The 142210-nt window shown below is 45.6% G+C and overlaps 4 protein-coding genes across 9 annotated transcripts in view; 1 reads left to right on the plus strand and 3 right to left on the minus strand.

The window, feature by feature from the left end:
• Positions 1–9653: 9653 nt before the first annotated feature.
• On the minus strand, positions 9654–21860 carry ATP6V1E1 (ATPase H+ transporting V1 subunit E1). Of its 4 annotated transcripts, none has more exons than XM_086610641.1 (9): positions 21762–21860; positions 17576–17641; positions 15679–15788; positions 15126–15192; positions 13200–13289; positions 12284–12352; positions 11802–11896; positions 10864–10951; positions 9654–10270 (listed from the first exon to the last, which is right to left on the minus strand). In XM_086610641.1, exons 1-9 carry the CDS (start codon positions 21792–21794, stop codon positions 10208–10210), a joined length of 681 nt encoding a protein of 226 aa, XP_086466767.1. In that variant the 5' UTR covers positions 21795–21860; the 3' UTR covers positions 9654–10207. The 4 variants fall into 4 exon arrangements, with proteins under 4 accessions (XP_086466767.1, XP_086466768.1, XP_086466769.1 ...); XM_086610642.1 differs by lacking the exon at positions 21762–21860 and adding an exon at positions 18083–18250; XM_086610643.1 differs by lacking the exon at positions 17576–17641.
• Positions 21861–23040: 1180 nt separating this feature from the next.
• Positions 23041–64263, plus strand: BCL2L13 (BCL2 like 13). Of its 3 annotated transcripts, none has more exons than XR_015222099.1 (8): positions 23041–23058; positions 30384–30564; positions 39109–39219; positions 40154–40310; positions 43810–43879; positions 48544–48687; positions 60059–62568; positions 64243–64263. XR_015222099.1 is itself a non-coding variant. In XM_086609660.1 (7 exons), the coding sequence occupies exons 2-7, from the start codon at positions 30441–30443 to the stop codon at positions 60872–60874; spliced, it is 1422 nt and encodes a 473-aa protein (XP_086465786.1). In that variant the 5' UTR covers positions 26346–26364; positions 30384–30440; the 3' UTR covers positions 60875–62575. The 3 variants fall into 3 exon arrangements, 1 of the variants encoding a protein (XP_086465786.1); XR_015222100.1 differs by lacking the exon at positions 23041–23058 and adding an exon at positions 26346–26364; XM_086609660.1 differs by lacking the exons at positions 23041–23058; positions 64243–64263 and adding an exon at positions 26346–26364 and having other exon boundaries at positions 60059–62575.
• A 3485-nt stretch (positions 64264–67748) lies between these two features.
• Positions 67749–90298, minus strand: BID (BH3 interacting domain death agonist). The gene is made up of 7 exons (XM_086610645.1): positions 90250–90298; positions 76399–76512; positions 75278–75346; positions 72153–72351; positions 70733–70878; positions 68969–69172; positions 67749–68128 (listed from the first exon to the last, which is right to left on the minus strand). The coding sequence occupies exons 3-7, from the start codon at positions 75284–75286 to the stop codon at positions 68117–68119; spliced, it is 570 nt and encodes a 189-aa protein (XP_086466771.1). The 5' UTR covers positions 75287–75346; positions 76399–76512; positions 90250–90298; the 3' UTR covers positions 67749–68116.
• Positions 90299–93983: 3685 nt separating this feature from the next.
• MICAL3 (microtubule associated monooxygenase, calponin and LIM domain containing 3) overlaps positions 93984–142210 on the minus strand; it is a 165082-nt gene continuing 116855 nt past the window's right edge. The window contains exons 27-44 of the mRNA XM_086609661.1: positions 141826–142070; positions 140631–140720; positions 137506–137643; positions 134865–134927; positions 131622–131726; positions 130853–130981; positions 130357–130448; positions 126930–128796; positions 125893–125987; positions 124092–124139; positions 121937–121987; positions 118884–118991; positions 118045–118138; positions 113450–113500; positions 102520–102585; positions 100063–100162; positions 98977–99050; positions 93984–98894 (exon numbers count right to left, since the gene is read on the minus strand). Coding sequence (XP_086465787.1) covers positions 98710–98894; positions 98977–99050; positions 100063–100162; positions 102520–102585; positions 113450–113500; positions 118045–118138; positions 118884–118991; positions 121937–121987; positions 124092–124139; positions 125893–125987; positions 126930–128796; positions 130357–130448; positions 130853–130981; positions 131622–131726; positions 134865–134927; positions 137506–137643; positions 140631–140720; positions 141826–142070 — 3601 coding nt within the window. The 3' untranslated portion in view covers positions 93984–98709. The remainder of the gene's footprint in view (positions 98895–98976; positions 99051–100062; positions 100163–102519; positions 102586–113449; positions 113501–118044; positions 118139–118883; positions 118992–121936; positions 121988–124091; positions 124140–125892; positions 125988–126929; positions 128797–130356; positions 130449–130852; positions 130982–131621; positions 131727–134864; positions 134928–137505; positions 137644–140630; positions 140721–141825; positions 142071–142210) is intronic.

A 142210-nucleotide genomic window follows, 5' to 3' on the forward strand; every position in this document is an offset into this window, starting at 1 on the left:
TTAATTCCTTACTAACATCTTGCTAGCTATTTAGTATTATCACTGATCAGTAATTGTTTTATATTATCACTGCAGTATTTCAATTAAAGTTGTTTTTTTAGTCAGTCACTATCACCGGCTATCCTCGAACCTGTATTCTGTCACAAAATATATATGCATGTTTCTGGAAACTTTTGAATTATTATAAGGAGTTGGCCCACAGTACTACTAGTGACGATCCCTAATAAGTGGGCCAATCACCCTCCGATTCACTCAGCTGCCAAGGGAAGGCAGGGGGAGTCGGACCCAAGGGTCTCGCCTGACTTGGGAGCTGATAGACTGGTCTTTTGACCTCAAAACATGACAACAGGGATCATCAGCTTTCCTCAAAAACTTTCTCAGTACAGCACAGCACTTATAGCCCAGCTACACAGTCAAACACAACAGCAAAGTATGAGGCTGAAATACTGAAAAAAATCCCCACAGGTGGCTCAGACCCAAAAGCCCCACAGATCACCAATTGCTGCTCACAGGATCCATCTTATCTGACAAAAAAAAAAGCAGAAACAACTCTTATCCTTTTTGGTTTATTTTTCAGCTACCCTGCTTAGCAAGTTGACACCAACCCATCTGAAGAGCACCACACAAGCATCCTACAGACCAGTTTGGGAAGTGTTCAAGTCTTTCCCTGGCAGACAGACCTGAAGCTCTACCCTGAAATCCCTTCCACAGCTTCAACTGGAGCTTCTTCCATCTGCCCACCTGCATTTCTCTGCCCAGCAGCACTAACTCCACACAGTTGAACACACTGAATATTTAGACCCAGGGTCAGAGCTAGGCCTGCCTTTTTTTTCAGCATAATTTATTGTCTCAGGTAGTTCCAGCTTTAAGGTATAACTGCATTCAAGTTTAACCTAATGAGAAAAACCTGGCAAGACTCAATGTTAACCCAAAAGTTCCATTGCATCATCTGTGTATCTCAGTAAGTCCAGTCAGTCTTTGTGTGAGAAAAATTGCAGTGCATCCCATAACTGACTCTAAACAGTGTTCCTTGAATTATCCAGGTAGTAGATAAGCCTTCGAAAGAAAACGTGACCTTCAGGGAGTCCATCTCACAGCCCACCTGCTCCCAGTAGGCAGGTGCAGATCAAACTTTACCTACTAACTTAAGTAACAAAGACATCGTAAGTTTTTATGTAAACCATTATAGAAAGGCACCTAAGTACATGGTCACTAAGTATAACGGTATTTTTACATGCTAAGCATATTTTCTCCTTGGAAATTCAATTTCAAATTTAATCTACAGGTCCTAAACACCATGTCTCTACCTGGGAAAACATCTTCTGGTACAACAGAAGTCTCAGCATCTGAAAACAGGACTAAGAAGCAACTATTCTGCTCACTGGAGTACAAGAGAACCACAGCACCCAAACCCCCTGCACTGCAGCTTGGGGAAGCCACTACCTCTGGAGAAGGACATGGAGCTCACAGGTCACTGCACCACTCACAGCACATCTGCAAAACACAACACAGCACTTGGCAGTTCAGTCCTGCCAAGCACCCAGGCAGCTACGCTGGTCAGACAGGCAGTACCACCACATGGCTACCTGCAACCAGGGCCAGAGAGCCCCAGTGACTAGTTCAGTAGAGAATCTTACTAAGATAAGGATTTACTCCCTAAAAGGTCCCCACCTCACTGAAGATCAGCATCACACCTCGTAGGTGCTGCACAGTCTGCACCCAGCAATTGAACATGCCCTGCCCAATTTGGAGAAAATCTTAGTTTAACAGAGTGTTTTGGAAACATGCTGCCATCAGAGTGAGTCAAAAGTATCTTCATCAGTGTAGTGACAGGTGCTTTAATCTAGTAAAGTTTTATATATATGATTATATCATATTTTTTATGTATTACATTTTCAAACAGTGAGATTCTGATGTATTATTATAACAGCTAGTATCTAAGCCAGCTTTAACAAAACACACAAATCCTGTTACCTGTTGTGCTCCCAAACCTGAAGAACAGCTTAGGTATTACCATCCTCATCAAGAGTTACTTGAAATTACGTAGTTATTACTATTCAGCCACCTGAAATTACGTAGTTATTGCTACAAAGGAACAGAAAAAAACAGTTAATGGAAGCACAACACCCCCTCTGCCTCCCACCACCTGCCAAACCAATCCCGGCTCCCATCATCAATACAGATCTCGGTCTCAGCAATGGAAAACTCAAGACTCCACATGCTCACAGCTTACACAAAGACTCACCACAGAAGTTACTCTCCCACCAAAACAGCCGTGCTCAGTACGGACCCTTCCCAGGAGAAGGGCTACACCCACCCGTACCCGCAGAGCTGTGACCCCCCCCCCCCCCCCCCCGATTTCCATGTGCAGCTCCAGCCGAGTGGGGAAACGGGAGAGGAGAAAAGCCTTAGATGTGCCCCAAAACCCAGAAACTTCAGAAACTAAACCTTAACAAAACTTTTGCTTCAGCAGCTGCGTAACAAAAACCTTCAGGATTAGGAACTAAATAATTCCCCGTGGGAAAACCCGGGAAACCAACAGCCCCCGCCCCGACCCCGCCACAGCCGGACCGGGATCCCCCGTTTCCGGTCCTTTGACACGTTTTTAACTTCAGCACGAGCGCAGCCACCCTAAAAGTAATAAATAAAAAAAAAAATACTAACGCTACACAAAATATCGACAAACTCCTCTGGAGCCCCGCCCTGCTCCGCCCCACCACCGAACCCCGCGCGAAGCGCCACCGGCCCGAAACGGCCCGTATGTACTCCCGCCCGGCTCGTGATTGGTGCTGACTGCGTGACGATACCAGCGCTGATTGGACAGCGGCGGCCAGGCCCCGCCCCCCCGCCCCGCCCCGCCCGCAGGTGCGCGGCGGCCCCCGAGGCGCCAAGCGCTGCAGTACCGGCTGTCGCCGCCAGGGGGCGACAAAGTGGGCACCGCGCGGGTTCCCGCGCAGACGGCGCGGCGGGAGCGGGTGCGGGCGGGGCCGCGGGGGGTCCCGCGGGCGGTCGGGGGGGCTCGGGCTGCGGGGGGACCCCGCCGGCGGCGCTGGGGCAGCCACGGCGCGGGGAATCGGCTGGCGCCGCGGCTGCTCCCGCAGCTGGTGAGCGGGGACTTTGCTCGGGGAGTGGCAGAGGAGCGGAGCTCCCGGGGTCGGGGCTACCGGAGTGCCGGGGGCTGACGCCCCCCTGCAGGACTCGCTGCGAGGGGCTCGGGGAGCCGCGGGGGCGGCTCCAGGCAGCGGCGGGTGCTGCCCGAGCCCCCGCCCAGGTGTGCTAAGAAAAGCCCGGCCCTGGCGGTGCCATCCGTCGGTCTGTACCGTGTGACGGCGCATTGACTGTGCCCCTCTGTGCCAGTGCCCGCTCCGCACCGCAGCGCGACGAGGCGGTGGAGTTTCGCTGGAGACGTGGCCGATGTTCACGCTGCGGTGACACAAAGAGGAGGCCGGCCCGGCCCTGGGTGTGAGGACTCTGCTCTGTGGGAGCTGCGCGCTGTCCCTGAGGGATAAAGGGCACCCCGACAGCCGAGGTACCGCCGGCATCCCAGCCCAGGGCTGGTGAGTCCCAGCGGGTTTCAGCACTGACCCTCTGGGTCCCCTCTCGGGGGGCAGCAGCTGCAGCTCGGCCTGTGGGGCCGGGGGTCCCCAGCAGCTCCCGATTCCAGCCATAGGATCAGCCCCTGCTCAAACCATCAACCAGCAACGGCCGTACAGGCTCCGCACGCCACGTCTCCCACCCAGTCCTGTCCCCCAGCAAGAGGGGCTCCTGTCCCACCTCCCAACCGGCTGCAGAGGGGCTGTGGGAGGAGCCCGGGCTACTGGCCCTGGCTGCCGGCCACAGCTGTGGCTGTGGAGAAGATACGGAGGGCCCTTGGCACCTGCCAGCAGCCCTGGCACACTGGTCCACAGCCCGGGGTGAGTACGAGCATTCCCCTGTACCAGTGGGGTTTGCCCGCAGTGACGAGTTTTGGTGCCTCTGGGGAGCCGGCACGGGAAGAGGCACCGTGGCCTTTCAGACGAGGTCGGGGACGGCTGGGCTCCTCCGATGGCACGGCCACACAGGGAGACACGTTTGCACCGGGGTCCCTGGACGTGGGGAGCTCCCCTGGCATCCCACAGCAGGCGTTTGGGGGTGGCTCTGAGCCCCACAGGGGGCCATTGTTTAACTTAAAACCTTATTTTTCAGCTCAAAACGTGCTGCGGTGGGAGCAGGGGCTGCTCAGGGACCCGCACCAGCTCCTGCAGCCCCATCGGTGACACGGTGAAGCCGGCCTGGCCAGGCCCAGGACCAACGATGCCGCCTGGCAGTGCCGACACGTGGGGAAGGCTCATCCCGGCACCCAGTGAGGAGCACGGCCCCGAGGCAGCGAGCGTGGGGGAACACCGGTGGGGAGGACGTGGCTGGTGAGGTGAGTGCCCGGACACGTTGGCTGAGCGGAGCTGTGCGGGGGGAGCGGGGCTCATGGCTCCGGGGCCGGCTGTGCTGGCGGGGATCTCCAGGTGCCACAGGAGGCACTGGGGCCCCCAGGGTCAGAGGGGTGGGTGGGGGCCAAGCTCCCCCAGGCCGTGGGAGTAGGGTGCTGGCTCGCGGGTAGGTGCTGGGGGCTGCCGTGCTCTAGAGAGTCGGGCAGTTGGGAGCTCTGGGAGCACTTTTGTGCTTGGGGCACTTTGGCTTTGCCTGTTGTCCTGCTGGTGGGGTGGCGAGGGGTGGGCACTGTACCCCATCAGGGCTCCCTGCAGGGCCCTTTGGGGGGAAGGAGGGGTCCCAGTGGGGCAGTGTGGGTGGGGGTGCTGGTGTGTGTCCCTCGGGGCTCAGCACTGCAGGGCCAGGGCCTGCACCTGCCTGGGCAGGGTCCCCCCATGGCCAGAGGCTGTTTGTGGGTGCAGGTGGGGCCCTGGGGGGTCCCGTGGTTCCCATCCCCACAGCCCACCCTGAGCCAGGGCTGGGCGGGTCTGGGCTGTGTGTTTTGGGGGGCTGTGGCTGCGAGGGGCATTTGGGGAGGTGGAAGTGGGCACTGTCAGAGTCTGGCCCAGACCCTGCTGGCACTGGTATGGTGCCAGCTCCATCCCCACTCTGGGGCTGCTGGCTGGCTGGCTGCGCAGCTGGTGCCGCGCAGGGCAGGATTTCACCCAGAATTTGGCTCTCACCCACCCTTCTGGGGGGAAGTGGGATGTTTCTGGTGTCCTCATTTCTCCCTTCACTCATCACAGGGGTACAGTGCTGAGCTGCTGCCACCGAGGGGGCCGAGCAGAGCTGCCCGTGCCTGGAAGCTCCGGGGGCTCTTTGGGCTGTGCCGCAGTGCCAGGAGGTGATTGTCCCACGTCTCTCCATGTGCAGGGATGGACGGACAGAGAAGACCCAGCCACATCAGGAGCCGCCTGAGCCAGAAGGACTGACGTGGGATGTGGAGCCTCAGGAAGAAGCTGGGCTGCCCTCACCAAGGTGGGTGCTGCTGCCTGCCCTGCCCGTGGCCCCACTCCTGGCTGGGGACATGCCCGCCTGCACCCGACCAGAGACACCGCAGGGACTGTGTGGCTCCAGGTCAGTTGTTTGGGCCCCTGTTTATTTCAGATCCAGCTCGGATTTGGCTCCTATTTGTTTCAGGTCCAGCTCTTGGATGGTTCCCGTTCGGTTTTGGTTCCAGCGCATTTGCAGCTCCCATTTGTTTCTGCTCTGGTTTCAGGTCCAGCTTATGGACAGCTCTGGCCAGTTTCAGCTGCTGTTGGTTGTGGCTCCTGCTGATCTGCACCTCCAGGTTTTCTGGTTCTGCCCCCATTTGGTTTCTGCTCCGGCTCGTTTGCAGCTTCAGGTCATTGTTTCTGCCTCAGTTTTTTTCAGGTCCTGCTCCTGGACGGCTCCAGTGCAGTTTTGGCTGCAGCTCGTTTTCATCTCCAGTGCAGATTGGTCTCCCGCTCCATTTGCTGCTTCAGCTCCTCTTCAGCTCCAGTTGGTCTGTGGCTCCAGCTCGTTTTCGAAAAGGGGCCGCGGCCCCGGGGGGGGTGTCGGGGCCGGGGCGGAGGCGGGCGGGTCGGTCCGTGCCGGTGCCCGGGCGGCCGCGCTGCCGACGCTCCGCGGAGCAGCGGGCAGAGCCGCGGGGCTCGGGGCGCCGGGGCACAATAAAGCCCGGAGGGCCGGAGCTCGGCGCCCCCCGTCCTCGCCCGCGGCCACACGGGGCCGGGCCCGCCCCGCGGGTGCCCCCGGTCCGTTCCCGAGCAGCGCCCGACACCGCCGGGGCTCCCGGGCCCGGCCCGACATCACACGCGGGGCTGGGGGGTCCGGGGCTCCGCAGCAGCGGGGGAGCCGGGTGTTTCCCGGGTCCGAGAGCGGAGCCTGGAGCTGCGTTCCCGGGGCCGGGAAAGGGGCTGGAGCAGAGACTCAGTGCGGGGAGTTTGGGCTCGGAAACAGAGAGCCGGTCGCACTTGTGTGCACCTCCAGGGATCATTCCTACAGCATCTGTGTCTCTGATTAACGTTAACAGCTCTCAGTGTGAAAAGCAAGCACCGAAAAAGGGTTTGCGACTCAGATGTGCAGTAACATTTTAAGTTCTCTGCTGATCACTTAGTGCCAAACCTGCTGTTAAATTTCCCACTGCCAACTGTGCCGAACAAGTGGAACATTATCTATTTCCCTAACTCCTTTTCCAGCACTAGACAGAACCAGCTCTGCACTCTCCATTCATCTGCAGTGCTTGCCTCTCCCATCACAACTTAATTCTTTTACCTGAAGCCTGATTTAACACCTCCTTTGTTTCCTGTTTGTTTACTATACCCAACTGGAATATTTTGCATGCTTATACAAAGATGAATAGAGATCAATATCCTCATGGATTTGCCCTAGGTCATCAGGTAAATCAGTATGAAAAAGAAATTGTGCGCCCTACTTCATTTGCTTAAATCAGCAGTACAGTTCAAACAACAGAACAGTGCTGCAAAGCTGTTCCAGTAGGAACTCTGAAATCCACCTGAAACGCTGCTTTTGTTTCACACGTTACTTGTAAAAACCTGAGTGCAAACCTTGGATGAAGACACAACAGGATTACCAACTATACTAGGCAAACGTGGATGGGGTAGCCCTGTTTTTCTCTCCAATTCTAAGGCAATAAAATTTGGTAACAGCCTCTGTTACCTGGAATGAAGGACAGGGATGTTCCAGGTAACGCAGACACTGATTTTTGTAACTAAATTCTCCCATGTGGTTGTCCCAAAATTAAAATTAATCAGCGCTTTCTTAAAACACAGTTTCAGGAAACTGCTGGTGCCCGAGGAAGCTCCTGTCGCAGCTGCCCTGGCTCAAGCTCCGAGTGCCTGCAATTCTGCTCATCAACTGAGCAAACATACGTGTTTCCTTTAGCGTGGGGTGAGGCAGGGGGGGCTAAACCACCAGCCTCAGGCTTCAGATGTGATACACATAAACCTGAGACCATTTCTTAAGGACCTGCTTGGAATCACTGCTGCCCAAGTGATAGACCAACACTAAAATCATTCTTGCAGCCCCTAATTTTCGTAGGTAAGGATGACAGAGGCTATTTCTTCCTCCTTCCTGCACAGGAAGATACAAAACTAACAAGAGGAAAGTGAATAGCAACTCCAATATCTTCCACCATGAGTTCCACAGTCAGACACTTAACGAGTTATTCTTTTGCTTTTCAAAAATATACAAGATCTGGATCTGTGAAGGTCTTGTTAACTTCATGAAAGCAACAGCCCATGAGACCCTGTAGAATGAATCCCTTTTTGTCTCAGCCGAGCATGTTTATGTCACTGGTGTCAGAGAAAAGTCTTGACAGCTTCTAACATATTTTTTTCTCCTGAATAAAACCTACCTGAAGATAATATTGTAATATGGCCCATTATTGCAGCATGACCTGCAGCAGAGCCATCTGTCTCTTCTGTGCCCCGACCTTTACTTTATTCTGCCTGTGACTTTATCTCCACGCGTTGCTCCATTGCCTGTGTCAGTTTTCCAAGCGAAGCAGTAGCACTAGGACAACACAAAAGCTGCACTTGGAATGAGGATGCCCAGATCTCGGCCACTCACTTCTACAGAGATGATTTACGATCTGTTTGAAGCTTTTCCATCAGGCACTGGAGCAAATATTCACAGTGCACATCACCTACCAAAGATTAGTAACCTCCTCTTGTCTCACCCTGCAATATTTGACTTCCATACGCAGCACACTGGTTCAACATTTAGAGTTTCTGTTCCTACCCTTAGCTGTAGAGAAAATAAGGACTCAAATTCAACTGCATTGTCAAAGCACTGGCAGATAGCCTGTGGATGAGTTGGATGAAACCACCAAAACGACCAAAATAAATCTGTTCCAAAAAGTACTGTTTCAACGAAGAAAGAGCCCAGTTAGGTGCCCATGTGCAAAGGCTTTTCCTTCACTACAAGTGTTTCACAAAACCAGATCCCAACACTTAGTCAGGAAGCTCTGTCACTGACGGTTGCAAAAATGAAAGCTTTAGTAGTTATCCAAAATTCTTGGAAAAAGTAGGATTTTAGTCGAGATACACTTATTGCCCAGTCATAGAACCATGTATCAAAAAGCAAAGCACTAAAAGAATAAACACCATAACCACTTACGCAGAAGACAAGAACCAAATGCAACAGCAAGGAGCAGCAAAACTAAAAAAAAAGCACAACCAAAAAAATCCCCCAACCCAACAAAACCTCACAAACCTTGCTGAAGAGTCTTATCTTGCAAGAGAAAATAGAAAGATTAACTAAGTTTTGATTCAGGATTTTCTCAGCAATCTCCATTTTAGAGAAATGAGGCAGTGAAAGGCTTATGTAGCATTTAGAGTCTTTACTTTACGCGGGGGCATGCACCTCAAGTTGAGAAGAAAGGGCCTCAGCTTAAAAACCACTGCACAAAGCAGTGTTGCTGCAGCTTGGCAACTATTCCTCAAAATTCCTACCATTCCTGAATCACTGCAATGCTTAGAGAAGATGATTTCAAAACACATTCAAGCAGTAGTTTGTTTCAGCAGTTTCTTATTTCTGTGAAACGAGTTTCAGAATTGAGAACTAGCTGAAGAGGCAGGTATTCTGGCAGAAGCTTGTAGCGTGGAAAGTCACCTCCAGAATTTTTCTATCCTGCACCATAGAAGCTGGAGACAACACTCCATCACAGCAGAAGCAAAGGAGAAGCACGTGTTCGTAAAACCTAAGTTTAGGTAGTGAATGTAGTTACATTACTGTTATTTAACTTGATAGTAACTCGAACAATAGACAGAATAGTTGCAACAGAGTCGGCTGTTGTTCCTCAAATCCTGAAACACAACTACTACAGGAGTATGGCTTGGGTCTCCTGCACAGAAGCAACGACCCTGTCACTGGCAGCGAACTGCATTTGTTATACGTAAGGAGCGCAGCTGTGGCACTCTGGCTCTCTCTCGTGAAAGATGATGGAGGGAGCAAAGCTACTGACCCATTTTTTAGAAATAAAGAGGCTCATCTTAAGAGTCCTATCCAAAAGGCTTGCCAACAATCCAACTTTACTCAGGCAAACAGCTTGTCAGTACTCCGTACACTTGAATTCCAGCTTCACAGACCAGTTATTGCACGCAGCCCTAAGTCCTTATGCACACAAGCCTACTTTTCAAAGGCTGCTGTCCATCCCCCAGAGAGAAGCTACAAAGAACTCCACAGACACACGCATTTTTATTTTAATAAATAAAGTTTTACAGGCTCAGGCTTTTTTTTTTTTTTTAAATCACATATACAGAACAGAAAAATGCCTGACCAATTAACATGAATTAAACTACTAACCCTGGGAAGGAATGCATGCCCTCTCTAACACTGAAGAGCTGAACTGGAAAGGGATTTCCCATCGACAGCATAGTAATTTACTTCACAGATTAGACAACTTGAAAGAGACGTGGCCAAAGCAAGGAGAGTGACCCTAAATGGACCACTTGTCTTTACAGAGCCACAAGAGTGCAAGGAAAGCCAAGAGCTCAAATGCCTCCATTTTCTAGTGTCACTGCTGGGTGAACACGTGTTTCTTCACATCCTTTAAGCAATAATACATTCTAACCACGAGTGGAGAGGCTAAGCACAGCAGGTAGGCAAAATCATTCCATTGAAGAGCAGATATTGGATGACAAGGTAATGTTATATTTCAAGATTTTAAATGAGCAGATGCTTTTGCATCCCTGTTCAGTATGGCAGTGGAACAGATCCCACCTTCTCTCATAGAGGTTTAGTCCAAAAACTTCCTGTTGGCATTAGCACCAAAGAGAGCCACTCTGATTTCTGGCATCATCTGTTGAGAAAAAGTACATCAGTCACATGCAATGGGCAATACAACTGCAGGACGTTCCTCCTCGCAGGCACGGTGTGATGGCTAGGCCAGGCTTCAAAATCCAGATGTCAATTCATTGGAGGTTTCTGAAGCCTTTATCTGATGACACGCTGCCTGCTACTCTACACACTTAACAGATTGCTGATACTGCACCATAAAAAAGATGTCAAAGAGGGTTTTTTTCCACTAGGGCATAACAGGCCTCAGCAAAAGTTTCCAGTATACTCAAGCTAGCTTCAGTAATTCAAGTTAGCCTCGCTATTTCCACATCTTGACTGCAGTGTAGTCATAACAAATCTTTCACTGTCATAATTTCTAGAGTTCTATGCTCATGCTTAATTCAAAAGGCATCATTCTGGGAAAAGCCATGTTTGTTGCAGAGAAGCAAACGGTAGTTTGCTTCTTTCCATTCAAAAATAACTTCTTACTTGTCATCCACAAGTCTGATTCCACACACTACTGTGACTGTTAACACACTGGAAACACAAGGATTTAATTACAAGACAAAACTAGTTAACTATATCTTATTCACTTCAGCACGTAGAAAAACTTACCTGCTGGGCTACAAGGTCCAGTCGACTTTCCAGGGTATTGGAAACCTTAATTTTACCATCACTGTTGTAGATTTCAACACCTCCAGCACTAGAAAAGGGAAAAAAAAAATCCATAAAACCCAAGACTCATGTCAAAGTCAGAACGTGGCAGAGATATTATCCCAAATCAGTGGTTACAGGCAAGTCAGATACATAGATTTCTTTTTTAAAAAAAAAAAACAAACTTTTTTTGAAGGTGTCTTAATAGGAGTCAGCACAAAGCCATCCAGTGAAGCACCACTGCAGAGTATCTTCAGAGTTATTAGAAACCATAGCTACATACAAGGGTCTTTAATAGTATGATCTATGAAATTTGTCACTTCAAAACAGCTTCAGGCTCTGTATTTTATTATTAATAGACAGCTTGCAGATTTGGGGACGTGAGGAAGAATGCTGGAAGGGTTTTTTGCTGGCCCATACATGGAGATGGCTGATTATCAGAATATACAGCTTTGCACCGCGTTCTTTATGGCACCATATGGAAATAGAGCCTTGCAGACGTAACAGACATAGATGCCCACCAGGTGATGGTCCTGCAGCACCTCACAACTCAATCTCCTTCATCTGGAGGTAGGAAGCATTGCCACATCTGCATTCTCTCTCTTTAAAAGACCAATAGTTAAGTTTCTGCATAGTTATCCTCTACTTCAGCACTGTTGAATCAGGATGGAGGTTACACAAAGCTTTTATTGATGTTTTTGATCAGGACAGCACTTGTCTGGAGGAAACTGCAGGGTCTGTACTTGATTAATACAAAGAAGCACCAAACTCCACTAGAACAGCAGCAGATGCACTGCAGGGATATTCCATGCATAATTTTCTGAGACTGCTCTAGTAGGAGCTGTGGCTTGAAAAGCTGCATTAAGTTAGTCTGTATAAAAGACTCTCATTTTCCTTACATTTCCTCTGGCAGGAAGTTGTCTTGGTCAATGTGAACATCCACATCCCTTTTTGTGGCATTTTTGTAGATGGGAATGCTCTTCTGTACAGCAGTCTAGGATACAAGATAAACCTCTAATTAGCATTGACAAATGCTAGTGCATGACTTGGGTTTGGTCACTCATTCATTTGCAGTAGTAAAACGAAGGGATTGAGGCCCCTCTTTTTTTTATTAAGCAACTATATTTCAGTATGGCTTTTGAGCCAAAACTAATTATTATTCTTAATATTGTAGCAATGTCTGAAGTTTCCTAGGTAATATTCAAGCAAGCAAATCATCCCCAACTTGAAAAGCATGCTTGTTCTCTTGCATTGCATCTGCAGCAGAGTGCAGCAAGCACATGTTTTCTTGTCACACAGATGGGATCTGAGCAGCAAAGATTTGCACTTAGGTCCCAGCTTTCATGAGGAAGATACTGTCATACTATTCTAGGTGCCTTACCTTAACCATAGGGAGATCCTGTTTCCTGCACCGAACAACTATTCTGGGTTCAAGCAGCTGGTAGAATCCCTGCACGAGATAACCATTACAGTATCAGAAAAGTAACATTTTAATTGTCTTAAAAAAAATCTCCTATTTTGCAAGGGCATGTAGTGATAAGACAAGGGAAAATTGATTTACGCTGAAAGAGGGTAGACTGAGATTAGATTTAAGGAAGAACCTTTTCACTCTGAGGCACTGGAACAGGTTGCCCAGAGAAGCTGTAGCTGCCCCATCCCTGGAAGTGTTCAAGGCCAGGTTGGATGAGGCTTTGAGCAACCTGATCTAGGGGAAGGTGTCCCTGCCCATGGCAGGGGGGTTGGAACTAGATGATCTTTGAGGTCCCTTCCAACCCAAACCATTCTGTGATTCTATGCAGCTGTTGGAGAAGACATGTAGTAGTTTCAGGTGCCTGTTCTACTAAATCCTGTCTCGCAGTTCCTGTAGAAATAGAGTAGAGTAGAATAGAATAGGTTTAGTTCCATCTAGTCCAACTGTGAGATAACTACTGACTTCCAGGTTTGAATAAACAGCTTTTGCCAAAGTGCATTTGATCCAACTAATTAGGGCAGAAGCTTAAAGCGTGCATCCTATATGTGCATGTTACGATGTACGTGCGTGCACCTGCAGTTATTCTTATAACGGAACTGCTGCTTGCTATACCAGGTTTTACACCTCAAAATAAGCTGCAGCCTCATCTGTTCAGAATCTAAGACCGAAAGAAATAGCAGAAATGATGTTTAAAACTCAAAGATCACCCAGCAATGTTTGATCTAGACTCCAATACAACTGTAACCTCCAGTGGGTTATGTCTGAAGACAGACACCTAGGAGGACAGGGGTTGCGGTCACCTCTTTGTTACAATTTCAATATTTACCTGTAGAACTAGTCCGTCCAGCAGTGTCTGGTACCTGGCAGGATCCTTCACCACCTTGGCAAGTCTCTGCTTGGCCTCATTCAGCAATTCCTACATTCAGAAGAAAGTAGATCAGCAGAGCCCATCTGTGTGGCGTTTGGTTCCATGCCTACCAGCTTTCTGTACTCCTGTTATAGCTATCACGTCCTGCCAACACGTCAACGGAGACTCCAGCTCCGTTGCTCATGCTCATCCAAGTTAGACCTTCGTTTCTGTGCACGGCACAATACCCTTTCCAAACAGTTCCCTTCTCCCTGCCCTGATCTGAACTCATTATAACCTGACAATAATTCCTTTTTCATGAAAAAGGGAGACCTCAGTGGTAAAAGGATAGTATTCATAATATTAACTCAGACAGACAAACTAAGTATTTTGTACATCATTGCCTAAAGTAAACTAATAAAGTTGTCCGAATAACTAATTTCTTCAGCTTTGTGGTTGAGCAAAGAAATCTCATCTTTCTTTTTATCAAACAATATTCAGGTCGAGTTATTTTTTAATTGTAAGTAAACGCAAGACAAAATTTAAAAGCAAGAGCCTATTTTTAATTTGAAGTAGCTGGTTTTGCTTATCTTTATTCAACAAATCAGTATCAGATGAGACTGAATTTTTAACAAACTTGAGTCAACTCAAACATGGCTCCTAGAACTGAACCATCATAATTACTTCAGATAAAGAAATTGTCTGATTTTGTAGAAACCTTTCTTTACTGTCCTGCCTCTCAGTGTTTCAAAGAAGAGTGCATGTTAACACAATCAGTACTAGGATACAAGACTAACACAATCCAACGTCACAGTCCAACCTAGTTATCCTGTCCATCCTAAAGTAACAGCATTTCTGGAACTGCTCATCTCTCTCGTTCATGAAAGAGGCCAAGATCTGATAAGGGAAGCAAGAGCTAGCAGCATGTGACTTGAAATGTTTTAAAATGAGGAAGAGTGTTATGCATTACTCAGAAGCATCAGGTTGAATCAGCTGATAAATGAGGAAGAGACTACCCAGCAGAGACTACCACAATAGGGTTAGCTCTTTAGCCACCCACCTTCCTTCTCTCTGTGAATACAATCTAAAGTTGAAATCAGGTTTAAAGAATCAATAAACTGGTGATTTTTCTTCTGCTGGGTCCTCTTTTTCACGGTAGCCTCAACTCGAGCAACATGACTCAATTTTTCATTTTTTACTTTTACAGGTCTTGCAGCTTTTCCAATAGCTCAACAGCACCATCTAGCAGCATATGGAACACTCAAACTGCTTCTGAGATGGGGTAAGAGAGAAGGGGAAACCTGCAAGCTGTAGAATGAGCAGAATGAGGACACACTACGCCTGGTGTAAGATAAGCACAGTAGGCCTGAACTAAGACTAAACATAGCCTGCTCTGACAAACCTTCGCTCGCTCTATATGTCAATATACAGACTGGTCACTGACTAGAAGAACAAGAAGAGGCCACTAAAGGAGATAGAAAAACCCAGTTAGTGGTGTTTCAAGCCTACTTGCTTGAGCCATGCCAGCTGTAATGCATAAATGTTGCTGCAGGCAAACAGAACTGCAAAGTTCTTCTGACTGTGCAAGACAGAGTTCCTGCTTTTTAAAGAAATAAGTTATTGTCCAGATGATAGATACCACACTGCCTGCAATGTTCCTGGCAGAGAACTGCACTTCCCCAAAAAGAGCAGGTGATAGAAACTGTGAAAACAAGCTAAAAGCAGATTAGTGAAGCTGGACCAAATCCTTAATGACTTTTCAGAGCAGCTGAGAAAGCCATTTTTGTATGTTGAAGCAAACGTCACTCCATTGCAAATCATGTTTTTCTTTAGAGAATGGTTAAGATCGTTTCCTAACGGATGGTAGAAATAGAACCTCTGTGTCTTTACTACAGAGATACTCACTGCAATAAGGTCATCCCTCGCCTTGAGGACCTTCAGTCTTGCTTGATTCATCAGGTTGGACATCTGACTGCAAGTTGCATGATAAAGCTGAGTCAATCCATCAGACTTGGACAGAAGAACTGCAATATTTAGCTGTGTACTTTACATTTAAAGATAACAATTCTACAACATTTAGTAACAAAGCCTGTTGGCCTGTTTGAATCTGCTTCTGAACTTGCACAAACGATACAATGCAGAACCCCGTCCTTCACTAAAGAACCACCAAAACTAAACCTGGCATGACCATTTGTCCAGAGTAACAGACCAGGGTAGAGTTCTAGACAGGAACTACATAAAGAAATAGGAAGGATTCTTTCACCCCAGTTACTAACGGCTACATTATTGCAGCTCACCTTTGATATTTCTCCCCAGAAAAAAAAAAAAACAAAACAGAAACTCAGAACTAAATATATTGGCTACAATTTGCCTATTTGCCATGGAAAAACAGGTTTAAAATTAGCAATAAAACAAGAGCTTAGGCTCTGAAGTCAGCCATCTAATCCAAGCAACTTACATTTTCTTTTGCTGCTCGATTTGTTTCTCCTTCTTTTCGTAATACTCCATGATTTTCAGCCTCTGTGTCTGAACAAGGCGACCCTTCTCGATGTTGAATTCTTCTTCTGCCTATAGGAAAAATTAAATAACTGAACTGGAAATTGATTCCGTGGGCTGAAAAAAACAGAATCAAAAGGAAACAGCCATGCTTTCAGAGAAGTTTCATAGATCAGCTAGGATGACACAATTTATAGTTCCATAGAAACAAAAACCATTTCAACCAGCACTCAAGTCAAAGGGAGTTCAGGAAGTGTTCTGCTGAACTAGAACCGTGCAAACTAAGACACAGCTTACTTTATCAATTGACTGACGTGTTTCCTTGCAGTACCTATTCCTTAGTCACAAAATTACCAAATTTATATATTATATAAAGGACAAGGGGCAATGGATTTAAACTGAAAGAGGGGAGATTTAGGTTAGATATAAGAAAGAAATTCTTTACATTGAGGGTGGTGAGGTACTGGAACAGGTTGCCCAGAGAAGTTGTGGCTGCCCCATCCCTGGAGGTGTTCAAGGCCAGGTTGGATGAGGCTTTGGGCAACCTGGTATAGCGGAGGATTTCCCTGCCCATGGCAGGGGGGTTGGAACTAGATGATCTTTGAGGTCCCTTCCAACCCAAACCATTCTGTGATTCTATGATATACTGTTAAGCAAACCTCATTTTGTCTGAGCTTCGGGTCTAACTTGTTTTTGTAGAATCAGTCTCCTCTCTGCCTACAAGAGGTTCAACCCAAAACAAGCTACCCAGCCCTCAGCGTTCACAAACTTTGTTACTTTAAGCAATTCTTACACAAGGGGAGTGCCAGTATTGCTTTTTCATAAAGCCTAGCCAGACAGCATGTGAAAACACATGGCAAATTTTCATATTTATACCTGAGAATACAATCTCGACTTCTGTTAGCAGACCATCAGGAATACCTACTTTAGTATTGATTAAATATTTCTGCAGATCTCTATGTTTAAGGGAGATGAAATATTATTAGTAATACGTATGCTGAGTCCAATACCAACAAGATATTTCAGTGTTGGCATAATGCAAATCGTTAGGGTTGTAAGGCACCCCTTACCCATGACATAGAAACATCTATATTCTACCACCAGGTTAATACTAAACTCTCGTGGCTTAACCTAAGGGAAGAATTCTGCAAGTGATTCAACTCATGCCTTAAATATAAATCCATGCTTTCATTCCCCAGGATACCTGCTAAATGTCACCAGGAATTAAGTCTGCAGGTGGCTACACAGGTTTAGGAACCTGCTTGCAAACAAACTCCCACCAACATAATTCCACCAGTTTAAATTTCACCTTTTATCATTTTGGCACACGTACGAACACCTGTGCAAGATTACTAGCATCAGTGCTATTAATTAATTAATATTAGTACTATTAATGTCTCTGCCTGCCATGCTACGGAAGTCAAGCAAAAATTAAAATTAATTCTTCTGGTAACAGCTTGTTATGACAAACCTTAGCAGAATTCCTAATTATGCAGAGAACTCCCTTAATCCTCAAGCTTAAGGTGGGGGAAAGTGTTCCACTTATTCCAGTCTATTCACATCACCACTCAGCTCTCCTGATTGCTTAAAAAAAAAAAAAGCATGAACTCGCATACGAATAAATTTCTATTTTACGAACCACTACGAAAACTTTGAGCAAAATTAGCTCCAGCTTGTTTGACTTGTTAAAAGACAAACTGTATTTGGTAGCACCATTTTTTTTGCTATGCAATAATTAAACATGAAGTAAGCTGTAGCTTACAGAAGTGTTCTAGCACCTCTCTGACTGCAGCTATCGAAACAGGACGTCAGAGGCAGTTTTCCTTTTGCACTTACTGACACTGAATTTCCATTTTTACCTTTGCATCTATTTCTTCAGCCTTTTCATTGGCTTCCTGCTCAATGAAAGCCATCATATGCTTGATCTGTAACGAGAGAGAGAAAAGAAAATGTTTTCTCTTGGAAAGAGAATATATATCATTTGGTGAGAGGAAATATATATAAATCTATTCCTTATTTGTACAGTAGGCCACTCCATTTAGTGATCCATGTAATAAAGTTGTTTTTCAAGGAAATGAAATTGAGCATACAGGTTAAAGAGTCAGATCATTTTAACACAGATTACAAGAATATTTTTTTTCCCAAATAATTTTATATAATGCTGTTTCACTGGCTGTCATTAGAAGAATGTACTTTAAATATGCAACTATACAAAAAAACCCCCACAAAACCAAACCCAAAACTCAACCTGTGAGGTATTTTCATTCTTCACTAGTGAGAACAACTTTTTTTTTTCCAGATTAGTAAAGTAAAAATAAAAATTCTTACACAATAAAATTAACGGTTTGTTCATTTATTTCATTTACATGAAACATGGAAGATTAGCATAGAGTCCCTGCTCCACGTCAGGCACAGATGGCATTTGAAGGAACCTGGGCCTTCCATGCTAGATGACTGGTGAAGCAAGGCAAAGGGCTACTGGCCGCTCTGGTCAGATTTGTGCAACCAGAAGTTCCTTGACACACCTGAGAAATCCTTCTTGAAAAAAAAAAAAAAAATTGTGATAAATTCTGTAAAGACTTACAAGGTCATCAAAAAAATGCTGCTACATGGTTCAGCTCAAAAGGGCTTTATAGTTGCATATTAGCTTGGATGAGCTGGGGAAGGAGACAGACACAGCAGGGCTACTTACAACCACGGAATGGTTTGGGTTGGAAGGGACCTCAAAGATCATCCAGTTCCAACCCCCCTGCCATGGGCAGGGACACCCTCCACTACACCAGATTGCCCAAAGCCTCATCCAGCCTGGCCTTGAACACTTCCAGGGATGGGGCAGCCACAGCTTGAACACGACCACACCAGGCATATCACATGCTGCTGTAGAGCTTGGTATGCACTAACATATTCTACTCGAAGAACCCTTTTCAAACCACCTCAAAGCACTATAAAGCACAGGACCAACAAGGAAAGCAATTATACTGAGCTCTGCTTATTTATCACATGCCTTTCTGTGGCCAGGCCTAAGATTAGCTTCACATTTGGGGCAGACCATAAGGACTCGTGCCCAACCAAACTGCAACTTTCAACGGGTATGGCCATTTAGAATCACAGAATCACAGATGGTTTGGGTTGGAAGGGACCTCAAAGATCATCCAGTTCCAACCCCCCTGCCGTGGGCAGGGACACCCTCCACTACACCAGGTTGCCCAAAGCCTCATCCAACCTGGCCTTGAACACTTCCAGGGATGGGGCAGCCACAGCTGCTCTGGGCAACCTGTTCACCACCCTCTGAGTGAAAAATTTCTTCCTTATATCCAATCAAAATCTCCCCTCTTTCAGTTTAAAGCCCGGAGCCTTCTCTTCTCCAGGATGAACAGCCCCAACTCTCTCAGCCTGTCAAGGCTCATTTCCAACGGCAGATGGAGTGCACCGTATACTTGAGCAGATCATAAAGCCTTACTGCTTGCACTTAGTGACGAGGCACATTTTGCAGACAACCTGATCTTTATTCAGATCATGAAAGATTCTCTATCTATAACCTCATGTTAAAATGTTTAAAGAGACAAGGAAGATGCCAACGTGAAAACGGAGCCAATATGCAGAACAGCACTGTGCTCACATAGGTGAAAAAACAGAAGTGAACAGACAAATGGAAGATTTTAAGCATGTGCAGTGGAAGAAGTGAGCAGTAACATCTACATCCTCAAAATCAAATCAGCAATTTTTATTTTAATTCCAGTTTGCAACGCTTGCAAGTGCGTTTCCACCCATGGTGTCAGTTTCCTGTCCTGCTCACCTGAGTAGATGACTTGTTGAACCCAACTTGAGATCTACCTGCATTTCAGAAAGGGCAAGAGAGGCAGATAAAATACAGAAATAATTTCGCTGAATAGCCTGTTGTTGAAGGAGAGTACAGCAGCAGTAACCCTTACATTACTGAGTCACTTCCTCCAGTTTGGTTTGGTTTCCAAATTTTGAAAAAGTGCTTTAAACAGTTCCAGGTGCTCAAGAAACGTCCTCTGTGTAACAAAGAAGATTAAGATGGAAGCAAGCTGACAGGGCATCCATCTCTCCTAGTCTGACAAAACTGAATAGTGTTATTTCCTTCAAAATCTGTTGTGCTGAAATCCCTTTTTGCTTTTCATAGAGATGGAGATCCTAAGTGAAACTTTTGCCTCTATAAATACAACTAGTTTTAGTAAGAGAAACAAAAGTAATTGTTTTGAAATAAGAGATTAAATTAATAATTTCTGCATAGTAGTATTTCCTACAGAAAGGAATAGAAGGTTTTTCCCCATCAGTAGCAGCGTGGTTATCTTTTCCAAGGGAAGTTTTAGATGTTAAGACTGGCTTTAGCTAGAAGAGACTAGCCAGATCAGACAGAACAATCTATTAGACATTATTGACAGAATAAAGCAAGCAAGTCTATCAGTGGGAAAAAAAATCTTAATTAGAGATGGTTTTCAAAGCGAAAATTATTGAAAGCACCATGGCAAGCAGTTAAAAGTGCAGAGGATCAGTTGGCAAGTTCATACCAGGATTTATACACATGCAGAACTGCCATGCCATCAGCAGCATTCTCCTTTCCAGTTAACAGGACCATCCGAGGCTCAGGAATGTAAAACAACGACAGGAAAGTCGCAGCTGTGAAATGCTATGAGCATTACATGTCTAATATTTCAACAGATCCTGAACTAACCTTCGAAGTTCAGGTCCATAGTGGCTAAGCAAGACCACCCCGATGTCAGCGTTATTTTTATTATCTTCTTGGAAAAGGCAGGGAAAAAGAAACAAGCTTTGCAGATAAAAAGACAAGAGAACATGATGTTACAATCCCCCTTTTGCAGAGAGACAACCTACTGATTTTACTTTCAATGTGACACTTCCTTGCCAAGAGACTATGTTTACTGAATGAGCAAGTGAGACACACAGCACTTATGATGCAGGGGACGAAGGGAACTCGGCTGATCTGCTCATCACCTGTAGGAAACTCCATGGGCTGGTGCTGGCTGGATCTGTGCAGTTTTTAACACCGCACACCACGTTCGAGCCAGCTCAAAGCAGCTGTTTTAGGCAAGGGCAGTGTTTACTGTCAATAGGGACAAAGTGTCCTGCCTCAGAAGGAAGTGTCCTCAGTCAGACCTCAGGGTTGTGAGTTTCCACTGCAGGAGGAGCCCAGGCTGCACCACTCTGCTTCGGATATAAAAGTGAAAAAGGCATTCGAGAGCGCTGAACAGCCTGCCCAAACGCTAAGTTACGGATGGAGTATAGCTATAAGGAAAAAGAGATGGAAAGACCTTGGAAAGCAACATCTAAAAAGACACATATCTGCCTTAAAGTACAGTTAAACACTGCAGGAAGCACAAAGGCTTGATTCAGGTGAGGTACTGGCACAGGTTGCCCAGAGAAGCTGTGGCTGCCCCATCCCTGGAAGTGTTCAAGGCCAGGTGGGATGAGGCTTTGGGCAACCTGGTGTAGTTGAGGGTGTCCCTGCCCATGGCAGGGGGGTTGGAACTGGATGATCTTTGAGGCCCCTTCTAACCCAAACCATTCTGTGATTCTATGATCGTTCATTTCATTACAATCTGGCATAAGATGCCATGGCGCTTTGGCAACGTCGCCAGCGGGCGGCAAATCAATCCTGCGGGGGGAAAACCCGCTTCCTTCGGAGACTTCTCCTTCTCACCCGGATTCCCAGAGTGTCCTTCCCGGCCACCACCCGGCCCCCGCGCTCCCAGGAGAGCGCCGCCGTGGCGGAAAAGCGGGAGAAACCGATCCACAACGCAAACGCGCCGCAGCCGCCTTTGCGCTGCAGGGCTCGGAGCCGCCGCCGTCCCTCCCGGCCTTCCACCGGCTCAGGCGCACCTCAGCCCGGCTTCAGGGCACGGCGGCCGCCCCCGCCGCCCCGGCACAGCCCTCACGTTGGGCCCGGCCGGTCCGTCCCCGCTCCGGAGCCGGGCCGCAGCGCGGGGGACACAGACCCGGCAGCGCCCGCCGCGCCGCGGGGCCTCGGGGTCGCGCCGGGGCTGAGCCCCGCGGCCATACCTGCTTCTGGACGTCGGCATCGCTGAGCGCCATGTTGGCAGCGGGCGCGGGACGGCGACGGGGACCCGGAGCGACCGCGAGCAGAAGCGAATCCGGTCCGGGCCGCAGCCGGTGCTGCTGCCGCTGCGTCACGTCGCCCCGCCCCCCTCCTCCTCCGGGCCAATAGGAACCTGCGCTCTGGCCAGCGTCACGGGGGCGGGGCGGGGCGTTTCGCTCGCCTCATGACTGGGCGCGGCGGCGGCGGCGCCGCCTGCCCTGACTGGGAGGAGCCGTGGTGCGGCCGGGCGCGCCCCCTTCGCGCCCGCCGCCGCTGCTGGTCGTGTTACGGAGCACGAAGAGCAAAGCCCGAGGGTGGAGGAAGCAGCAGGGAGGCTGCAGGCCCCGGGCTGTGGGGCGGAGGTGGCTTCGGGAGAGCCTTGGGATGGGTTATCCTTTGGTGACGAACAGTTATGGCACCAGCCTTTCCTTGTGGGAATACGCGGTGGGGATTCAAAGCGTTGTTGTTGTTACCTTCTGTCATTTTGTGACCCAGAAACGTTCAGGACCATTGTTAAACGACGCGTTCATTCTCCGGGGGCTCTGTTCCTGCTTCCATTGTTTTCTTTACGGCAAAGTTTAAAGCAGTCTTCCCAAACTATGGATTTAGCCAGGAATGTTTGATTGCTGTACCGCAAGTACATTTACTGGAAAAAAAAAAACAACCCAGAACTGTTCCTTACAAATCAGTGTAGAGTGTGGTGCTTGTCATGTCCCTGCTTCCTCCTGGCTTGCTTCTATTTCCTTCATTTTTACTGTGCCTTTTCTGAGAGCCCCGAACCAGCTCACCCACTCCTGCAGTCACGTGAACGGGATGACGGCCGGGGAAGCCCCCTGCCGGCTGTTCTCCTGAAAATCTGTGAGGAAAAGGACTAACACACCCCAACGCTCCGGCTGCGCTTCCCTTCCCTTGCGGGATCCCCGCTCAGGCCCCGGGCAGAGCGACCGCCCGCACGCGCCGCCGCTTCCCGCCCCGCCTCGGGAAGTCACGTGACGGGGGAGCCGTCCCGCCCGGGCCCCGCCCCTCGGCGCGGGTCGTGACGCGCGGCACGAGCCGCCCTGACGTCATGCCCCCGGCCGCCGTCCTCTCCTCTCCTCGCCGCCCCTCCAGCATGGCGGCGGCGGCGGCAAATTAGGGCAGAGCTCGCACCACCCCCGGCGGACCGACCCGGAGCAGCGCCGCTCCTCGCCCGCCCGCCCGCCCCTTCCTCCTCCTCCTCCTCCTCCTCCCCGCCCCCTCCGCGCCTCGCGGCGCCCGCAGGTGAGGACGGGGGTGGGAGCGGGCGCGCGATCTATTTGTCTATTTGTTTATTTCCACCGGCAGTCCGGTGCGGGGAACGGGCGCGCTTTCCGGCCCGCTCCCCACCCGCCCCCCCGCCACTTCCCGGCCCCGCGATGAGGGAGGGGGCACCCGGCGGCTCCCCGCGCGGTCGGTGCCCGCAGAACTGCCCCCCGGGGGGGCGGGGCACGGCGGGGCCACACCCCCCCCCGGCCCCATCGGCGGCCGGTGCCCCCTCTGCTGCCGCCGTGACTGCGGCGGAAGGACGCGTCCCTCCGCCCCGGGGGGCTGCGGGGCGGGAGAACGGGCTGCGCCCCCTCCGCCCCCCCCCCCGGTAGCTCCGAACGGGCGGCGGCGAGGAGAGCCGGTGGCTCCGCTGCCGGGGCCGCGGCCCGCCCGCACCGGCGGCTGCGGCGCGGAGGCTGCGGACCCCGCCGGCTGACTCATCCCGGCTTTTCGCTCCGTGCCGTTTGTGCCGGGATATAAATATCTCATTCATCGCCGTAGTAACCGAGTCGCTCCCGCCGCCCGCCCGGTCTCTGCCTTCGGCCAGCGCTGCTGAAACTTCCAGCTTCTGCGTTACCTGCCTGTCTTCCTGTCGGCTTCCACATCCCAATAATCCCTGGCGAATTAAAAATGAAAGTGAATGAAAGCTGGGTTTGTAATGATTTAATATTGTGGTAAGGCGGTTTGAAGCTGGAAAGGATTGAAAACTTTTATAGTAGCTAACTCACGTAGTTGTCGTTTTTCTTCCTGAAATTAAAATTAAACCGTTTGCCCAGAATGCTCACTAAGTGACATTTCCCTCTAAGGTCAACTAAAACCACTGCCCACATAAATGACTATCACATTTTCCAGTATTTCTGTCCATTAAGTACCACTGGAGGATCAGTAATGGATGCAATATTGATTCATTTCCAGTGGAACTGACATAGAATCATACAATGGTTAGGGTTGGAAGGGACCTCAAAGATCATCTAGTTCCAACATGTTTGAACTTAGTTTATTAAAAACAATCTCCTAGTCATACCGTCATCTGTTGTTGGAAAAGTACTCTGGAAGGATTTATCTTCCAACTCGATCGCCATCGGGTGCTTTGGAAAGTCCTGCCTGTTACGTGCAGTGTTTTCAGAGACAAACTGCTGCAAGGTTCAACTAGTCCACACACGCAAGTCTCATCCGAAATCCCCACACAAGCCTTCTGGTAAGGCTGCGGAGCACTTGGACGTTTTCCATCTTGTTGATACAGGGTGTGGTATCGGGGACCTGCAACTCCTTGAAATTCAGTCCGTTGGCATAAAGAGCACTGTATAGATGTAAGGCTGTAGATTGGAGTGAGCCCAGAGTGGTTACCTGTCGCAGACATCGCTGTCAGGAGGGTGATCCAAACCTGAGAATGGATCAGTGACACGCTGTCCTAAAAATGATTCAAATTCCTGTGCTATGGTTTCGTTGCCTCGCTAAATCTTCCCGTCTGTGCTTGGGTGAACGTTTGCTGGCTGAGACTGTGCGTGCTTTGACATAATTCCTCACCAGCAGGAAGTATTCTGCTAAAGCGGCGGGCCAGGGTGATGAAGTTTGTAGCTGGTAAGTGAGGCTTGACAAGCTGGGCTGTAGATGGGAACTACATCCAGCCCGAGATTAATTCTGTTTTCGAGTGGGGCTTAACTGCGGTCGTGGTGGCGGTGTTGCTTGTGGAAAAGAAGCAATCTGTGACTGTGCTGTTGTTTCTGGACCTGTGCTTTTAGTGCATTACAAATCCACAGTGATACCGATCATCCCAGTGCAGAAGGCAGGTCCCAGACCTGCAACAGGCGAGCAGATGCACGGTCGATCTTGGTGGCAGCTGGTGAGTTGTGCTTACGGGTGGCATCGTAATGCTGTTGCGTTTCGGGTTTCAGATGATTAACACAGCTCGCTGCATGCTCGCGTTTTGCAGGTAAGGACTAAAACACAGCGAGCCTCATTGCTGGGGATTATATTCACTATATGCGTTAGTAGGCTTGTATGGTATCCTGTTATTACCCAGCTGGCATGAATTGAAACTAGTGAACTAATTAACTAAGGTACAGACCCTGCCTACAAAAGGCGGGCCATTTCCTCCTGGCTGTAGAAGATGCAACAGTATCCTTGGAGCTGCTGCCCAGACTGGTGAGTGACATCTGGTGACCCCCATGTGATACATGTGAGAGACCCTGAGGATCCTGCCTCCCTCTCTGGAGCCAGAGCCAAAAGAGCTGGAGCGAGAGTCCTTTGGTGAAGAAGGTAAAGCTGCAAGCCCCGATGTGATATTCGTGGGAGGGAAGTGTGCTGGAGTTGGAAAGAATGGACTGGGTCTCTGCTCACTGTAAAGCCTTCACTTTCCTCTAAAAACAAAAAATTGTAAAACAAAAAGGGGGAATTATGGTATCCTGTTATTACCCAGCTGGCATGAATTGAAACTAATTAACTGATTAACTAAGGTATAGACCCTGCCCACAAAAGGTGGGCCGTTTCCTCCTGGCTGTAGAAGATGCAATGGCATTCTTGGAGCTGCAGCCCAGGCTGGTGAGCAACCACCAGTGACCCTGAGGACTGTGACTCCTGAGCCAGGGCCAGAGCAAGAGTCCTTTAGTATAGAAGGTAAAGCTGCAAGCCCCGATGTGATATTCACGGGAGGGAAGTGAGCTGGAGTCAGAACGAATGGACTGGGTCTCTGCTCACTGTAAAACCTTCACTTTCCTCTAAAACCAAAAAACTAAAACAAAAAGGGGGAATTATGGCATCCTATTATTATTACCCAGCTGGCTTGAATTGAATATGTAATGAACTAATTAACTAAGGTATAGACCCTGCCTACAACAGGCGGGCCATTTCCTCCTGGCTGTGGAAGATGCAATGGCATCCTTGGAGCCACAGCCCAGCCTGGTGAGCGACAACTGGTGACCCTGATGCGATATATCTGAGAGACCCTGAGGACCCTGACTCCCTCATCAGAGCCAAAGCCAAAAGAGCCGGAGCCAGAGCGAGAGTCCTTTGGTAAAGAAGGTAAAGCTGTAAGCCCCTATGTGATATTCGTGGGAGGGAAGCATGCTGGAGTTGGAATGAATGGATTGTGTCTCTGCTCACTGCAAAGCCTTCTTGAAAAAACCTTTGAAAACAAAAAACTGGAAAACAAAAAGGGGGAGAGACAACTGGTGACCCTGACGTGATATATCTGAGAGACTCTGAGGACTGTGACTCCCTCGCTGGAGCCAGAGTAGCCTGAACTGGAGCCAGGGCTGGAGCGAGAGTCCTTCAGTGAAGAAGGTAAAGCCGCAAGCCCTGGCATGGTATTCGCGGGAGGGAAGCGTGCTGGAGTCGGAACGAATGGACTGGGTCTCTGCTCACTGTAAAACCTTCACTTTCCTCTTAAAAACAAAAAATTGTAAAACAAAAAGGGGGAATTGTGGTATCCTGTTATTACCCAGCTGGCATGAATAGAAACTAATGAATTAATTAACTAAGGTATAGACCCTCTCTACAACAGGCAGGCCATTTCCTCCTGGCTGTGGAAGATGCAATGGCATCCTTGGAGCTGCAGCCCAGGCTGGTGAGCAACAGGCTTGCATTGCCCGTTATCTAACGTGCAACTCTTCACTGGATTAGGACGTGACAGATTGCGTGAGGAAATGTCAGTCTGACTGGAACTCCCATTCTCGGGGCTGTTTAACAGCTCAGCCCATGTGGAACAAGTGCCAGCAGGGTCGGAGGAGTAACAAGCTAAGCAGGCTTCAACAGGTGTAGCTTTTTGTTCTCCCAAGGATGCAGGAGCTGAGAAGGGGGAGATTTTTTGCATGGAGTAAAAAACTTTGATCTCTTTAGAGGCAGTGTGTTTGCAGTGAATATGTGACACCAGAAGTAACCCTCTTGCCTTGGCTTTGAGGCCTTCGTAGTCTGTATAATGCCTTTTTCCTCTGCTCCATTGCATCTCCCGTGCGAGCCTTTGTCGTACTCTCTTGAACAGTTTCTGGACTAGTGAAAGCTCTCCTTCTCATCTGGTCTCTCAAGCTGTGTGTCCTTTGTTAATCCCACTCATTCCTGAAAAATGGCATTTTCAGAGATATTTACAGTATCTGAGTCAATATTTTTCTTTTTGTAAACAGAACCTGTCATTTGCAGTTCAAAATGAGTAATTCGGTTGCAGTGCCGTGGGCTTCTCTCGAAGGCAGGCTGGTGATTCTGAAGTGCATTTCCAGTGTGACATGGTTTTCTGTGAAGCTGAAGGCATTTCTTCCATTCAAGTTCTTAAGTCTCGCTTCTCTTTTCAATATAAAACTGTCTCTCAGAGTATATCGACCAAAGTGATTACTTGCTCTTCATCCAAAGCTTTTTTCTTCATTCTTTTTCCAGGGACACATTAACCGCTATTTAAATAAGCTGTGGTCTGATTCTGTCTTTTTTTTTTTTTCAAGAGGTGCTGAGCTAAGCATGCTCAAATTTTCATGAATTAGGCCTCACTGTCGCACATTGATCGCCGTGCTGGTATGGAGTCTCATGCTTGTTTTGATCGACTGTTTTCTTTCATTTTCTGTGCTGATTTGGAATTACATTTTGAAGAATAATCTTTGTTACGTTTTCAGTCTTGTTCTTCAGTCCACAGCGTAGTGTCTGGATGTCTCTGGACCATTTGTCAGGCTGATTATTTCAGGACAGACCAGTCAGGTTGTCTGGAAGGGCTCCCATTCACTGTGTAGGCATTGCGAGAAGCGTGTTGGTTTCGGGACTGTGGATCTCTGCTGAACAAACCAGAACTGGAACATGCTGGGAAACTTTAACTTTTTGGGGAATGGCATCTTTCACACCTGGTGATATGGACATGTGATGTGATGATGGTGTCTGGGGATCTGGTCTGAAGAACAGGTCTATTGTTAAAAGATCCTAAAGTCTTCCGATCAGTTATTTTTTTCCAAATCTCCCTGCTTTATGAAAGAGTTAGTTTATGGAAGCAACTGAAGGGTAACTGTGTCTTGTGCGAAAGCTGTGCTTATCCTCTGCTGTAATCTCTTATCTTTCTCAAGTATGATGTGTTGCTTGTAGAGCACTCTGGGATGGAAGAGGCAATGTAAATGTAGGATTACTACTCCAAGGGAAAAGGAATGAGCGTTGACTCAGTTTCGACATTGGTTCCTTCCTATAGAAATCACTACTTCAGTTCAAGGCATAGCAAAGACCCAACCGCGTCTTTCTGGTGAAGGATTCCAGGTGTTTTGAGATAGGTGGCAAGAGGACTTTGAGACGATAGTCTTCACGAAATAGTCTTCTGTTTTCAATACTGAATGAGTTTCAGAAACGAGAGTTGCTAAAGATGAAGGAAAGAACACTTAAGCAGTTTTACACCAGCTCTTTTCCTTTTGCAGCGTTCGATTTGACAGATATATTTTTCCTTGCCAGTCTGTTTACTCACACAGTAACCATGCTGCAGCACTGTTACAGTTCTGTTTATCCTCATAACCAGTTGTGCTGCTAGTAATCCGAATTCCTTTCCAGGGAGGAGAGGGGTTAGAAGTTAGCCCAGACATCTTGCATAGCTAGACAGGTTAGTGCTTTTCTTTTGCTTGCTCTGTTTATTATTGTTCTTTTTTTTTAATCTCGAGGCTTCATTTGCAGATTGTGCTTTGGGAACCTGGTTCTCCCTGTAAGTCTCAAGGCATTTCCAGTGTAATTGGAAACCTTCCTGAGATGTTCCAGCTTCTGTTCCGTGTATATACCATGTTTCTCATTCTACCTGCTTTAAACTTGGTTTGAGTTTTTTTAAGTATAACTGCAGTCTCACACTAGTAAATTGTCCAGCTCCTCTGGTATCTGTTAAGTAGCATTCTGTAGGATGAACTTTTTTGTGTCCCTTTCTTTTAGATGTCTATTCTGATGGGCTTGATAACAAGAATGGGCTACTACTTGTTTGGGAATGACTCTTTGAAGTGATGGAGAACTGAATTTTGAGAGTTTATCTTGAAGCCCTAAATGTTGTTGTTTGATTCATCAAGTTGATGGCACTTTGGAAAAGCTATCCAGACTGTTCCTGATATAAAGAGCTAAAACACGTTGATTCATCTGAAACTTCCTTTCAATCTGTAATGTGGATTTTTCCCCGCTTCCGTGTTGTTTTCTGAGATGATTTTTTTTTTTTGCCTTGTCCTTTATGGCTGTTTTTAATTTCTCTCTAACCTTAGTTTCTCTTGCGCTTCTTATTTGGATGTTTGAAAAAAGCAACGAAACAATTAGAGTGAAAAAGGGAAGTTCTTTGGCCACATGTTGATGTTAGGTATGGGTTTTGTTTTATAACAATGTCTGGGTGAGAAATCCAGGACACGCAACCATCTGTTCTTCCAATCCCTACAATGAATGTGGAATTGCCTCTGTTGACCATATGTTTTCCATTGCTGTTGGAACAGTAGAATGAATTTGAGGCAATTGTGGTCACTTCTACTGCATTAAAATTTTGAAGGATCATAGTAGAGAATCTGAGAAAATACTCATTGGAGGCTTAGAGGAAGAGGCTCCTCAGAACATGACTTTTTACCTCAAATTGTAGTTAACGAAGTCCTCCAAATCCCTCAAAACCTCTTTGCATGAATACCTTTGTATTTTTGTGTGTGGTCAGGTTGGGAAGCGTTCAGAGGCGGACACGGGGTGGGGAGCTGTTCGTTTTGCTTTAATGTGAGAGTACGCACGCCAAACGGAGTGAGAAGTGCCACTGCTGGCAGCAGGCAGGCAGGGCGCCAGGCTGGGGCCGTTGGTTCTGCTCTGCATGGTTCTTGTTACAATCACAGAATGGTTTGGGTTGGAAGGGACCTCAAAGATCATCTAGTTCCAACTGCCCTGCCATGGGCAGGGACACCCTCCACTACACCAGGTTGTCCAAAGCCTCATCCAACCTGGCCTTGAACACTTCCAGGGATGGGGCAGCCACAACTTCTCTGGGCAGCCTGTTCCAGTGCCTCACCGCCCTCAGAAGGAAAAATTTCTTCCTTATATCCAATCTAAATCTCCCCTCTTTCAGTTTAAAGCCATTGCTCCTTGTCCTATCACTACAGGCCCTTGTCCAAAACCCCTCTCCAGCTTTCCTGTAGCCCTTTTAAGTACTGGAATGCTGCTATAAGATCACCCCAAAGCCTTCTCTTCTCCAAGCTGAAGAGCCCAACTCTCTCAGTAAGAATGCATAGGATATCAGGGCAAAAACCCGGCTAGGACTTTGTGGTTGTTCCATCATTCCTTGTTACGCAGGAGTTCATAACCTGCTGCAGCCTTATAAAAACCAAACGAATCGTTCTGTTCTTTCCTCACAGTCTTCCTCAGTTACCCGGAGAAAACCCTACGCGCCCCAAAAGAGCGCTGCCAACCTGATGGCGTCCTCTACTGCTGTGCCTGCAGGATTTCACTACGAAACGAAATACGTCGTTCTCAGCTACCTGGGGCTTTTATCACAAGAGAAGCCACAGGAGCATCCTCCTCCTCCTTCCACTCAAGGTAATATTTGCCTATTCATCTGTACCTATTTACACCACCATGTTTGCAATTAGTTCTTTGACTGTTTGTGCATGGGTGCAGAGTGCCAGCCTGATGTTTAGTGTAATGCCTCTCTGATTTTATTAATTGAAAATAATGGGAATAGTCGGTGAGGGAAACAAAGCCGTTTATGTTTAGATTAGTGTGTGAATTTGAGCTACGCCAGGGCTGATGGGTGTTTATGAAGCAAGAAAGTGGTTTTAGTGGCTGTCTTCAGGTTAGGAGGGATATATTATTTTCGTTGAGCCATCTTGAGAATTTGAGGCTGTGCTTGCTTTTCCTGGGAGGCAAGTGGAAGTAAGCAGGCGTGTGGTGGTGTTTACCGGCGTCAACTCTGAGCGACGACTTGAGCAATCTCATGTGCTAAATAGTTTTGCCCTTTTCTGCTGACGCTTCTGCTGTTGTCAGTCAGTGGTAGCGCAGAAGCGTGAGGCTTAACCTGGTCTGTGCTGCATCTATTTATTTATCTGTTTGTTTTGTAAGTCAAGGACTGCACGGAGTCAGATACTGAGCCAGATGTTACTTCCTGAATGGGTTTATGCATACAGGAGGTTAAATAAATAAATAGGAGGCAGAAAAAAAGAAGTTTGTAGATGGTCTTTGACATAAACCTAGGTATTAATGTCCTTTATTTTGTGGTGGTGAGCACTTAAGCAGTGTTGTTTGTCAAGATTGTTTTGGTGGCTTGTCAGTTCCTAGTGATGTTTGAGTCACTACTAGTTCCTGTGACTCAGAACTTACTCTGATGGAAGGTGTATATAAAGAGACAGCCGGTGGAATATTTTTTCCTTGAACAAGCATTCCAGGGAATGTGTGGTAACAGCCTCGTGTTTATTTTGAAGTCCTGTATGCATCTTCTTTGAATATTAACTGTTTTATATATACAGTCTGTGTGTCTCTGCTGTCTGGCACGTGCCCGATGCCTGCACGCGGAGAGCTGTACCCAAGCGCTGTGCTCCATTCCCATCATGAAAAGGAAACTTCTGGTTTTTAGTAGGGAAGACATCTGAGGGATAATAACAGTATGACATTACATTGTGCTTGTCAGGGTGTTTTTCAAGCAGTGTTGTGAGCCATTGGTACAGTATCTTGACCAATGCCAAGTGCCTTTCATTGATGATTTTTTGAAAAATTTTTTTAAATTTTGTAAAGTTTTTCGATTTCTCTTTAAAACACCTGTCAGTAGTCTTTCTACCCTCTGTGGCTGAAGGCTGTTGATTTATGAGTTGAGAGGGTTCTCATACAAAGTACCTGTGACTTAATCTTATTTTGCTCTAATTTGGTTATTGTGCTGACAGTCCTTTCATGGGAATCGACTGAAGCAGTGGTGTTTAGCTATTGCTGGTTTCTGTTTTAGTTGCAGACTGCTTCTGTTTTATGTATTTCATTCATATGAGGTCCTGACCCTGGTAGATGGTACTTTTATATGTTTTTCTTGGCTCCAAATAAGTCCTTACTCTTTGTCCGATTTCTGTATCGTATTACAATATAAGGGGAGTATCCAGAAAGGCTGGCTTTGTCCTCAGTGTGTTAATGTTTTTGTCTCCTCCAGTATTGCAGAGTGAGGGACTCCTCCAGAGGGCGATTCAGAGCAGGATCCTAATTTCAGCCACCTTGTGTCACCCGCTGGAGGATCTTCCCTCTTTCCATTGTGTGTATACAAGGCTTGGGGAAACAAGGCACGCTTGGTGGAGTTAGTATTTCTGTACCCCCCTTGAGTCTCCTTCTACAGCAGCCTCACAGATTTCAGTGAAGTTTCAACACCCCAGTTAATCCAGAGAGTGTATCTGATGGGTCCAAAAACCAACCAAAAAAGTGATCTTTCCCAAGAGGAGCGGTACTATTTTATCTCTGCTAGAACTAATAAGAGAAAGCAAATACTTTTGTCCATTCCTTTCCTCCTACAGTCGTCTCCCATAAACCTCTGCTTTCCTGCATTTCGTACTAGAGTTCTTTTTCTGATGTATGTCTTTTTGTTCCAAAAACTCAGATAACTTGAAATCTAACACGTATCAAGATTTGCTCTTAAAACTTCTCATTTTTTGCAGACATAATGTCCTTTACCAGAGCGATAGTTTTCCGAGGGATTTTATTTAGTGAAGAGAAAACTCAGGCAAGTTACATAGAGAATTACCTCGCTGTATTTCCTTTTGGATCTCTTGGTTGGTCTTGATTTTGTTGCAAGAAAGATGGCTTCAATTACAAGAGTGAAAAACACTTCTGGCTTCAAGCCAAGAAGGCTGATCTAAGTCAACATCTGATTACTACTTGGCAATTTTTATTTAGGTAGCTTTTCTTCAGTGCAGGGCCTGAAGAGAGGACCATCTGCAGTATCCCAGGCTCCTGAAGAAAAGACAGTTTTATTGGACAAAACAATCTTTTAACATTACAGCTCTATAGTATTCTGTAGTGGATTTTAGTGTCTTCAGACAAAAATCCAGCAAACTTAACTGGGCAATAGTGTGAGAGAGAATTCCTCTTACAGTTTTGGCAGAATAGTCATTCTGCATAGCACTCACTTCAGTTTAGTTAAAACAAAGTCCATTAGCACTAAATTATGTTACTTTTTGGTAGGTTTCCAGGTAGGTGAATAATCAGAATTGCTCGGATAAATCTGATAAACCAGACACAGTAGGATATCATCTGTGTAAGTTCATGTGGTTTGAGGCAACAGACGAGTACAATTAGTGAAAACACGTGGAAGCTCCCAGTTACCTGTCCGTTAGATTGTGGAGAGATGCTTTAGTATTTTTCCAGAGCTCCTGTAGTATCTATAACTACTGGTTCATACACAGAAAACAAATACTGACTATTGGAAAACACTTCTGCGTTTTTCCCCCTGAAGTTCACGCCCATTTTAGAAGCTTCTGGTCTGCTGCAGTTGTTAGTACTGCTTACTTTTGAAGTGAGTCACAGTATTTTGTCTTTATGATTGAACATATTTGTATTATAGATGCTTCTTTGCGTTTCATCAAGGAGTAACTTTTAATGTATTTTTGTTTTTTTAATGTACTTCCTTATGGTTTGACCCCATCCCATGAGCCTGTGGCTATAACGAAGGTTCTGAAGGAAAGTTTTTTTCTGTGTTGACAGAATGAGAAATCTTAAATAATCCCTTAGCTCTCAGAGCATCTGGAAGATTTATAATCAATGCCAATACTGCCTGGTGGAATAGATTACTCAAGGGGTGAACAAGGTTTTAACGGTTTCCCTGAAGTGTGTGCTATCTACAGTACTTTAATCCAGTTATTGTGCACAATGTTCTATTAACCATTTATTACCTGTTGTGGAATTACTGTGTGAAGCGCTGTATTCAGTCAGTGATCAAGGCGTTTTCGTGGTTTCCCACACACTGGCCTTACAGCTGAGCAGTGTTGAACTGGGTTACTGGGAGAACAGGGTTTTACGTTTATTTGTTCATTCCCTTCAGTTAAAAGTGAACTGTGTTACGTCTTCAGGAAATACATGTACAGGTGGGCAGAGATGGTCAGGTTTCATGCACTGAGGACAGGCTGAGAGAGTTGGGGCTGTTCAGCCTGGAGAAGAGAAGGCTCTGGGGTGATCTTATAGCAGCCTTCCAGTATTTAAAGGGGCTACAGGAAAGCTGGAGAGGGGCTTTTTCCAAGGGTGTGTAGTGACAGGACAAGGGGCAATGGATATAAGAAAGAGGGGAGATTGAGATCAGATCTAAGGATGAAATTTTTCACTCAGAGGGTGGTGAGGCACTGGCACAGGTTGCCCAGAGAAGTTGTGGCTGCCCCATCCCTGGAAGTGTTCCAGGCCAGGTTGGATGAGGCTTTGAGCAACCTGGTGTAGTGGAGGGTGTCCCTGCCCATGGCAGGGGGGTTGGAACTAGATGATCTTTGAGGTGCCTTCCAACCCAAACCATTTTGTGATTCTATGATTATGGGTGAGCCCAAGACTCCTTAGTGGCCTTCCCAAATCTAACAGTAGTACCTCTTTTATATTGTTTTGATGGTTGTATGAGTTGGATACCTGTTGTTGCTAGATTTTCTGTCCTCAGGTGACACATGGACTGGCTGTTGCAGAACATCTCGTATTTCTTTGTATTCCATTTCCCTGGTAATTCCATTCCCCTTCATAGTGCCTACTGTTGGATGGTAGGAGATGAAGGAGTTTTTTGAGGTGGTTTTAGCTTAGATGAATAACTCATTCTTGAGAAACTTTCCTCTTAGGGCGAAACATACCTACTTTGGCTGAAAAGTCACGGGCCGAAAAAGTACATGTTGTAGGTCAGACCAATCCAGTTTGTAGTAATGAAGGAGCTATTTCCTGAACTGAGGCAAGAAAAGGGAGTTTTTGGGGTGTGAGTGGAAGAAGTAAGAGGTAGTCCCTCCAGGAATGTGAATTTCCACTTAATTAAGCCTCCTCTCTGCCCACAAAAAAAATTGACTGCTAGTTGGCAGTGTCTTGTCTCTTTTTGGTTCTTAATATTTTGGTTTTTTAGTTTCTTTTAAGCTGAGCCTTCTTATAGTTTATGAACAGCTGCTTTTAAACATTTCTCAAATCAAGGGCCACATCTATGTATGGCAGACTGCTCTGGAGTTTGCTGGGGTAATGGATATGCTTTTCATTAAAGGAAACATGATGACGTTTGTAAAGAGGTTTTTGTATCTTTTTGTCGCTTTCAGTGCTTCCAGAAATTTTAGATGCTTACTTATTTTTTAAAAAAGTCTGAGATGTTAAATACTAAAATCATGCTGAAAGTAAACTTTTAGGTCAATGTTGACTATACAGAATTTGAAGAGACCTAGGAGAACTTGAAAACACGAGACAAAATTACAAGCATGAAAGAAAAAAAAGCAAGCTGTGGCATCAATAGCTTTTTTTCATTCACCCTGCATTCACTTGAACTAAAAATGCCTAACACCATTTCAGTGTCTCTTTGTAGTTGCTGTTGTCTCTGTTAGCCATGGTTTGACACAAACACTGTACAATCAGATGTGCAGGCTCTCTAGCTCTGATGAATGACTTTTCATCCCTCCTCCTGGGATCAAACCTGGGCAACGGGTTAGTCTTGTTACTGAACTTCTGGAATGGCCTTATTGGTGGCGTTTTACTGAAGAAAGACATTTATTTAGTAGTCGTAACAGTGTCTGATTGTCGGTGACATAGTGCTTGATGGACTTCTAGAATATGTTTTCCCCTACTTTGCAGCTTATCCTCCAAATAACTGAAAAACAGAATCTTAACCAGAACACGCTTGTGTAAAAGGGAATATTTATTCCATAAAGCAAAGTAGAATGCACTGACCTCTGTGTAAGACTGTGTAACAGAGGTTTGTTGTGTCTTTGTGTTGGGAAGAGGCCTTTCAGAGTCAGCTTGCCAAAAGCCCACAGTAGGCTAACCCATTTTTTCAGCCTAGGAAAGCGTTCAGTGTTTATGAATCTTCTTACAAAGACCCTTTCTGATGCCACCATTTACATTATTAAAGAATAAAAATTATGTTCTTGTCTACTAGAAGCTATTCTTACTGTTTTATTCTACCTAATTGCAAACTGACCTGGAGGTTGTGTCCAGGAGAACAAGGCTCGCTTTGGACCTGCGCTGTTGGAATACGCTGTTCTCCAACATTGAGTGCAATTTCTGTTGACAGAGGTCAACATACAGGAGATGCAGAAAGTCCATCGATAATTAGGGGAATAAACAGTGCAAAGCCTCTGGTCTGGGAGGGGCAGTTTTTTGAGATGTTTTGGCACGACCGAATAGTCAGGTGCTGTTGGAATCAGCAGCTGCTGCAAAGTGGTGGGTGTTACGAGATGGAAACCATTGACTGCAGCACTGATTATCTAAACAGCTCTTTTGTACGCTGGCAGCAATGGAATTTCTCTTCCTTCCATTTTCTGGGTGACTTATTATCGAGTATGACAGCTTGTCATGTGTGATCATCATCACATTAGTCCCATGAGAACGGGTGCTCTTCTCAACAGCCTCAACCCTTCCATATAGAGGGTGAAGCACAGGTTCAAAGAAGAGTTGGTACTTGCATATACTTGTTGCACTTGAGTGTGAAGCAGTGGTTTGGTCGTTCACGAGAGGAGACCTTAACGGGACTGACAAGGCATTAGTCAGTGTCTGCTCATTAACCAGAAGGAGGGACCGTTTGCTCCTCTCTGGAATTTATTTTTCAGAGTGCTGAAGAGAGACCGTTTGAGAAGGGATTTTAGAAGCTAAGTAAAGTTATTCTGAACACAGCCATGATGATCTAAGTGTGTGGTTAAGTAAAATGGAATTAAACTGGCTGTTGTTCCTTTAAACTGTTCACATAAATAAAGGTGAACATTTTACACTGACTTGTACATAAGTTTAGTAAGATTTTTGTCTTACAGGTATGTGTTGAGCCACATTCAGTGGATTTTTAACTTATTTTTCAAATGTAGGAGACCTTGCAAGCTTATTGTCTAGTGGTTTTTTTAAATACAGAAAATGCACAGTGTACTTTACTAAACATCTGTGTGTGTTAACCAGTATCATTGCTTTTATGGTTTTCACACACTCTGACAGGAAGACCAGTGAAGCTATGTGTGCATTGTGGAGGAAAGGGGAAGGCAATGCAACACTTAAAGTGAGTTCAAGCAGATTTCAGGAGAGGTGAACCGAAGAAAACAGGCTGTTGTTCATCAGACCACCAAATTATGATTTAGTGTCTTCAAAACAGGAATGAAGAAAGACATGCCAGAAAGCTGCACTGGGTGTGGCAGGACTTACCTGGAGATTTGGACGTGAAGTATAAGCGATGAGGAAGAAATGCAGTCAGATGACACCAACATCACAGATACAAATCCATTCCCTTTTTATTTTCAACTGAGTGGAGCATGTTGGTAGAGCGGAACGATGTCTAGATGCCCAGGGAGACCTGTAGGCAGTTGGTGTAGGTCCTGCAAGGGTGAGACAAGTTGGAGAGTCATCAGTATTTGGGTGCACAAGTAAGAAACAGTGGACATGGGCAATGTTATCAGGTCGGCCAGGAGGTCATGGTTAAATCACGGGCACGAGAGAACAGGAGGTCCCAAAAAGAATTTGTAAGGAATATTCAGAAGTAAGAGAGCTAAGAAAATGTTTTGAGTAACCCAGTCACTGATACCGTCGACAGTAGCAGAGTGCAGGGCTAATGAAGACTGATGATTGACCCAAAACTTAGGGAAGGAAATGGCTACAAGTGGGATTATTTAGCAGAGGGAAGTTTTGTGGCCACTTGCATTTGTTTATTTATTCACTTCAGGAGTAAGTTGATACGAAATTTCCCTTTAACATTCCTGTGGCTATAAGAGATCCATTTTATCTCTAAGTAGGACATTTTAAGGAATTGAAAGAAAGGAAGAAGAAAATTTCAGTGGTAGGCTGTCGGTTCAGTGATGTTTGGTGAAAATAAGACAGCAGCTAACGGAACAGTGTTTGAGTGTGCTTTAAGAATGAGATTTGAAGACATGCTTGAAAGCTGATGGAAGAAATAAAGTTGAGCAAACTCAAGGAAAAAGCAGCTAAACAGCAAGAGTTTTGAGCTGAAACTCTGTCCCAGGCATCTAGTTTTTCCATTAGTACCTATCCCATAAAACAGGTACTTGAGTAGCGACCTTGCCATATGGCCTTATACTGGAAAGGTTGACATTCAGCAGGCAGTTTCTTAAAGATTTCAATGTTCTAAATACCTTGGCTTATTTGGAAACAGTTTCATGTCTCTATTTTGCTACAATGTAATAATTAAGATGATTGAAAGTCTGTGAAAGCCTGAATGATACAGCTGAAACAACTTCCGCTTACCAAATATCTGGAGTCAGCATGTGGAATATGTATTGGTGATCCCAAACCACGGCATTTGTACTTCTGGGGGTATGCAGAGTTCCTAAATGACTTGATTAGGAGATGAAAATTGACAGTTGACTGACAATTGTGTGGTCCTTTGCCTCTGTTGTTACTGGTGAACCCAGTCTTAAACTATTTCTTTGTGGCCTCTGGGCTCCTCATGAAGAGCAAAATGATATACAGTTAATAGATTTCTGGACTTTTTGATGTCATTATATAGTTGCTCTAAGTATTTTTGTAGGTTTTGCAGGCATCAGTATCAATTTTATATTTTGCTACTAAAAATCAAGCTTCTGCCTATGTCTGCTTTGTTTTGGTGTAGATTGATCACTGGTGTGTTAGTTTTAATGACTGCTTGCTTATGTGCCTTGGCTTGATTTGGTCTTAAAAGCTTTAAAAACAAACATCTTAAATTTATTCTGTTTGTGGCTTTACAGTTCTTTTTTTTTTTAATGTATTCATATTTTAAGTATCTTTTCTGTCTTGAATAGGCCTGGAAGTTTGAGTTTCTGGTAATAAAACTTTTATAGTCAGTGCCCTTAAGAGATCATACTTTTTATTTTACTGTCTGAAATAGAACTCTCACCTTGAATTCCTTAATAGTTAATATTTCAATAACATCTTCCATTGTCAACCTTGTTTGGAATACTACCTTTGAATAATTTCTCTGATTTCTCTTAGGGACTCAACAACAGCTTATAGCACAACATGCATTGGAGAAAGAGGCTTTGGAGAAGATTAAATTAGAAATCGAGGAGGAGCTAAAACATCTTGATGAAGAAATCTTGGAAGGTGCTCTTCAGATTTTCCCATTTCAATCCATAATCTCTATGCACTATAATGGTGGTTACTCTAGTCAAGGTGATTTTTGGGCACATTGAATCTCTTTACCTTCCTCCCCCCACAAGCTTTCTACACATGGTCACAGGAAGTAAAATGGTTAAACGTTGCCATTTGGAGTGGTGGAGTCCAGCCAAAGCAAACAATTGAGTGACATTTAATGGGCTACTATAAATACTGACATGTAAGCAGCCCTCCAGTTGACGACAGAGGTGAAATCATCCCTCAGCAGCTACCGTTTGAGGAGCATGGACTTAAACCATCAGATTTCTCACTTCTACCAGGTTTATTTTTTGTGACATGCTTTGATCTGTAGATGGGGCTTTCATAGGACTCCCACCAAGGAATGATTTGGAAACTTTGCTTTGCATGTGTGGTGCAAACAGGACATCTGAAGTAGAAAAGCTCGAGATCTGTTTACGTTCATCCATATAGAACTTTCTTAGAAGTTTTAAACTAAGAAGGAAAAGGTTATATGAACGAAATGTTGTTTTAAAAAGTGATACTCTAGAACTGCTGCAGATATGTCCCAGTGTGGGCAAATTTTACAATGGAGAAGTCTCTTGCTGCTCCATCAAGGTTGGCATCAGCTTAAAATTGAGGATAGTTGCACGTTCAGCTGATTGGCTGGTTAGGATGCAGTTGTGAAATAAGAGCTGGAGGGGAATGCAACTCAGTCATCTATGGCTTGTAAGTACCACCTCCAGAACATGTTTGGACCATAGCATGTTTCGACTATGGAGTTATTTCTTCATCCCTCATGTAAACCATGTTAACTGATGGCATATGAAATGTGAGACTGTTGATGTTGTTACATGAATCTATTTTATTTTATTTTAAACTTAAACTTAGAATCATAGAATCATTGTGTGCTTTTTTCTCTCAGCATTTACCACTACAGGATTTGACTGCCACACTTCCCCAGTGTTCAGTCCTGCCAATCCGGAGAGCTCGATAGAAGACTGCCTGGCTCATCTGGGGGAGAAAGTGTCCCAGGAATTGAAAGAACATCTGCACAAAGCTCTGCAGAGCTTGCTCAGCAAGTGAGTTTCTGTTGGCTTTTTCAAAGGCAAGATGTTTCCTTTTGCATTGTGTTTGCGGCCGAAACACTGAAGATGGGACTGAATTTTGGATTGCATTTCTTCTTTTCCAATGTTTCTTTGTTTGGCTGTTTCTGTGTTTTGTGTTGTAATGTGTGAGCACTTCTTTGTGGTATTTGCTCTTAGCAGTAATGCAAGTTCTCGAATTTTTCTAAGCTTTTGTTGTTGAACCTCTGAGATTGTCAGGTAGCGTGAGCTGCTGGTGAAACTAGCAGCTGCCCATTGCCATGGCTAATTTCATGAATGCTGGGGCTCTAGCCAGATAAATTTATTTTACCTTGTAGTTAAGAGTGGAGGTGAAGGTTTGTTTGTAGTCTGGCTCGAGATGAGAGGGAGAGATTCTCTGGAAGGATGATAGTTACATGCTTTATGACCACCATTCAGGTACACATCTGCAGCAAACGTGGGCCCCTGGGCCAACCTTGGTGCCTTAACAGGTGTCTTGCCAGTTTAAGCTTATTGTTTAAATAGCCTGTTTTTCTTGGCGTGCTAGTATCTTGATGAAAGTCTTTTGCAAATTGGTAAAATTGTTGTGATTGCTTGATTTTTTTTCTATTACTAATTACCAGCCTAATTTTAAGGGATCCACACGAACGACTTCTGGCTGTTCCGAGTGACTTCCAAAATGTATTTGTAGAGAGCTGGAGTTGGAACGTGCTGCTTCAGGGACAGTTAGATGAATGCGGTTGTGAAGGCAGCATTAGCACATAGCTATCCGAGTCTGCGTTTTGTGGATTGGTGTAAATAACACGGCTCAAAAGAAGCTGAGGATCTCTACACTACTGCTCTTCCAGAGTTTGCGTAGCTGCTCATGAACTGTTCGAACAACAAGGTCTGGGAAGCCTAGACACCAGCACCTCATGTGAACTTCTGATGCATGGGGCTTAGGCCTTCCATACAGGCATTGGAGAGGCATCTCATGCCCTCACGAAGGTAATGGCCTTTATGGCAGACTTCTGGACGATTACAAATTTTACTTCTTTACATCAGGAAATTCGTTTTTATTGTTAAGGGACTGAGTAGTGGCACAGGTTGCCCAGAGAGGTTGTGGAGTCTCTATCCGTGGAGATAATCAAAAGTCATCTGGGCATGGTCCTGGGCAGCCTGCTGTAGGAGACCTTGTTTGAGCAGGGAGGTTAGATAGGATGTTCTCCAGCAGTGTCTTTCAACCTTAGCCATTCTGTGATTCCTTAACTAGCTCATCTGTTCTTTAACTAGCTCCCTAGTCATCAACTAATGGTCAACTTTATATGACCGATGTAATCTAAAACTGACTGTTCAAAGTCAGGTAGGATGGGGCTTTTGGCAACCTGATGTAGTGAAAGATTGCCGAGATTTGCCCAGAGAAGTTGTGGATGCCCCATCCCTAGAGGTGTTCAAGGCTAGGTTGGATGGGGCTTTGGGCAACTTGGTGTAGTGGAGGATTTCCCTGCCCATGGCAGGAGGGTTGGAACTAGATGATCTTTGAGGTCTCTTCCAACCCAAACCATTCTATGATTCTAAGATGTCCCTGCCCATCATGTTTAAAGGTCCCTTCTAACCCAAACCATCCTATGATTCTGTGACTCTGACCTGGATTTCTAACATCTGACCAGAGAAAGGAAGATTTCTGTCTCTTTTTCCATGAGTCATCCAAGAGAGAAGTACACTCTGTCAACTCAACATTTAACTTTCAGAAACTGATATATATACTGTCTGTGTCTGTCTGCCATTTCTATGGGGTCAAAAAATAAGTTCAGTATTGTGTAAACTAACAATTATTTATCCACAGAAAAGAGTATGTGGGGTACAGATTTCTCCTTACACAGCAAAAGATATGCTAGCGTGTTCCCTGGGAATGGCAGAAGCTTATCTGCCTTTACAAGCCAGGCATTTGTCCCACGTGGCCTTAAAAACTTGTACTTGGTATCTTCTGGAGAGCTGAGGCTTTGATAAATACCTCACTACACACTAAAAATCCAGGTTGGCAACAAGTTGGAAAATTAGCAGTAAGCCTTGCAACCCGTCCTTTTTGCGTGTCTAAAATGGTAAATTGAAATAACAGCATTTCCAGTTTAAATGTGTTAAAGGTTTTGGGTAGTTGGCTGACTCGGACATTGAGGGGTCATAACTGGGGCGCTCTAGGTTGATTGTTTTTGAAAAGTTCCTGAGATGAGGTCTTTGAAAATTAAGTGGTTCTCACTTGTTAGTAGCCTGATGTTCTAAGCTTCTTGTGTTTTCTCTGGGAAAATATTTGCATTCTAAGTATTTTTTTATTTATACATATACATACAGAGTCTGAAATGCCTGTGAAAATGTGTCGACACACATGCGTTTTTATAAGGCAAATGAGAGCTACTGTTTAATCTCTTGATAATATCCTTCCTGCAGCTGTTGTTGCTCTTCTCATCCCACTGATTCATTTGGATTTGTGTTTTAAAGAAACTAATGTACCGAGGAAGTCAAGAGAATGCACTTAAAGTGGCAAATTCAAATTCCATTTTCCCCAATATGCTTTAACTCTGTTCTTTTACCCATGTTTGCTACACTAGTGCTACTTGATGCAATACTTTCTTATTTTGCTTATATTATATATGCATATAAACAAGTATGTTGTGGTATTGCAGGCTGTAGATCGTGACAGGTTCTTGGAGTTAGATAAGCAGTCTTCTGTCCAGTACCAGTTACCAGTATTTCCCTTAAACCAAAGTCTGAACTTGGCTTTTTGTCATGATCTGCCTCAGACAACTGCTTTGGAAGCAGTACATCTTCTGGTGCCACTTGGCAGAAGGTCTTTATTGCTACTGGCTCTAAGATACTGTATGATCTTGAAGGAAAGAGTATGGAAGACAGCAATACCATCATCCCCATTCGGAGAAGCAGAGATGTGATAAATCTATAAGAGAGGTATCTACTGAAATGCAAAGAGGTTTTTGTGATCAAAAGTGCTGTTTCTTGCCAATGAAGGCGTCAGCTCTGACATGATGTTAATGTGGTCAAGCAGTCTGTGTTGGTTCGTAGTCCGTATTGTTTGTAAGAATTTGACTCTGCCTTGACCTCTATCTCACATGTGAGTTTCTTAGTGGAATTTTTTATCTTCAGAGTCTTAGATTATAAAAAATTATATGCGAGAGCTTAGAAACTTCGGTAGTGTATCAGAGAACCTGCTTATCTAATGTCCTTGAAGTTGTAGGGTATCAAATTATTGTGAAATTCACTTAACCAATTAATTATATGAAATTGTGTAACTAGGAGAAGGCGACGCCTTCCTGACCCTGTCTGGTGCTGGTGTTTTATGTCCTGAAAGGCGAGACTTATTAGCTCTTGAAAATTATTTGCTCTTCGAAAATTATTTGCTCTAATACATATGAAAAGATTTTGTTCTTTTGAAACTGAGAATTTTATTTTATTCTTGTTCTTTTGTTTCCTTTTATAACTTTCAGTGTTGATTTAACTTCTGCAGGCCAGTGACATATCAAGAATATCGGGAGCGCACACAAGAGACAGCTGTTCATGCCAGTGGATGGAACAAGGTACCAAATAAAAGCCTTTCCTTTGATATCTCTCACATCTATTTGATGTCCATAGTATTTTTACTAAGTACAGTTATGCTTCACAGAGGACCAAGAATGGAAAGAACCTGCTTGTATTTAGTATGAAATAACTTTCACTCTCAGAATGGTAGATGTGGACGTAATATGTAGTTTTTAGATGATGTAGCCAGAAGTTATCTAATGGAAGCATTAGGTCAATCTTCCTTTATTACAGTAAAATGAAAAGTTAGAGTTGTTGCTTGACATAATTTTTTTTTTAAATAATCATGAAACATTTTTAAATTCCCAAGAGAGATTTATTTCCTTAAGCAGTTTTGTAGTGAAATCAGAGACAGATGTTTTCCTAATATTTCTATGCTGTTTCTTTGCTCCCATCTCAGGTTCAAAAGATATGTAAAAAAAAATGCTAAACATGCTGAAAATAAAAATTGATAGTATCTTCATAATACTTAAATTGCTCAGAAAACGTGCCTACCTGGTTCCAGGAGTCGTTATCTCAAATGATAGGAAGCTTCTTTTTAAAACAATATGCAAATCTGTAAGTGAACCAAAGATTCTTTTTAAAGCAAAATGCAAATCTGTCAATGAACTATCTGATAATAGTTTTAATGTAGAATGAGTAGAAGTACTGTTCCCAGATTCATCTTTCATTAATCATTCAAATTCATCATCTTAATCATTCCCTAATGGGTTCAGCAGGCATCAGAAAAAGGATTAAAGAATGATATAACTATTTGCAAATTTAATCACAAATTGAGTGTTGAAATTTAGTCTTAAATTTAAAATAGAACAAGAAATACTTTTTCCCCTCTTTACGTTATTTTTTTTGTCCCCGAAATACTTTTCCTTAACTAGATTTTCCTGCTTATTTCAGAAACTGATCATCTAACCAAGGGTGTGCGGGCACTTTGCAAGCAGGTTATTAAACATTGCTTGACAAGTTACTGCCCATGGCTCCAGCAATTAGAATTGGTGCGTGTGTGCTTTCAGGTTATCATCTCGTGATTCATAGCATTTTGGTTTAAACCACCATGAAATCTGATTATTAAGAAGGTGGCTTAAGGTAGCATGTTTTCCTTCTCAGTTGGTGAAAACTAAAAACAAGCGTAAAAGCAGTTGTCGTGGCTCAGCTGGCAAGAGAGGAGGTGGATGGAGCTTGTCGGTGCCCTGCTGTGTCTCCGTGTGCCATCGGCACACACCGCTTGAAGATACAGTCCTGGGTAGATGGATCAGCCACATTTGGGGGTTTAGGGTTCAGCCTTCCTTGCTCCTACATTTGTGGCTGGGGGATTTTGGTCCCCATCAGCTTGTGACGGAGAATATCATCCAGAAGATGTCTTTGTTATGATCTCTGCTTACTCGTAACGTTTGTTGCTACAAAACCTACAGTCCACAAGCAAACCAGAGTGGAAATTTTGTAGAATAATACAGCATCTGCTTGTGTTGTTTTCGGGGTAGCTTGATGCTTCAGGAATGCCTAGCAGTTCCTTTAATAATACTTCTTTTGAGGAGGTGGAATACATTTGTGTTGGTTTCATTTCCTTTTAAATTCCTCTATCATCTTGATCAGAATCATATTTTGTAACAGAAGAGATCTAGATCTCTTTCCTCCAACCTCAACCTTGCTTAATTTTCACTCTAAAGAAGAAGCTGTTAGAAAAATACTTTTAAAAAGTAGCTATAAATAGATACAGTGTTAGTTTTAATTAGCAGGCACACGGCAGTGAAATGAGGCTGTGCTGGCCTCCAGTTTGTGAAAATCTGAAGGATGGATGTTTAAATATACATCAATTTAAATTTGACTCTGAGAGAACTGAAGTTAGTCCCTTTTATGACTAAATAATAAGAAAACATACGACTAGCTGAGCTAGCAGAACAGAATAATGAATCGCTCCCTGTTAGGTGCTCATGGTTGTTGCATATCCTACGGTTTCTTGGATGGAGGAGAAATTGAAGACAGACAGTAGCTGTGGCAGATGTCAGAGGGTTCCAAAAGTGGAAATACCTTCCCACAGGCAGAATTCTGTGTAGTCAAGGCTCGTGGATGTGATGCACTCAGGGAGCCACACTGATCACTGAAAGGCCCAGTATCTCTGTGGCACAAGGCAGACCCAAAGTAGTCTTTGCCAGTCTTCCTTGATGTTATGTGTGTGAGAAACATGGCATACAGGTAAGCATGTACTTCTGGGAGATACTGGATGACCTAACTGGTTGGCTGGTTGGGGGCTGAATGTAGACAAAGGCTTGATCTGCCTGGTTTACAGTTGGGAAGGTGTCATTTTAGTCGTACCAGTTTTCAAAGAACCTATTCATTACACAAGCATGAGCAGAAAGAAAACACTTCTAAATATAGCTGTTATTTTTTTCCATTTAAAAACGTGGATCTTTTCCAGAGTGCAGTGGTGTGTTTGAACTGCTGAAGGGATTTGGTTAACTGACTAGCACGTGGGAGGTAAAGGAATGTTTTCAGGCACTAAAACGTGAATATCGATCTGAATGAAGAAATACTGGAGGGTAAACTAACACATAGGAACATCAGTCCTTCTGTTAACATCCCACAGAAGCAGAGTTTACCCACAGACATTGGAAGTGCTGGTTCTCAGTAAGGAAAAAAATCAGTAGAAGATATTATTCCATGTATTCCTAAGAAATTGTGATGTGAAAATAATAGGCATGATGTTGGATCCTGTAAAGAAAAGGAGGAGTCTTCACCTTTTATTTGAAATAAGGCTCTAAAATAAACCAAAACTACCTCAAAGTTAGGGCAAATTCTATTTCTGTAATAGAAAATTGAAATACTCCTGCTGAGTTTTGATGCTTTTTGCTTAAAATTGAGTGTTCTCTACATACTCAAAAATATATAATCCCACTGTTGTGCATCAGATAAAAGGATAACAGGGATCATCAGGATGCTGGCGTTTGAGCTCCCTTCATTTCCTAAGCAGCTTTTTTTTTTGCCTTTGTTTCTCTTGCCTTCAGCTTCAAGTAAATGTCAAATATTTTGAGATCTCAATGTTCTTGCTGTTGTGGAGTTATGTGGGTGTGCCCAAAGCCTCTGAAAGATGCCCAGTCTTGACAGCATGCTTTTTTGCCTTTGATTCAAAAAGATTGAAGTTTCTTCTGACACTTGCCTCACCTTGACCTGCTCCTTATGTTTGTGCACTGTGAGCTTGCACCTCTTCTGCCTCTGAGTTGAGATTAATTACAAGAAACTCAAAAAACCTCCAAGCTTTTAAAACTCAAGCACTATCTTGTTCCTAGTTAAGTGACTGCAGTGTTAACTCTTCATCCCAGAAGAAGAGTACTATAACCCGTCTGCCGTAGTATTGGACTTTCTCAGTTGTTAATCAACTGGAACATCTTAAATTTATCAGATTACAGGCATTTTTAAGGCCCCATCAGTTTTTAGTAGTCCATCTCAGTGTGACTACACCATGGATTTAGTACAAATCTCGAACCCAGCCTACTTTTCCTATTCATCTTCCTCTGACTTTGCAGCCTAAAGTGTGATTTCAGGGAATGGTAATGGAGAGTATTTACAGAAAAGAATATCAAGCTGAAGGAGGAAGAGGAGGCTGGGAAAGGAAGGAGGCATCTGGAGTTCAGTCTGAGCAGTAGTGTTAGCCTGTATCTACCTTGTACAGCTGGGAAACATCAATCTTATTTGCACAATGAACAGATGTGCAATGCAGTGGTCACAAACAAGGTAAAACTTACAAATATTTTTCTCTTGTATCATAATAGCATTTTTTCAGATGCTAAGGACTGCAGTTCATACCAGTTTCCTGAACTTGGTGAAGTGCTGTGTATAAACTTCGCCTAGAGGGGCACTTGCGTGCTCTAGGAGAATAAATTTATAGAGTTTAAAAGTTCAACTGCATGTTGTTGAGGCGAACAAAAACACAGTTTCAGAAGGAAGTGTCTAGAACTGTGTAATGTGGAGGAGGAGGTGGGTTCACAGAGCCTTTCATCTTCCAGAGCAATTCACGTTTGGGTTAAGGCTGAGCATTCAGTCGAAGACAAAAGGTTTGGAAGGAGGAATGGGAGTAGGAAATGAGGCAGGGAATTCTGTACATGTTAAATTTGGCAGAGGAGGGAAGTTTCACATGGAGAGGGGTTTGTGTTTGTCATTTTAGGTATGTCTGTAATGTTATGCTGCTGGGAGGAGTTGTTTCTGTCCTGTGTGAAAGCCAAGCATGGACGCCTAAAGAGGCTGTCTAGTGCAGTGTGTCCATTCAAGAATGTCTGAGTTTGCTGTTTAAACACAATTTGGATGCATATCCCTCCAAACTGTTCATAACGTTGCATCTTCCACTTCTGGGGTAGCAAGTTCTGGACCTGTTCTGCTTCTTTACTTGAACTTTGTGTTGGAAAAAAACGGGGCTTAGGAAACTACTGCAGTTCTGTTCCATGAAGCTCCCATGTTAGGCTGTGGTGTTTTCCTTCTCAAATTGTTTCTTTCTTACTGAATTGTTTTGTGTTTCTGCATTATGTCTTCACAAAAATCAAGTGTATACTCCCTGATATCCTTGGACTTGTAGATTCAGACCTGTTCTGTGGACCACATGAAATCTTCTGTTTTCCCTACACAGTAGCATTGACAATGCTTTCTGTATTTATTCACAATTCTTGGTTTTTTGAAGGTCTTGGTACCCCTGGTTCTGCTGCAGCAGTTTTTGATGGAGTTAACCAGACGAGGCCAGGAACCACTGAGCGCGCTCGTGAACTTCGGTGTGACATATCTAGAAGACTATTCTGCAGACTATATCATTCAACAAGGAGGCTGGGTAAGAAGACAATGTTTAATTTTCATACTTTGCTTAAAGCTTATCTCTTAAGTGTGATACTAGTTTTAACAGGAGCAGAGGCTAAGAAGGGTTGCTAGAAGTAAGCAGATGAGAGAAGGAATGCCCCAGAAAAAGTGGGGAAAAAAAAAAGGCAGGAGGTCAGGACGATATAGTTGGAAAGGGATCTTGGGCCATCTATTTCACCTCTCTGCCCCAAGGCAGAGCTGACTTTTACCCATTTCTGATGTTGGCATTCGAGACCTTTGTGCTTGGATGCCAGTTTCCCTGGGCAGTCTGCTCCAGTTCTTTACAAGTCTGGTTTGTTGGATTCCACTGAAATTGAAGAAGTCCTCAAGATGTCACCTGAGTTTTCACACACTGGGTGTTAAGATGCTCATCTGTTGCTGTAGGGTGAGCTTTTGTTTGTATGTTCTTTCCTGTTAATATACATACAGAATTGCATTTAGAAGCAAACACCCCTAATGAGAGATACCCTGCCTGAAAGGCTCATCTTTTTGACGTTATCTTCATACTCTGGTGACTGCTGCAAATGGTAAATGGGTTTTTTCCCTCTTAAATTTCAGAGGGTTTTTTAGGAGATAAGTAATTGGGGAGCATTTCATACAGAAACATCAGTAGGTACTAATTGATTTTTATAATAAGCGATAAAATAGCTAATGCATATTGGATTTTATAGCTGTACAGGAACATGGACAGACTAAGCAATCAAGATGTCTTTGTGCTGCGTTTCCTTGTGGAAATCTTCCATTCATGGTAACCAATGTTCCTGAGTCATGACATGCTGAGGAAGTTTCATTTAAAAATACATCACAGAGGCAGCTGACAGCCAATGAGCTGGGTCTCGAAGGCAGAACTGTGCTAAAGGAGGCTGAGCTTTAGATTACGGGGTTTGGGAAGGATGCCAGATTTGAATGGAATTAATCTGGGATTAGTGAAGTGGCTCCAGCAAGATGATTTATTCTAAAAAGAAAAAGCTGTTCAGGAAACCCCAGTGATTAAAAAGGTGCTAGTAGCAAAAATCTCATTCAGACAGCTTCTCGTATTTCAGGACTTTACCTGAAGTTTTTTTTCTAAGAATAGTTTGTTCCAGAATTTCTGCATGTCTGCACTGTCCTATATCCTTCCCCTTCCCTGCAATGGTGGATAATGGTTTTCAAAGCCTTTGGGAGGGATTGTTTGTCTTTAATGGACAGAAACACTAACAGCATGCAGCCAAATGACCTTGGGCCGTTTGATAAATGCACTCGTGTTTCAAAGGCTTTTCATCACAGGGAGGGTCCTTACTTGCAGCTCTAGGACAGATGGATGTTAGGGTTATTTTCCTTTTTGTTTTGAACCTCAGGAAAGGCTGTGATCTGTTCTCTAGCCCCTGTTGGGAGCTTGCTAGAAACATACTTAATACAGCGCGAAGCCTCTGGAAACCAGCAGCTCCAAGGGAAAACCTCCCTCCAAGGGAGGAGGCTGTGCTCTGTGTTTGTGTGACTGTGCATGTACGCACGGATCTGGGCTCCGAGCTTGTCTGTGCACATCCAGCGAGGCATAAAATCGGAGCGACATAAGTGGTGCAGCAAACAAGCCAGAGCTATTTTTGCAACAGCGGAAGAGGCGAGGAAAGAGGCAAGGTGATGAAAATCCTTTCCAGCCCACTTCGTGCAGCTGCACTAACGCTTTGTGAGTGGCTCTGGGGATGGGGCCGGGGACCCACCGGACTTCTGGCTTTAGACGGAGGAAGAGAATATATGGAATATACGGTTTTATTGCGCTTTTTTTTCTGTAAGGCAAATGTTCATTTTTACTGAGTGGCGTGCTTCCCTGTTTGTTCCCAGTCTGTGGGATGGGGTTCTGGGGATGGCAGTGCCAGGTGTGGGGTGCGGGTGGAAGAGTATCTGTCCAGGGAAGAGCCGCCTGGCAGGCTGTTAGCCATCACCAAGCGTTCTGCATGTTTTAAGATAAGCATCTGCCCCAGGGGCTCTGTGTGCTAGATCCAGTTGTCAGTGATACTTTGCTGGAGCCATAAGCTCCAGTGAATTATGTTACTGCCACAGTAAGAGGTTCAAGTTTTGTGTTATTCTGGAGCAGCGTGAAGATGGGTTTTTCCTACAGCTGCTAAGAGTTTACTTAAAACTGAGAAGACACAGAACAGCCTGACTGGTTTTTCATGGATCAGGAGCAAAGGAGAGCTTCACAGGAGTCAGCTTTTCAGGGGCAGACCTGAAAAATACTGTATTGTCGCTGGTGCTGTCTCTTCCCTTGGCACCACGTGATTTGGCATCTTCCTCAATTTTCGGATTGAAGTGAACCTTTGCCAGGAGGGAAGTAACCAGTCAAAGGTAAGGGATTGGCTGAGCCCTTCCTACACCTCACTGCGGGTCTGTGAAGTCAGAATTTTACAGAGCTGTGTCGTCCAGTGGGGCTGCTTCCTGCGTCACGCTGTGCAGACGGCACGACGGGAAGAGCTGCCAAGGTTCTGCATGTGCGAGACTTCGGGTTGTTTCGTGGGCTCAGGAGGCTTTTAGGTCCAGATTGAGGATGGTGGACAACAGTTAATTGGAAGCAGAATTGCTAGCTCAAGGGAATAAATGTTGATAAATTGGATGGCAATGCAGTAGATTTCCAGAAATCTGCGTGGCTTGTGAGGAATAGGAAATTTGGAATATGAAAGGTAGAGCCTCTGAGATGAGACATTGCTTTTTGATTTTTTTTCATTCCAGTCCTGCAGAGACAGGGGGACGAGATGATGTGTTGAATCAATGAGTGTTCCCCTTCCATTCTCCCTCCAGGCACTGGAATTGTAATTCAGCTAACTGTTCATGGTAGGGTGGGACTGGGATGTAGTTGCTGGCTGGTTGGTGAGAGAATGGCTGGCGTGTGTTTATATTCAAGTGCGTACAGTATTTTGCTAGTGTCATTCTGGCTGTTGTGTGTGCTGTTCCCCTTCCTCTTGGTCTGTTCTACTTCGTTAGGCTGAAAGTCTTCCAAGTAGGAATGTCCGCAGTGCACTGCGTATTGTGTTTGGATGCAGCTGGCAGTGAATGTATAGGTGAAACGACTCCTCCATCTAGTTTACAGTCTCTTAGATTTGCAGGTAAATTTAAGTTTGGAGGGCTGCAGGAAAGCAAGGAAATCTTGCTTTCTTGGGATGAGATGGTGTGTTGAATCAATGAGCGTTCCCCTTCCATTCTCCCTCCAGGCACTGAAATTGTGCCTGGAAATCTTGAAATCTTGCTTTCTTGTGGACAGCCTCCCTCTCACTAATTGCAGACAGGTTTGGCTGCAACTCTTATATTTACCCTGCTTGACTTTAAGTTTTAGTATGATCTCTCTTTTGGAGCAAAAAGCATGTTTGGCATTCTAGGGTCTCCTCTCCAAATAGACACATGTGGGGATACACATTTCCTCCTTCTGACTTTTTTTTTTCAACACAAATGGTCATACCAAGATCTCATTCCCGTGTCATCTTGAACCATTGCAAACAGATTCCCAGCCTGATTTAGCAGTAGCTTTGTTCTTCTCTTTCCCAAAAGCAATGTCAGGGCTCAGCTAACTGACATGCTCACTCCTCCCCTTTCCTCCTCTCCCCTCCCTTCCCTCCTCATACCTCTCCTCCCTTTTTGCTCCGTCTGACTTGGCCAGGGCTGAATGCTGCTGCATCAGAAGCAATTCTTCGTCTCCTGGAAAAGTGCACAGTAAGGCCAGTCAGTTGGTAAGGACTTTTTTCCTCTTCCTTTCCCACCCTTCCTCCCAAATAATTTATTTCTTCTCAAGCTCTGCAGATCCTGTTTTCCGTGGTTAGATTTCATTTATGTTGAAATAGTCTGGGAATGTCTATAAGGAGAAAAAAGTATAAGATTACTTGGAAGCTAGCTGCTTTTTTTTTCCCCTCAGATTCACATTCATGTTACAAGCCCATCTGCTTTTCAGTTGTTTGCAAGAGGTGAAATAAGTGCCTGCAGATTGTGTTTGTCACTGGCATTCAGTTAACAATCTTTCTTCTCTCAGTATGAGGCTGATATTTGGATTTGTGACCCGTGGCTGAAATCGTCTCTGCCTTCCCAGGGCTCTTGTCTCATGATGTTCAGATCTGGATTTCAATTAACTAGTTATCTGCCCATGTTGAAGAAAGCAAAACTAAATTTGCTCGAAATACGCGTAGTGTTGAGAGTTTCATGTCTCAGCCTTAGAAGAGCTGTTCTCTGCTTCCAATGTTTTGTCTTGGGCTTTTCTGCCGGTTTTGACATTTTCTTTGCTGCTGCTGATTGAATAATCGAGGTACTAGAGTCTGTTAACAATCCAGAGGAGAAAAAGAGCAATCCTTGGGGAGCAAGGCAGCCAGTTTGTGCTGCTGGAGATGAGAATCTCCTTCTGCAGCAGCCCAGGTGTCTGCCTTGAGAATGACAATGCAGAAATAGAGGGACGTGCTCCACTGAAGGAGAGGTCAGTTCAGTTTAGGATGATAGAGATGCAAGAAAGGGCAATTTAATTAGAGAAGTCCTAGAAAGAAGTTCTCCTTTCAAAATAATTCTCCTATACGCTTTTATCACAGACCACAGCAGCGAAACAGCCACTCTTGTTCATTTGTGACTTCTTTGGTACAGTAATGGAATTTTTTATGTTTTAGGCTCTGTGGCTGAAGGAGAAGGAACTTAAATGGTGGAGGAGCAACTAGATCTCCTTTCTTTTTCCCCTTCCCACAACTTCAGATCAGTCTGTCCGAAGAAGTGGTCTCTAAATAGCTGAATTTACAACAATTTAAACTGCTAAGACTGAAACCTTAAAGGGTTTTGTGCTTTGGTGCTGGCTCTCTGCAGGTAGTAGAGGTTATGCTGGAGGGCAGGGGAAGGAATAGGATAATTTCTGCAGGCTGTTCTAGCCAAAGCATTCCTTGAAGGGGATGAGAGCAGTGGCTGCAGTATCTGTGTGATTTGATTTGATTCACATGACTTTTTTCCCCCCCTCTTCTTTTTTATTTATTTTGTCCTTAATAAAAAGTACAGTCCTATTTGTGGACTCGGCTCTGTTTTTCTTGGCTCCACCTATCTCGACAGTTTCACGAAGATGACTCTACAATAAATGCCCGAGGGCTTTCTGTTACTTTTCTTTTTTTAATGCACTGTTCTAGATCTGGGCATCGTCAGCTGCCCCTGGTTTAATCTGTTTCTCTGAAGGATCAGCAGGGTAACACTGTCAGGTCTGACTTCAGTGAGGGTCTGACGAGGCATAGCGGGGCTGAGAATGGAGGCATGGAGCGGATGGAACTGCAGCTGGATTGGCACAGGTGGGAGTGAAGCTGTCCTGACCCCGGCAGCTGTCTGTGGGCACAGCCTGTGCCTGCTTGGCCCTTGGCACACAGCTGCTCCTCTACTATAGACAGAAATCATCCAACGAGCGCCTTACCAGCTCTGGGGAAATCTATTGTGGTGGGAAACTTGCTTATTTTCCCAGAGGGAGATCTCTCGGGATCCCCGGACACAGGCCACTTCATCACTCCTTGCCTTTTGTTTTTCAGACACTAGTTTTTCAGCACAAAGGCGTTTGATGGGTTCCTGGTACTCATATTGTCGCTGCCATGCTGGTGGTGCAAGGAGAGTAACAACTGAACCTCGTTTCTCTCTGTGATAGGTGATGTTACAAGATTAAGTCAGTGCTCTCACCTGAGAAACTTCCTAGCTGAGTTGTGTTTGGAATTTTTTATCATGGTAAAGTTGGCTCTCCTGGAATGTTCATGTTCTGCCAGCATTTCCTGCTGTACCTCAAGCCACTCATTTTCTTGGGGATTTTATGTGGTTTTATTTAGTTTCCAGCGGAAAAAAAAAAGTTCAGGGAACATGGATACTTTTTCCCCGCAAGGTGGCACTCCTCTCTGACCCGTATACAGAATTTTTGCTTCTACTGGACAAAATCAAGATCTGGGGTGGCTTGCTGGGCTGTGTAGCTTCTCTGGGGGCTTTCTAGTGTCTTTGGAGATAAGTTTCGTATGAGTTGCCTATCCACGTCATTCTTTTTGTGAGCAGACCTAACTGTAACCTACCTGTTTATACTTCTCTAAGAACTGAACCAGAGAGACCAGTTGAGCTTTTCAGGACACTTAAAATTAAACCAAACCCCAGAGGAATACACACCACATCCACAGCAGTTGGACATAGTCCTTTTGCATGTCTCTGGTTTCTGAGCTTCCAGGGCAGGGCTTCCAAAATCTTATCTAAGATGCAGTAAATGCTCTGGTGGACACCTTAATGTCATCCCTTTCCATTCGTTATCTAATAACATCTCCCTTACAGGTTCAGTGTGTACTACTATTCCTACTGGTTTTGTAGGGAAAAAAAATTACTTTTATAGTTGAGACATTTGGAGTTTTGATTTGAATATCTATTTCCACCAGAAGCAGCTTTACTTAAATAAGGCTGAAATTATTATTCTGGTAAATAAGGATTTTTTTTCATATGTGTATTTGCTGTTTAGCAAAAATAGCTACTATAGTTATTAATGATGTCAGCTTGTTTGTATACAATTTATAACACACCTATTAGAAAACTATGAAAAATAGTATAATCATAGTGAGAGTCAGTTTCCAACTCCTTTTTTTTGTTTGTTTGCTGACTTTGAATCATAATTGAACTGGATAGGGGTTTTTAAGTAGCACTTTCCTACTATATGTTAAAGGTTGGTAGTGTTCTGAGTCCACTGCTGAGAGAGATTTCCAGCAAAGTTCAGATTACTAACACTGACAGGACTACAGCTGAATCCAAACTGGTTAATTCTGCTTACTGGAGATTTCAGATCTTTTTTTCGTGATTTTGTTACCAGTTTGTTTAGTGTAGCTCACCCTGGAGCATGATGGCTGTAACCTCGCCTGAGGGCTGGTCTAGCACATTTGTTGAAAGTGCTTTCTGTCGCTTGTAGAAGTCTTGTGGAAAATTTCTACAGGTCAAACCCCAGGCTGAAGACAGTGATTGACTTCTGGAGACCTTTGTGAGGTCTGCAAATACTTGAGAAGGGATAGTGGGGAGATGGGGGAAGGGCTCTTTACATTAGTGATGGGTGATAGGACAAGAGGAAATGGGTATAAGCTTAGTCAGGGGAGGTTCAGGTTGGACGTTAGAAAGAATTTCTTCTCTGAAAGGTTTGTCAGCCACTGGAATAGGCTGCCCAGGGAGGTGGTTGAGTCCCCATCCCTGGATGTGTTTAAGAAAAGGGTGGATAAACTACTTAAGGATATGGTTTAATGGGAGATTAGGGACGGTTGGGCTGGATGATCTCTAAGGTCTTTTCCAACCTAGAAATCTATGAAATCTATGAAATGCCACCTTGACAGAATTAAGTTGATCTTCTCCTCAAGACTGCCTCATGTGCTGCGTTGTGTTCTAGCCAAGAAGGGAACTATCTGGTTCTCCTCACCTTAACTGGTGCCAACTCTTCCCTCAAGTGGCAGTGGTTGGGATGGGGAGTGGCAGGGTGCTGCGGTGAGGGACTTAATCTTGCTTCTCTAGACACGCATGACGTGGTTCTGTAAGTATGCTGAATGAGGAAAACCGCTCCACATTTGCAAATCCCAAATTTGGAAAGAGGAACTCTGATTGTTCTAGTCCAGAGCAGTATGCTATCAGTTTACAATAAACAAAGCAGATAAGGAAATGCTTACAAACATTCCTTATTTACCGTTGTAGTAAGAGAGTAGGGCTTATATAAGGCCTCAGGTTATCCAAAATCCTTCCAAATGTTCCATCCTGTTCTGAATTAATCTGTCTGTGGGAGCTTTGCTTCTCGGTCACATCTGTAGATGAATCAAGAGAATTGTCCTAAATGTCATTAAGTTTTTATAGCAGCTGCTTTAAAAGGAAAAAAAAAACCCACTACACCAAACAACAAAAAAGTGCAAACCTCAACCGAATCGGCACCAAATCCTAGTTTCATCCTCTTTACTTTCCAAATTAACTCTTAATTCAGCTCAAGAAATATTAATCATGCATCCTAAGCATGCAGTCTAGCTTTTCAATTAAAGCTTTATAAGCTTTTAATGACAAAGCAGTGAAATTACCCATTGACAATGAGTGTGTTCAGCTTTCTCCCAGGTTTCCCGACCTCAAGTGATCTGCCTCTGCAAGCTTGGAGAGTTGTGTCCTGGAGGCAGCACCGAAGTTAAATTGTCTGTAAAGACAGAAAGGAATCAGCCAGGCTTTGTAGGGCTCCGGTTACCAGGGAGCCAGCGACTGTTAACTCTTTGGAAGTAGTGCAGTCTGTGTGGGAAAAGGAGCAATAACATGCTTGAGCCACCCAGGCCCTCCCTCCTGCTGAAGGCAGGGCGGGTGTGTAGCGTTGGTGCACCAACTACTGCAGTATTAGAAGTCTTGATGGTTGCTCATGTTCCCCGTGAGACCATCCCTTCATTCCCTTAACCTCTCCAAAGCAGCTTATCCTGCATGTTACCCTCAACATATGCCCAGATCTTAACTGTATTTCGTGAGAAGTGTATCTCCAGGGCCAGTGCTCCAGCAAAGCACATGGCCTGTGGAAAATGCCCTGATGTGTGGGAATAACCAGAATAACTAATGCCTGGTCCTCATATGTCAATTTTGCCTACCTGTCTGCTCGTTAACCCGCTGGGAATTGCATCATACTGAGCTGAGGGATTTTGCTGGGTCCACAGAGTAGCTGTGGTGGTACTTTGTCTACATTATTGGTTCATTTTTTATCAGGGTCAGATCATCTGTGGGTTCCCTCTAAAGAACAATTTTGATTTTCCTTATGAGAAGAAAGGGAAGAGTTGGGAGTAGAGCTAAGCGGAGAGGAGGACAGTGCAGAGGTTCACGAGACTGCAAGTTTCACCCCTGGTTATTTTGTTGTTTGGTTGCCATTGTCCTGAGCCTGTGGCAATAAAAAATCTGCTATGACCATAGGTGTCTGTTTGTAGCCTACATCACAGTGAGAATATTTCCTGCTTCATCAACATCCCGAGAAAATCCTGATGATCAAAGCAGCAAACGTATGATCTCGGGCTGTCTGGGCAGTGGGCTGCCTCTGTCCCCGACACAGGACTGACTCCCTACTGCGCTGCTCCGGAGTGCCTGCTGGAACAGGAGAGGTTGGCACTGCCTGCGGAGTCCTGTCCTCACCCGCTGTGCCGCAGCCCTGGCCCATGCCACTCAGCGTTTGCTCTCTTTGGATCCGGTAACCTCAGCCTTGACTTAAACCTCTTGGCTTTTCTTTTCCATCGCTCCCACTCTGCCATGCTGGTTGCATCCTCCTGTGTTGTACACCTCCATTTTGTTTTCATGGCCTGAGCTGCATTTGAAAAAAATCCAGTTCTTCTAGTGACAGTTGACAAGAGGGTACCCGAGTCTTGAGTTCTCAGTCACAGCTCGCAGAGCAGCACTTGCCTTGGGTTTACCGGTGTGCGTGTGGCGTCTGAACATATTCACAAATGGAATGTTTTATTAATTGTTATTTCCTTCGGAATCAAGATTTTTATGGAGATCCTTAAGTGCTCAGTGAATGACTCGATCGCTTTTAACCTTCCCTTGAGGAATTCTGTGTACAGTCTCTTTAGAGTTTCTGAACATGTTACTGAGCTGGATGATGCTTCCCGTATCCAGCGTTTGTGCTGTCTCTCCTGTGCCTGCCAGCTCACTTTTTGATTCGGTTTTTGTGCGTGTGGAGGTCCTTCTCACTGCTAGGGGAGTGAGGAATTGCAGCCTGCCTGGTGACACTGTGGAGAGTCCACCCGTGTCCACGGAGAGTCCAGGCGTCTTGTGCTTCTGGGGGAGAAGAGCGCATTGCTGCTGGCCCAGAGCCCTGAGCTCTGTGGGTGTTCCTGCCGAAAGTCAGGAACTGTTGACTTGTAGGCCCTGAGCTCCTTGTGGATTAGGAACTAGGTGGTAATGTGGAGTTACCAAAGCTGAAATGGGTTTTCCTTCTGCTCTCTGAGCAGGGCACTGGTTCGGCTCCTCGGGCACGAGCGTGAGCAGGTGCAGCTGCTGGCCCTGCTCCAGTGTCTCGGTGGGCCAAGCTGGACACTGATCAGGATTAAAAACAACTCAGCAAAATAAGGAATGTGTTTGTTTTTAACTTGGATCAGTTCCTGACACAGACCACCACGTGCAACCATAAAAAGCTGTGGAACAACTGAAGAGATGTCTTGGAATGGGAAGCCATCGGTAGCAGACTGGAGCAGACCCAAACCCCAAATTCACAGGTGTTGGGAAGGGTTTAAAAGATGGGGACAACTGCTTGGAGTGCTTTAGGAGAACTGTTGCGTGCAGAAGGGAGCAGGGAGAAAGAAAATGAATGGATTTTAATTTTTTCTTTGTGTTATGACGACATTGAACAGGAAAGCTTGATAATTGAATGAGAAATTTGCAGGGAAAGGGCTCCCAGAACTGCAGTACTTGACAAAATGTTCAAATCAGTTTTGTTAGGAGCAAGGAAGTAATTGAATCTGTGTTAATGGCTTCACAGGCTTCCATTATATGGCATAGCAAACTTCGGGGTTCCTCTCTGCCCCTCTCTCTTGTTTTTTTCCTCTTGTAATTTTCCCCTTGAAGCAAATTTCCTCTGTGTTACGTTCTCAGCAGTCTGTGCGTGACTAGGACTAACAGTGCTGGTTTTTTTGTAAGTAAGCAATCAGCCAGTTATTTCACACTTGCAGTTTCTCTGACTGGAGCCCACTGTCAAATTCTACACTTTTTTCCTAGCTAAATAAAACCAAACCAACCCTGTTGTCATCTTCTGATGCCTGTGCTCAGTTGTTTGTTTTAACTTGTGTGGCCACAGTTATGATGCCAGTCCCAGAAAGTGAACTCCTTTGAGAATAGCTCTGTTTGTTGTTAGTAAATTACCAGAATTACTGTAGACTACAGGTTGTTGGTACAAAGTAGAAATATAGGCTTGAGAGAGCACTGAAAATGTAATGAAATTAATGTAAGAGAACCATGGTTAGATGAAAACAGACGAGCAATACAGAGCACTTGCACAAAATGGAAAGGGGAGTAGGCTTGTGTTTGGTTTCTTTTTCCTTGTGTGGTTTCAGTTTGGTTTCAGGCTTTGGTATCTCGTTCTCTGGTTAATAACGCCCACGTGGTGCGTTTCGGTGATGTACTCAGCGGTGCAGTGACCTCAGAGGAAGGAGGAGCTCCCAGAAAAGCTCTTGTAGGTGGTTCCATTCTCTGGAAACGCCAGCTGGGCAGCTGGGGTTTTTAATCTCCTCTAAAATGTAGGTCAGACAACTGCTGCTCGTGCAGAGGCCCTCTCGTTTTTCCAGTGGCCTTGCTAGGTTTCCAGGTGTCCTGTTCCTTCCCGTACTGGAGCGGTAATGCTGGAGCCATCACTCATGTGTTGTGTCCTTTTTCGTTTGTAGGGAACAGTCTTCACTTTGGAATCTGAAGAGGAGGAGTACCCTGGGCTCATCGCGGAGGACAGTAATGACATCTACATCCTGACCAGTGACAACTCGGGACAGGTGAGCCCGCCGGAGTCTCCAACAGTGACCACATCGTGGCAGTCAGAGAGCCTGCCCGTCTCCCTGTCGGCCAGTCAGAGCTGGCACACAGAGAGCCTGCCTGTCTCCCTGGGACCTGAGTCCTGGCAGCAAGTGGCCATGGATCCTGAAGAAGTCAAAAGCCTGGACAGCAACGGAGGGGGTGAAGAGAGGAGCGAGAACAACTCTTCCAACTCGGATATTGTTCACGTGGAGAAGGAAGAGATACCGGAAGGGATTGAGGAAGCAGCGGTGTCAGCCGTCGCTGCAGAGACCGCGCAGGCGGCGTTTCCAGAAAGCCCTGCTCCTTCACAGAAGGCAACACCTCAAGCTGAAACTGCTGCTGTTGGAAAAGCAGAGGAGCCCTCCCTGCTTCTGCGTACAAAACAGGAGGAAAAGGGAAAAGCGGCTGAAGAGCTTGTTGAACCTGAAATCCCCATATTAAGTAAACCTGTCCCAAAGCTAGCCCCATCAGAAGAAAAGGCTGCACCAGAACCTGAGAAAATACTGCTGCCAGGGGAAAAAAAAGTGGGGAAAGAGGGCCGCTTGGAAGAAATGGAAGAGAAATCCTCGGCTGCAGAGGAGAAGCCTATTTTATTGCCGGAAGGGAAATCCATACTGCTGTACGGTGGGGCTGCTGCGGTGGCTATACTAGCGGTAGCAGTCGGAGTAGCGCTGGCGCTTAGAAAAAAGTAACGGAGCTCTCTTGAGGAGGAGGAGGGGGAGGAGGAGAGGGGAGAGAGCACGATCCAGTTTTTGTAGTTGTGTTACCTAAAGGTTGAGCTGCCTGCTGTTCAGTTGGACATTTGAGTAACTTAATGGTGATGGGGTGAGGTCCTTCAATAAGCCTCCAGCTGTGGACAATCATGTTTTTAGTAGAATTGGGGTGGGGACTGGTTTTTCGTGATTAAAGTACAGGGGTATTTTTAAAAAAAAAAAATTACAAGAAAAAAATAATTCTGCGAATTTAAGAACTTAAGTGCAGGTGCTGAAGAAAGGGGTGCTCGTACTCTAGGAACTGGAACAGAGAATCCCCAGGGAAAGGGGAGAGCCAGCTGCTGCCAACCCCTGGAGATTTTGGCTTCTCAGACTGAGCACTGTTGCATCAGTGCCATCTGGTCATGTCCCGTCACACCCCCCGAGCCCTCCCTACGCCAACCTGAGTCCTGTAGCGAGAGGCTGGTGTCCCGTTTGTCCCAGCTTCCTCTCAGGTACAGCACTGCTCCTCCTAACCTCGCAGGTTCCTCCGAAGCCCCAGTGGGAGAGTGCTTATTCTTACCTCTCGGCTCACACCGGTTTTGGCCCCCAACGATTACTGGAGCCCCATCCTGTAAAGATGCTGCCTCTCTATAGCTGTATTATCTCCGAGCATCCTGGTGTTCCTGGGGGAGAGGTGCAGGAGGGCGTTTTGGCTGCCCAGGAGGGTGGGAGGGACACTGCTATCTGCTGGTTTGAGAATCCATTTGCAACACTCCTGCCTGGCCCACTTCACTGTCACCCTTGAGTTACCAGAGGTGCAGAATTCCTGCTGGACCTGGTGCCGTTCCAATCGGTACTTTGGTGCCAGGGTATATCCAGCAAAGATACGGCAAAACTACGTTGAAGTGAGGCCGATGCCTCCTGTGCAATTCAGAGGTTAAACGCTGCACTGTACTGGGTCACGCTGTGGTCCGTGTCCTCTTTCCCAGGTTAAGCACAGAGTATATTTAGTCCTAACTTGGTCTTGGCTGTGACAGAATCCCGGATACGTAAAGCAATGGATTCTAGAAACTGAGGAAAACAGCATTAAACATCTCCTCCAGCTGCCTGTTCCTGACCCGACCCAAGCGTCAGTGCGCTTTCTTTTGCGACTCTAATGAGGAAGTTCCTTTGGCAAAACTGAATCCCTTTTCCCGTGGCCACAGCACCGCGAACGCGCGCGCAGAGAAACCGAAACAGCTGAAGTGTTGCCGTTGCGTTCCGTGTGTTGGATCCAAGTGTAAGCGTGGCGCCATCCATGGGTTTCCGTGCAAGTCCTTGTCTGCGCAGCAATGCCAGGGGCAGGGCCTGAGGCTTTCCAGGCACAACTGCTGCGTCCCAGTGGGTTGGCATCATGCTGGCACTGGGGCTTAGACCAGCTGGAGGGAGGTGAAAGGGAACTCGGGATAATGTAAAAATGGAACCGTGAGCTTTTGGGAAGCTTACTCTTTGGGAAGCACAAAGACAAGGTCCTTTTTATCCTGAATCACCAGATCTGGAGTATGTCTCCTGATGAGCCTGTTTCTTAAGTGATCTGAGGATGAAGAGATTTTAGCACACTCTCTATTTTAGGAACATTCTTGCTACATTTTTCTATCCCACCTGTATCCCAGGGTGCTGGGAAGTCAGTAAAGAACCTGGCAGATTCTGAGGTGGGGTTTTTTTGTTTGTTTAAGCTTTTTTGAGAGTGATTTTCTAGAAAACTTGGCAGATTTTGAACTCTGCGTGTGTGAAGTTGAATATTGAGAGGCAGGATTGTCACTGGACTGAACTCAGGAGCTCAGAGTGCTGGACTTTACTGTTCATCACTGACTGCTCTTTTTCCACGTCCAAAAGGTGGTAGGTTGGCCTTAACAGAAAAAGAAACCCTTTACCATGTTGCAAAATGGAATTTTTTATTTTTTTCCATTCCTTGGTGCCCTGTTGGTATTGTCATTGCTGTGCAGAACTGGTCACTGGGACCTCCTGACGCTGTGTCTGTCTTCCCACCACCACTGTTCCCTCTCCTGGCCCCTCACAGGACCTCCCCTTGGCGGAGAGGAGAGGCATCTTTAGCTCCTTTTGTCATGGATGTGCACAAATGTTCAGAGTTTTGCTTCACTTCATATGTTTTTTGACTGTGTTTTTGTCAGGTGACACAGGCTGTGAGGGCACCTGGTGTTCCGGTGTGCCAAGGGCTGCTCTGCTGCCCAGAACATCTGGCTGGCCTGCCCCTCTCCTGCTGCTTTGCCGACGGCTTGTTTCCTCTTTGGGCACCTTCTCTGTGGGAGAAGGGCTGTTCTTAACCCAACCTACATCTTCTCCTTGAAGATGACGCACCTAGGTTTGGGACATCTCCACCAGTCCACACGCAGTGGGTTACACACAAATACCCATGTGCACTCTGAAGCAGAGATGGATTTTTTTGGACACTCTGGATAAGTTGTGTACACACTGGAGTGGGGGAGGAAGGTCAGGTGGTGTTTTAGCTCTCCTCTGTACATGGTTGTTCCTGCAGCAGTGTGGGAGATGGGTACAGGACAGAGAAGAAATTCCACGCTGGCTAGGGAAGAAGTCCTTAGCTTGTTGGCACAAGGAGCCCAGTGGGGCATTAAATAAAAAGTGTCTTTTTCCACATGCAGCAGTAGTAAGGAAAACATTGGCTTTGTTGTTAAGCGTTTTGGTGGTGGGGTGAAAGACCTGAGATTCAGGTGTGTTGCTACATTTATGGGAGCACAGCTGCACCATGTGTTTTGATTGCTTGGTCCCTTTATACACTTCTCATTTTTGAGTTTTACAGAGTTGACAGGTTGGCAAGAACGTGTACCCTCTTCTCCCCCACCCCACTGACCAGGCATTTAGAAAATTAATGGTATCCATCTCTTTCCTCTGGGAACACTCCATTAGCTAAAAAGTCAGTTTATGGGCTTGGATTCTCCTGAATTGGGAGTCCTGTGGTCAGAGCTGGGACAGGCTCTGTGGAAGCCACCAAAGGGTGGGTGAGCTCAGCCAGGAGTGCCAGCTGCTGGCTCTATTACAGGTGTGAATCAGAAAATAAAGGTTGGGGTTTTTCCCTCCCTATCTTCCAGTATATTGAAGTAATCTGAAACTGCTGGGTCTAATTATGCCCAACTGCATGATGTGACCTCGTTTTTAGTGGATCTCTTGCAGCTGGCAGAGGAAAGGCAGTAGCTCTATACTTAAAAAAAAGGGCATATAGAATTACTCTCACATGTGTTGCTTATCCCCTTCCCAAAAGTGCCTCAATATCTGTCCTCGAGTGGCCTGTACCTTAACAAAATACCTACGTTAGACCCGATCTTTCTTCACTTTGTCCTTGTTTGCAGCACACCCTGAAGCTGAGATGCTGAAACAGCAGAGGGCTGGCTCTACAGAAGGTGGGAAACACTGAAGGGACTGCGGTGGGCAGCATGGTAATAAATAAAGAGCTGTCACAGAAAAGGCTGTCAAGATAAGGTGCAACTTAAATTTCAGTTGTGCCTAACTCCAGGCTGAGCTCCCTTGGCTGCTGAGCCTGGGAGCTGGGCAAGGGCTTTCTTCAGCAAACATTCCTGGAACAACAGGCTGGGAGCAAAGGCTGAAGCCCAGCCTCCCTCTGCTGCATATAAGCCCAAACCACAGCCAAGCGAGCTGTGTCCCTGCCTGCTGCAGCTGTGGGCTGCGCCAGAGCCTGGTGGACTCCCGAGTCTATCTCCAATGGCTGGAGATCCAGGCCGTGGTGCTGTGGTTGGCACAGCAGTGCTGAGCTGCTCGCACGAAGAGAGGCAGGGTGAAAACTTACAGTTTTGGCTCTTGGCAGGCTAGGTGGATGCTGAGAAGGGGGTTCTCAGGGTGACAATTTGGCTGCTGAGAAATACTGAAGATAGTTTAGATCTAAAATACCATATCTGGCCCAATGAAACAAGCTAGAGACCAGAAAGCAACACTTCTGCAGCCTTCTGTCTGTTCAGATGCGAATCGTCAGGCAGCTGCCTGCTCCAGGTACTTCCCAGTCTGAACAGCAGCTCCTAGCACAGAGCCAGATGCTGCAGTGGAAGCACGTTCTCTGTTTACTATTGCATCCGGTTTTGGACACCAGTTTAACTTCTGGTTGGAGTAGAAGTGCTTGTTGTGGCGTGTGCGGTTGGCTGTTTCTTTCCTAACCTGCCTTCTGGAGAGCAAGTTACTACTACAAGAATCCATCCTGGCTCTTTGGGAGGGCTTGCTGTTTGTTTTTTCATCCTGGCTGGGGGCTGTGCTTGGGCACCTGCAGCTCATGGGTGGGTTGAAAGCTGTAGTGCTGAGTGGTCTTGCACAGGGCAAGGTCTGGTAAGGCTTTCTGATGGTCACAAATGAAAAAATTCATTAGTACTAAATGAGCAAGGGGCTGAAGTTTGTCTTTTTTCATTTTAATGATTGTAGGAGGTAAAATAATCTGAGGTCATAAAACCTTCCCCTATGTTTAATTTCAGCTACAGTGGTACGGCAGCACTAGCAACACCCTAGTAAGGTAGAAGTTGCAATTCTGGCAAAAAAATAATAAAAAAATAGAAGTGCTTCTGGCAGCATCATCTCTCCTTCACTGAATCAACTGCTGTAGCATTGGCTTGCTCCAAGAGTATAATTATTAGATTCTTTTGCTGTGAAATGGGGGGGCTGGGGTGCAGGGGTGAACACAGCCCCACTGCCATGCCTAAGTTGAGTTCAGCTCTTCAGTAGAATGTCTCATTCCAGGCATGAAATGTACTGAAGATCAACTCATCCGTATGCGTCTACTCCACCCAGAGCAGACATGAACAAGAGGAGTAGTGTCTACTCCAGTAGGTTACACAATAGGAGGAAGTGTTTCCCCCTGGAACGTGGAGAGGTGAGGCACATTACCTCCTGTAACTATGTAAGGCAGAAGCTGTGCATGACTTTAATTTGGGTTGAGCTGCTTAATCTCAGCACTAGGAAGGTTATGAGAAGAGTTCTGCTTTGACTCCATGTATGGATCTGTGCTCCAAAGCACAGGCTCTGTATTGCCATGGGAAAAAAGGGGTGGGGGGAAGGGGTGTGTAAGGCTTAAGCCATCGCGACTCGACTCTGGTGGAGCTGGTCCTTGGGCCCAGACAGAGCAGGGGAATGGGACCCGCTCCAGCTTGGAGCGGGGGGCATCTGTGGTGTTACCAGTACATCCCAGGGAACCACGCCGCATCGCTCAGCTCCACCTCCTGCAGTCAAAACAACTTTTATCACTTGTTTTTTCCTACTTAGAGCTTACCCTCTCTTGGTCTTTTAGGTAGGCTGACTTGCTTCCTCCTAGCTAGAGGTCTATGGTTCTGCTGTAGAAGTGAGGGAGCTCCAGTTAGCTTCCAGTGGAAGCTGCCCTTGATCTCCTTGCGGTATCTGCAGGGGAGGGAAGGAACACTACTGGTCTGGACAGAACAAGCTGCAGAGGATGCATCTTACTGCTGTACCTTTAGGGGGTCTCTCCCCATTTTTAACTTGCATTATAAGCTTTTATTCAAGTGGAAAGCTGAAACCCACTCAGACCAAAAGGATGGCACTGGCTTCATTAAGTAGCAAAGACGAATGGGACTGACACTGAAGCATGCATGTTAGGGGATGTCTTCTGCTGTGAGTAAGCAGGTAGTGACAGACTTGCAGGATATCAGATGCTGTTCTCAGGAGGCCTGCCTGGGGGAAGATACCCTGACTGGTCTTATGTCACCCATTTGCCAAGGAACTGGTCATACTGTTCCTTTTAATATGCAAGTGCAGCCCTCTTGGGGGGGAAAACTGTCTCAAGCTTCTTGTGCCATTTGGTTAATAAAAGTGTTTCCACCTTTAAAAGAAAGCTCTTTCCAGCTTCATTGTTCTATATCCGGTTGAAGTGAAGGGGTATGTACGTTTTTCCCTCTGCTAATGGGACACTGCTGTAAGACCATGCCCCCAGGTTGCACTTTAATAAATGGTACAGTTTTCAAAAACCATGTGTAGACTACTTGTGCTTCCCCCCTCCCTGTTCTAGTGCAGGCACAAAAAAAAAAAAGAGAAAAAAGTAGGTGGTTTGACATGTACACAATTTGCTTATACAAGACACAAGGTCAGACCCAGAGTGTCTCTGCTGCTGCCAGCTGCAACATAAGCAGCAGTTAATTAGAGGAACACCATGAGAACTTGCACAAAACAACTGGAAACACAAAAAAAAAAAATACAAACAGAAATGGAAATTCTGAAGAGCTGTATTGCCATGAGAAATGACAATTTTATTTAATTTAAAAAAACCCACAAAATATTTACATCATTTCAGAACTTCTGAGGCAGCTGGATCACAGGTGAAATTGTTGCACCTTGTGTGTGATTAGGGGTGTGTCTCAAACAACCTGAGTCAAGTTTGTTGAACCTGAGATGACTGCAGGACGCTCCTAAGAGATGCCAGGATCTTCCTGATCCAAGGCTGATACCTTTGGTCTCTTTTTAGTGAGATATTCTGGAGCAAAAGTTTTCCTCAAGCATATCCAGGTTGTGTTCCCTGAAAGAATTAGCCCTGTACCTACCACTGCCCTTTTCTTTACAGTTTCAGTTTTACTTTTCAAGCAAGCATGGGTTTATGGTGAGTGAGACTGAAGCATCTTTACTTTAGCCTTCCTTGGCCAAACATCTCTGCCCCTTTTTGGGTTGTTTCCTCTTGCTGCCAGCAGCCCTCTAAGATAAATGTGATGTAATTTTTTTTTTTTCAACCCTCTTGGTGATCCGTGCTGACGGACCACTCATTCTACAGCCTGAGGCCTTCCTGGGAACAATCGACCCTCAGCGTGGCTCAGCTGCAGCACCAGGAGCAGGGCTGGGGAGTAACTAAAGTTAGTTACTAGAGAGTAACTAAAGCAAAATGCTACAGCTGATTGGAAAAAAATACTGAGAGGACAGGCTCTGCCCACAGCATTTTCACTGGAGGCACAAGCCAGGGTCTGCACAAAGTCTACTACTGCTAAGACAAAAAGAACCCAAACTATTGTAAAATGAGAGAGGGGAGCACTACTCCTTACAGGTGCTGGCAGAGCTGGCATGCAGCTGGCACTACGTAATTGCTGTGCTAAGTCTACAAAGCCTACCTATGATGCTCTGCCTTCCCCTTCACAGCTGCATCTCAGAAGTTACGAGCAGAAGAAGTGATTCCCATACATCAAGTACAAAATCTTCAGGAATCTGCGTTCCCTGCGCCGAGGGCTGGAGCGCTCACTCCCGCAGCTGGAGGGAGAGAAATGGACCCGCCGTTAGCAGCAGCAGAGCCGTGTGCCCCTCGCGCCACCCGACCGTGCCACAGCTCCACCACCTGCTGCCCACCAGCAGCAGAGCCGTGTGCCCCCATCACCCAACCGTGCCACAGCTCCACCACCTGCTGCCCACAGCCCTGGCCGCTCTCAAGTCTCATTCCTAAGTGGTACTTAGTCTTGACGCACGTGTGTGTGTGCACGTGCATACACACACACAGAGGGTTTCTCCCTCTGCCCTGAGACACGTCAGCTCCCAGAGCTGGGGCTGAGTGCCCTGGCCTCTACCCTGGCTGGACTGTATGTATGCTGCAGCTCCAACAGGAGAGCTGCCATCTCCCCTTTGACCATTTCTCATGGTTCCTCTGCTGGTGCTCCTTCTCAGGGGCAATTCCTTTCCCCTTCCAGTTCTGTCAAGCTCTAGGGAGCCCAGGAAGACAACAGCAGAGGCCTCAGGCCGAAGACGTTTGGGAGATACGGCCATCTGAGTTCGGGTCAGGCTTTCCTTCCCCAAGGGCACCAAGTCGTGTTGGCACAGGTCGCTGAGGAAACTGCAGGGAGGAGAGGAGCAGCCACATCTCCTTCTCTGCCCTACGGAACGAATGCACTTTGTCCACTGGCTGCCACGAGAGTGGGGCAAGCAACAGCTGTGACATGTTCCCCCCAGCACATCGACCTTCAGAGCTCTGCAGGGACTGGCATTCCCTTCTGGCCAAACCTCCAGAGTACCACAGGGAGCCCAGCAGGCAACTAGCCACCCCCACCCTTCCAGGAACAACCCTGGCTGGCCAAGAGGCTGGCTGTGACTGGCACTCACCATTCTGACAATGCAGTTGTGGAGCTGCTGGCTGATGTAGTTCACAGTGGTGCTGAAGACACGCCGTAGAAGGGAAGGCATTGTATTCACAATTTTTTTAGTTAGGACCATTGCTAGCACCAACATGGCCTTCTCCCGTTCCATGTCTGAGGGGATGGCTCGTGCAAGCCCTTCCACTGCCTCCGCCATGCGCCGGGTTATCTCCTGTGTGGAAAGAAGAGAGGGATCTCAGTGCAACAGCTGTGAGAGAAAGGTGTCTCAGCACGGCCTGTCAGCACCGTGCTGGTAACTGGTGTGCTTGTTCAAACACCTCGCAGGGTGCCGCTACCCGTCCTCCCGGGCACGGCAGCCTGCCTGTTAGTCACCCTTACTGCCATCCAGCATGTGTATCTCGGAGCTCGGCTGCTCATCCAAGACAAAAACAAAGGGAAACAGCACATACCCACAGGAAAATTGAGATAGCACCTTACGGACTCAGAGTGCAACAGCCCCCCTCCTCCCCAGGGTTTGCACGTAGCCTGCCAAGTCCTGATATGGCAGAGGAATCCTGGGGCTCTCAGGAGAGGGCAACCCGCCTTAAACACAGCGAAGATCAGGGGTACAAGCTGCAATGGGGACTGGCAAGAAGGCAAAGTGAGCTTCACAGAAAAGCCTTCCTACAGGCAGGAGCTAGAGAATGTGTCCAAGCATGGAACAAACACTGCCGTGCTCTCAAGATCAGTAGAAGATCAGTTTCCTGAAGAGGGACAATGTGCACACACACACACACACACACACACACACACACAAAGCTACACTACTAATCTGAAAAGACAAGGTCCACCTGATCAGCAGTTACGTCTGTCTCAGTCTTATCAAGAACTGAAAGGCAATAAATTTAAGGCTCGAAACTGAACTGGATGGAGAACAAGGCAGCAGGAGTGGGGAACGGTCAGACTTGGCTGCCATCAGTCTGTGCCGGTGATAAAACCCTAGTGGGAAACACCCAGACCACAAAAAAAAAAAACACCCTAAAAAGATTGTTTGAAGTCATTCAATCCTGCCTTTTCAGCAAGGAGGTGGACCCTCCCCTCAAAGACATCATTAGCTTGTAGAGCACAGGAAACTTCATAGGTAGAGAAAGACAAACATGCCACCGAGCCACAGTTATCTTACAGGTGCCAAAAAGGCTCTGTGGAAGCAAACTGTGGCTCTTGATCCAGATGTGGATCCAACCCTAACAAAAAAAAATAAAAAAGGATGTCTAACACAAGGGACCTCAAACTCTACTGCCCCTGCTGAGCAGTGAGGCACGTTAGATGCTGGGCCAGGGACTACATCCCATCTACTGGTGGGAGAGTGACTGCACTGAAGAGGTGGAGATGCCAACTAGAGAGGCCTTCTCGGCAGGTCACCCACGCAGGCCAAAAGCCACCGCTGCTCCCAACACTGCCTGCCTGTGAGCTAAACAGCCATGGCACTAGGAAAGGGCTCTCACTACTCGCTGTCTCTTCAGTGTTCAGTAACAAGCACAAGTCAAGCTGCTGGCACTAACACTGCCCAACTTCTACCCACGTGACAAGCAGCAGACATACAGGACACAGCAAAGTCCAAAGATTTTTTAAGGACAAATAAGATTTGTTGGGCTGAATTTTAAGATGGCAATAATTAAATTAGCAAACTAGCGAAGGCAAAGAAGTTGCAAGCCTGCTGCTTCCAAGTCACAGCAGGAAGGACACACAGCATTTAAAAGGGGAACTGGTAGCCAGGTTGCTCTTCACTCACCTCTCCAGATAAATTCTCGTTCAGAAAGTGCTGCACCAGATCATTCACTACTCGTGCTTTGATTTCTTTATCAAACTGGTCTCCAATCTCAGCGAGCTGAGCAGCAATGATCCGGACAACTTCTTCATTGACCTCAGGGTCAAACACTGCCAACACAGACAGCAGGATTTAGTTCCCAGGCTGCAGTCAGACTAGGTTCAGTGCAGGTAAGGTGACCCACAGCATTTTGCCTCCATCACAACCTCCTTCCTACCCCAGCCCCAACCACGGTGCATTCACAACAGCAATCTGCACCACAACTCTCTTGTGTGCACTTGACTCAGGTACCAGAGACAGGGTGCAAATATGTTTTTTTTTATCTGTAGTTTAGGTAAAGTGCAGCCTCGCTCTGCCCAAAAAACAATACAGGGGACATTAGAACATCTCCAGCCAAGATTTGTACAGGACAGCTACAGCCAACACCCTGCTTAGAGGAAGTGAGAGAGCGTGCATGGTTTTTTTTGGAGTGACTACTGTCAGGACCTGCCTCAAGCACCATCTGAAATACAGCATCTCATAGAATAGTTTGGCCATTAAGGTCATCTAGTCCAAGCCCCTTGCAATGAGCAGAGACATCTACAGCTATATCAGGTTGCTTGGAGCCCTGCCCGACCTGACCTTGAATGTTACCACCTCTCTGGGCAACCTGTTTCAGTGTTTAACCACTCTCATTGTAAAAAAATTCTTCCTTAAATCTGGTCTGAATCTACCCTCTTTTAGTTTAAAACCATTACCCCTCGTCCCATCTCCTTTTGGCAAAGCTTCCCGTTGCCACCCGGGGCATGAAGCTACGCAGATTTGTATGGGGGAGGGCTATTTGCTGCAGCAGTTCCTCATCACCCTGCTTAGGTTGAGGTCAATGTGCCAGCTGACACATCCCGGGCAAAGGGCAACAGCCATTCTGCAGATGGCTAGCAAAGCAGGAACGGTAACAGAGACTATGTGAGGAACAGTTTCCACCACACTGGTAGAGCAGAAAGGGATTTGCCCAGTACCAGAACAAGAGTTGTTCCAAAATCCTAGCCCAAATACTGATACTGCCCGAGGAGCAGTGCGAGGCCCAACTGAACTGCTTAACGTCACACTCCTGGAGGACAGCAATCATTAGAACCAGCTTTGTGGTCCTTGTCTGACGTGCTGCAGGCAAAACCCCAGGGTGACGGGTGCTCTAGGAATCCGTGGGGAGATAAAGTGCTAAGCACTAGCTGTCTTAACCCAAATATTAAAATCCCAACCACCACCACCACTGACTGCCACACTGTGACGTTTCTCATTGGAGAAAACACTACTCCTCTGAAACAGACCAGCAGCACAGATGGAAAAAGGGGAAAGAAACCCCCACCTTCAGAGAGGCACGTCAGATGGAGAAAAGAGCACTTACCTACATCACCATTCTGCAAGTGGCCGCTCCGATTGCCATCAGTCTGAAGTTCTACCTCGTCATCATAGCAGCTGCCTTTCAGGAATGACACAGGCCCCTCGTTTTGCAGGGAATGCAGCTGCTCCTTGAATCTACAGTCAGACGATACGTCCAGGAAGTTGTACAGCAGCGTGCATTCCATCTGGACAGACCCATTGATCTTAAACATAAGAAAAAAAGACTGTTAAGCCTAGGAAAAGCCCCACTCAAAAGGTCTGCTGTTTTCAAATCCTGAACAAGCTTTCTGGCCTCCTCTGGGCATCCTGAATATCATCAGCTGGGGAGTCCGTAAGGCTTCAGCAAACACACACCAACTCCTGGATGCGTGCCCACACAGAACTGTCGGATCCTAGAATCCCAGAATCCCAGGCATTGGAAGGGACCTCAAAGGATCATCTAGTCCAATCCCCGTGCTGCAGCAGGACCACCTACATCAGATCACACAAGAACACGTCCAGGCGGGTTTTGAACATCTCCAGAGACTCCACAACATCTCTGGGCAGCCTGTTCCAGTGTTCTGCTCCCCTTACTGGGAAGAAGTTCTTCCTCATGTTTAAGCGGAACCTCCTATGTTCCAGCTAATATCCATTTCCCCTTGTCCTATCGTTGGATGCCACTGAGAAGAGCCTGGCTCCATCCTCATGACAGTCCATATTTATAAACATTAATGAGGTTCCCCCTCAGTCTCCTCCAAGCTAAAGAGCCCCAGCTCCCTCAGGCTTTCCTCAGAAGGGAGATGCTCCACTCCCTTCATCATCTTTGTGGTCCTAATGGGCTGGCTCTGTTCTTACCAACCAGTGGTGGCAGAATCGGCTCACCTACTCATGTTTCCAGCTGTGGCAATGACAGAAACCCTGATCAGAGCTCTATTTTTGGAAGGTTTTTACCCTTGTGTTTGGGTACTGAGCACTCTGCTTCCTGCGCACAACGAAGCCAGCAGCACCCCACTTCAATGTAATCAGAGCATGGCAGTAACAAGATTGGCAACAGAGATAAGAGAGGAAGCCTGCAATTTCTTCTCCCTCTTTAAAGAGACTAGCTCCACAATACACCTGGTTAGCTCCCTGTAGAGAGCCAAGCAGCTACTCACAAGAATAGTGACAGTGAGATGGCGGATCACTGGTGCCTGGCATCACCTGCACTGGCATAGCCACCCCCACTGAACAGGCACAAACCCTGCCACCTTCAGGCAAGGCAGCACAGAGTGCCCAGATTAGGCTGAGGAGGTCCATGAGGCAGTCAGATTGACACGAGCAAGAGGTCCCCACTGGAGCATGAGGCCTCATAACCAACTAAGGCCTCTGTAGAAAACCAGGAGACTGCCCAGTAATTTTAGTTAAGCAGCTAAGAGAGCAGGATGTTGTGTAAGCACAGAAATTTGTTGGAGTGTGTTCAGAGGAGGGCCACAAAGATGATCCAGGGGCTGCAGCACCTCTGCTAAAAGGACAGGTTGTGGGAGCTGGGATTGTTCAGCCTTGAAAAGAGAAGACTTCGGAGGGACCTAATAGCTGCCTTCCAATACCTGAAGGGAACTTACAGGAAGGCTGGGGAGGGACTTTTTACAAGAGTGTCCACTGATAGGACAAGGGGAAATGGGTTTAAGTTGAAGGAGAACAGATTTAGATTAGATCTTAGGAAGAAATTCTTCAGTACGAGGGTGGTAAGACTTTGGAATAGATTGCCCAGAGAAGTTGTGGATGCCCCCTCCCTGGAGGTGTTCAAGGCCAGGTTGGACGGAGCCTTGAGTAGCCTGATCCAGTTGAGAGGCGTCCCTGCCCATGACAGGGAGGTTGGATTAGATGATCTCTAAGGTCCTTTCCAGCCTATGCCATTCTGTGATTCTACGATTCTATGAAATAAAGTGAGAAGGAAAATCCTGACTCTGGTATGAAGACAGTCTGCCTATAAGACGAGGAAATGCTTAGGCTTGATTGGAACTAGGGAGAAAATCAAGGCTAAAGTGGAACGGTTTGTCTTGCCAACTGCACAGGGTAGTCAATATGCAGCCAGGATGAACTTGGCAATTTAAAGGGAGTTTCAGATACCTTTTGGGGAGTGGAACCTTGCAAGGCCACCTCTATCTACATAACCACATCAGTAATATCATAAAGGACCCACACTCCCTAGGCAACAGTAGAAAAACTGGAGCAAACGCATAGAAAGCAATTAATTGTTCACTTGAGAGGAGACTGGGCAGAGAAAAGGAGGAACAAAGACAACAAAAAGGAGAGTCCAGAAATGGAAACAAATGGAAAATAAGGTGTATGATCAGTCAAATATCAACAGAAGGTGCATGTTCCGTGTGATCTGAGCATGGCTGTTTACAGGCAGTAGTGAAGCCCACCTGGCGACCCAAGCTCCTTGGGGTACCAGGGACAATGCCCTCCAACAACCCACTGGAGTGGCCATCAGGGTTATGTTCCAAAGGCTCGTGGGAGGGCAGAGCGAAGAGGGTTGTAACTGTGCCCTACACTACATGGGGTCAGGAGGATGACAGACATTTCCATAGCAGCTCAAAGTAGTCAATAAGATTTAAATGTGACACAGTAGCTCCGTAATTGTGTCTAGTATCGTGCAAAACAATGCGATAAATTGATGACAGTGCTGCCTATTGATTTAATTTATTAGTTTTCATAGAATCATAGAATCATAGAATGGTTTGGGTTGGAAGGGACCTCAAAGATCATGTAGTTCCAACCCCCCTGCTATGGGCAGGGAAATCCTCCACCAGGTTGCCCAAAGCCTCATCCAACCTGGCCTTGAACACTTCCAGGGATGGGGCAGCCACAACTAGTTTTAGTAGTTTGTAGCTTTATCAATAAACATTATAGTCTCTTAAATAGCTACACCTCCAGTCTGCAGTTTAAAGGAGGAGAATCACACAGAAGCAGCTTGCAAACTAAGTGGTTCCATCCACTTGTCTGCACTCAGGGCAGTGTTGGGGCGCTGCAGGAACTCGGGGAAGGTGGGAAAGACACAAGCCAGCACTTTTTGAGACTCATCTCCTTTGAGGTATCTCACAACAAGCGCACAAGAGAACCACTGGTCACTGTGAACTGCTGACTTCAGACACGTTTTCATCTAACCTGTTCCATGATGGATTCAGAGACAGAGCAGCTCTTGTCACCCTCTGCTTCAGACCACAAGTCCTTGCCCTGCAAAACAAGAAGAAAAGGGTGAAAGGAAAAAAATTCTGCATAAACTCACGTCTTGCAGTGGTGCTCATGGGTCTGGCCATGTCTCTATGACCTTTCTAGTGATGCATATCTATATTTCTGGAGAGGGCTGCCCATCACACACTGGCAGTCATAAAAAAAAGCTGGGAAAATCACAACCAACCCAGCAAGAAGGGTCCTATTCACGTGAACGAGGGGCATGAAACTCCTTCCTGCCACAGCCACGTGGAGCACAGTGGAACCTACGAATGAGGCTTTAAAGCCAAGAGGTGGTGCTGGGAAAGGGAGGGACAACCCTTCATAGTGCCAGAGGCTGGAATGGAAAGCAGTGTGACCATAGAGGAGTTCCTGAGTAGCTACTGACAGCAAGTGAGCGGCTTGGGTCTGTGTGCAAAGCAGCATCTTCTGAAGTGAAACACCCAGCTGACATTGCTACACATCTGCAGGACTTCAAGTGCACCTTCCCCCACCCCCCATGCACACAGAAGTCTCTCCTGCAAGCTGGCTTCAACTCTTGATGAGCAGAGCCTGGCTGAAAGTGGGCACTACCTTCCCACCAGGCCTTCTTCACCCAGGGCAATAACCTGGCTGCTACACAGGTACCTTTTGAGCAAAAAGGAGGTGAAAGCACCAAGGAGCCCAAACAGATGGCCTGCTAACCATCAAAGACCTGGGCTAGTGACAAAGGATCCTATTTCACAGTAACAACTCCTCACAGCTGTGTTTTAAATAACTAAGTGTGCTGGTGGAAAAGAGAGAGGAAGTGAAAGCAAAAATGAATTCCAATTCTGAAGGAAACCACAGTTTTCAAGAGATGGTGGATTTCCCAACTTTTCAAAGGTTCTTCGAAGTCCCCAACACAGTCTCAAATATGTCTAAAACATATAACAGCCTGCAGGCAACCTCTTAACCATAGCCCTTTTTCTCATTTTGTTGTTACATCGGACTAATAGCTCCATAAAACACAAGCTTAGTCTTTGCTGCTTCGTGTTTTCCTCCGTTCCGACCAAATCCCTATTACCACTACTCACCTTTATCCTAATCAGTGTGCTGGCTGCGGGGAGTGCAGTCCTCTATCCTCTTCTCTGGCGTCTGACAGGGCTCTGAAACACGTCTGGGTGATCTTTCTCCTAGGCTTGACTTTGCTGGAGGAGAGACAGACGTTAATTCAGGCTGGAGAACTTGAGATAGAATCCCCGAGATTAAGAGGAACGGGAGGATTTAGCATTAAGTCTGTGGCAGGACCTTGGCTTTGTGCAAAATCCTCAGGAGTTGTCCACATGAGCAACGTTCTGTAGGCTAGGCAAAGCCTCAACTTGTGCATATTTTGTTTTTACATATAATATTTATTTTCCATTCAAAGTCAACACAAAACCAAGGTGCTCGCCTTACAACTAGTAAACAGTAGATATCCTCTGATACCAACTCCTGCTGAGTTAACCACCACTTCCTCAACCTTCATGGCTCAGGCCACAGGAAGCTTGAAGTGATATTGAGCTCTGCTGCCCACATCCCATTTGCCTTGAAACCCACACGCATCACAGCAACCTTCCTGGACTCTAGCAGTATTGCCATCCTCATCCAGCTCTAGCCCAGGCCAAAAGCTTCCCGTGGGACCACAGCAGTACTCTACAGCTGGTCAGATTAACCTATGCTGGCTAATTTGGGCTAGTGATAGCCAGCTGACTTCATAACACGAGCATGGGCCAAACAAATCTCCCCATCTTTCAAGGTACAAAAAGTTGCACCATCCTCCGTTCACACCACACGATGTTCTCCCACAGTTCCAGAAGAAGTGTGATGCAACACAAGCCACCACAGCTGCGAGTTGCACACGAGTGGCCGGATGTGCTGGTGAAACTAGCTGAGTAGCACCAAAGAGATTTCCTACTCGCAAAAAACTTCACGGTGAAACGGCTTCCACCCAAACCCAGTCCAACTGTGCTAGGATGACCTGCTTATTCTCACTGATGAGAATTCCAGTAAATTGCTGGAGGGTGAGTTGAGCACAGTCAGGTGGCAATAAACAGACTAAATAAAACATCAAGCTGCAGAGGGATCAGCATAATTTTCTTACAGTAAGAGGATGGGATAGAAATAGAAGACACTTCCTTGGGCATTTGCTACCTGCCACATCTTTCCAAGGAAAACTCAGAACGTGGCTTTAAAGCTCGGATTCCCTACATTTTTTTTGTCACACTATTTCACACTGCCAGGGAATTCATTTGGTTCAGTCCAAACAGTTTTGAAAGAGGCAACCAAAAAAAAATGCACTATTGTCTTTTCCCACTCCCTGCTTCAAAAGAAGAGGCACAGACCACTCCAGTCCGGGAAGGAAAAAGAGGCACACTGCTCCATTCTCAAAGCAGAAGACACAAGTCAACCCACAAAATAAAATCCAGATATATTCTGGGCATGCCCATACAGCTAGGCTGGGAAAGGCAAGGCATAGTAGCTTGGCACTGTGCAAGTGCATTGTCCACACCGGTTTACTACACTGATGAGAAGCTGTAAGAGGAGCTGGAGCCTGTCTGCCTGCCCATGTTCCTCACATCATTCCGGGGATCATCTCAGCTCTACGTAATAAAGTCAGATACTCCTCAGGGAGAAACAGAGACATTACAAAATAAAAATCACCCGTCGCATTTGCAAATGGCGAGTTTGTCCACTCCCGTGCGCGAGTGGAGTGAAGAACTGCCAGAAAGATAAAAAAGGAGAAAAAACCCACCACACTCTAAAGTACTGACATGGTAAAAAAAATAAGATGAGAAGGCTTGAAGATGCTCCTTTCATGAACTCTTCCCTGAATCAAAGAATCACCACCCAGGCAGTGGAAGGCCCTGAGGGGTTCCAGCCCTCAGCTAATAAAGTTCTGCTTGGGTGGTCGGAAAACACATCTGAGAAGAGGAAAAGGATTTCTCTCACACCACAAAATGGTTCCCTACTACTACAATACAAAGCCTTTTTTTTTTTTTTCAGAAACCTCAAGTTTTAGATAATTGCTTTGAATCGATGCAAGGGGTTCAGATAGTCAAAGTTCCTCCTGAGAAGTCAAATTCATCAATGGAATCTCAAAAAAAAGCGGACCCCTAAAGAGCAAACCCCAAACAGTCAGATGTAATCATGCTGATAACACCTGCAGATTTTAACCATTAAGACTTTGCAACCTTAGTAGGTTTAGACTCGGATTAAGACATTTTCTAGTGGATGGAAAAAGTTATCTCAGATTGGGTGAGAAGAATCTTTAGTAGGAGAATGAGAGAAGATGGAGATAAAGGCTACAAACACCATCTGCGTTTGGATTCAGAGTGAAACTAGATATTTGCTAAGGCTGCTTTAGGGCTGCTGAAAGTCTTGGAATAAATTTCATGGAATATGTTTTTTTTTTTTAATTGAAATACCAATTAATTCTAATAAACTATTCCTTTTCACACTTTCAATTCCGTTATCAGACATGCAAGCTTCATGTGTTAACAACTGCCTCCGAGAAACTGCTAGATGCCTTGAAGTCTTCAACAGGTAAGACTACAACCAGGTTTTTCTATCAGTTCTTTCCATCTTAGGAAAAAAAAAGTGGAGGGGGTATTTTAAACACAAGTTTAGGAGCCTTAAATCAGCTCTGAAGAGTCTGTGCGTGGCACGTCCATTCCAACTCAACATTGTGTTGGGATGCAGGACTGTGGAGAGGCACGTTAAATAAACATAATGACAGTCAGAGCAGCACATCCACCAGCCGCTTGTCAGCACAGGACAGACCTCATTCCACCCACACACACGCCAGTTTCCACAAGAGAGAATTCTGTGGATGCTTCCCCTAAAGCAAGTCTCCAAGGCTTCCCCCAAGGCCATCACAACTCTTTAGATAGGGCTGAGTGCCTCCTGAGGGATGGTACACACTGCTCTCCAGCGACACAGGTCCTTCAGCTCTGGTGTCCCACCTTCTGTTTCTCCCTCTCATCCCCAAGTTGTATCAGCCTTTAAATCTTACAAGGATCTCACCAGAGCAGCTTTTTCCAGCTGTGGCCCACTGATGAGGGGTGGCAACACTACAGTCCACCCCGGGCAGGGCTGGAATGCCCTCTCTGACTCCGGGCTTTGAGGAGAGGCGGCACTGCAAGTCTGCAGGGCAGGTCATTTCCAACCACCTCTTGCAGTTCTGGGAAGGGTAAAGCCTCATCCGCTGTACAGCACTCTTCTCCCACAGCCCCTGCTAGTGGTGCCATACCATCTTGGGAAAAAGAGGCAGCACTGGCCACAATTCTGCCAGCGAGAGACCAAACGAGGTCCTCCCAGCCATGCCAGTGCCACATACTACATATTGCAACAGCAAACGCTGCAAGTGCACATTTCGCCTTCCAGGTGGGGAGCTACAGATGGAAACAGTACAGCTGCGAAGTGTGCAAGGTTTCACCTGCTCTGAAACCAGCATGGCGTTCTGCTGTACCCCCGGGCACTGCAAGCACCCCACACAGCAGCAGGAAGCAGCCAGTTGCACACGGTCACCCGTGTAGGGGGAACTCTTAATAGCTTCTCCAGGCTGCCATAAACAGGGCTGCATCCCAGAATCCCTACAGCAACAGGGCTAAATCAGCTTCCGTCCCTTCTTCACACTTGTGTTGTATCTTCAGGACAGCTCAGAGGAACAACGTCTCTGCTTCCTGTGGCTTTCCCTCAGATCCCTCGCCGCTCCTTACGCGCAGCCCGTGAGCTGCTGTTATCAGCTGCATCAGACACCATCCAGTTATGAAAACATGCTCCTTCCAGCAGGACTCGCTCCTTTAACAGCTCCTCTGGACTCTGAGACACATCCCACACCTGGACAGACACACTGTCAGTCAGTGGACCTGTTGTGCAAGTTGTCCAGATACTTATCCTTCCTAACTCGGACGTGAGACACCGTGAATTCAAGTCTTCAAAGCAGAAGCTGTGATAAAGCAGCAGTCATTAACAGGGAAAAAGCTTCCAACCTGTGCCCTGCTGGCTCTGCCGGGCAGCTGAAAGAGAAGAACTTTATTTTTGGCAGTCAGGATGATATTACTGGAAGAAATGAAACTGCGTCTATTTGTCCCTTGGACCTGGTGGCTCGTAACCTGTCTCGTTGGCAAACGTTTCCGTGTTGAGCTGCAGAACTCTTTAGAGCAACGCATCGTTTTACAGGTAGGGAAACTGAGGCACTTGATGATGTGACCTAACATTTTAAATCCACATATCACATCATAACCACTCAGTTCCACTGTCTTCCTGAAAACGTTGCCACACAACGTAACTGGCCATTACTGCAAAGTCAGGAAGAGAACCAGCACCTCAGAGTTACAAAGCTCCTTATCAGAGAACACTCTAGGCTGTGCCAGGCTGCTGTCTGTAGCACCTCCAGTCATGACAGGGTAAGCAAATCCCACATCTTACAGCCTGAAGTCCCCAAAGGAATCCCCATCACCCTGCCACACTCAATTTCTAGCCCCTAAACCCATCAGGAACTAAACAGGCCAGCTAGCAGCAGATCCCAGAGGTTTGCATCCTATTTCTCCAGCCATGGAAGAAGCCTGACGACTCCCACAGCAGCTGCACGTGCACCTCAGACTGTGCAAGGGGAGAGCAAGAAGAAACTGACAGCCAAAGGGAAGAGAACTTGTTGATCTGCAAAACAATGAATAAATGAAGGAATGATGAATAAACAGGAAGTTACCATATCCACAGAAAACTTGTCCCCACCACTATCAGCCTGCGAAGGACATGCCAGCCTTTGCAGCTTAGGAGGCTCCAAGATTTTGCCTCGTGTGAGACCCACTGTCCTCCTGAAGTAGAATCTGATTCCAGGCTTCAGAAACAAAAGCAGGGGTGGGGGGGGGAACAGAGACATTGCAGTACAGTAGCCAGGTGAAGGATGGGTTAAACAAGCCCCTTTGTGCAGCTATGGATGCACATCCACGTGCTGTTGTGAAACCAAAGGGATGGTCCGGTACCATCCGCTTAGTACCAAAGCTATTGGCTTGGAGTTCCTCAGGACTTTCCCCGCCACAGGGAACACAGTTTCCAAACAACAGGCATTTTCCACGCATTTGCTAAACTCAGCACATTTGCAGATGACACCAATCGTGTGGCGTGGTGAACACGCTGGAGGGAAGGGATGCCATCCAGAGGGACCTGGACAGGCTTCAGAAGTGGGCCCGTGTGAACCTCATTGAGTTCAACAAGGCCACGTGCAAGGTCCTGCATGTGGGCCGGGGCAATCCCAAGCACAAGGGCAGGCTGGGCGGAGAATGAATTGAGAGCAGCCCTGAGGGGAAGGACTTGGGAGTGCTGGTGGATGACAAGCTCACCATGAGCCGGCAATGTGTGCTGGCAGCCCAGAAAGCCAACCGTGTCCTGGGCTGCATCCAGAGCAGTGTGGGCAGCAGGGCGAGGGAGGGGATTCTGCCCCTCTACTCTGCTCTGCTCTCCTGAGAGCCCCCCTGCAGTGCTGCGTCCAGCTCTGGGGTGCCCAACATCAGAAGGACATGGAGCTGCTGGAGCAAGTTCAGAGGAGGCCATGGAGATGATGCGAGGGCTGGAGCACCTCTGCTATGAAGACAGGCTCAGAGAGCTGGGGCTGTTCAGCTTGGAGAAGAGAAGGCTCCAGGGTGATCTTATTGCAGCTTTCCAGTACCTGAAAGGGCTACAAGAAACCTGGAGAGAGGCTTTGGACGAGGGCGTGTAGTGACAGGACACGGGCAATGGCTTTAAACTGAAAGAGGGGAGACTTAGAACAGATATAAGGAAGAAATTCTTCACTCAGAGGGTGGTGAGGCACCGGCACAGGTTGCCCAGTGAAGTTGTGGCTGCCCCATCCCTGGAAGTGTTCAAGGCCAGGTTGGATGGGGCTTTGAGCAACCTGGTGTAGTGGAGGGTGTCCCTGCCCATGGCAGGGGGGTTGGAACTGGATGATCTTTGAGGTCCCTTCCAACCCTAACCATTCTGTGATTTGCCTCTGAGAGAGAACACGACATCAATATCTTTATTTGCAGGTGACAAAAACTGACAAGCTATTGTGCACAACACTGCGAGGTGCCAGCAGGACTGTGGCCTGGAGCAGGACAGACCCCACCCCCTATTCACTTGGGATTTATTTGTTAGGCTCTTAGGAAAGATACCCTGCTTGTCAGGAACCACTAGGCTGCTTAAAAGCTCCTCCCCACTCTCAAGCATGACTGCTGATTCCTTGAGGCTGTCAGCTTTTGTTTCTCTTCCTTTCAGCTTCAGATTCCACCCTCCTTCAAGATGTGAATGATGCCACTACCAGTCACTCCAGCAAGGAGAGGGGGGCGGAAAAAAAGCAACAAGCAGTTTGCTCATAACACCTTTGATGGAAAAATACATCGCAACATGCTGAACACTTTCTGCTCCTAACAGTTTCAGTGTATATTTATCTTCCAGTATTCCATGGCACTGAAACTCTAAATGGAACACAGAGACCCAACACCAATGGATGCTCGTCCCACTGCCTCCTCAGCTGGGGCTAAAATTTTTACCTTTGCTTCTTTATGCTGCCTTAGTACAGAGTGAGCATCTCAGCCTGGACACTACATACCTTCAGCTGTGTGTTCTGACTTAGAAACACACTGCACAGCTTGTTTGCTAAGGTTTATTTCCCTTTCTGAAAGAAAAGCTTTATTAGAGACAGCTCTAAAGAGGTGGTTCCAATCGGCCTTTTTATTAAAGTTTTATTTCAGCTCCCCAGGGTCTGCTGCTGTTTCACATTATTTTTCACAGTGACATGAATTGCAGCAATCTTGTAGTTATCGGGGCAGTACTTTGACTTGTTAGGAGGAAAAATGTCCAGCTTCATCATCAACTTTTATTTTCAAAATGCTCTGTTGCCCAGCCCCTGTGCAGCACATCAAGGAATAAGAAGGAACACTGCCGTATTACTAAATCTTTAAAAAAAAAAAAAAATGTAGGCAGGAACTTTTGATTGCTGTGGTTTCTATATCAGATCAGTGATGGAGGCAGAAGGATGACACTGTTCCGTACTCTTCAGAAGATTCAGCTGGGCTGAAATGGAGTCAGCAGAAAGCCTGTGGCTCAAATTGCCCCAAAACTCGGGAGCTGGGATTTGGATTCAGCCAACTAGAGCTGGACCCAAATGGAATTTGCACATCTCCATATTCTGGGCATGGCCACACCTAAGAGGAAGGGGCAAGATTTGGACCTTGGCTGCCACAGTGCAGGTGATTTTTTTTTAGATCTGGGCCTGAGCTTTGTTTTTCCCCTCTGGTGTTGAGCAAAGTAACTCCAGTCAGATAAGCCCACCCTGCATTTCACCTCCTCCTAAACGTTAAGAAAATACTTCTACCTTTCCTAAGGTAGGAAGGAAGGAGAGGAGGAAGCAAAGCAAACCCCAGTGAAAATGCACAGTCACCCACAGAAGGCTCCTCGTCTTTGCAGGTGAGCTTTGTGTTCAGAAGTTCAACTCTATCAGCCCAGCAGCTGCAACACAACCCTGCAGTAACAGGGCATGCTCAAGCTGTTCTTAAACTGTTCGCCTCTTGGAAACGACTGGAAAACCGGAGAGACTGAGCAATCGCAGTTCCAGCCCTCTGACATTCCAAAGGAAGCACAAACAGACTAAGAGCTGGGAGCTCCTCAGCAGTGGTGAGGAGTGGTGAGCACTGGAACAAACTCCAGCTATCACGGGTGATGGGCGAGGGACGGTGTCAAGCCAGAGAAGTGCAGGACTTGCCTCCAGATTTAGAAGATGCCCCTCCTGGGGCATCAGCACTGGACACCTGCACTCTGGCATGCTTTTACGGTTGAGCAGTGACCAAGAGCACAGAGGACAGTCTCTCTTCTCACTTGGTAACAGTGTCTCTGACAGATGCAGGTGATGCTGGGACAGGCTCTGACAAGAACTGCAAACCAGCAGACCTCAGGAAGTGGGACTGGATACAGTAACTGTCGTTGTCACCTAGAGGACAAAAATATCCTCCTGATTTTAGTTTTAACACGTGTACCACTTATCAGGTGCCAGCATGAGCACAGATCATCCATCAGTACGAAAATCGGGAACGACACTTCATATTGCAACTTGGATGCATTTCACAGCTAATACCAACAGTAAGGAGGAATATAAATCTATCTTTCCTTCACCTGACTGGCAAGTTAGGTAAGCAAAGTAGGAAACTGATCAAAAATAATAATAATTTAGAAAAAAAAATCAAAGAGATGGCTGTATGGACACAGCTGGCCACTCAGTAGCACTCTCTTTGCCTTTGATTACCTTCAGGCCATTAAGACTAGACAAGAATTCCTCTTCCAGACTGGTAAGTACCAGGAATATCTCCACTGCTTTCTGAAAAAAAACCAGAAGCTATAAAGATGCCTACAATGTGAAAGTTTAAATACTGGACCAGCGTGGGTCATTTGAGACTACGCATCCAAGAGAACCTGGTCAAGGCTCCCTGCTCGGTTCAAACAGGCGTGCTGATGCACCAGCCAGGGTGGCATTTACAGAGCTACCGAGCAACAGCTCAGCACACGGGACAATTCTGCACAGGACTGTTTACTTTCAAGAGCATTTTACAGCTGGTACTCCCCAGTGGAGCCTGTTCACCTTATCAGACTCGAAACATTCGCTACAAAGAAAAGACTTGAAGAATTTACAGAAGAAGGGGTACAAAGGCAAATCTTCACAGCTGCATGCTCATCTGCTCTGAAAGCATACACAGCCCTGTCTCAGTGTTTGACATCATCTCCTAAACATGACAATGCATTTTAAATGGGCTTCCTTCCTCCTAAACATCAAGTGTATCATAGCTATAAACATCTCTTCTGTTCCTTACCTTTATGAAACAACCATGTGCTGGTACAGCCAGCCAAAGAGACGATCCACAGGAAAGCCTGACAATGGTCCTTTGATTACACTGAACACGCTGGGTATCTTAGGAGAATTCTCTCCCACTGTGTTGTGTTTCAACCTCCTGTTGCCACCAGGATAACGAAACTGACAGAGCCTCTGAAAAATCAAAATGATCTTGAAGGAATCTCTTAAGACAGGAGCCCAGACATCCTCAAGAACCTCAAAGAGGAGCTGTGCCTCAAAACAGGCAGTTGAAAATGATGGTAACTCAAACCAGCATTTCACAGCCCTGATCAAAGCCTTTTGACAGCAGCGCCTCGTTAACGTTGTGAGAATAAAAGCAACTATCATCTCTAAGGAATTATCCTCTTTCAAAGAAACACAACAGGAACCGTTTGGAAACCGTGAGGGCAGAACTGCAGAGCTGTTGCCTCCAGAAGCACACGTGTCCCACCGCCGAGGCAGACCTATGCCATCACCAGATGCCTCAGCACCCTGCATCCACCTTCCACTCAATGCCCCTCCAGGCTCTCCAGCTGTGGGTCTAAAAGCACAGTGGAAAAGCATGGATTTCCACACATGGAGAAAACACAAGACCATGCATGAATTAACACAAACCATTTCACTTTCAGTTTCAGCTTAGGAGGAAACACAGGTTAGTGCTGAATGCCAGGAAATTAATATTAAAACCAAAATACATCAACTAGCTGACCTAAGGGGATTTGCTTTGTATGGCTGTTAATCCGAGGGTGTAGCAACAATTACACCAAACTACAAGGTGTTACACTGACCAAGGAACGTTTATTTTCTCCTTTAAAGGAGAAGAAAGAAGTAGCCCAATAAGCTAGAGAGACCTGGGCACTGCCCATTCACCATAAACCACAGCAAGAGCACACTAGAGCCAACCAAAGGTCACAGCTTTTTATCAGAAAATACGGCAGGATCGCAGACACAAACAAAAATTCAACACCCGATTGCGCAGTGATTGCACACGCAGCCCGATTCCCTTGCTCGCACCTTCAGCGAAGCTGAATAAAAGCTCCGAGGTTTTAAAGGAAGGAAAGTGGTGAGCAAAATACTGCGGTAGGAGTTTAAAGCCCCATTGAGACTGTCCTCTCTTGTGAGAAAAGGCAGCATTCCAAGGATGTTCACCAGCAAGAACAGTCCAACCGAAGCCCACTGTGGCCAGGGAGCACTCTGTCCTCTCCAGGCAGGTCCATATTGGTGCAAAGCAACACGAAAGCCAACAGACTGGATCAAGGCCAGAAGTTTCACTAAGTTGTCGTGGTTTAGCCCAGCCGGCAGCTAAGCTACCACCACACTGCTCCCTCCTCCCCCTCGGTGGGGTAGGGAGGAGAAAATCGGAAGGAAAGAGCAGAACTGGTGGGTTGGGGTAAGGGCAATTTAACAGGCCAACACAAGAAAAACGAGAAGGGATAACGACTACAATAATACCAGTACGAGACCAATACAAAACAAGAGCTACAACTGCTCACCACACAGAACTCAGGGTGCGAAAGAGTCACCAACACACCACTGTGCTCTACACTTGAGCAATTGCTTCTGAAGTCATGCCAGAAGCAACACCAGGTGGAAGGAGGTGTCTAATGCACACCACTGGCAGCTAGAATCCCAATATCGGGGAGATAACAGCAGGATGTCAGAACGTGGTTCACTACAGACATCTGGTACACATCGAGGCCATCAGAGAAACTTAGCAGATTGCTTTCAAACACAAAGAATGAGATTGGACGCTTTTCGTGACTCATAACATTTCTTTCTACATTTGATCCCTCCTTTCCCTTTCCTTCTTCTCTGGTCTGGGTCAAAAAAAAAAAAAAGCAAATCAGACTTGTAAAAGTTCTGGGGAACGGACTGACTAAAAACATTCTGTAATCATTGCTGATGAGTTTCAATTAAAGCTGAATCCAGCCCCCTGCAATCCCTTCCAACCCCAAGATAAGCCATCCAAAACTAAGCGGAGATCAGACTTCAAGCAGGAGTTTTGCACCTTTGGCCAAGCCCAGCCATGAGTTCAACTCGTTAATTAGAAATATTTGCATGTACTCGGCTTGGCATAGCACACGGATACGAAGACAATTCCAGCCTCAAATACTTCGTAACCTAACACAGACAAAAAGCCACAGCGTAAGAGAAAAACAGAGGAAGGTACTTTGCAAATAAATATTTGCTGGCAAATTCTGCTCTTTCACTAGTCGAGGAACTGGTGGAAATGAACCAGCAGCCACAGGAGCTGCTTTATCAAGGAGCCAAGACCTCGTAGCTGCTCCTCCACAGTTACACCAGCAGTCTTTGCGCCGAGCATGTAAACCTGTTTGTGCTTGTGAGGTAGCAGTTGTTCTTGTGTAGTTGTTACTCCCCCATTCGACAGGACATCAGGGAAGCAGTAACTTCCGAGTGCCAGACCACTCCAGGAAGGTCTCCAAAGGTGGCAGTCGCTAGATTTATGTGCCTGCCTGCTTCCAGATTTAATATTTGTGGTTTTTTTTTCTTTCTGTAATAGAATGAAAAGTTTGATCTGCCAGCTCCTAAGACTCCTGCAGAGTGTAGATGACTCCTGTCATCCTGTTACACAGGAAAAAGACAATACACGGAAACAACACGGCACAGCTGACCCCAGGTGAGAGTGCTCAGTCAATGTACGCATGCACGCACACCAGCCTCCCCTAATTACCTGTCACAGCTCTGACTGGTTTGGGAGCTAACAGAAATCAAAAGCCACACTGAGCACCTTTAGAAGGCCCTCGCGTTATTTCAAGGGGAGAGCTGCCCGGGTACAGGTACATCTAATTCCCAGCAGCACAGACTCCAGGTTTGTGCAGGCGGCGCTGGTGGGGTGTAGCATGTGGTTCTCAGCGCGAAACCAAGCTGAGCTCGGGGTCTCGGCTGTTATCAGCCTCGTCTGCTGGTAAGAAATCTGAAGGCTAGGAACCCATCGAAACCACCTAACCAAAACCCAGCCTTGTTTCTTCTTCCTCAATTCAGCAGATGTCACCAAACGCAAACAAGGAGGAGCGGCCAAATAACGGGAAATTTTCACACCAACCTTTCTCCGCACGCACAGGGCAGCCTATCCAGAAGATTTACAACCAGGCATTACGCTCCGCACGAACACAAAGCAAGTTTTTTGCCTGGGCTGGTCCCCAAACCCTTCCAATCAGTTACTTGTAATGACAGACAAGAAATCTAGAGGAGAAGACGGGAGAATGGGAAGGGATAGGTTGCAGAAACTCCAGCAAATGACAAAGTTCTAGAATGCTTCTTTTTATACAATGCATTTCTCTCGTGTTTTTGTGTACCACCACCGGCACAGAGAGATCACAACGAGTAGGTCCTGCAAAGCTACCTTATGCTGAAGGAGACTCTGAACAGCATTAAACTTGTTATGTAGATCAGCTACCAAGGAAAGTAAAAAATGCACAAAAAAAACACCCTCTTTTTAATTAGTACCTTTCAAGACATTATACTTCCACAGACAGGTGAAAACAAGAGTTTCAGTTTGATTAGCGACAGAAAGTTACAACGGAACACCAGCCTTCCCCGCAAGTGGACTTTTGCAAAAAGTCCTTAACCAAAAAAAACCCCCCCAAATCAAAAGAAAAACGTTAAAAATAATTTCCTGTTGGGGAAACCACCTTGTTCCTTCCTCCGCCAGACGTTTTAATCATTTCGAGAAGATAACAAAACAAGCACCCTACAACAAGATTTTGGCCCAGACACTCCAAGAAAAATCAAGAAGAGTCGCCAGCTTCTCTGGAAATCAGCATGGACTTTCTGGATTAAAGACTCCAGTGATTTAAATAACTCCGCGGCCCTGTAACTTACTTTTTGTTTGAATTAAAGCTGTAAAATGTTGTGCTTTAAAAGAAGACGACCCCCTCAAACCCACTCCGAGGTACAGAGACCATCGCCTGACCACATGCAGGAGAGAAACACCTTCCTACGGGACGGGACCTGCTCGCTCGGTTCCTTTACACTTCGCACCCGATCCACTTCCCCGCTCCAGCCTCCGGGGAGCCACCCGGCACCGAGCACCCTCCTCGGGCCGCAGGGACCACCGCCGGACACCCACAGCTCGGCGGCAGGCACCGGGCTGACTCGTCGGCACCGACCGCCCGGTTTTCCAACGAATTACGGCGCGGCCATCAGAAACCCTTTCTCGCCTCGCTTGCTCGCCTCGCCGCCACTCCCACATCCCTCTGGCTGGAAAGCCAAGGCAAGCGCGGGTCCCTCTGGAGTTGATTGCCACGACATTAACTCCTTCCTCTCCCCGTCCCAGCGAGCATCCCTCCAGCCCGAAAACTCTCGCCAAGACCGAGGTGTTGGGACTTTACCAACCAGGACAAAGCCAGAGCGGGCTTTTTATGGCACGAGGGAGGCCGCTCTGCAACAGAAACGGAGAAAAAGGGGGCAGGGAATGTCTTGATGACGGAGGGGAGCGCGCACCGAGACGGGGCTACCGAAAGGCTGAGAGAGCAGGAAACAAAGTGAGAGGGGAAAAAAAAAAAAAAAAAAATGGAGCCGCTGAAGAGCGAGGCGGGATTCGGCTGGCAAAAAGGAAAGGAGGGAGCTGCGGGGAGGCAGAAGAGTTTCCAGCATCGGTAAGAGACAGCAGAAGCCCCACAGAGCCCGCCCCGGGTCACCGACCGGGCGCTTCGGCGGGAAGGCGGCGGGAAGCCAGCGGGAAGCCGGGCCCGACCGCGGCGGACCCGACCCCCCCTCCCCCCGCCTCCCGTCCCGGGACCGGGGCCGCACGGCACCACCTCAGCATCCGCGCCTCGGGGGCGATCGGGGTGGCCCGGGAGCGCCGCCACGCTCGCCCCGCCGGCTTCCCGCCCTGCCCTCCCCCCCCGCCCGGGCGGGCTGGCAGCGGCGCTCGCAGCGCCGGGGCCCCTCGCGGAGCCCTTCCCCGAGCGCCATGTTGCCTCCGAGCGGCGGCGCGATCCGATCCGCTCCCGCCACCGGTATGGCGCGGGCGACACTCACTCGGATCGGGAGCGGCCCTCAGCGGCGCGGCGCGCCTCACCTCAGCAAGCCCGACGGCGCGGCACCGCCCCGCTTCCTCCGCCATTTTAAGCGCAAACCGAGCCGAGCCCCGCCCCGCGCCCTGAGGGGGCGAAAGCGCGGCACGCGCCGCCCTGTCACGGCCCGCGCGCGCTCAGCGCGGGGAGGGGCGGGGCCGGGGGGGGGGTTGTGAGGCGGCCGGGCGGGCCCCACCGCCCCGGGGCGGGGGGGGGGGGGGGCTTTCCCCGGCGGGGCGGGAAGAGGCTGCGCGGAGTCAGCGGCGGAGCGCCGGGAGGACGGGAAAGGGGCCGGTCCGGCGCTTCCCGCGGGCGAAGCGGGGCGCGAAACCGGCCCCCCGGAGCACGGCCGGGGTTGGCCCCGCAGCTCGGGGTGAAGCAGCGCCGCGATCGTTCCGGAACGCGCCGGGGTTCCAGCCCTGCGCCCCTCGGCTTTCATCTCCTCGTGTCCCGTTTGCAACCGCCTACATCGCTGCCGAATAAATTAAACTTTGCATTTACGTGGGGTTAATAGAGTTACGCTAATTTTTATTTAACACAGCCTTTAATGTAGTTTTGCTCAAAGCAATGCTTACTTTGTGTTTAAGACAGGTTCTTCCCAGCATCCTGAGTCACGATACCGCTTCCAGCCTTTGTCGTGCCACGCGGAGCGGGTGAAGGGGTTTAATGGGGAAGGGGCTGAGCAGAGGGGTCGTTTTTACAGTTTCCGGGATTCTGCGGAATGAAGCCCAAACCCATTTTCATTCCGGTGTGAGTCACGCGTTGGCCAACCAACCCCTCGGGTGGCTTCACGCTGGGAATTATGCACGGGAAAAAAGGGACAGGTTACGTGACTGTGGACTTTCGTAAATTCCAAGGAACTGAAAATAAATTTGTTTTTAAAAACCCTTCAACTCGGTCTTGGAAAATCAGCACTGCAAGCCCCGAGTAGGCAGAACACGTACGCGCTCCTCCTTCTGCCAAAGTGTAGATACGGCTTTTGAGAAATCTACTTATTCTTTGTTTCTGGTATCCGAGTAAGATAGATTATTTTATATGTGTGTAGAGAATTTTAGTAAAAAAGAAGAGATATAATCTTACCTTTGGTTTACAGGAAACCACGTGATTCCTGTCTGAGACATTCACACTCAAAGTTTGGAAATACTCGTTTACTCACTCCCGTGCTGTCGGCAGGCATTTACACTGTTGCAAAGATGCCAAGGGAGAAAGGTACTTTTTCCAGAGCTTTGTTCGGACAGGTGTTTTGTCTTTCCTTAGAGTGCTGTGTAAGAGGATAAAGGCAACTCTTCATCGCTTCCCTTGAGTAATATCTATAAAAAGAAGGCCCCTTCCCTCTGTCTCCCTGGGAGGATGACAGCAGCTGTCATGCGGATGAGCAGCCACATGCCATCCTGTTGCTTTCATCCATTACCACCTGTAAGATCCTCTTCTCTGGTAAAAGCCCCATTGCTGCTGCTTGGGATTTAAAGAAGGAAGATGCGCTCAGATCCTGCTTGAATTCCTAAAGGGAATCTCCTCCAAGAACACTTTTCCTGGAGAGATGTGTGGCCAGGTAGCATGCTTACAGGATTAGGTTTGCATTCTCCTGTATGCAGGACTTAAAAATGCAATTGCTACCGTCACAGCACTCATGGTGAGGACTTCTTAAAAATTGTTAAACACAAGGGAAACCAGAATGCCAGGAATTTCACCTGCTCTTAGTCTTAGGCATGGCTTCATCCCAGTTATTTTCCTGACAAGTTACACAGTATAGGGAAAATTCATTGTCTTCATTCAGGGGGAGCAGCTGTATAACATCATATAGGTATTCTGCTGCCAAAAAGAGACTCTGCCAAGTCTTGGCTTTGCCTGTTACTCAATGAACCAACTCACATCCTCCTTCCTGTGCTCCTTAGAGATGAGGACACCATCCACACTCCCTCCGTGGTAACTGCTGTGCCAGAAAATTTCCTGAACCAGAAAATTTGGAGAGGGGTCACGGTTCTGTGCCAAGGGGAACAACGTAGAGTGGGTGAGGCAGCTTTGAGAGCTTGAACCACCACGTGCAGAAAGGGTCGCAGGCTCCTGGAGGCTACTTCCACGATTAGTGGAAACTGAAAGCAGCAGCTGCCACCATGCTGGGCTCCTGAGGCGAGATTTCATTGTTAGAGGGCCTTTTTCTGGTGGTGCTTCTTACGCACGTGTGGCTAAGCTGTGCAGGAGAGGTGACCCTGCACATCTCAGAGGGCCCTCCATCCAGCGCCAGCGTAGCTCTTTGCCAAAGCAAGCAATACAGGAAGGTCTCTCCAGGACACTGGTGGTTCTGTCCGTAGTTGATAAAAAATTGCAGAACCTCTGGGTCCCTAATAGAGATCGGGGGCTAACAAGTTTGCGGTGTAATTAAAAAGCCATGACAAGGTGTTGCCAGGCTGGTCTCCAATGGGAGCCGATCTCCTCCGTCCTGGAGTCCAGTGGTCACTTTCCATATATTCATTTCTTTTCTGGCATCAAGGGAGAAATCCTTGCAGACTGGCCTTTAGATCTCTCCCAGGTAACAGCAGCTTTCTCCTACTACTATTTGAAAGCAAGAGACCAAAAGGACAGGAAGAATGGTAGGTTTTGAAAAGTGCCAAAGAACTGCCAGCCTGCTGAGCTGCACCAAGGAAGGACAAAATAAAGAGCGAGCTGTGCCACTCCTGCCACCTGCAGCACAGCCTGCTGTTCCCAACCCTCCACACCGTGCACTGCACGAGAGGAAATCCGAGGCCCATCACCTCACTGTTGCCATAATAGGTCTGCTTTAATCCAACCACCTTACGGACACCAGGGTTTATCCTCAGTTTTCAAAATGGTTGGGTGGGTGGGAAAATAAGACTCATTGTCTGGGATTTCCCTGGCTGGGACTTCCCACAAAGTCCTGTGTTTTCTGTCTGTTGAAAAAAAAGGCACAAAGTTTTACAATTTCTCTCAGTCTACTTAATGACAGCAGTGCTGCTGACGCGATGTCATTCCTCCAGGCTTCAAGCTCCTGACATTTACTGGACCCAGCGCCCACCACTTAGGCTGAACGTCCAGCCTTTTCAAACAGGAGATACCCAGACAAGATGTCTTGTCTTGACACACGAGCTGGTGAGGTTGAACATCCAAATCCTTGCAGTCTGTTCGAGGGGCACAGCTCTGGAGGTGCACATCGCCTAGCTGACCTTCCTGAGCTGGCAGAGCGCAGAAGAGACACGGGCACGGAGCACGGGAGGCTTAACACGGGATTCCAGCACAGAGGCGTCGATGTCTTTCACTCCTTATTTTCCTGAGTGCTGCTCCAGCAGCGTCAGATGTTCACACTGGTACTGCGGGCTAAGGAAGTGAGCTACAGTGATGAAATACTAGTTCCTACAATTCCATTTACATCAGCTTCACCCCTTCTTGGCTATTTATTGTAATTTCTCTTCACAGGGAATCTGAAGAAACAATGTAAAATACGGAGAAAGGAGGACGACCATGTATTGAGGCTGTATCAAGATGGATTTGTTTGTATCGCAGATAATTCAGATGGGCTCCGAGTGTTCCAGCAAGAGGAGCAGAAGTCAGGCCCTTTCATACCCAGGTTTTTCTTTCATCTCAAGATCACCTTCCCTCAGCTCCCGGCTTCCTCTTTAATCATCATCCGTGGGAGTGAACGCAGAAGGGAGACAAACGGAAACTCCACCAACAAAAAGAAAAAATAATTAATGACTTTATTTTTTTTTTTTTTTTTTTTTTTTTAGTTCAGTTGGCCATCTGAGGTGCTAAAATCTCAACACCAACGAAGCAAGTGTGCATAAAAACAAACAATAAAACACAACCAAACAGAAGAAAACAGGCTGGAACAGAGTTGGTTTTTTTTTTTTTTTTTTACAGGTAGGGTATACGCTTTTCTGTTAACACTCCATACATGCCAACGATAAAAGCCTTGAACGATCTGAATATCAGAGTTCACTTTCGTACAACAGGGAAGATGCCGCAGCAGATCCCTTCACCTGGATCCGACTTCACACACACACACACGCATGCACGCACAGGTACAGAGTATTTAAATTACTGCAATGCCATCAGAACATGGCATCCTCCCCTTCGCATCTGCTTTCAGTCCCATCCTCATCTGCCCGGCTACCCTGCCTATAGTGGTACTCCGAGCGATCCAAAAGCAGGAACTTTTGGAAAGCTTCTCATCTCTGTTATTTTGCAACGGTCGAGAGCCAGCGATCTCTGTGAACTATATATACGGGCTGGTTTTTAGTACGCTTTAGAGTTCTCTTTACTGCAGACAGTGACGCCTGAAATCCCCAGAAAGCCCTATTGTGGCTTTTCACTTTGTACACGGGAGATTCCATAATGCGACACCTTTCTCATCCACTGGTGTCTGGTGTAAACACTTAGTTGAAAACTCATTTTAAAAGAATGTTAACCAAACAAGGTGTAGCTGTGAACGTTTTAGCAACGGCTGCTAAGAAAACGGAACTGCCGGCTGCTCTAGATCATGCAGTCTAGACCACTTACAATACCTCATAATGTTCAGGATTAGGATGTATAAAAATATTAAAAACCACCAGAGTGCACACAAATGTGGTGACTAGCTCTATGCAAGCACCGTGTTCTAAGAGAGGCCTAGGCATTGCACAAAACTCAGATTCTTGACCGTGGGGGTAACCCAAGGGTCCACTGGTGTCTTTACGTACAACAAATATTTACATAAAATGCAGAGACGGAGAGAGAGAAGGACAGACTTGTAAAACTTGCCGTTTGCTCTAAAATATGTTCAGCAACGCAGTTTGTGACATGCCCCAGCGAGACCATGGGGTACTGGTTAACTGAAAGAAGGAATATGTCTGGAAGTTGGAGCTGAAACATCTTGTCACCTCCCCACACGTTAGTTCTTTGAAGCTCAGGATTTTACAGCCACTTGTGAGTTTTAATGAAAACATGGCTAAAAGGAACAGAACAGTTTAAGAAAAAAAAAAAAAGGTACTGTGAAAGCAGCAGATTAGTTGTTTTGGCAGTCCTCACTCCCCCCATCCCCGTTTGCCTCCCGGGTGTTTCCAGGAGGTGGTATTCTCCTGCCTTCCCCATCGGAGACCGAAGTGCTTGCCCCATCCTCAGCGTGCCCATGTCAAAAAGAACACAGGCTTGGTTCCAGGCTCGGCTCTCCTCCTACTTGCCACAGGGAGGAAGCGGCCAGCCCCTGGTACGGACGTGTCGGATGGGGACGGGTGCCCTTGCGTGCCCACTTCTCAGAAGCCGAGGGCCTTTTCGCTCCCCTCATCCGTGAAATGGGCACAGGTCATTGAACGCACACAGCTGAGTCGTGTGCTGCTGCCCACCTGGGCAGCGCAAAGAGCTAGAACATCCTACTTGGATTCTGATACAAATAAGGAATCTTGTGGTCACAAGAGCCTTCTTCACCTTTAAAAATATAAAATTTGAATTAAAAATATTCAGATAGTAAAAAAACCCAGTATCTGATATGCAAGTCATATTCTTAAAGTGCAACTGAACAGCAAATACAAGTTGTGCCTTTTACAACCATCTTGATATAAAAAGGCCTTTTAACATTCCCTTTCGTGTATTTTTAATAAATTTGTGTGTGCGATGTTAGCTCTGAATTTGCATTTCACCTGAACCTCATGAGTTCAGGTTTAGGATACGCGCTTTTCCCCTGCAGTAGGGCAGTACACTCTCAAGTGATACCGTTCTTCAGCATTGCAAAGATCTGGCCAGTGTCCCCTGGCACGAAAGGGAAAAGTAGTAATCCGGTGTCTCTTCTTCAGGATTTCTTTATGTTCTACAGCTCACATTCAATGATCTTTTTTTAAAAGTTACATATGGTCCATATACCCAGTGCACTATAAAACGGACTGAGGCCATTTCTCCGCGCAAGATGGTTTACATTAAACTCCGTATCCAGCTTCCCTCTTTCTTCTCTCCTCCTCTCCAGCTCCTGCTGGCCCCTCAAACGCAGAGGATGTAAACTACCGTCGCCAGTTTGACTTGTGCAACTGGCCCCTGCTCTGGCAAATGGGGGGAATTCTGTTGGTTGGACGCTCTGTCGGTAAGCTAGCACTCCGTGATGCTGGTATGGCAGGTACCACTTGCTGACGGGCACAAAGTGGCACTGCAGCTGCCTGTCTGCTTGGTTTCATGAGCATCTGGATTTAATTTGTAATGCCTTAGCAGAAAACACTAGGGGGGATAAAAGGGGGAACGTTTGAGGTGGAAAAAAACATGTTTCCACAGTTAACGACCAGCACCGCTCAGAGTTTCTGGGGACAGTCCTACCCATTCTTCCTCAGCCTGAGGTATGCTCCTGAGTCAGAGGTGGATTCGAATCGTAGACCTTGGCTGACAGAAGACCTCTTTGAAGGAGGTAGAGAGCAAACAGCAAGAAACCACGCTGACTTCTGTCCTGGGGCAAAAGATAAAAGGATGTTCAGCCCTGCTTGGGTACCTTGCACCCACTGCTAAGCTGAAGGAGTCAAGTACGCTGTATGAACGTGCTTGGGAATGGGACGCTTTCTCAAGGACATTGGGGAGCAGGCTTAGGACTTCTTTAACAAGAAAAGAACATGGTCAGCATCCCAAGGGGGGAAAAAACCCACCTCTTAACATCACGTTAAGGATGGAACGCACACCCAACGCACAGTGCTCTTTCAGCTCTGTGGGACAAGGTCAGGACAGTGTGCTCAGGGGATCCGTCAAACGGTGACTGGTGCTGGATTGCTCATTGCATGTCCTGCTCGTTGCTTAGCGTACGATCACAATGAGTACCCTCCTGGCTGGAAAGGAGCAGCTTCGCTAGCAGAGCCAAAAGGAGCTTCTTCCAACAGATGCAGCAGGAAACGTGCTATTTTTGTTTTCATGGAAGTCCCTCTGGCTGTATTCTCAGGAGTGTGAGGGTCGCCTCTTTCAGGGAAAGAGACGCATATGGGATATTTCTACCTCATAGTTTTGGCTTTCTTGTTATAAAAATGTAAAATTTAAATAAATTATAGGTTCGTTAGTCCAACAGAGGGAATCCAGGATGCAGAAGAAAAGAATGCTAGGAACACAAATAGATTCTAACAACTCCATGAGTGCGCAGGATTTTGTCATAAAGGAAAACTTCTAGGGCAGGATGCATCCGTGGGTCCATAAAGGCTGCCCTTGCTGTGAAGCAGGGACCAATCCGCAGAGTGTCTTTCTCTAATAGAGTTAAAACACTCCCTCCACAATCAAATATGTGTAACAATCAAATTATTAAGAACACTACTAATAAATAGCCACAGGTAACAACGTCCAGTAATTTCGAAGTGGAAGTTGTAGGATGCAGCAGGCACACATACCCATCACTCGTCCATTTTTTTTCCTAAAAGGTACAAAAATGAATCTTCTTTCAAGTATTAAAAAAATAAGTTAATTGACATAAAAGGATCAAAGTGACTGAGGGCCCAGGCAGGTCTTAAGCTTCGTTTCCAATGTGCAAAAATAAAATACAGAGGAAAAAAAATAATAAAAACACTGAAAATTCTTAATGGTGGTTCAGTCACTTAAGGGCTTCTCTCTTTTAGGGGCCTAAGAGCCAGGGAACGCTGCCTGGTAATCCCCCTGCCCCAGCACACACTTACCACTGTCCCACAGTCCGTATTTTCCAGTGTCAAAACAGTCACAACAAAACCAGAACAAAGCGGCCCACCAGCCTCTGAGCTGTGGCCATGAAGACGAAGGCCAGCAGTAGCTGTCTCTCCAGTGTGTAGCAAAGCAGAAGGGCATCTTCCCTCTCTCTTCTGCTCCTCTTTTTTCCCCACAAGATTTAGGAGGCTATGAAAGGGAGAGAGTCCTCCGATGCCCACGTCTCTCAAAACCAGAAGGCAGAGAATTCCATCACACATACTAGTAGTATCTTCTCTGTCTCACATGTCTTCATATCCATATGTAACGATCACCTGCAGGTTTCTTTGGTGGGGAGGAAGACTAAAGCAAAGAAGGTGTTGCCCCGGGCTTCTGGAGCTCTCTCGGACAGCTGACTCCACCATACAGGCTGCTGTGGTTTTCCAGAGAGGGTTGCCCCTTCCCTCCCTTTTATTAGAACTCGTGTAGCAAAAACAGGAAAGGAACGGACTGCCATAAATCCAGTTTAGTTAAGGGTACTTCTTCCCTTAACCTCCTTCCCCACACATGGATTATTCCTCTCCCTGCTACCACACGCACAAAAATACGGTCCATCGTATAGGACCTCAAGGAGACTCCACAGTCTCGACCTCATTATCTTCAACTTGGCTTGCAGATATGTAAAACTTAAGCTTCTGGAACCAACACACTTATCAAAAGGCTTCTGAGTGCTTCAGACCAAATCCCTGCGTGCTGTCGGACCCTTCGGAGGTTTCCCCTTCAACATCTTCCTATCCATGTAATTCTGGCGAACTCAGGGTAGGCCAGCTGGACAACACAGACCAGCAGAGGTAAGTGTGTTAAGCTCAGGACCAGTTCAAGCTAAAACCTTTGGAAAGCATGACTGCCTCCAGGTCCTTGTCTTCTTCTTTTTCTCGAAGACGTTGCTCCTCAAGGAGAGCCACAAGAGAATCTCTCTGCTCCACTACTTCTAGCATCTCGTTCAGGATCCTCTTCTCCTCTGAGAGCTCCTCATCTGTCTTCAGATGATCTACAGATACCAAAAACTATCAGCATACACAAGGCCAGAAATAAGCACACACAATCCAGGTAACATTCCCTTTTGCTCTCACCTTCTACCGCCATCCTCTCCCGGAGTTCCTGCTGTAATCGACTCTGCCTGTCTTCCAGTTCTAGCTCCCGAGCGCTGGAAGGGAAACATCAGGAATCCAAGTTCTGGGTATATTAACATGCTCCATACATTGCTTCATATCCATTCTCCGCTTCTGCTGCCCCTCTAGATATCTGCTACACGTTTTACCAATCTGTTTTGGAACAACTCTTAAAACACCTAAGATAGGTGATATAGATATATAGATATGTTATAGACAGCTCTAGGTTTTAAAAGATTTAAATGTACTTTCAGCATCTCAGGTTCTTTACCTTCAGCTAGGAAGTGCAATACAGAAAGTTGAGCGGATTATGGGTGGGACTAAATCCAAAACAGTGTGAAGGAACAAAGAGATCTGCAATCACTGCAAAATTATACTTTACGTATCTCCTGCTACCTCCTGCTCGAAAGACAGAGTTACTCATCAACTAAGGACGTGTCAAACCTTTTTGAATTCCAATGCAGACAACACCTCGGGCTTTTCTGACACAGGCACTAAGACAATCAGCTTCCACACTGCCTGGGTCAGCTGACGTACTCGGAAAGAAATTTCAGTGAATTTACAGCATGAGGACTGGGAAGGCTCCAATTTCATCAAGAGGAAAAAAGCCTCATCATCTGAGCCCAAATGAGAGGCACTGGGGTCCCACTACAGCAGAGGGCCACATGGCACAGGTGACAATTAAGGGCTTTTGGCTACACCAAGAAGTGGACTCCAGCAGAACCAGGAGGAATCACACATTATTTCTGCATAGCTCAAAACCACTTGCGTGAACGAGACGTGTTTTATCCCAGAACAGCTTGGGAAGGGCTCAGAGGTTTAAACACACATCCGTCCTTCTGCATGTGCACAAACAGTTGCAACTTTCATTTCTTATTGCTATTATTCCTTCTTCTACCACTTTCCTAAAATGTATTCATATCTCAGCCAAGAATCAGCCTAAGACAACTGCTGATCTCCTGACATTATGGAGAAGACGGTGCTGACGGATCTTCTAGTGCTATTTCTAACATAATCCCCCATTTGAAGCTTTGCACTTTTACTCACAATATCATCAGTTCGGACTCGTAGCGAACCAAGGCATTCTTCTCCTGCACCAGCTTGAACCACTCCTGCATCAGCTTGGGATCATCCTTCTTACCCATGCCTGTCAAAAAAGAAACCTGGTAACTTTTCAGGTAACGCCCGTCAATCCTTACAAGTCCAAACTGCAAAAACAACAACGGGGCAAAATGTGCAAAGAAAGCCGAGCAAGATGCTGCCAGAGCACTCCCAAGCCGGGTCCGTTCAGTTTGCCTAGAGCACACGGAAGAGTAGAAGTCACCTCCAAAAGGATTCTCTTCTCTTTGGAGCCTGATTTTTTCAATTTTTTTTTTTAATTTTATTTTTGCTTTCTGATTTTCTTGTGATTGCTTGTTTCTTCCTCACCCTTAATGCAGAAAACCTGGATTTCTGTAATATTTCACTTTTCCTTTCATTAGAAGAGCTTTATATATCTTCATGCCAGCTACTTAAACATATGCTCATCAGAAACGAACTCAATTACCACTCCATGTGTTTTACCTTTATTTTCTTCAATTGCACGTCCTCAATCTTTTCTTTTACCAGCCAAAAGTAACATCTCTTTTCTTTTTTTCAATAGCTAAATAAAACTTTTCTGACTGCTCCTCCTAGCCACATGTATCTATCCATCGAGAAGATCCCCTCTGCACAGCGAACACAGAAACTACTTCTACTGTATTGCACATCACTGCTGGAATGAAAAAGAATCCCCAGATACATTAGCTAATATCAAAGCAGAATAAAAACACCTTGGGCCTTGGCCACTTAGTACAGAACTAGAACAGTTGGTATTTTGTTTAGCTTAAAACCAACTCCTGAACTTACTCAGTAGTCCACTGATGAACTCGTATCTGCCAGGAGTTACGTGGAATAAACTGCAGAATGCTGTTCCCAAGGCTTTCTGTTGATATTTATCAAATGCAAGAGCTTATCAGGGAAGCTCCTCCTAGCAATCTCCTGGTCTGGGCGACTGATTCCACACTGAACTACCTGCAGATGAACGCTGTCACTTGTACCAGACACCATCAAGGACACCAGCAGTGTGCCTGCATGGACGTGGAGGCAGGAGCAGGGCCTCGGGTCAAGCTCAACAGCACTTTTGGGTAGCTGCACCCTATCAGCTTGCACTGCAGGTATCCTAGGCACCCTAAAGCACCTAACATCCCTGCCTGAGTTTGTTACTATGTGTATGTACTATCTGTATCAAGAGCCAAAGCTCTCAAACAGTCATTTTGATGCTAAAATTAACCGAGCAGCAAGCTTACTATTCAAACTCTGGGAAACACTTCACAAATACCACGTTAACGACTATTTAATTCAGACCTGTGCCCTGCCTCCAACCTCAGGATCTCAGACAAATGCTGCACTGGAAGCTAAACAAAGGAGAGACTACAATTCCTATGAAACTGCAGCTTAGGCTGAGAATATCTGCCTTGGAAAAATCCTAACAACAGACCCTCGGGGAATACCAGACCCAGTTTTACCACCCTAAGAGCCTCGGGCTCTGTGGACTTTGTAGCAGTGTGTTGCTCAGTTCCAAGCATTCCTTTCTGAGCATCTCTGCACAGTATGCCCGTGTGGCGACAGGAGAGGGAGACCGTACATGCAGATGTCCAGTGCTGTGGCGCCATGAAAGCACTGGGAAGTCTCCCCATCCTTTCCGATGCCGGGATGTATAGAAAACAAATGCCTCTAAGAAAAAGCCAAAAACACAACGCTACTGACCTACGAAATACGTAAGTATTTTTAAACAGCCAATGAGCAGAGGAATAATGGGAGGATTGGAGAGGGAGCACTGACAACTGATGTGAGGGAGCACCATGGAAAGCAGAGTAAGTGGTTAGCAAAATTACACCATGAACACACAAACAACCCCTTCCCCCATGCCTTGGCAATGGAAACTCTACGGCAAACTCTGTTTGGGACAGTTGAAGAATGCACTCAGCAAGACAGGCGAGGGAAAACTGCTCTAACTTAAGGTTTGTTGGTTTTAAAGTTCAAGGATGTTTTCACAAACGAGTCCTTATAAAGACACAGTATTCCTTTAATCCATATAGACTAATTAAAAGGCCATTTAAGGAAGGAGGTTGTCTTCCCTTATCCCACCTTCCAAACATCTTTCAGGAGGAACAGAGAAATTGAAGCCACCAAATGAAAACAGAAACTTTCGAGTGTGACACTACTGCTCCCACCGCTGCTGCCCAATGTCCCTCCCAGTCACTACACCTTCCCTAGCACAGCTGGGACTAGCAAAAGGGATACTGTTCCTTCAGTAACTTGCCACTGGCTCAGAGAAGCTGGTTACCAGGTTGCTACTGAGAAGGTTGGTTTGGGGACACAGCAAGAAAAGGGCTGAGGGCCCTGTGGTCACTAGCTGACTAGTGCTGCTACGAGAACCCAGCTGCGGTCAAGGAGAACAGGGAGCGTGTGAGGTTACGTTACCTTCATGGGCACAGCAAGGGCAGAAGGAGAGAGGTCTACGACGTGGTGTCCCGGCATTGGGCTCAACTTCAATAGGACCAAACGAGGAAGAGGAAGAGGCAGGAGAGGAAGAGGAAGTTGGAAGTGGAACGGAAGAGGAGGAAAGGGGTGAAATAAAAGACAAGCAAAGGACAAAAAGCATAAGAGTGAGAAAGAAAGGAAACACAAGAAGAAAAGAAAAGAAAAAATACAAGAAATGGAGAAGCAGAAACAAGGGATACAGTCTACAGATGAATAATGTCCCTAATAAGCACAGGCAACAGGTAAGAGGTAGGCTGAGGTACTGGTGAACTCCTACTGAGCTACACAAATACCAGGCAGGAGGTTATTCTTACTGTACTTTTTCCTAACGTCCATTTTTCAATCACATGGTCTTTAATCAAAAGGTTTGTGAACAAGATGTCAGGATGAGCAGAGACGAATATTTAACTCCTGCTGATAAACATCAAATTTCAAGCAGGGTTACAAAAAGTCTCGTCTGCATGCATAAGACACCAGCTGTAAGCAGCCACCCTACCTTAAAGCTTTATCAGGACCATGCTCTTATCATCATGGCAGCATCCACTGATGGTAAAAGTGTCCTTTTTAATGGAAAATAATTTCTTCAGACAGGGAACATCACAGGGACAGTCTGATTAACGTGGAACCAGCCTGTGAGGATCTGCTGGGTCAAGTATGGTGAGCACACATGTACTCAAGGGGACTGTTGGGCTTAGAGGGGAAAAGGCTTTTACATGGATTTAAAAAAAAAAAAAAGTGATTCTCATCAGGGTCTGCAGGGACAATGACCAACCAAGGGCTTTGCAGAGTTAAAACAGTAAATTTTAAGCTCTCCCTTGACATTCTCATTTCACAAAGCATTTTAAAGCTTACAAGTCCTGGTAGTATCAGTGACTTACTGAATCTTTTAAATCTTTTCTGGTGCCCAGTGAAAGACAAACATTTTTCATCTCTGAACTGGTTCAGCTGTTTTAACACCAAGAGTTTGCTTTCCAGCTGTACTTAACGTTACAGAGCTAAACAGTAGGAAATAAGCAACATCACTAATAGGCACAGGAGAACATATGCACCAGGAAGGTGATGAGCCTGAAACATCAGAGCCAGCAGAATGGAACGCTTACTGCTCTCAATGCACAGCCACCTTTATAAAGGGGAGACGTTTCTGTGTTGGGAAAAGGCATAAACTCCACAACAATATGGTAAGAAAACCACTTATTTTGGAGAAGTCAGCAGACCTTGATATATGTGGTTCAGAGAGCGCTTTACAGAACTAGACTGCTGGCGAACTGGGAAGGCCTTAGAAGGGACCATCACAGAACTAGACCAGCACACAGGACACACTGGAGTGAGAGGGAGAGCACGTCGGCTTCGAAGCCTGTGACTGGGCAGCACCGCTTTCTCAGACAGGGAGCAACCTCTGTACTGGGAGCAGGAAGGGGCAACATCAGGAGAGGTGCCACAGTCGGCCATATGACAGTTACAAATGAAGCATCATACCAACATTAGTCGACAGTACCAGAGCCTTAATTCTAGTTGTTCAGAATTTTCCAACTTCTTAATTTAAAATGAAAAAAATACCAGGGCTTTTTTTTCCTACGATTGCCATTTCACAGATGAGGTTACAAAAGCAAAACCAAACAAGAAAAACCCCAAACCACAAAGGCATTGTGAAGAATGAGCTTCCACACAAAACAAACACAGCATTTGGTGCATGATACCTATTATATTTTTGATTTCACATCCTATCTTATTCAGCATTAATTCTTTTATATATGCTATTAAAGATACACATATCAAATGCTATATGCTATAAACTCTAACTTGGGGGGGGATCAAGAGATGGACATTTAACTATAAGAAAAAATCCAATTTTTCAGAGTTTGAGGTTTCATTCAGAAGTGTGTGTGTGTGGGGGGGTGTTGATAACAAATGCAGCTCTATTTATACATTTCAAACCACGGACATATAGACTTGGTGAGGAATTTCCCATTTGCCATATTTGATCTGAAAATAAATACCTGGTATGTGAAAATGCCATTCATCTCATTGCAACATGACCACAAACTAAGAACTTTTGTCATCAGTGAGCAGACGCTCTGATCCTAGGAGAAAATACCACCTTTGGCCTCCAGTAAAATGCCACAGGACTTACATAGTGAAGGCTGTCATACAGAACCCGCTCCCTACAATTGTGTTTTCTTCCTTTGCTCTTAGTTGGGCTGTTTTTTAACAGCAATACCACCCTCCCACTCTTGTTTAAGACAGAAGTGTCCTTGAGTCAAGTTACAAAGTCCATCGTATCTATAATAGTCCTGCTACTGGGAACGTTAACATTGCTTTCCAGCAAGATAACAAACATAACCTCTACTCCTAAGATCCTTTCCAATTACTCCAGACATAAATTATAGTTGCATCAGTGAATACAGGTTATATGATTGTGACAATTGCTTTGGAAACAACTCTGTGCTGCCCAGGATGGTTAGCCAGCCTTTAAGAAGTTTTCTTTATGTACTGGAGGTCCTAAACAGTGAGGACAGAGTGAAGTGCGACTTGAAAACTTACCTCTTATGGTTCTTTAAAGTTGTGGAAACTATACCAATTATTATGTTTTAATATATGTATATGTATCATGCAGTAGAATTTAAAATATATTTTTGAAAACTCCTCTAAGGTGATAGTCATGAAAACTGCCCCCCATCCTTGCTAACAGGGAATACCGACACATGTGGTATGGATCCTATATGCAGGCTGAAATAGGAATTTTGTAATTTTAAGAGGAAAAGTATTTTATCATATTTCCTGAAATGGAGAAGGATATCTCACTGACAGTAACAAACCTTTAAGTGTACTCCATGTCACACATTTCACTGTCCCTTCAGATGAACTCTTTCAAGAAAAGGCCTCATAACTGTTTTGGAAATAGAGAACCAAGGGGAAAAAAGAAGTGATTTGCTAAATGGAAAAAGTATTCCCTCCAGCTGATATGTTTAGACAGTGAATGTATCACCAGATCACTCACATTCCTGTCAAGGCTAATTTAAAAAAAAAAACGACAAACAACTTCACAGCAAGAATATATATTTATGTTTAGAGGCAATCCTGGGAAAAGGCTGAGCTTGGATAGTTCTCCCACAAATAGTACTGAATAGTAGTTCACAGTGAGGTGTCAAAAACTGTCTCATCTACCTTGCCCTTATCACTTGTCTGATGACATAATGAAAATCCTTACATGTCGTCTTATTCCTCCCGAAGCCAATCCTACAGTATATAGCATTATTAGTATATTATTGTCTGGAGAAGAGATGCCACCAACTCATGGGCTCATTAAATTAAAGACAAGATCATCACTGCAAGACAATTGTCTTCGCCATGGAGTCAGGGCCAGATGGGAAATACTCTTTGGATAAGCAAATTAAAGAAAAAACCACAAACCAATCCCCTCCCTTTTCTGTTTAAGTCTCCTCCACCACCAAAAAACCCAGGCCAGGTCTGGCGACACAGGTCTTCAACTGCAGCACGGAAAGCATGCTGCCAGCAGCGGCAGGACCAGCTGCCCACTGCCCCACTGAAGCAGTTTGCTCAGAAGGAGCTGAAGGGTCAGAGAAGAACCATTTCTGGGACCATTCACTTCTTTGGTCCCACCTGTGCTGTCAGCAAGAGTCTGAGGTGCGACTACAGCTTCTGAACAAAAAATTAGAATCATAGAATGGTTTGGGTTGGAAGGGACCTCAAAGATCATCCAGTTCCAGCCCCCCTGCCACGGGCAGGGACACCCTGCACTACACCAGGTTGCCCAAAGCCTCATCCAACCTGGCCTTGAACACTTTCAGGGATGGAGCAGCCACAACTTCTCTGGGCAACCTGGTCCAGTACCTCAACACCCTCTGAGTGAAAAATTTCTTCCTTAGATCTAATCTAAATCTGCCCTCTTTCAGTTTAAATCCATTGCCCCTTGTCCTATCACTACACACCCTTGGAAAAAGTCCCTCTCCAGCTTTCCTATAGGCTCCCTTTAAGTACTGGAAGGCTGCTAGAAGGTCTCCCCAGAGCCTTCTCTTCTCCAGGCTGAACAGCCCCAACTCTCTCAGCCTGTCTTCATAGCAGAGGTGCTCCAGCCCTCGCATCATCTCCATGGCCTCCTCTGGACCCGCTCCAGCAGCTCCATGTCCTTCTTGTGTTGGGGACCCCAGAGCTGAACACAGTATTCCAGGTGGGGTCTCATGATAGCAGAACAGAGGGGCAGAATCCCCTCCCTCAACCTGCTGCCCACGCTGCTTTGGATGCAGCCCAGGACACGGTTGGCTTTCTGGGCTGCCAGCGCACGTTGCCGGCTCATGGTGAGCTTCTCATCCACCAGCACTCCCAAGTCCTTCTCCTCAGGGCTGTTCTCAATCCATTCTCCGCCCAGCCTGTCCTTGTACTTGGGATTGCCCTGACCCACGTGCAGGACCTCGCACTTGGCCTTGTTGAACTTCATGAGGTTCTCACAGGCCCACCTCTCCAGCCTGTCAAGGTCCCTTTGGATGGCATCCCTTCCCTCCAGTGTGTCCACAACACCACACAACTTGGTGTCATTTTTTTTTTCCCCCAGAGAGGCCGAACTGCCAACCGACTGTCTTAATCACAAGTTATTCCTTTCCAATGCCACTGCCAACTTTCCTGAAAGCGTGTAAAGCCTTCGGAAAAGAGGTCACCAGCCCAAGCTGCTGGCAGGCAGAGGCACTCTGAAGGGCACACAGGGTGGTGGGTATGGAGCCAGGAGCTACAGCTGGAAGAAAGGAGCGTGTCCCAGCTCTCCAGCACACTGAACATCCTGGAGAGGCAGAAGCTCTGCCTTGCAGGTTAGCCACATCCCGTCAATAAAGTGACTGGAATTATCTTGTCTCTGTGAAAAGAAGCCTTTCCCAAATCTTTCTAGGAAGTTTGTTATGCAGCCATGACAAGAAAGACCTTGTACTTGTACCTTGTACATAGTACTCTTGAGAGATAGCAGACTTTGCTGCAGAGGTGGAAACCAAGAGCCAAGCCAAGGACACACACTCTAGCTTCAAAGCCTCTTCAAAACAAGGACCAGAAATTCTACAGCCACCATGAAAATACACCTTCCTTTTCCCCATACGTTGTTCTTTGCTACACTGGACTGTTGTCTTTTCTACTGTTCATTTACCTGTTTTTTAAAGAGCAATACTTCAGACTGGTTTTGTCCTTTTCTGCTGTAGCTACGTAACACTTCTTCACAATCTGAAGCACAGTAGTAAAAACGATGGATGGAGATGAAGAAAGCAAACAAAGTTTGGAGTGGCAGACATCATGCCTGAGCTACAGCTCACATTGATCCCCTTCACTATTTGCCTGTGCCATGAGAGCTGTGATGATTTCTGAGAAGTGGTGAGCCACTGTACATCAAAAATGACTTGAACAGATAAACCACAATCCAAATAGGATCACGTCCTTTGCAAGCTTTGCATCCAAAGATTTTGGTTTCTGTATTGCTGACTAACCAGGGCAGTTTGGAAATCAGCAACACCAGGCAGGAACTCCAGCTCTGAGGCTAATCTCCGTTCTCGTGAACCATTATGCCAGCATTTGGCCTCACAAGCTAAGAGCACGACACTTAGAATCATAGAATGGTTAGGGCTGGAAGGGACCTTCAAAGGTCATCTAGTACAACCCCCCCTGCAAGGAACAGGGATATCTCCAACTAGATCAGGTTGCTCAGGGCCTCGTCCAACCGGGCCTTGAACGTCTCCAGGGATGGAGCATCCACCACCTCTCTGGGCAACCTGTTCCAGTGTTCTACAACTCTCATGGTAAAAAATTTTTTCCTAATATCCTAATTTTTTCCTAATATCCTAATTTTTTCCTAATATCCTAATTTTTTCCTAATATCCTAATTTTTTCCTAATATCCTAATTTTTTCCTAATATCCTAATTTTTTCCTAATATCCTAATTTTTTCCTAATATCCAACTTGAGAAACTCTTATTCTACTAACAAATTCCATCACTCGTTTAGCTGCCAGACTAAGAGCTCTCATTTTAACTCAGTGTTTAAAATGAACATCAGTCCAAAAGAGATCAGTAGGACAAACTTTGCACAGATCACAGGAAATACCCTCTTTCCCACCTTTTAAAAATCGGTTATGGTCAGAAACCCAAGTACTGAACACTAAAGCATTCCAGCTTTACTGTTTGGTGAAGTTGTTCAACAGCAGTGTTGTAAAAGAACAAGAATACAGAAAGCCACCTCTTGGAGAACAGCATCCACACAACTGCAGGTATTATCAAGTTGAGGGCGAGGAGTCTGTCAGCTATCCCATAAGCACATCACTCAGTGTGTCTGACTAAAACTGTTTAGTTTACTAAAACTGTGTCAAAAACAATATCCTCTAAAGTACCATCACTAGAAGGAACCTGGAGAAAACTCCCAGACCACTGAATTGTCACACAAAGCGAACCACACCTTTATTTATCCAGCAGAAAAAAAAAAAAAGGCAGGGAGGGGAAAGAAAACTAAGGAAAGCAATAGTTGGAGCAGAATACACACACAAATGATTGCACAGAAGTCTTCTGCTTCCATGCGATCTCAAGGCACTTGGAAATGTGGTCAGAATTAGTAGTCCTGCACTGGCCCTGCCTCCCAAGACTGTTCGTTTCCATTAGACTGTCAGTGTGCAGTTGTCAGAAGTGTGCAGGAAGAGGGAGGAAAATGATAATTCCTTGCTTCCAGTACCTAACGAGTACTCTAATTATACTTAGCAAGTTCTGCTTATCAAGCACTTCTTCCTGCTCCAAACTTACAGCCAAGACAACAGCTCACTTCAGTGTCAAAAGCAGCTGTAGGCTGCAAAAAACAATGTTTATCTTACAACTCCACTCCTCTTCCAGGAGAGCCGTGTTTGCCAATCGCAAGGGGACTGTTCCCACTTGAGTATATCAGGCTCCAGCCCTACAGAGTTGTATCTGCAGGACTGTAAAGGACAAAGTCGGCTCAAGTGTGTTTTAAATAAGTTAATAAAAAGTGAAGCTGTTGTAGAGAATACTTTCTACAAAGTACAAAATTAAGAAAAGCCACACTCACACTTTATCTCCTCTGTTCACCTGATGTTCCTAAGGCTCTTGTCTGGAAAGGAGAACACACACATCTGAAATGAGCACTATCAAACATCCCAGCTCTCTTCCTCACACCCTCCTTGCCTGTCTCTGCATACTCCAGGCAAGAACAAAGCAAGACAAGGAGTGTGGGGCTCCTTCCTCAACAATTCCCTGCTGGATGCAAAAAGGAAAAGGAAGCTGCTCATTTGAACGCAGAGGGAACAACGGAGGTACTTTCCACAGGCAGACGAGGAGCAAACTGGGACAAGGGACTGGTGGGTAAGGAGGAACTGAGGCTGGGATTAATTAAGCAAGGAGACTAAGAATGCAAACTACTAAGGGGGAAGAGACAGAGAGGAGAGGGGAAAAGGGGTAAGGGATGAAAGGAAAAGGCAGGTTTGTGGAGGAGATACGACCTTCAGATTTCCAGACAAATAATGCTGGATGGAAGAGGGAGCAGAGCCCAAAAATGTGGGGAGAAGGCCAGAGGCAGGGACTGAGACTGTGGGGACTGAGTCAGTGGGAAGATCAGAGCAGGAGTGAAAGACTAGGAACAGCTAGTGAGGAACAAGAGGTCTGAAGGGTAGAACACTAGGATTTCTTTGTCAAGAAGGCAGGATTAAAATTAAATGCCTAAGAAGCAAAAACTTGGACTGAGAATGAAAATGGATGGGAATAAGACAGGATTAGGGCAAGGACTGTCTGGAAAGAGGGAATAAAAGGGAAAAAGAGTGTATATCCACCAGACCACTGCATCCTTCCAGTGTCTAGCTCAGAATCCATGTTTTCAAGTCTCACCATTCCACAGCTGCCAGCAAACATCTGTGAAACCCACTGACCGTGTCTCATTTCCTCTCCATGAGAATCTACACAGAGGAAGACAACCTAGCGTTGCTACCGCTTATTCCATAAGATCAAGAGAGTTCTCTGCAGTCAATCTAAAGGTTATAAATCTGTTGATGTAACAACACAATACAAAAATCTTAATTTCAGTTGACTTTGTAACCTTTGTAATGTTCCTTTAACATAACCGTGGATACGATACACACACAGGAATAATTGCTCCGAATTGAAATGTGACCACCGGTAGCATGAAATGAAACATCTGCTTTACAGCAGTGGTCCATGACGGTTTAGAACAGGAAGAGAGGGTTATGGCATCTGAACAGAGCAACGGGGGTAGTTAAGATAGCAATCTGTAATCCTGCAAACTGGAACTCGACCAAGGATGTCAGAAGTTACCACTCCCTTGCAGAAGTTGTTGCGCAATCTGTAACAACTAAATGAAAGGCAGCTCTCATCAGCGTAAAGAAAATCCAGAATAAATTTATGCCCTAATTATCACCAACTTACAGATAAATTCTCAAAGTATTTTGCAATTTTGCTTATCGTTCTACTGGCAGCATGACTCTAGAGTCAGGCCTATGCCTCAGAGACACAAGTTTCCAGCAGAATAACGAACTATGCAGCCAGGACCACGCAGCCATAGGGCACTCCAGGGATTTTAATGGCACTCCACCCAGATGCAGCATCCTGCACAGACATGTTAATTTTGAAGCTGAGCTCTAAATCTGCCACTGAATAGTGACAAGTATCATCAGGGCAATGTATCCCTTCTGGCAAAAGTGTTCTGGCAGCCCCAAAAAGCAAATATAAAGCAAATTACAGAGGCGACAAAACAATACTATAAAGCAACACAGTCCAGGCAGGCTATACTGGCTCAGAGCATTTAAAGGGATACTGCTCAATACACTTTTTCAAAGTTTCTTTTGAAAAAGGTATTTTTGAAATGAGCAGAAACTCGATATAGTTTTAAAATCTATCAACCATTTTTAAAAAACATGAACATTGTCTCCGCTTGTTGGAAGCCCAAGTGACTGAGTCACCTTATAAATAAAAGGAGCCCATTAGACAAGATCAAAAACAACCAATCTGAGGTGACTCCGAGTTCAGAGAAACAGAAAAAGCAATCAGGCAAAAAAGATAAACAGTAAATTCAATTTTCAATTCAAATTTTCTGCAACACGATACTGTTTTAAGTGACAGTGTCCCTTTAAGTAAAGATTATTTTGCTTTTCTTAAAGCCACTATTAGTGATTTTGATGGGATCGCTGTCTCTAAAGAGGCATTAGGAGGAGAAGCAGGAGGAGGGAGAGGTATATTGGAAATAGCATTAAACAGGGATAAGGGTCTGTTAAGTGTAATTCAGCATCAACCCTTTTACAGCTCCTACTCTATGCACATAGGAATATGGGCCAGTCCTGATGGACACAGCCAGGAAGAGTGTTTCAAAATCCCTCTGCAGAAGATAGCCCAGGAAAGAATGCCAGAGGGGCTGAACAGTGACTGAAGCGCAGGGCTAGCGGAGGACTATCACATCAAAATTGGCACAGGGCAACAAATTAGGTCTACTAAGGAGAAAAGTCTTCCATTTCGAAACTTGAACTTAGGTGGATTTTCTTAACTCAGGTGGATGTTCTTCAGTAAAAGCCTGCTGTGCCAGGACAATTTGGAGGCATTTCCAACTCAGCTACAGATAGGTACTATGTGGGACAGCCTCCCCTTGGAGGGGGAGAAAAAATGAGTGTTAAAACCTGGGCAAGATTACGTTTGAAGGATCAAATGCAGAACACAACAAAGTCAGGGGAAGACTTCTAGTGATGTGTGTTGGATCAGGCTTAGAGCGTGTGGATTTTCCACTCTGTGGAGCTGGACTGTAATGCACTCCCTCAACAACACCACAGCTCTGAGCAAGCAACCTTATGTTGTGAAAGACAAACGAAACGAGACTCTTGGACGACAAGGCAACCGAGCAGAGTTTGCTTTCTCTTGGATCTGCTGACAGATGTGCTCATTTTATAAGAACAGATTTAGGGCGATTAAACTAGCAAAGTGAATTTTAATTTTCAAGATGGGAAAACGCTAAGCAAATGCTATTTGCAACCCAAAAGTTATCCACCTACTAAGGGATTCAGGAAGTAAAGTTAAAGAAATGTAGAACCATCGTGCAGAGTGATGACCAGATTACAACCACTTGGGAAAAAAAAAGAGCTAAACACTGTAACGTGTGCTTAGCTCTAAATGAGATATTAAAAAAACCTAAAAAACATAGCAAGAAGCTTATTAGTTGTGTAATGATGCAAACTGGGCTTACTGGAAACTCTAACACCAGATTCCAGCAAAAACAACTGGAACTCTTAATAGTAGATTCTCTCCTAACCTTACAATAAGACAAAATGAGAAAGAGGAAGGATCTGTCATCTACAAGTGTTTCCATAGTCCCTTGAGGGAGCATTTTGGTTTTGTTAGATCATCAGCACACTCCGGCATTTTTGGAAGAAGCAAACGAGCCTCAGGAGGGGAAGGAGGAGGCAATGGCATGACTAATCCTTTACAGCGCTGTTAGCTCTTGGGAGCTGGTCAGTTCTGCTGTCCTCTTCACATTACACTATTTTCTTAAAGAGGACTTTGATGGTAGAGTTGGACTTCGCAGAGGAGAAGCAAAAAAAACAGAACAGCCTTCCACTTCTAGCAGGGAAGGTGGCTGGAGTGAAAAGAGTAATTCAATTTTGAAATAATCAGCAGTGTGGAAAATAGAAGAGGGAGCCTTACACATGATTTGTGGAGCAGGCCTGGGTCTGCTCTTCCTGAGCTGGAAAAGGGGTTCTGCTATAGCCAGCCATGTGCAGGGGCTGTTTCTTCTTGTTTGTGAGCCAAGGATGGGAGAAGTGGGTGAAGGGAGGGGTGGGAAGGAGTGTCAGCAGGGTTAGTGTCAGCAGGAGGTTCAGCTATACATACCACCCAGATGCAAGTCGATGAGGTCACTGTAATAAGACTCTCCCCAATAGTCTACAACAAGGAATTGGTGAAGACAGAGTTATTGAATCAGACACCCACCCTAGCCCTGCACAACCAAAGCAATATATGAGAAAAACACGTACAGACAGAAACAAACAAACAAAAAAGGCAGACAAGAAAATGCAGCTATACACGTGGGCGCATATATATACACAGATATAAAAACTGTATGTCTCTCTTTGTATATATACATACATGTATACACACACACGAATATATCACAAACATATATATTGGGAATACAAGGAGAAAATTCCCAGCAGGGAGGCAAGGACTTCCAAGGGGAAAAACCAACAAGGCTACAGTCTGCACCAGGACCTGACACTGATGTCTTTCCTGTTCTTGCTGAAAAAAAGCAGAACTACCCCTGCTGCTTTCACGCCGAGCAATATGTCAGAAGGACACAGCGTCACTCCTTAGCCAGCTGCAGGAAAGGGGCAAGGGTGGATTTCTTGGAGGCCAGTGAGTGGAAGAGGTGTGTGTCGGGCACGCGGGTAGAAGGCACTGACTGAGTGCAGACACGAATGGCCAATGCCCAAGTGTAGAAAGATGGGAATGTGTGTTTCTGCTCATGGAGCACCTGTGTTGGAGAAGAACCTGCACAGGAGCGTGCAGAACAGACACGTACGTCCACAGGTGCTAGAGACAGGCACACCGTGAGTCCAGCACTGTGTAACGTTTCGATGGGGAAGAGGAAGATGAGAGTACTGAGAGCGCTACTTCTCGCTGCGTACGATTTGCTTGACGGAAACAGGTGGCTCTTAAATTTTCCATATTGATCTGATAGTAGAGGAAGTTTTCCCAGCCCTTAAAAATTACCAAAGTTTATGCTAAAGGAGGATAAAGGAGGAAAAAAAAAAGTTCCAGAAATTTCTGATTTGACATATTTTTAAGTTAGTAATTGAAAAAATGAAAAATGCACTCAGGAAATCAAAGTCATAAGCATGTCAAAACAGGCAAATGCACTGCAATACCAGTTACTGTTGTATTAATAGCAATCACATTCAAGTTGCCTCATGGGACACCACAGGAAAACGGGAAAATTCTTCACTGGGATTATCCTACTCTACCTTTGCAGTGAAATACCATGATGAAAAAGAAAGGCGGGTGGGGAGAGGGGAAGGGAAAAAAAAGGATGACAAAAGCTTAGATCACCTGTATATGACAAACTTGCCACCTGAAGTGGAGCTTACATTCCAAACCATTCATTCTGGCTATGAATGCAACTATCAAAGGCTGAGATTTTCAAAGATAATCACAGAGAGCATATTAAGGCAATTAGAACATATTAAGGCAATTAAATAACCGTAGGGTGTGAGATCATTTTCTGATTCAGAAACTAAACGTTAGCTTGAGCATTCAGCTTTTAAAAGAATAAAAGCCAAACTGTGCCTTGCCCGAGGCTCAGCCAATTCAATAAAGGAAGAGACAAGGAGGTAGGCAAGAAGGTGCAATTATTTTGTCAAAATTAAAGTCAACAATGACCTCCAAAACGTTTCTGAGTCTGGTTAGTTCAGCAGCTAGTATCATCATATAAATATTCCAACTTGACAACCATCAGATAATGAGTGAAATTCCTGGAAAGAGTATTGAGCTGTCTGTACCTATTGCTAGGATCAAAATTAACCGTAATCTCTCAGGAAGACAGTCTTCTCAGTTTAAGTCACTTGGCAAGAACATATTAAGGATGATGCAAAACAGATGGAAATTAGAAGCAAAATTGTTCTATGTAAACAAATTCTTACCTATAGTATTGGGTTTTGTTCTTACCAGTCCAACTGAGAAACACTTTTTTCTATAAATGCAAAGAGGTCCAGAGGTCAGAGATCTGAGCAATTAAAGTTAATGGAAGACCTCTACAAAAGCAACATTTGAAATTCTTCAGAGAGGAAAGATGGCTAACAGGCAACATGCTAAAAGATGATAGATGACATAGAGAAGCAGTGCAGATGCACTTGTCTATCTTTTTCTACAATAGAAAAAGAAAAGAATTAGTGCAAAACACAGAATTCTCTTTCTTCTGTCAGGATTTTCAAGTATCTAGTAGTAGGAAACTACTACTAATACTATCTAAAACTTCATATTTAGATGCCTAAAGTCAGTGAGTTCTTTGCTCTTTCCCTACAGAGAGAGGACCCGAATAACCCACTCGTTACAGAGCCTAATATGTTCTCCTAGAACAGTTAATACTGCTTGCTGTATTAACCAGTATTACTGGTAAATTATTATTAATAATAATACTGGGGCAGCCCTTACTTCGATCCTCATTGCAACCCTTCTCTTTTTATGTGGACAGGCTACGTGCACAGGAGGCATGCCTCCCACCCTCCCCCATTTCTTCCTGTTCTATAAGCTTATTAAAAGAAATGAGATTTTTTTTTTTTTTTTTCCCCAGATAATGACACCACTTTATACACTGCCCTTCCCTTTCTTAACTTCTGTTTACGTGGTTTCATCAGGGGAGAAAAATCAGAGACAGAAGTGTGACTCCACGCCTCTACACAATGGTACTTGCTGAAAGCAGTGGTCACTGTTAGGTCAGTATCTTCAGCAACGATGACAAGAAAATCATACTGCCTTCCCGAAAAAATAACGGCTATTGGAGGCAGGAATTCTTTGTACTTACGGAGTTTGATGTCTCAGACTTAAAAAAAAATTAAGAAGAAATTCAGTTATTTTATTGCAAGCAGATGTAAAATCTCCATGCGAGCACAGCTAGAGAGGTGAAGGATGGAATTAATTTATTATCTTGTGTTTCAGTCAACACAGGCTAGAACATGCTTTTATTTTTTCCCCCCAACAGAATGCATTTCTTGGTAATCTCATGGAATAACTGGAAGACTTGAGGTTGGTGAATTCTTTATGACAGAGTTAAGCTTCTGTAACCATAATGCATGATCTGTTGACAGAAACATGCTCCAAGAGTAAACCATACCCTAGCGACTTCCTGAAGGAAAGAGATTTATTTTGCAAAGAGCGACCTACAATTTCATAATTCTGCTAGGAAATTCACAAATATACAAGCTCATCTAAGACTGCTTCTATCTGGGAGTGCTGGGAGCGAGAGGTTAGTTATACAAGGGTTTAATTCTGCAGTCTTCCATATAAAATACCAATTCTAACTCTTGGTCATGTTCTGCCCTCTCTGAACATTTTTTTTAGGCATTCTTCTGTCATTCTTCAATGAGAGAACTTTTTCTCAAGAACGTTCTCTCAGCTGCTAAGATTTCCCACTTGTGCTGACACGTCTTACGTGAAAGTCATTTAGCAGCTGAGTAATCAAGATGGACTTCCAGATGAAAAGGAGAAAAAGAACAATCAGAAATAAGAGAGGTGGGTTTAGTAAGTGCAGAAACTGGGAGGCGAGAGAACAGAAATACGCAGCGTAAGGAAGGAGGCACCACCACAGAGACAGAGTTTTTGCACAAGGCTGTTTTTTGAACCCACAAATGAAAAAAACCAGTCAGAGCACAATACCATCAACGTCCTCAAGATTGCTCTCTGCACTTGGAGCACCTATTTGCTTTGGTAACCACTCCGTCCTGCTGCCTCGGCATGCCCTTACGGAGCATCCAACACACCGCATCCTGGCCGAGCAGAAATTGTCAGCAAGTCACAATGGACTTTTCTTCCGGTGAACCTTCACTGCTTAATCAAGTTCCATCTTCACAGGTATAGCAGTTGCTCCTCAATCCAAGCAACAAGCTCAAACGTCTTCCGAACACCTGTTCCATTTTCCAACACTCTTATCATTTCTGATTCCCTGATCCTTGTAATCAGGTACGTGATCTGTCGGGTACACGCACGCTGCGTTTGCCCGTTGGATATCTGACTCCTTGCAATTGAGGGTTCTTTTTTCCAAATCTTTATATTACTATCAGCATCATCTGAACCAAGCACTCCTTCACTCATATGCTCTGCCAGATCAGATGATACTCCTTTAATTTAATTTCAAGCACACATAACATTACTTTAACAGCTTGACATGGATACCTTTCAGTACACGTGTGCATTTCTGCTCTGCACAACTTTCTTGGAAGTAGCCAGTGTGCTGGGCTGTGCAGGGAGGAAGATGTTCTGTGATGGTCCCTTGTAAGGACACTACCTTGATAATCCAACACAACAGAGGAAAGTACATACAATTCCACAACTACATCCTTAAGATACAAACAGGTTCTCTTACTGTGACAGCTTTATGAGAATTGCAGCTAGGAAACCCCTGCGATTTTCTACCTGCAATATCCAGTTACACGCAGAACCAGTCAGTCAGCCGTTATTAATAGTTGGAGGGTTATCTCCTAAGCCTCAAGAAAAGACAAGCAAAGTGAGTCTCTGCCATAGGGAAGTCCCAGAATTAGAAGAAAACAGGACACAGCACAGGCCTCAAAAGATAGTAGAAAAGGGAGAATGGGTTCACATTGGACTATTTCTAGGAACTAATGGTCCAATTGCCTCTAAAATCCAAGCAGCTACACACTACTGCACAAGCACTTGATAAGAAAACATTGAAAAGCAAACCAAATTCTGATGGATACCTGCTTCTCCTCGAAGGGCTTTCTCCACAGCAACCCCTCTCTCCTCGAGTTGCCTCTGCTTTTCTTCCACTTGTTCAAGCTGCCGCTGGATGATCTGTTCAGAGAAGAAGGGAGCAGAACCTCACCAACAGCAATTCTCCTGCTCTGGCTGCAGCACACATCCACAACTAAGTGACTTCAGTCAAACATTCCTTTTCAAAAACAAGTATTTGCATTCAACAATACACTGCTTCAAAAGCTAGCATCACAGTTCCTCCAGTGACGACATCCTCCCCACTCCCTTGCATCCTACGCCTTAATTTTGCAAACACCTTGATTGCCCACTTAATTGTAGAACTCCAATCACCTTCCTAAACGCTGAAGTGAAAGGTGATGCTATTCAGTCACCTAAGCCTCGACCTCAAGTCTTAAACAAATCCCATCACCTATAGATGACGCCAACAGTTTTCCAAAAGATTCTTTGGCAATTAAAGGTTAATTTGGCAACGCTTCACCCAGTAGTATAATCTAGCAAAGCAATGATAGGTGCGGCTTCACAGGCTGACTATCCCTGTTCCATTCAGTGCACGATGCTTCACTCAGCTCCAGCTAGAAAGGTGATATGATCATTATTTTTCTCACTGTAAAACTATCACAATAGGTTTCAGTCATTCTTCCCATGTCTGTGACATGACATCAAATTTGAAAGAGGGAGTAAGTAGGAGAAGGGACAATCACGTAGAAACAGACGAAAGTTCCACCTCTGGATTCTCTTGGCCACGCTCAGAAGAATGTCAGGATCGCGGTGCTTTCACGCAGAGTTCATTGTCTGCCCTGACAAGAAGATTGTGAGACACTACCTGAGCTCTGTGTAACCTCTTTAGCTCCTCTTGCTTGGCTTGTCTACGGGCAGCTTTCTGTACTCGCCGGGTCAGCTTGGCATTCAGTTCCTCTTCTGTGTAGGCTCTCTGAAGGAAGGAAAAACAGGAGCAGATTTTATTTGCATGCTCAGAGGCATGGGGGGAGGGATGACCATTTTTCTCTTCCAAAAATGTCAGAAGTGAGGTGTTCTGTCTTTGCCATGGCTGTGTCAAAAGTCAAGCTTCTGTAGGCAAAGGTGTTCACAGTGCAGTGAGCAACAATTTCACGGTCAAATCAGGAGTGAAGAAGAATATAAGCCAACTGCAAAGCTGTGATTTTATAAAATGTCCCACCCCTGTCTTCCTCTGCTGTATGGAATCTCTCCCCAGAGATCAAATCAATTTTTATTCTGTTTCTCCATAGATCTAGCCGAATGGATTTAGTTAAACCAATGAGTACCATATAGAGGTCATCTTGATTTCATTTTAAAAGAGGGTAAAGAGATGTCTACATGAACGGCTAGAGCAGTATAGGCTAAGAAACGATTACAGACTAGTCTAGTTGTATTGGTATGCCCCTCTCCCTATTTTATTCTGTAGCAAGAACATCCATAGTTGGGAGTTATACTGGTAATGACTACCTGTATAAATTTGTGCAACTTTTAAATGATTCAAGAAGGCAAAAATATATTTGAAAGCAGAACGACATTCTGGTGTGAGATGGGAAATCCCATCTCAAGAGCAAATCCACAAAACTGGCTAGTGTAAAACAGAGCAAACAAACCCTAAACTAAAACTAGAATATTACAACACCAGAAGCCATCTGAAAGGAGAAGAGTTATGTTTATAGAAACAGAAAGGTATTTCTCCCTCTTCTTTTCTCTTAGTGAGACTAGTTTAAAAATAAATAAGTCTTTTTAACACTACTGAAATGGAGTTCAGTATCTTATCAGGTATGCTAGTCGTTGTATTGTAGTCTAGGAGGGCTTGCTCTCATACATTTTGGTGGCACAAGTTTGGTGGCTTTCTATGATGAAGTTACAGCATTGGTGGATAAAGGAAGAGCAAGTGACATCATCTACCTGGACTTGTGCAAAGCATTTGAAATTGTCCCACATGACATCCTTATCTCTAAATTGGAGAGGTATGGATTTGACGGATGGACCACTCGGTGGATAAGGAATTGGCTGGATGGTTGCACTCAAAGAGTTGGGGTCAACAGCTCGATGTCCAAGGGGAGGCCAGTGACGAGTGGTGTTCCTCAGGGGTCAGTACTGGGGCTGGTTCTGTTTAAAATCATTGTTGGCAACAAGGGCAGTGGGATCGAGTGCACCCTCAGCACATTCGCTGGTGACACCAACTGTGTGGTGTGGTGGACACACTGGAGGGAAGGGATGCCATCCAGAGGGACCTCGACAGGCTTCAGAAGCAGGCCCGTGCAAACCTCATGAAGTTCAACAAGGCCAAGTGCGAGATTCTGCACGTGGGTCGGGACAATCCCAAGCACAAGGACAGGCTGGGCGGAGAATGGATTGAGAGCAGCCTGAGGAGAAGGACTTGGGAGTGCTGGTGGATGACAAGCTCAACACGAGCCGGCACCATGCGCTGGCAGCCCAGAAAGCCAACCGTGTCCTGGGCTGCATCCAAAGCAGCGTGGGCAGCAGGGCGAGGGAGGGGATTCTGCCCCTCTGCTCTGCTATCGTGAGATCCCACCTGCAGTGCTCTGTTCAGCTCTGGGGCCCCCAACACAAGAAGGACACGGAGCTGTTGGAGCAAGTTCAGAGGAGGCCACGGAGATGATGCGAAGGCTGGAGCACCTCTGCTATGAAGACAGGCTGAGAGAGTTGGGGCTGTTCAGCCTGGAGAAGAGAAGGCTCCGGGGTGATCTTATAACAGCCTTCCAGTACTTAAAGGGGGCCTACAGGAAAGCTGGAGAGGGGCTGTGGACACGGGTGTGTAGTGACAGGACAAGGGGCAATGGCTTTAAAGTGAAAGAGGGGAGATTAGATCTAAGGAAGAAATTTTTCCCTCAGAGGGTGTTGAGGCACTGGCACAGGTTGCCCAGAGAAGTTGTGGCTGCCCCATCCCTGGAAGTGTTCAAGGCCAGGTTGGATGAGGCTTTGAGCAACCCCGTGTAGTGGAGGGTGTCCCTGCCCATGGCAGGGGGGTTGGAACTGGATGATCTTTGAGGTCCCTTCCAACCCAAACCACTCTATGATTCTATGATTTTTAAGAGTGTTAAAGAAACTTCACAACTGCATTAAGGGAACTACAGTGAAGAAGAGAACTCTCTTCGCACATACAAAGCTTTAAGAGACAGTTATAAACGGATGTCTTCCACTTCTGGAAAGATATCTTCTCCATGGACAGTTAACTTTAAGGACAACATATTAAGATGGACCACTCTGAAATTTGCTTTCTCTAGTTATTGTACTGCCCAATGGGTCAGTCTACCTCTGGTTTATTTTTCTCAGTGGACTAGAAAAACACAAAATCCACAACCCTAAATCAGAAGGTGAAGTGATAGGGGGTGTGACTTTCCTATCCCTTGTAACACTGTTGTGACTGTGAAGACAGATTAACAAGAATTTCAGAAAGCAGCAACAATCCGGAAACAGAAACGCAACTTCTGTCTCAATTTTAGCTTCACAGAGATTTACTGAGATTTCAGTGATTTTGAAGGATGCTGATTACAAGTGTGACGATTCACTTGAACTCCAATTCTAAGTATTAAAAAAAGAAGAGGCATACATATTTAATTGCCTCAAAACCCAATTTGTTCTGAAACTCAGAGATGATCCGCATCGCTCCGTACGGTAGCGCGCTGCTGCGCGCCGATAATCGCATGCAGGCAGACAAACTGGAGCTTAACTGGAGCTTTTTGGTGGACAACCTCTACAGGGAATTTGCTGCCCGTGTCTGCTAACATCTCACGCATGCACAGTGAAGGTTTGTGATGTTAGTGCACATGTGATGGGGAGCTATGGATTCCATGGGTTAATACAGGGACATGCAACACAACAACGGCCAACTAGTGGGAATGGAGACACTACCTTTGACGAGTATGATCTCTTGAATGCCAAGGCGTGTGGTACATAAATCGACTTTAAAGGGGGAATGGTAAAGGGAAAAAAAAAATAAAACAAACATACAAAATGAAGCAAAATCAGTTCAACATTGAAAACAGGTGCACAGTAATAAAACAAAGCTGTTTTTAAATTAAACATAAAATTGTGCAAATGCTGAACGCGACCCAGACGGATGAAGCACAATGGAACTTCTGTCTGCGAAATCAAGGTTCTAGCACTCTCCTGAAGGCAATTAGCTTTGGCAGGCTCTTTGAAGACATGGTCAACTTGGAAATATCTTTTTCTAGAGGAATAATTTGGCCTTTATCTACCTATGGTTTTAATGTCCACTGAGTAAGTACGCATACATACCCATACAAAATTTTGGCTTAGGATTCGGAATAACGGCTTATGCTGGGCAATGTTTGGTCTGAATTGGCTCAGCCAACCATATAATTACTCTGTCATACAACTCTACATTTACAATCTAACTTACACCCTCTCCTAGGAGTTGTGTTTATTTCATGTTTTTAAATTATCTCTACTTCATAGAAATGATCATCTGCATTTAACTAACATTATAAATCTTCCTCACTGCTTTGTGACAAGAGAAACACCAGATGGGCTCAGAGTGGGTTATGTGTCCTATAGTAATGGAATCTTCCTGTCTAAAAAGAGCCTCTAGAGAGCCTGAAGAGGTAAAATTAGGAGAAGCCAACAGGAGGAACAAAAAAAAAAAAATCGAGGATAAAAGGAAGAGCAAAAAGGAGGAGGGGAAAAAAAAAATCGTTGAGGATAAAAGGAGGAGGAAAAAATTGAGGATAAAAAGACAGAAAAAAATCAAGGATAAAAGGAGGAGGAAAATGGAGGCTAAAAGGAAGAGGGAAAAGGAGGAGGAAAAAAATCAGGGATGAAATGAGGAGGAAAAAAGACTGAGGATAAAAGGAGGAAGGAAAAAAAAAATTGAGGATAAAAGGAGGGGTCAAGGAGGAAAAAAATCACTACCTTCTCCATCCAAGGACATTCTATGTTAGCCTGTACCCGAAAACAAGGCAAGTAAACTACTTGGGGTTTCTAAGGGAGGTGAATTTCCCTTGTGTCATGACTTACAGAGAGCATTGTGCCGTTCTGGGCCAACAGGCAGCATTTTGCATTTTCACATTCAATTAACTAAACACAGTCACGAATGAAAAGCCACAGAACGACTCCGACACTTATGCAAACTTCGGGAAAAAGCCAGCTACCTGCGGCAGTAAAAGGCACGTCTGAGCACACCACCACAACTGTACACCAAGGACAAACACACAATGACACACACCTATAAACGTGAGACCCACGGGGCACTTGCATCAGGAATTCTTTACAAGATTTTTCTCTTGAACGACACTACATTAAACAACACGGAATGAATTCACGGCTGATCGCAGGGAACAAGCTGAACAGAGCAAGCTGTCTGGGAGGCAAGCTCACTACGATTACCAAAAAAAAGCAGCACAAGCAGAATTTCAGTTTAGAAAAGGGGTTCACATAAAAGTTCTGTGGCATACAGGAAGCCAAATCCTACCCATAATAAGTAGCAGGTTGGTTGTAACTTAAAAAAAATATAACCTCCACCCCGAATCAGTACAAACCCAGTTTTGTCAGTCTCCAAGTTCAGTTACATTTCTTTGGAAAGCAGGGCATTCCAGTGTCTCCACGCATGTCCTACATCCTTAGACAGGACACAGTGAAACCAGGGAAGTGGAGTTCTCGGATTCGTTTCCTCTAAATAAATTCATTCTGAAAACTCTTTATAGAACAGGCAGACATTTCAGCAACGGCAAACGGGAGAAAATGAGACACCACCACCATGCCCTTGGCAGAGCTGGTGAGATATTTTCAGTATTAGGATTCCAGATGTCTGCCACTGTCACCTATCCCCCTCAACGCTGAGTCAGGAGATCTTTTTGTCTGCAAAAACCAACATAGCTCAGCAAAGAAAAAAAAGTGACCAACAAGGCATGCCAAAGTCTGAAAACCAGTACAGACCTTGCTGAAGCCCTGCTTCCTCCTGAAGGAGCTTACAAGGCAGAGCAGTAACTCTGCAACTCTTATCTGAACCCCCTGTACTGCACATCTGTCTTCTGCTAGTCACAGGTACCTCATTCTTCTGCATCTCTTGGAAAATGCAGAATTTCTCATGAAATGCCTTGAGGGCATGCAAGGAAGAATGGAAGGAGGAGAGAAAAAAGGGAATAAAATAAAACCAAAACAATCTTCCTTTTAGAAGAGATCTAGATCAACTAAAGGAGAGAGATTAAGAGACAGGTAAGTAAATACAGAAAATTTCTACTTACTTCATCAACTCCTTCCACCAGCCTTAAATTCATCAGTTTTTCTAATTTATTCCTCTATACAGACATACAAAGCATTTCCTGTGACATTTCAATTCCTGGTACTTCCATACCTTTGCCGTTGGGGCCAAGTATCAACTAGATCCTGCCATGTCAGACTGGTTTGTGCACACTGGATGACAGGTTTGAGACAGGAGGCACAGAGCACCGTGCCTGTGACACTACCCTCTCAGATGTTCTCCTTCCTAGGTCCTTCTAACAGGTGAACCAGGCACCGCCAGGAAGGGAGAGGGAGAACACTTTTTTCATTCTTCAGGACCAGAAGGGCCTTAGTGTTCTGTGGGGTCTATGAAATCTCTACTTATTCCTCCAAATTCTGTCTAGCAGAGCTTAGAAGCTCTCAGGAATGAAAGAAGGGCTCCTCCTCATTACTGTGATTGAGCAGTTCCTCACGTTTTTCACTTATTTTTGCATTGATAGTGCCATCCTAAAATTGAAATAAAGAGCTTAAAAGCAACTAACTTCAGCATTTGGCTCTCATTATATACTTTCCAAACATAAATATGTGCAAATAAACTAAATGTATTTTTTTCTCCGGGCTTTTATGGAGACCCACTGGTGTCTCCTCTTTCCTCCTCAATAACTTCCTTAAAGCACTGTTTAAAGTGAAACTATTTTGGCTAGAAAGCTGTTGATCTGTCTTACAATGTGACATTATAGGACTAGCTGGGGAAGGTTGGTCAGGAACAAGAAACAGCTCTCAGAAGAAGCCGAGTTCATATCAGACCACGCCGGAATGAGAACATCAGGCTAAGACCAACCCCTATATACATACTGGGATTTCACAGGGGCTCACTACTAGGTATTTCAGCTTCATGGTTGTTACCTTCACACACAGACATAGGGAAATACTCAGCAACTACCAAGAAGTCCTCAAAGAAAACTGAGTCAAAATGGAAGCAACAGCTGATGGCTCATGTCTTCTCCAAAAAGAGAAGGTACTAATTCAGACTGTACACATTCTCTTCTCCCAGCAAAAAATAAGCGAACCTGCACGAATTGCAAAACTGCAGCCTATAGCTTACCTCTTAGTTGATGATCTGTCTTGACTGTATTCTTGATGTACGCAAAAGTACATTCCTGTCTGTAGTTTGCTTGGAATTCTACCACTTCAATCTATCAAAGAGGCTGGTAAAACAATATCCTAGAAGTGGACCCTTATAAAAATTAAGAACTATCTTATTGTTGTCTTTTTGCACCAGAGCCAGTGAAATTCACTTTTCTGACATTAAATGTCTGTTTTCTGTAGGTCACTGGCATGCTCACAACAGGGACAAAATTCACTACTCTGACTGTGATATTCTCTGTAAAATAATGTCACAGTGGGACAGATCCTTCATATAACACTGAGGAGTATCTTGCAATTGCGAAACCAAGTGAAACCAAATTGTTTTAGGCAGAACAGTGAGCCAACTTACAGGAAAGCCTGTTCCACGGAAGAAACAGTAAGAAAAACAAAATTAATCATCCAAGTTTCTGATGTGGTTCTCTGAGCCTGTGATCTGCACGATGCTAGATCCATCTAAAATGCATTTCCCATCTGCCTACCTCTCGCCTGGATTTCTGGGAAGAACGTTCCAGGATATCATCACTGGAGAGGTCAGAGTCCTCTGAGAAACTCAGATGTTGACGGAGCTGCAAATCTGAGAAGCCAGGAATAAAAAGGGGAAGTTAGAGAAGTGGTAACTATTCTTTCTGTAAACATTTCAGAACTCAGTTGACAAGTTGTTTGATTGAGCTTCAAAAATACTTAGTCCTGTTACGCCATGCCAGTCTCAGTTGCTTCTCCTGGGATTACAGAGTGATCAGAGCAGCACTGCCCTGCAAAATGATCGATATTAGTTAGAAGCTTCATTCTAAGAGAACATGACTTTCTGCAAATGCTTTTAAAAGCAACAGTCATGATTCTCTCTTCGTAATGTGTCCATGCTCTTACGATAGACACGGCACTTGGATGACAGCAGCTGGCACTGGTTTGGCTCTTTGTGCAAGGCCGGAGAACCGCGACACGTTCACTTTCTACCACGTTTATGGCCAACTTATTTACTGTATCACAAGTGGCCACTAAACATCTCCACCTGCACCTGACGGCACGTGAGAGATTTACACAAGGCTGCAGAATCCCCACTTCGGAGATCAGCAAAGAGTTGCCAGATCACTGAGAACACCGGAGTAACGGCATCTCTGCAGTCTTCAGCATCCATGGAGCCAGGTTGAAAGGAAAAGAACGGACCACCCAAGGAAAAGATGAGGACCAGATTTACAACAGAGATAAAATGTCACGAACAACTGATTCCAGCAAACAGTGCTGATTTCTCAAATGGGTCTAAGGCAGAAAACAGATGTGCCTGGTACATATCAAGAGGGAAGCTTCTATTTAAGGATCCGTTTCTTTCGGTGGGATATCAACTAATCATGTCAATATGCAAATCTACAATTCCAGTCGCTCACACTTATCCTGATCTGCCCGTCTGACACCGAGGAGCAGCGTCACTCGGCACGGCAGCCGAACGACAAAGGGAGCCCAACTTCCTTTCAAGGATATCTTAGGAAAAGCACACAGTGCGGAGGCACTTCTATTATACCTGCAGCCGTAATCAACGGAGAAGCTTTGTGCCTGCCAGAATCCACAGTGGCACTACTTGAGGGAGTACTTGGGCAGGATTTGTCATCAGCCTTTTTCTTCTTGTCTTTCTTGTACCCAGAGAAAACAGACTTCCATAATGACTTAGGCTTTGTCGCTTCCTCTGTCCCACCACTAGATTTGTCGGAAAGCCTGCTGTCATTTTTGGATTTCTTCTCCTTTTTGTTCTTACGAGGGGAGAAAAGAGAAGTTCTTTTCTTACTCTTCCCACTGGAGCCTTCTGAAGAGGTGACAGACCCTTCAGGTCCAGCCACATCAGCAGCAGGAGTAGAGAACTTGTCACTAGTAGCATCATGCTTTAGTGTGGATCCCTCTGCTATTTTCAAGGCCAAATACTTTGGAGAGTCATAAAACAACTCTTTGGTCTTCAAGGGCATAGAAGATGCCTTTCTTGCCCTTGTGGCGCCAGCTGCAGCCATCTCCATATCTTTCATCTTACACAACTGTTTAGCCATGGCATCACGCAGTGCTTTGCTCTTGACAGACTTCTCTCTGGCTCTCATTCTTTCTTCAGCGAGCTCCTTGGCTTCTGCAGAAATTTCAGGCATCACTCTCTTCTTTTGGTTAACTTCTCCTTCCATTGAGGGCGGACCACCATTTTCTTTGACTAAGGGCAAAAGAAGTGTTTTTTCTGGCCTTGGCCTACTGGTAGGAGGTGTAAAGAACTTCTCATGAAGGCTTGAGTCCTCTGTCCTGTCATCATATGTGTCCTCTACATCGTCAGCAAAAGGAATCTCATCCACGCTCTCTGCAAAAGATTTCCGCACGTCGTCTTTCTTGGACTGGGTTGACTCTTTGGCAGCAGAGGTCGGCTCGTGGCGTGGGGGCACAGGAGGTGTTGATGCTGGTGTTGGAGGTGACCTGGCTTCGATCTCATTCTGCCAGACTGCTTGGTGCCTCTTTCTACGCAGAGTGGCTGGCTCTTCATCCTGAGGAGGTGGTGGCGGCGGACTCGATGGAGGAGTAAGCATGGTAGAGTCAGAAGTATTGAAGCTCTGGCTAGCCATAGTTCTCATGTTAGATGAGCTCTCCTGAAGACCAAGTCCGGAACTGCTGGATACATCCCTCCTTACTTCACTGGAACCCTTTAGCTCTTTTTCTGATGGCGATTTTGGAGTGAGCAGAGAAATCTGCTCATTTTCCAACTTGGACAGTCCCTGTCTTCTTGGGGCAGGCTGGGGTTTCACAAGATGGATCCTTTCATCCCCTGAAATATTCTCGCTATTAAAAGTCTTCAGAGGAGTTGTCTCAAGGGCAGATACAGTAAAGTTTGTCTCAGGGCGTTTGTTTCTGTCTACTGGGGTGAGTCCTAAGCTCCTCCGGATTTCAGCGCTCTTCATCCAGAACTCCTCTACAAGGTTACTCCGTTTCAGGGCTTCTTCTGCAGTAGTAGGGCTCCCCAGTTTTTCGACCTCACTATGCTGGCCCCTAAGGACCAGTTTGGCTAAAGGAGTAGACGTTAAGGCTGGGACAGGTTGGAAACATACTGGTGGCTCCACAGGGGATGGAATGGATGTTTCGGCAGAAGGCAAAGGCTGGGAACAAATAGGCATTTGAGCAGATGTTGGGGATGAAGCCAGTGTTGGTACTGATGGCTGAGACTCTGCTAGTGATGTAGGTGCAATGGCTTCTGGTGATGCAACTGGCTGCGATAACACTGGAGATGGTGGCACCAAAGGGCTCTTAACTTTCCTGTCTTTGGGAATTTCATCCTTTGGTCCTTCTTCAGGAATGAACGGCTCAGGAAAAAAGCGTGCTTCTGGGGATTTTATTGCACAGGTTACTTCAGCCAGGGGATCTTTTATATCCTATAAAAAAAAGAAAGAGAAAGTCACTGGGCCCATTGAAATATGCTCTGGCTTTTTGTTTGTTTTTAACAAAGTGAGCAATAAGGAAACCATCCCAGCATCAAAATTCGAGAAAATCCACACATGATATCCCATTCACAGGCCTGGAACATCACTTAGCATTTGTATGGCTCATTTCTCTGCCCCATTGTATAAACCATCCTTGGCAGATGACAACGAGGCAAATTTAATTTTTGGAAGAAAAACCACTAAACTAAATTCCAGAAATTAATTTCTATCTTTTTCCTGCTCTCCCTTCGAATCTCCAACTCTGTGTATTGTGGTGGTCCCTCATCTCAGACAGATTTGACGCAAGCCTCTCCAGCTCTCATGAATCCAGCCCTTCCTGCTGGCTAGCAGCTGCTGTAATGTCTTCTTAAAGCAAGGAGTGCTTTCTCTGTTCAGAGTAAATTAGGCTGCAAGACCCTTGCCCCTTAATGGCCTGAGAAGTCTTGGTTTTCACCTCCTACATCCAGACCGCCATATTGTTCAGTAGCACAATTCATTGTTTCACAGTTTACCCCTTTGGAAGTGGACTCCTCTTACTGAGTTCTGATATTATTCTTGCCAATGACTTTTTTTGTGCCAGCTTCCTTTTGAACACAGTTTGGTCCAACTGACACATGACCATGAGAGCACAAATCTCTCTCTCTCTATGTGCTTGCATGACACCCATTAAACACCCAGGTCCCGAGTACCGTGTTTACACACTGTCCTGATACAAGTAGTAACTATGTCTGAATCATTAGATAGTCCTGAAAAAACCACACCTTAACTTTAATAGAAAGTCAACGTTGCCAGCTACTGCTCTTGGCAAACCAGCCTTACCCCATAACGTATCCATTGTAAAAGTAAACTGGTTAATGACAAAACTCTCCCGGATAAAGTCTAATCTTTTAGTAATTCCTTAAAAACAAACACTGGGGAGGGAAAAATTTGAATTGAACGTTTTAAGGGTCATGGACTTCCTGCTTGTACACACCAGTAGCTGGAATGACCACAGGAATTCACCATGGAATCACGCATGCTGACTCCAGGGCTGACAACATGACGATCATCACTGACATGTCTCCCTTCCTATAGCTGAACTATGTTGTTACTCTGAATAAATAAGCACTGCTTTGGTTACTATTCAGTAATACAAATTTATTTTTGAATTGCAACTGTACAGAATTTGCTTTTGGTACAGAAAAGACAGCCAGACCAGGATACACCTTCCTTACAGCTCCCCTCATGCATTATCTCATTAACTGCACATTGAAATTAAAATATCCTGTAGAATTCTTTTGGAGGCTTTGTAATGGGAGCTTGTGTGGTAGAGCCACTACACTCTGAAGATAGGAGTGAAAGATAGTACATTATTTTTAAGTCTAAATGAAGTCAGATTTCAAGATCAACATAAATTATAGAGATAGGAAAGGAGGAAAACCCACTGCTGTCAGTCCTCCTTCGTTTATCCACCAAACTGTTCCATTGAACTACAGGTATTGAGTAGAAAAGTTCAAAGATTCCCTTTCTTACCTCTGCTTCTTTTGCTTTGGGACTATCAACTGGAGACAGAGGAAGAACACTGTCACTAGATGGCTGGATAGGGATGGATGGCTTGCATGGATCTAGAGAAAGCAAAAACATTTCCAAAAACACATGAGACTGCTAATTTTCTATTTTTTGTTATATTACGCACAGCAAGTAGTGACAAATTTCTCATCATTTTACAAATTCTAGATTGGGCATCTGGAACACAGACAAAAAAATTTAAATGTCCAAAACGGTACAAGCTTTTTAACATAAAAACTTCTACAAGAAAAAGCAGTTAGATGGGTTCTCAGGCTTTAGGAAGCCGTAATTAATGGATTCAGAACATTCTTCTCAAAATGTTACTGCAAGCACATACCTTGCCACTGAGAGTAGTGAGATGGGTCAAATCCAAGAGACTGTCTTCTCTTAAATCTCATAAATGTACAGACTACCTCCAAGGCAATTACAATCATCCAAACACCAATGGGAAAGCTATTACCTCCTGTCACACTGGAAGAACCACTTTCTGCTCCTTCATCTTCTTCATCTTCAGAGACTTTTAGTTCTGGCTCTTCCACGCCACCTTGATGTAAGTGAAACTGTGCTTCTGCATCAGATGGGATGTCATCTGATCACAGATGGGGCAGGGAAAAAAAAAAACCACAAGATATCTTGGATACAAGTCCATCAGAACATCTGTTTATTATTCAAAAATAATTCATAATCCTTCCTTTCTATTCACATGGTGCTAATCACTTTTATAACCTGAACATCTAAATGTTTCACTCCTTTTTTTTGTGTGCTAATTAGAGTCATTTAAGCAGTAAATGATGGACTATTAGTACACATAACTAAATTAGTAATTTAAGTCACATCTTACCAGTTTTCTGGAAATTTGTCAATGTTTTCTGGCATATAGAGTTTATTTTACACTAGCAAGAGATGATGTTTGGCATAACCTTCTGGACTTGCCCCAAATTTATTTCTATTTCTGTTATTCAGCAGGATTAGTACTGCGTAAGGACACAAGACCAAGCCCTCTAGTTAGTAAATGGTGAGAGGACACAAGAAATTTATTCTACAACCGATGGCATTAAGGTTCTTCTGTTTCTTTTTGTCCTTCACTCCTGGCTCCCTCTTGACTATTTGAAACAAACTCCTATATCACTAAAAATAAGATCAGGTTTAAGTACCCTCACACAAAGTATTTTCTGACAATCCAATTCTGTTCACATAACAGGTTTAAATGATGCACCGTGGTACCCTACCGTCATCCAGCTCTGCACCCGTATCTCCCTCTTCACCTGCCTGCCCTTCTGTGTCTGCAGGCTCTGTGCCCAGCTCGTCCTCCACATCATTATCCTCACATGGGGCTAGAACATAGTCAAATATTGAGAAAAAAAAAAGAAAAAAAAAACAACCAACTATACAGTGAAAAGGTTCTACATTGAACTGTACCAACAGTTTATAGTAAATATATTTATTAGTTACCGCTAAAACAAGAAATCCTGAAATGCGTCAGCTAGAAAGACATCTATGGTGAAGTGATACTTCCAGACTCCAACGAATCAAGGAATGTCTGTCCTTGGGGAATCTCCAAGGCATCTGCAGTGAAAGCAGCCAGGGCTTTCTGAGCAACAGACCTCGTGAAAAATTAAGCAAGAAAGGGACTAGGAGGACATCAAACCTGAATAATGCTTACTGTTCTTCCAGGAAGATTATTTTTTTCTTTACCACATCAGAACAGTTACCACCACTTCATAGCATACGTGTGTTGGGTGAGAACTGAAATCTCACAATGTACCATGACTGTTCATCTTGAAATTGAAACAGGCTTTTGAGGGTGTAATTCAGAATCTGTCTAGCTCTGGGATTGATCATTATTACATTTAGAAACTGCTTAACTCTGTGCAGCTACAGCAGTCTTTGGTAAAAGGTCTAAGAGACATGAGATGCTGTACAAGTAACTAGGACACAAATTAACTGAGATACTTTTAAGTAAATAAAAAGATACATTCAAAACTTTCTTTTCTGTTACAGATCATAATTTGATTTGCTGGGTCAAAATAAAGATTCTTGAACTTATAACTCTGAAAAAGGCATTTGACATTATTTAGGAGGACAGACAAGAACAAACTGTGGGGGGTCTAAACCTTATTATTAAATGACACTTTTTTAAAAAAAACTAAACCTTATGACACCTTGTCTTATCTCTAGTGCTATGGATTATTTGCTTAAGTTTTTTTTGTTAAGCATTTTTATAAAACATAATTTAAATATTAAAAAAAAGAGAAGCAAGCACCTCCAGGATTTTTTTTTCCCCACAGTAGAGTCAGTCAACTACATTTTTAGATTTGTGCAGTGAGTTAGCATCAATTCCTGTTCAACAACATGCAGGCACTTAACTGTTGTACATCCCATTACAAATGTGTACACAGTCAGCATGTATTATTATGCACAACCTTTGCTAATCATACACACAGGATATGGTCCTGTAACGATGATAACAGAGATATTTATAACCTTCTTGGTTGCACCTATAGCAGTAAATTAAGTGGTGCAAGCCTCTGGACCTTCTGTCATCTTTAGAGGGTCCCTGGTGTGACTCCCAGCAGTTAGTTCCCACCGTAGGGCTGGAGGCTGTTTCCAGCCCCCTGGAAATTCTGGATGGCAAAAAAGTTTAGCCATATGGGAGCGAATCATGCTGTGCCAGCTCTCTCCAGAGTCAGGGAGCAGGCCCTAATCCTTTGTGTTTACTAGTGATGATGTGGCTTTTAGAACCATTTATATGCTAAGCATTGCTAACTAGGACAACCTTGAAAACAAAGGAATCCTCTCAGAAATTGAGGTCTTGCAGCCTCTCCTCTTTCTCTAACACAGGTTTTTGCTTATTTCAAAAGACAGCCTTCAGTGGGTGGTTTGCCTTCTTCCTCCAACCTGAGAATTTCTCTTTTCGCTTGCTTTTTCCCCTCTGTAGTATTAAAGCAGACAAACATTCTGTCAACTACTCTGAAAAGGCAGTTACACCTACGTGTGACAAAGCACTGGCCTACTCCCTTACGTCAGAGGCTTATAAAATCCAGAGTCTTACAGACGTCAAGCGTAGGAGACCAAAACATATGGCAAAGGCTGGACTGCCCAAAGGGGCATTTACAAACCTGCTGAACAAAACCAAACTGTGCACCAGTCTGATTGTTGCTTAGGTATGCAGCAGCTTATGTTATTGTGGAAATAGTAATGTCATAGGAGGGTTTTATGGTAGCAGCAAATGTGAGTAATCTTAATCAAAAATTGCAAAAAACGTTACTCTGGTGTTGGGAATATCTGACACCATATGTATATGTGTGTCTTCAGGTCCAGAAACCATGAACCAACATGACACACACAGGGAGAGTTGGAGAGAGAGGAGAAAAATCAACTCTTAAATAGGTTGGTACACAAAACTCAACAGAAGATTACAGATGTGTCACAATTCGGTGCAAGGGTGGATCCCGTTTTGAAGGACATGGGGTGCTTGCAGGTGGCTACTTATACTATACACATACTGTGCATATACGTATACGCAGTTAGGATAAGGAGCAAGAGGCCAAAAGCTGTCACACAACAACTCAGAAGCTACACACTATGGCAGCCAGAACTGGGATCAGCACTAGGTTCGTATCAGCTAGCAGCCGTGAGCAACCTGCACGTGGTGCAGTCATCTTGTCAACACTGCTGCCTTGCCAAAGCAGCAGCAGAAGCAAAGTTTTGTAGGCAAGCTGGCTGTTCCGACGTGCCAAAGCAACTCAGCTGCAGCTCCGCTACCTACCCACAGACTACTGCTGTTCACTGACTCAGGTTCCTTCACCGCTTGACACAAATCTACTCCCTTACTCTAATCCCAGAATCTTCATGCTGATCAGTTTTGCAATAGAGCTTAGAGATCACATAAAAAAGCAGCTGAGCCTTACCATCCTTCAGCTTTCCTAAATAACGGGAACCCCAAGTCAAAGGAGACATAAGAGCCACCACTATTCCTAGATTCCAGCTTCAACCTTATTCTTCTTTCGTGTTTTCTTCACCAGATTTTGCAACTCGAGTTTGCAGTTGCTACAGAGAACTGCATTGCTTTAAGCACTTTTCTCACTTGATCTTTCAACTGCAAGAAAGCCCCGTGTTCTTTTAGTCAAGGAGCTAGGGGAAGGAAAACTGGGGCAGTCTTCGGTTTACAAAGCAAATCAAAACACTCAACTAGATCCCTCCTTCTATTTTATTACAGCCAAGACAACCCCTTTGTTTGGCCTGACTTCGGAAGGGTTACGACAAATGTCAAGTTCATGCAAGAACGGGCTGCCTGAGCAAGGCGTGCATGCACACTCCCCCTTCTTCCCTCCCTCCCTCCATCTCCAGTCATGCAGTAGCGACAGGGCCGTGAGTTCCAGGGTTAAAGTACCAGCTCAGCTGCTGAAGGCATGGAGAAGAGACGGGCAGGGTTATTGTGCATTGGAATACATAGAACATCACCAAACTACCTCCAGGGACCGTCTCCAGCCACGCCTGTACCGCCTCATGGCGTACGGAGGGAAGGTCGGATGCTGAATTTAAAAAACAATAAATCGTAAGAAATCAAAATTAGACCATCAGGAAGCGTCTAAAACAGAAGAGTGACAAAGGGAGATTTTTCAGTAGCAAATACAGGAATAAAACCTATAAGATGTTAAACAACCGACTCCAGGCTCAGGTTCTAAATTAAGGTAACATACAAATGCCGGGGGCCTAATCTTCCTTTAGGATCTGTAACGTTAGAGAAAACATGGATGACACAGGGAGCAAAACATCACATCTGACCAGCAGGTTGCTGCTGCTGTGCTCCACTTGAAATGCTGCAGAAGAGGGAAACCAAGAGATGAAGGAGATGAGCAACAAGAGAGGGGTGGTGGTAATGGGCAGCTCCAGACTCGTGCTGCCCTGCTGCCAACACCGGCAGATGAGCAGCAGCATCCAAAGCAGAATCACAGAATGGTTTGGGTTGGAAGGGACCTCAAAGATCATCCAGTTCCAACCCCCCTGCCATGGGCAAGGACACCCTCCACTACACCAAGTTGCTCAAAGCCTCATCCAACCTGGCCTAGAATACTTCCAGGGATGGGGCATCTACAACTTCTTTGGGCAACCTGTGCCAGTGCCTCGCCACCCTCTGAGTGAAAAATTTCTTCCTTAGATCTAATCTAAATCTCCCCTCTTTCATTTTAAAGCCATTGCCCCGTGTCCTATCACTACACGCCCTTGTAAAAAGTCCCTCTCCAGCTTTCCTGTAGCCCCTTTAGGTACTGGAAGGCTGCTGTAAGATCACCCCAGAGCCTTCTCTTCTCCAGGCTGAACAGCCCCAACTCTCTCAGCCTGTCTCCATAGCAGAGGTGCTCCAGCCCTCGGATCATCTTCGTGGCCTCCTGTGAACCCGCTTCCAGGAGGGACTTCTCTGTACGGTCATGCTATCCCAGGCTTTCCCATCAAGCCCTGTTGCCGCTGGGCTCTCTGAACACCTCGTACCATGGAATACAGCTCAGCCAGGGACAAATTTGTCTGTTGAACTCAGGTTTAAAACTTACAGCGCGTTCACAAGTACTTATGGCAACAGCCCTTCAAGAAAAAACCCAAACTGCTGATATGCCTGTGTACACCTGCACTGCATGATGAAGTAACAGAAGCAGATAATCTGTTTATCAGGATTGTCCTAGTTTTAGGGGAAGGAAATGAAATACTGCCTTCCTTCCCACAGGAAGTTAGAAAGACCACAAAATCAATTCTGGAAGGACACCTTTTGCTGGCAGCTGTACCAACACACTAAGGAAAAGTAGAAATTATCAAATACAAATTAAAAGACAAATTTGCAAACTACTGTGATACAGACCCTCAAGCAGAAGCTAAAGTAACCTTAAGTGCAAGTGTTAACAATTTTTACTTAGTGTTTTAAGCATTAAGCAACTACTCTAGCAATACTATATGTTACAGACAGTTGAACACAGCTTATTTCTGTGGTTGCAGTAAGCAGGAGATACCCATCTCTTATTTGTAGGGAGCAGATTTCACACCAGAAAATCCCAGTGCATTCTACAAACTAATTATGAACGTAGTCAGACTGATCTGGAACTGTGTATCAAATTGGATCAAGATCAAAAAAAAACCCACAAATATCTAGAACTACCAGGAAAAGATGATTATCTAGAATGGAATACGATCAAGCAACATGAGGTAAAGCTCTAGGCTTTTTTAACAGAGATCAGTCATTAACTTAATTTCACATTTGCTGTAAAAGACACCCCTTCCCACAGCATACTTACTCCCTCTGCAATTCTGGCACAATGTGCAGGCTCTCAGAGAAGACCACTGCTCACCAACTGCATGGTTACCTTTTATTAATCCTAGGCTTCTGCGTAACTGAAGCATCTACAACACACTTACCTTAAGAGATGCTGTAATATAGTTTAGAATAAGGTCAGCAGGGTCTGCTAGAAGGAGCTCACAAGAGCTAGAGTACTGGCATTTTCCCCCTCCTTTAAGTAACTGGCAACTCAGAAAGACCACACCTCACTTCAAAAACTAGATGTACTGTCAAATCTTAAACACAGGGAGTCAAAACCACCACTGCTCAGATTTGCAAGTCCTTTGAACCCCATCATTCCCTACTAATACCAGACGCAGTTACACACTTTGAAAAGCACCAGCGGAGAAATATGCTCGATACTGAAGCTGACCCTGTTCAATCCTTGCTGTAGCAGCTACACAAGGTAGCAGCTACACAAGGTAGCCCTTCGGCTTTCCCTACAGAGGCACAGAGTCCTCACCTTCACAAAAAGCACACGACAGCTCCTGTTACTATCCCTACAGTGCCAGCACTACCAAATCATGTGTGTAGTAAGGGAAAAGGCTACAGAGCCAAAGCAGGCAGGCAAACCAGTTGGAAGAAGTCACACCACCACAGAGCTGAGAAAACAGTCATTTTAAGTAGACACTGACCTGAAAAGCAAAATGTTTAACCCAGTGTCATTTCAGCGTAATCTGAAAGCAGTTCCTTTCGATCACTGCTGCCCCTGCTGAAGCACACCCCTCTTGAAAGGGCGCAGAAGCAACCGTGATCCAGGAACTGATGGTTTGGGGCTTGGGGGAGATTACCTCTGGAGGTGGAGGACTTGGAGGTTGGGACCATTTTTTCCTCCTCCTCTTTTTCACGGATGTGTGTCCAGTGCACATCTGCCAGGATCTCCAGAGGATCAACCGGATTTACAATCTGCTGCAGCCTAAGGTTTCCAGCTAGCAGGAGGAAGGCATGGCATACCAGGTTGTAGGCAGGGTGGTATGAAGGACAGGGAGGAAAAGATGGGAGAACAGTGGAAAGGAAAGGTGGCACATCATAGGAAAGGAAATAAGAAAAGAAGACAAGAAAATATTACTGGCTAAGATCAGTTTGCAAGGCAGACAGAAAAAGCTCAGCATTGTGAGTGCACACATACACCAGTACAGCGCTCCTCATACTTCCCATCAAAGCTGAATTAATGCCATTCCAAAGGCAGACAGATGCTGTTAAAAACTTCACTGTAGATTATCTCTATTGCAAGCAGCTTCGCTGAAATGAAAGACATTCTCTGGGTGTCCAACAGGATGTGGTATGTAAATACCAATTTAACAGAAATTTCCAGCTCCTTCAGTCTATTCATTATGATTACTGCCAAAGACATCTTGCTGTTAAAGGCAAGGGACAATCTGCATTGTAGTTTGATGCACCAAAACAAAAGGTCTTTCATTCCCTGTTATTGGGTTAAGCACTCCTTTCCATGCTGGGTGCACACTTCTTTGTGAATTAAATTATACGATGGAGCTCAGAGTTCCACTTATTTTAGCACTACTTTGTTTGCTCCTGCTCTTTTGGACTGACTTGTTCGAAGGGTAGAATTATTTTTTTCTGAAGAATAACAGCATTTTCACATTGACTTAACAGCCCTCCCACCTCCTCAGAAGGGACTTCCTGTCACACAAATGAATTTGTTTAAAAGAAATTGCTTTACTCCTCAATGACCTGCCCACACAAAGCTCAGCTACTGATGGAGCCCTGAAGGGAACAACAGGCACCTAAAGCAACTGATAAGCAACTTTAACTGCTGCAGAATACCCACCGTGGGGGCATCTACCCTGAGCTATTGTATTCACAGACCCTGTCTCTGTTGCTGTGTGCTATGGGACCACAGCTCAGGTTTTATTTACCCATAATAAAACAACTCATTCTATGGGGGACAGGTGTTCGACATCTGCAGGAGTGGTCTTCAAAAGCAAATGACTTGTCCTGAAAAGCAAAATGCCCACTTACTTTATAAAGTATGAAGCCAATGTCACAACAGCTGGATTACCACTGAATAGGGCCAAACACTGTGTCAGCAGTTTAAAACCTCAAAAGCAGTTAGATTTTTATATGGTGCACCAGTGTGTGAAGGAAACAAGAAACATCAGCAGCATTTAGAGGTTGCACTCATTATTTCCTGCTCTCTCGTTTTAATGAGGTTCCTCTCTCCCAGCCATGACAAAGTGTTTGGGACTTCCATTTCAGGAATGACTGCGCGTGACACTTGGCATTAAAACTGCAGAAAAAAGGCAGAAGGAACTGCAGGAAGGACAGAATGACCAGCTGCTTATTAAAGGGGAAAAGGGTTCAGACGCACAAACTCAAATGCAGAGTGGGATTCACAATTTAGCCAAGTATTTAGCAGTTTTACATCTCTGTCACCTCAGAGAGCTTTTGTATGAGTTGGCACAACCGCACGGTCTACCAGAGCTACTGGACATCCTGCAGGGACGGGAACCTGAGCTGTTCTCACTCCATACCAAAGCACTCGCATGCAGACCCCAAGATGAGTAGAGTTAGCATTTGCATCGCCACACAAAATCTTGTGTTAAAAGGTTGAGGTTTGCCAGCAATGGCTGAGAAGTATATCGGCCCTCAGCAAGGCTCGGAAAGAGCAGGTCCCACGTGATCTGCATGTTTTAAAACGGATTTCTCTGGGATTTAGACCAGTGTAACATACACACCTTGAGTTACTCCACAAATCTCTAGACAGAGGCCTGAGCCTGTCCTGATAAGGACATGGGTCCTTCTCACGTTTTCCAGCAAATAAATCGCAGCACAGCCAGCCATGAAGGACTGCTGCTTAGCTAACAGGCAAATCTGAAGTTTCTTTGAGGTCTAAAGGCTAAAAAAATTTAAAATGACACTTGGCATAGCCTTCCCTCAAGGCTGCTTGCTAAGCTTTGCAGGGACCTGGACATAAATTGCATTTACATTTGGAAAAGTAACCTTCCCCTCCAGTTCCACCATAGCACCTACCAGGACTTTATAAGCAGCAGGCAGACTCAATGTTTAACTTTAATGGAAAGAGAAGCCACCTGCAAATCATCTCGTTAGGAGCCAGGTCTACAGCACACCAGCAACTGCAACAGGGGTAACTTCTTCAGTTGTGCTCTTCAGCCACCTTACTAAAAAGGCTCATTCTTACTATCAGAAAAGTTAAATTGGAAAAATTTGTAACACCTCTTCCTTTTTTTTTTTTTAAAAAAAAGCTAAGCTACAGTTGTTACAACCAGCAGCTGCAAAATATGCAGTTTGACAACCACATATGCCCTCTTACCTGCAGGAAGGCACTTGGATTTTCCTCTTATGTATTCTGGCTCTAATGAACCACGTTGAGGGAATAAAGGATTAACAAACTATTAGGACCAAGTGCTTAAAACAACAACAAAAAAAATCAACCATCAGAAATAAACTGCAAGAGAATGCACCATGGAAAATAACACAACTAGTTAGATTAGAATGTCAGATTAATTTTATGCCTATAATATGACTGTTTGGAAAATCTTGAGGGATTGTTGCAGCAGGATTATCTTCCCCCACAGACACACACTCACAAAGGACAATGACAAAAAATGCAAGTTTGCTGACACAGGCAGTACATCCGATGCGTCCCATGTGTCTGACGTATCACACAGGTGCAATTAGTCTGTATGTATGGAACAAATCTAGATATCCCGAGGTATTTGGCAGCTTTATCTTTTGCCTAAATCCAGTGGCAATGTCGGACTTGATACATGGCACTTGGACTGGGAGATGAAGATAACAACAGCTACTGAATCAGTTTTTAGGGAGCTGGTATAAACCCATTAAATAAAACACAGAAACTTCTCATGTGGGACCTGCTCTTCGAAACATTCCCCCCTCCTTCGGGGAAATGGAAGTGGAGATGGTATATGGGTACCTTTAAATGTACCCGTGTCCTCTTCGTTTGAGAGATGTTGGAGCCAGAGGCCTTGCTGCAGCTCTCTCTCCCAAGGGCAATACTCTCCCTCTACAGCAGAGGGAACCACACATCCATACATAACACCAGACACGCGTGTACACACACAAGCGATGGGGAGAGAGAGAGAAAGAGAAAGCACAGCATCAGAAAGAGAGACTGTCTGGAATTCCAGCGACTCGCCGTGCTCCTGCGGTGTTCAAAGTGTCCCAGAGGAAAACTGCTCGAATGAAACAACGTCCATCTGGGAACACCACGGTTTGGCGGACTGAACACACAACATGCATGTTACCGTCCTCGAGAGCAGTCTTGGCTTCCACAGCCTTCCGTTACGGAGACACAGATCCTACGCTGAAGAAGTAGCCAAGTGCTACTTCTGAGCTCCTCAACAAAACTGCCACTAAAACTCAAAAAATTGGACCTCTGCTTACACTAGGTGGTCAAAGACCTTTACGGACAAGCTCGTTGGAGTCTACTAGTCTTCACAAAAAGGAAACGTGAGTAGAAAGGCAAAGACAAGATCTGCGAGAAATGTGGCACGTCCACTCTTAGCACAAACTTTGCATTTTGATGACTGAGACAAACACAGGGGAAGGAGTCTTTCCCTAAGATTTTCCACAGGAATCCCTCAGAGCTAAAATAGGAACCACTTGAACTCCTTGATTTCTCAAGGCTGTCTTTTAACTAAGGAGAGCTACAAGTGGCTTCTTCTGGGATGTCCTGGTAACAGTTAGAGGGCACCACCCCCGAGCGCAGCACGCTGCAAAACTGGGAACACTGCCTCCACAATGCTTCCAGTTCTTGCTGCCAAGGAACAAAGGGCACATTCAAATCCAATTCCCAATACTAATAAAAAGCAACAATAAACCAATACAGGGTCACAAAGCCGTGAATTGCACATGTTGGCATGACGTATGGGAAACATCTTGTGTTGGTACTAGCGCTGTAACTGCCCTCTGGACAAAGATCTTCTGCATCCAGAATGATCCACCTAAAGCTTTCCTTGACAGTAACTCCCTCAAAAATCAAAGCAACAAAGAAGTAAAAGAAGAATGAAGGTTTTCCAAGGCAAACCTTTCTCATTCTGCATGGCAAATCCTCAACTCAGTTTTCCCTGCTGTTTATCAGAAAGGAAGGAGAAATCAAACTGTCTAACCTTCGCTTGACTCCTCGTCTTCCTCCTCTTCATCTTCCTCCTCCTCCTCCTCCTCGTCTTCTTTGTCCTCGATCTCATGATTTTCCTCAGCCTCAATCTCTTCTTCACTCTTGCCCTTCAGGAGGGCATGGATGCGCACAGCCTCCTTCCATGGCACACCGCCCAAGTCTGAAGGGGGTTGCTGAGGCAGCAGTAGTTCATCGTCTTCCTCCTCATCTTCCTCCTCCATCTCAGACTCTGAACTACTGTAAAGGTTTAGAAAAAAAGATCAAGAAACAACTAGTTAATGTTTCCTAGACCAGTCTTAGATTACTGACGAGTTGTTTCAACGCATACAAACCCAAAACTTACGATGGAAACCATAGGACTAATTTTCTGCTTTCGG

This window comes from Tauraco erythrolophus, chromosome 4, assembly GCF_009769465.1.
Source record: "Tauraco erythrolophus isolate bTauEry1 chromosome 4, bTauEry1.pri, whole genome shotgun sequence".
NCBI lineage: Eukaryota > Metazoa > Chordata > Aves > Musophagiformes > Musophagidae > Tauraco > Tauraco erythrolophus.

Excerpts from the sequence above, each read along its gene's own strand:
- ATP6V1E1 (XM_086610641.1), bottom strand. The coding sequence starts at position 21,794 with ATGGCGCTCAGCGATGCCGACGTCCAGAAGCAG. Across the intron at positions 17,642-21,761 it reads ATGCCGACGTCCAGAAGCAG|ATCAAGCATATGATGGCTTT; the intron begins GTATGGCCGCGG and ends CTCTCGTTACAG. Across the intron at positions 15,193-15,678 it reads ATCGAGCAGCAAAAGAAAAT|TCAGATGTCCAACCTGATGA; the intron begins GTAAGTTGCTTG and ends TGCAACTTGCAG.
- BCL2L13 (XM_086609660.1), top strand. The coding sequence starts at position 30,441 with ATGGCGTCCTCTACTGCTGTGCCTGCAGGATTTCACTACGAAACGAAA. Across the intron at positions 40,311-43,809 it reads CTGCAGAGCTTGCTCAGCAA|GCCAGTGACATATCAAGAAT; the intron begins GTGAGTTTCTGT and ends TAACTTCTGCAG. Across the intron at positions 48,688-60,058 it reads TCATTCAACAAGGAGGCTGG|GGAACAGTCTTCACTTTGGA; the intron begins GTAAGAAGACAA and ends TTTCGTTTGTAG.
- BID (XM_086610645.1), bottom strand. Across the intron at positions 70,879-72,152 it reads CTTGCAGAATGGTGATGTAG|TGTTTGACCCTGAGGTCAAT; the intron begins GTAAGTGCTCTT and ends CTGTGTTGGCAG. Across the intron at positions 69,173-70,732 it reads ACGAGAATTTATCTGGAGAG|GAGATAACCCGGCGCATGGC; the intron begins GTGAGTGAAGAG and ends CTTTCCACACAG.